The sequence below is a fragment of the Phaenicophaeus curvirostris genome, chromosome 13 (genome assembly GCF_032191515.1).
Source record: "Phaenicophaeus curvirostris isolate KB17595 chromosome 13, BPBGC_Pcur_1.0, whole genome shotgun sequence".
Taxonomy (NCBI): Eukaryota; Metazoa; Chordata; class Aves; order Cuculiformes; family Cuculidae; genus Phaenicophaeus; species Phaenicophaeus curvirostris.
In genome coordinates this window covers 13,800,844-13,922,739 of record NC_091404.1, presented here as the reverse complement: position 1 = coordinate 13,922,739, position 121,896 = coordinate 13,800,844, and the positions used below count along the sequence as shown (strand labels likewise).

General features: G+C 46.8%; 3 protein-coding genes and 1 pseudogene across 12 annotated transcripts in view; 3 read left to right on the top strand and 1 right to left on the bottom strand.

Annotated features, from left to right (window-relative positions):
• Positions 1-355: 355 nt before the first annotated feature.
• Positions 356-89,566, top strand: MBNL3 (muscleblind like splicing regulator 3). 9 transcript variants are annotated; one of them, XM_069867632.1, is made up of 10 exons: positions 356-463; positions 30,180-31,190; positions 56,479-56,643; positions 64,416-64,616; positions 66,042-66,278; positions 73,477-73,627; positions 75,893-75,928; positions 77,954-78,048; positions 79,529-79,602; positions 82,224-89,566. In XM_069867632.1, the coding sequence occupies exons 2-9, from the start codon at positions 31,017-31,019 to the stop codon at positions 79,583-79,585; spliced, it is 1,116 nt and encodes a 371-aa protein (XP_069723733.1). In that variant the 5' UTR covers positions 356-463; positions 30,180-31,016; the 3' UTR covers positions 79,586-79,602; positions 82,224-89,566. The 9 variants fall into 9 exon arrangements, 5 of the variants coding, with proteins under 5 accessions (XP_069723733.1, XP_069723730.1, XP_069723734.1 ...); XM_069867629.1 differs by having other exon boundaries at positions 82,221-89,566; XM_069867630.1 differs by lacking the exon at positions 356-463 and adding an exon at positions 596-701 and having other exon boundaries at positions 82,221-89,566.
• Positions 89,567-103,776: 14,210 nt separating this feature from the next.
• Positions 103,777-113,204, top strand: RAP2C (RAP2C, member of RAS oncogene family). Its single transcript, XM_069868072.1, has 4 exons — positions 103,777-103,899; positions 103,969-104,327; positions 106,041-106,360; positions 111,068-113,204. The coding sequence occupies exons 2-3, from the start codon at positions 104,055-104,057 to the stop codon at positions 106,317-106,319; spliced, it is 552 nt and encodes a 183-aa protein (XP_069724173.1). The 5' UTR covers positions 103,777-103,899; positions 103,969-104,054; the 3' UTR covers positions 106,320-106,360; positions 111,068-113,204.
• A 2,391-nt stretch (positions 113,205-115,595) lies between these two features.
• LOC138726351 (histone-lysine N-methyltransferase SETD2 pseudogene) lies at positions 115,596-118,672 on the bottom strand (annotated as a pseudogene).
• Positions 118,673-121,194: 2,522 nt separating this feature from the next.
• FRMD7 (FERM domain containing 7) overlaps positions 121,195-121,896 on the top strand; it is a 13,679-nt gene continuing 12,977 nt past the window's right edge. For both annotated transcript variants that reach the window (XM_069867670.1, XM_069867669.1), the window contains exon 1: positions 121,195-121,896. This exon is cut by the window's right edge and continues 480 nt beyond it. The gene's annotated coding sequence lies outside the window, so the exon portion shown is untranslated.

The following is a 121,896-nucleotide window of genomic DNA, read 5'->3' as shown; positions in this document are numbered from 1 at the left end:
ACGTGTAACATTGGCTTTGGGGCGAGTGGGGATGCAGCCCCTCAGCAAGCGGCTGCAGCGGTGGCTTTGGGGACAGGGCGGGGGTGTGACGGTGGCTCTGGAGACAGAAAGGACGCAGCGAGGAGGTGTCGGGATGGCTTGGGGGACACGGGGGGCACGGCAGGGACGTGTGACGGCGCCTCGGGGAGCCCGCGGCCCCCCGGCCCCGCACGTGCCGGCCGCGCCGGGGCCGGGCCCGCTCGGGGCGGCGGCGCGGCCGGCCGGTTGCCATGGCAGCAGCCAGGCGGCGGCGCGCGCGCGGGCCCGGACCGTACCATGTGCGCCCGCCGGCGGGGGAGCGGGGGGGGGGGGAGAACGGGCGGGCGGCCGGCGCAGGGGCCACGACGGCGGCGGCTGCTGCTGCTGCTGCTGCCCTGCTTGCTCCGCCACGGCGGGCCCGGCGACCAGGAGCCGCTGCGTCAATGTAACGGCGGCGGCGGCGCGGAGGGGAGCAGCGGGTGGTGTCGGTGGCGGGGAGGGGGGCGCCGCTGAGTGGCATTCCCACGCCGCGCGTGGCCACCGGGCGAAGGGGGTGGGTGGGAGGCGGGAGGCGGGGGGGGGGAGGTGTTAAAATGGCGGCGCGCGGGCGGCCCCCGCGCTAACCCGGCCCCGTGGCTCGCCCCGTGCCGCGCCGCCTGGCACGGAGCGGCCCCCGCGCTGAGGTAAGGCCGGGCCCGGCTGCCCCCGGCGGGGAGGGGACAGCGGGCACGGGGACGGCTCTGTCGCCCTGCGAGGTTGGGGATGGGGACAGCGAAGGCTCTGTCGCGCTGCGGGGCTGGGGACAGCGGGGTTGGGGACGGCTGTGTCGCTCTGCGAGAGCGGGGCCAGCGGGGCTGGGGACAGCTCTGTCGCGCCACGGAGGCGGGGGCGGCTGTTCTGGTGCCGGGGCCCCGCTGGCCGCTGTCCCGGGCTCCTCGCCCCTTTGTCTGCGGGCGCCGAGGGAGGCAGCCGGCATCGCCGGGGGTGCGTGTGTGTGTGTGTCTTTGCCGTCTTTAAAAAATAACACCGAAAAACCCCGCAGCAAAACTAATTTTTGGAGCGCAGAGTGCTGCGGGCGCTGCGTGACCCACCAACGCCTCGTAGCGTAGTGAGGTGCCTGCTCGGAGCAGGCTGGAAGCGGACTTTGGCTCCCGAAAAAGCAGCAGGGGCTCTCTGGAGGCTCCCGGCTCGCTCCTCACAGCAGGGAGAGGGGCCCGAGCGCAGGGGAGGTGTTTTTTTCCTTTTTTTCCTCCTTTTTTTTTTTTTTTTTTGGACTCTTATGAAGACATGCGCATTTGTTCATTCTTGCCACCGCACTGGAGTCTGCCTAGAAACAAAGAGCATAGCCTGCGAAGTTGATGCTGGCTCTGAAAGTGTCTGCCCTTTATTTTTTTTTTTTTCTCCTCATTTACTTGTGCCATAGTTAAAAGCCTCGAGATATTTCCTTCTTTTTTTTTTTTTTTTCCCATGTGCATGCTGATGAAAACCTGCCCTTCTCCCCTCCTCCCAGCTTCTCTCCCCTCGACCCTACCAGGCCAGTTCTACGCATTTCAGAAAGTGCAGCCATGACAGACAGAGCAACTTCTCCCATTTTCACCCAGCCCCGTGGTGTGACAGTTCGCGGGAGGTGTGCCTTCCAGCGGGGAGCCACCCCCTTGCTGATTCATCGTGGAGCGATGGCCGGACAACTCGTCCGCCTTGGGAACAAAATATTCCCCTGTAGAGCATGAGGCGAGGCGCAACGCAAGTAAGAGACCTGTTAGCATTCGGCTCAGGCGCGGGCCAGCGGTTGCAGGGAGCAAACCTTTCCCTTTCATGGCAGCGGGAGCTGCAGATGCGGTTTTGAGCTCGCAGGCGAGTCGTGCGTTGCTCTAAGGAGCATCCCCTGCCTTTGAGGTAGTGAAACTCAGAGGGCCTCGTCCTGCAGCTTCTGCTTCTCTCAAAACTCCTTTCTTGCGTGGATAGGCTCTGTGCGAGATCGGCACCCGGCTCGGGGAATGACCTACGAATTCATGGTATTGTGCAGCTGTGGTTATTAGCAGTAATCCTGTGGCATGTTTGCACAGACGAGCGTGTGAGTAGTAGTGTTGTGTCTGTGCTGTTTGTCTGAAACTAGTTGTTCGTTTTGCACTGGTGAGAGTCATTGCCTTCATTACTGCAAGGAAATAATGACTTTACCTTTGGGGGGGTTTTGTCAGGTGCTGAAATGTTGCAAAGTGTCCCTGCCTTTATTCAAAGGATGCCAGAAATTATGGGAGTGAGCAGTTTTGAGCAGGGGTGTATCAGGCAAGAGTAAATTGCAGCAGTTGTTGGACACGTAATGTGATCCTGTAATTAGAGCGAGGTAATAGTCTATACCACATTGAAACTATCGAGTGTCTGAGTTGGAGCAGCCTGAATTAAGCTAGTTCTTCTGGGATTATGCAGAAGTAATGCAGTTAAAGTTTCCATACAGCAGCTTCCATGAGGTTGCAGAGGTCTTTTCCCCCTGTGGGTCCTCCTTGCGGATATTTTGCTTTTAAGGTAGTATGTGGAGGCTGCTTTTCATGTTGGAGAAGCACCTTATGTGGCGCAGTCCTGCTCCTTGGAGCTTTATTTATAGATGAAGGTCCAAAACATGCATCCTGGCCCTGGAGGGAGAAACTCCTGAAGGAAGGATTTAGGGGTTCAACTTTGCACAGAACTGAGGATTTAAAGGACTCTGTAATTTGGTCTTAAAACTTCCCTGCCACAACCATGCTCTATACCCACAAAAAGCTGTGTGTTAGCAAGTAGTCTGATGGAGACTCTGCAGGCTGTGGTCTTTCCAGCACTCCTGCCAGCAGGGCAGTGTCCTTGTAGGGCTCTTGGGTGGCTCTGGTTTGCTCTGGGGCTGTACTGGTGCAGAGCCGTGGGGGTACAGGCGTGCACAGGCCAGCCCGGGAGGCTATGCGGAGTTACTGTGTGTGGGCACCAGCCCTTCGCACAGATGCTAATTTCCCCTGGTGTGTGTGTATATTTATAGACATGGTACATATTTAAATGAAGTCATTTTAAAGGTGGTGATGGCCCAGAAAAGTTTGAGAGCTATTTTAGTGTCTGTGTGTTTCTCTTTGAAAGACAATGGACTGTGCAGAAGCTTCTAGGTATTATGGGATGTGCTTACAGCAGGAGAAGGTGCAGTCTGCTCTCAGGTGCAGTCAGCCAGAAGGGGCCAAGTTTTACGCCTGCAGCTGGTTCAGCCTGTATACAGCTCTAAGTCTGCTGCAGGTCTGCTGCTGTCTTCTAGGTGGTTTGGGATATACCGACAGGGGCCCAAAGCAGAGCTGGGGGTCAGCAGGGAAATGAGCACCTCAGTGCTGTAAGCTCTGTGCTGCTCAGCCTCCTGCAGCATGTGGCCAAGGACAGGAGAAGTCAGGGTGCCACATCCTTCCCACAGCTGTTGGGGAGTGAGGGATTCCCATGGAGAAAGAGGGAATGGATTTGTGGTGGCCGTTGCTCCCTCCCAGTGCTGGCCCATGTGCCATGGGAAGGCTAGTGACAAGTAGGGGTGCTTGGCAGTTATCTGTCTGCAGTGTTGGGGTGTTGCACATCCACATAGAGGATTTTCTAGTGACAGCTTCCACTTTGCAAGCAGTGTTGGCCTGCCTGCTCTGCTGTCTCTGTTGGAGAATGGCTAGCGTGAGGCTTAAATATTATTCTTAGATTTTTCAGAGACCTAGAATTTTCCTCCTGGGATTTCCCCATCTTACCAAGATGAATACAGGGACCTTAGTATTTTGCACTTTTGTTGACACCTGAAGTGAAGTTTTGAGAGGCTGTTCTGTGCGTTTAAGGGACTCTCAAAGTGAGACTTAAAATCTTGTGAGTGCAAACAAGGGGAGATTGGCTTTCTTACCTGCTGCAGTATAGTTTGCAGATCAATTTGGAAGCTGGTGCTGTGGTGGAAGAAGTGGTCCTGCTTCTTCAAGCCCTTTCCTCCAGTCTCTCCATTACCCTTATGGATTAATAATCTTGCATAATAACAAAAAAGAAAGCAGTGCTCATTTTAGCCATCGCTTCTTCCTTGGTTTGCTTCTCCATGACAGAAACAGTTCTGTTGACTTAAGGACCTGGAGTGCACAGGCAGGACAGGATGAGGCTGGACCGCTGCTTTTATTAGCAGCACTATCTTATGCTGAGTTAAAACTGACAGCAAAACTGCATTGCTAGTGTCTTGCAAATGGGTCTTTCTTCCTGCGCAAGTCAAACCACGGCTCTCCTAGTCATCGATGCCTGCAGCTTAGTCAGGAGCCTGAAAGCCAATGAAGATTTTCTTTGTGGCTCATGCAGGCACAGGTGATAATGATGAATCTGCAGGCAGGATTTGGTGACTGATGCCTGCAGCAGGACACTCCTGCCGTGCTGGTGGTGAGAGCTTGGCTTTGGCAGTGGAGCAAACCATTGTGTGACTCAGACATGTTGGGAAAGAGTACGCAGCCTTCCTAGCAGCAGGCTTTTCTGACTGAACATACTAGAAGTCACGTGTGGGAACTAAAATGCATATTAGAAATACGAGGCTGCACATAGAGAGGGAGGCAGCGCACTGAAAAGCAGAGTTTGCTTAGATTTCTGTTTGCGGATGTAGTCATAGGAGCTGTGGCTCTCTTGCAGGGTGCAAACATCCAGTCAAAGATGAACTGCCGCCTCAGACAGACGTGGCATCCTGCATTTGGGCTACGGAGGTCCAGTCTGTGAGCAGTCCACAGGAAAAATGTGGGAAATATCTTGCAATGTGATAGGGGCACTTAGTTGGGAAGCGATTGCAGCTTGGAAGTGTGTGTGTGTGGGGAGGATTTATTGAACAGCGTGTGTTTGCTCTTAAAATCCCTTAAAAGCTCTGAAGCTCAAGCTTGCTTGTTTTGCTGTGTTTGCCATATGTAATATTTCAGTGAGGTGTTTCAATTTAGTGTGGATGTGTTGATGCAGAAGTTGTTCCCTTGTAGGTGCTAGAGAACCAGTAATGCTCTAGTTTGCTTTTTAGACTGTTTTGTGAGTTTCTCTTTAACCAGCTTATTCCAGGCCTCTGGGCAGGGCACACATCCTTCTCTAGGGCAGTACCCAGGTCCTAATGTGTCCTATGGTTTAAGCACAGACTTGTTCTCTTACCGAAGCACAGTTTGTAAGCCGGAGCATTTATAATAACAAAACATTTGTAATTCTCTGTTCATCTTTAGTGCAGTATCACAGATACGCCAGACTTTGTACATGTGTCTGCTCCTGAAATGGAGTTCCTCCTTGTGCTCCCTAAATATAGAAATGGTATAAATGGATCCTTTTAGTTTGTTTTCTGTAGGTTCCTGTGTGTGTGCAAATTGCTGCTCCTGGGTAGATGATTTGCCTGAGTTTGTACTTACAATACGTTTGCAGTTGGGCACCTCTCGCCTGCTAAGCTGTGGCGGTGCGTGTTGTTCTTTGAAAAGGTGTGTATCCTCCCCTTTTTCCATGCCATCTTCCAGGAAGGCTTGTCTACCCAGAGCGATGTTATCTTCCCTCATTTTAAATGGTGTTAGCAGAATATTTTTTTTTTGCTTCTCCAGTCCTAATGCTCAGTACCCACCATGGGAATGAGTCGTCTCCTATTACTCACATGGAGCAAGTCTGTGGTTTGGCCTCCAAATTATATGGCCGTACTCAGCGAGGCAGAGCTCTTCTGGAGCTCATGTAAAGGTGCCAGGATCTCTTTGCCTGCTTGCTTTTTTTTCTTTCTCCTGAAAGCATGTAGGCTGTTAGTGAGCTGAAAAACCGGTGGCCTTCGGAGCTGGGTATTTTATGTCTGAGGGCTTCTGAATGCATAAAATCAGAGAGAATGTGTCTGTGTAATCCGATCTGCTCTTGAAAGCCTTGCAGAGGGCTGCGTGCTGCAGACATAAGCTGTGTCAATAAGAACTCTATTCACCCTCGGAAAACAGCCTCGTGATCGGGTTTGACTGGCAGGCTTCCTAAGGGAGGGCCTTTTTTTTGAGAAAGAACTCTCATTTTTTTGGCGGCACTTCTGCCTGTCTTTTCGGACTCCCGCTTATTGTTCTTGCCCTGGCGTGATTAACTTGGATGGTTTTGCTGGGAGGTTGCTGCGGTAGAGGGAGGGTTTCACGCAGCAGGATAAGAACGGGGCAAGGGGGGTTTCCTTCCTCACAGTGCAACCCCTCCACAAAAGCAGCATTTAGGCGTGCAAAGGTGACGGATTTAAAAGATTATAAGGTAGGACTGGAGGTCATTGCATGCAGGAGAGCATACTCATGACTGCACTCGGGATACCTCCTTGCAAAACAGCAGCACTAAACACCGTGCTTCTAAAAGTCTGGGATGATGATGCACAAAATGTGTGGTTCTGCATGTTTATGTGCTTTTTTCCTTCAGTCTTGCAGATGTCTTTGTTACCTAGAAGTGTCAATGGGTGAAATTTTGCTTTAGGTAATGCTGGCAATCATGTAATAATGGCTGTAATGTGCCAGCTATTATTTTTTAAAAAATTCACACAAGTCAAAAATCCTATTGTGCTTTATGGAGTATTCTGCACCTGGCATGTGACGTTTCAAAATCTTGTAGAAAAAAATCTACTTGAGCTAGTAAAAATTACGCTTATAAGATTTTCTGAAAGCAGAGTTTTAATCAGAATATCTGGTTCTGAGCTGCTGTTTGGTGTACAGCATTTGTATAAATGACATTTTCTGTTCTATTACATGTGTGATATTCAGTGGTTGCTCTGTAAAGGTCTTAAAGCCTTTCTCTCTGGCACTGAATTAACAGTTTTAATAAAAGAAATGCTGGACTGTCGGTTTTGCATGTGTGATTTTTTACTTGCAGGTCCCTTGGTCTGTCTCTCTCTGCCCCTTTTTTTTTTTTTTTTTTGGAGTCCAGCTTCTTACTGAAGTGATGGTTTGAAAATTAGCTCATCTCTCTTTCTTTTTGGGTTATTCGGGTAGCTGCAAATGAAAGCTTGAAAATGTAATTAGGATGCAATATGCACAAGCTCAAAAAACCCCCAAAAAAACGCCCAAACCCAACAAACCCCAAAGTAACAGTTAGCTATTATTTAAAAGAAATGCAATCATCTTTTGACCCAACTGAGGCTTGACTTAATTTCTCAGAATTTGGTGGTGATGATGGCGTAAAACCAAAATCAACTCCTGAAATATGCCTGTCCTAAGTCAGGAATTTGGCTGGTGAAAATTGACAGAGCCACTGAAAGAAGGGGACTCCCCTCACTGGGTGGGCTGATTCTGTGTGGTTTGCAAATGGGTGCAGCATTTGTGGCGATTCCTGACTCTACCTCTGCTGATTCCCCTTCCACAAAGGCCTGATCTTGCCTGCAATAGCTTTAATAACAAATTCTGACTGATTTAGTTGGCATTAGCCCCTGGGCAAGCAGTGTGTAGACCTGGGCGGCCATGGACAGGGCGAGTGTGGGCAGGAAATGCTCATTTCACTGCTGCTGCTGCTGCTCTCAAGGCGGGGAGGCCACAGCTGGGTAATTTGGTTTTACTTCCTATTCACAATCTGTTTGGGTCAAATGTAGCGGTGTTTTTCCATATTAAGATGTTTGACTTCATTCTGCAAGGCAGCAATATATTTCACACCGTGCACAGTGTACTACTTATATTTCAGACTTTTATTGCTGCCTTTGACTTTTAATTCAGATGGTGAAACCTTTATTAGTACCTTTTTGTTGCATAGACCTGCTTTTCAGGGAAAACAAGAAAGCTTTTTATTAATTTATTTCTTTCTGTTTCCCTTTCTTTCAAAGGAAAGAGCCTTTGAAATAGCTTGTAGGTCTTTAGCTGAGCGGAAGGAGCCAACAGGTCTGCCATGCTGGCTCCTCAGCAGGCTTGATGAGGACAACTCAATGTGCTTCTGCACTCCTTGGTCACAAGGGGATAAGGCTGCTGGAGTTAATTGAGATGCTGGGACTTAATTCATTAGTGCTTGTGAAGCATTTGGTGTTCTCTTAGTGGAAGGTCCTGGGACTAGGGTGATGTTGGTTGTACTGCACAAGGCTGTGATGCCAGGAGGGGTATGCGTGAGTTGATGGACCGGTTGCCAAAGCAGTCCTAAAGGCTGGAATGGTGAACTGCCTAATGTCCCTGGCTCACTGATGGGGAAACCTGCCCTGTAAAGGAAAACTTGCTCCTGCGGAAGAGTGTCACCTGCTCTGTGTTGTGGCTGGCTGTTGGGAGTTGTCCTACAGAACACAGGGTTAGTCCACAGCATGCAAAGTGTTACCGCAGGCCACCAGATAAAAAACTGATAGAGAAGAGAGGATTGGGCTCTTCCGTGGATGGGCTGGGTAGCAAAAGGGCATCGGGTTTCTCTCCTCAGAAATTGGTCAAAACTCTTCATCAGTGCTGTTCACTCTTTTTAATCATGCCACTTGGTTGTAGGATCTCCTACCCTGTCTACAGCCAGTGAGTCAGGATGGATAGATCTTTTTATAGCCGTACCAGGTATCCATGGGATCCTTTAAATTACAGTCTGAATGTTTAAAAATAAATTATAATAAGCAGTGCTGGCCTAGGGAGCTTGTGTTGCATCTTCAGGTATGTTTCAGTGAAGTTGGTTTTGAGATACAAAATGAAACAGTAGCGTGGTGGCATCAGTGGGGTTACAGGTGGTTTGTTCTTCCTCAAAAGCCTCCATGTGCTGGTGTTTTTTTCTGACAGAGGAAGTCAGAGTGCAGAACTGTCTTGTGAAGTGCCTCCATGCCCTTAGGTAGACTACCCAGGCTTTGGCACTGGCATCTCCCCCTTGCCTTTGTACCCGACTCCTGGATCCACAACCAAAAGCCTCCATCCTAGGTCCTCAGCTCATTCTTCACACCAAGTCCACCACCCATAAATTCAGCTTGACCAATTACTCAGTGAAACACGTAGTGTGACAGCTGTGGTGCCTGTCGTTGAGCACAGCCTTGGTAACGAGCTAATGTTGTCTGTGCCCTGAGCGCCTAGGCGTGGTCTGGCTAATGCAGCAGCACTTTTCATGTGGTGCTTGAGGAAGGTACTCTACAGGTTGTGTAAATGAAGCTGACTAGAGTGGGCTGCTCTCCTGCAAGAGAACAGTGAACCCCTCCCCTCCTGCATATTTGCAGTGAGGTGACACCTTCCCTGCCTCCTCTGGATGCGACCAGCCTCCTCCACCCTGCTCAAAATTGCAGTCAGATTGTTCTCACTCCTCCCCTGCCTGCTCTATGTACCCCTGTGGCTGACTTTGCTCCTGTTATTTTGCTCCATCTTCAGTTTGCTGGTGCTGACGTGAAAAACGTTAAATTCCTAGAGGGGTAGTGGGGAGCACTGTCTTTGGTCTGAGACTGAACATTCACGAGGAGCAACCCAAATCTAAAAATCAAATATTGGTCACCAGTGACAGATGCTTTTCTCTGGGCCCCTTTGCCTGTGACGTGCAGTGATGCTGTGGTGTGGCCAGGCTGAAGAGCGGCTGCCTCTTCCTGGCAGAGCCCTGGGCTGAGCAGCATTTGCTCCTTCTATGGGTGTAACGCTGCTGAGCTGGTGAGACCTTCCCTTTGCCAGTTGATAGGCAAAAAAAAAGCCATTAGAGGTGCAGAACTTGTTTGCGGAGTTATGCGGCAATTACCCAAAAAAAAAAAAAAGGGCTGTTAGGATGCTTGTTAAATTAACACTACAAATGCTAGCACCACAAAACTGCCAAGGGGAGAAGTCCATTATGGTGATTATAGTCCAAATGTGACATCTTTGTGATAGGCAGAAAGTCAAGCTGACTACATATGGGAGCGATACTGGGAGGAAAGTAACAAACTTAATATTCTGAATGATAGGAGAATGAATTTAAATTTATTTAATGTCAGTAATCTTTGTACTATTAGCCATAATCTGCTTCTGAGAAGCACACAGACTTGTATTTTTTTTCCCCTTTCTCTATAACTGCATTAATAAGAACAGTGTTTCTCCTGACCTCTGCCTATAAAACTGAGCTCCCGAGAGTACAAATTTTTCTTCTGCACTTTTGCACAGCATCTGCAGGTAGTGAAAGCTGCCACAAATAAATAGCAGCACTAGAAGCAGGCTGCTGCAGTCCCAGATCACTTAGGAAGCGTCCGATCCTGCATGCTGCTTACAGGAGGGTGGAACTAGAGCTGCAGTCTTATTTCGGGCATGCTGGTGTTTTTAGGACAGCCTTAAACCTGCACGTTGCCGAAGTGTTTCTCAGCAGAGTGATCTTGGGAGCAGGCCTGCTAGTGAGGAAAGTCAGAGAGGATGCAGGCTGCAGTGTTTTTGGATATATGTCTCTCTGGGGGATGTACTGGAGGAGAGGTATAGAGCAGACCTATTGATGTACTTGATGCAGTAATGTTAGCTGGTGAGGAGGTGAGACTGGCCTTAAGACTGTTCTTTGAGCCTTTAATGTGGGGAGAGAGTGGCAGGGCACAGTACCAATGTCCAGCACCTTTGGGTGGGAGGTTATCATGATCAACTTCGTGCGTCTCCCTGTTCTAAGGGAAAGAGCTGGTACATGCACGTTTGCTTACATTTCAGCAAGAATGCAATGTTGCTCATCCTGGAGATTCAGGCAACTGAAATGAGAGAGGGAGAGAGAATTAAAGCATGAGATCTGCTTGCTCATGACCTGAATCCCCCTAATCACAGCCTCGCGTATGTGAAGGTCTTAGTGGGTTGAGTAGAGGGCATCTCCACACAAGAAGTACATCTGCACGCTGCATTCCAGAACTGGAGCTTGATTGTGATGAAATGTAGTTGTAAGGGCCTTAAACCTCACCTTAAACCAGACTGTCTGTGTGTGACATTGCTTCCCCTGCGGCAGTCATGCAGTAGGCGCCTCAGTGCAGATAGTTGTGTGCTACAGGAGCTCCCCATCCCCAGGACACCTCCTCTGGGTGCCAGAAGTGCATCCCAGTGAGTCTGGGCCTTCTGGAAACCATCCTTAATTGATGGACTTGGATTAGAGCCTTAGTTGTATTTAATTTAAGCTTTGTGCTGCTACTTTCTGTTCTTTAATCTGGGAAGTAACATTGAGGCAGCTCATGCAACAGTATGCCTACTTTCACTGACCCTGTAATTTGCTTTTGACCTGTTTTTCGCAGGGTGCCCCGCGAACACCAAGGCAGTGGCAATCCCATGCTTTCAGCTTCGTGTTGAGTTTATTCCAGCTTGCAAGACTGCAGCCAGCGATGTAAGGCTAGCTGGTTTTTCAAGTAGATGGCTAAACTGAAAAATCAATTTCTAAAAAAAGAAAAGGAATTTATTCCACTTTGGGTAGCTTCAGCATAAAAATGAAAATATTGTCAGCACATTTAGGGCATGGAGGTGAAGGGAAGAGTAGGGTTTTTTTGTGGAAAGATACGTAGTTTGCTTATTTATTAAATGAGAGGTAGAGATGTTTCAGCTGAGGAGTAGAGGAAAAAAAGAAAAGGAAAAACAATGGTGGGAAGAAGCGTAGTGCTCCTTGCCTTTTGCAGAGAAATGCTTCAGTTTTTGTTTTGATGTATTCTGGAAATTCAGATTAGTCTGTAAAACTGAATAAATAATTTCTCTGAAAAGCAATGCCTACCTTGCACTCATAGCACATATAAAGGCAGATTAAAGTATTTCATGAAAGGTCTTTAAAAGCACCTTTAGCCCAAATCCGTGGTAATGTAAACTTGAGGGAGCATCTCTGATTTTTCTGTTACCTGAGGAACTGACTTTCATCTTGTTTTTAATCTTTATTCTTCTCCCTCCCCTTGTCCCCTTGTGATATGAAAGATGCGTCTGTATGGAGGATTTCTTGCAGCACACATTCAAGGTCTGATTCAGTGCTTAGAGAATTTGATCTGTAGACTCCTCCTGGTTTCAGTGGGGATTTGTTTTTACAGCTCCTGTGAACCTGGGAAGTATTGGTTCAGCGCTGTGTCAGATGCAGATAATTGGGGGTTTGAACATCCCCCACAAGCTCTTAAAGAAAACCCGATGTAAACGTCTTTGAGAGCAGAGAAATGCTTGTGTTGTTGCCCAAAGATTGAATCCACAGGTAGAGGCCTTCTTGGGATAAGCTGATAACAGATTAGTTGCTAATATCTAATTTGTGAGTTGATATTTCCACTGCTGCTATTGATATGTGACCGAGATTGAGATTGTTGGGTCACAAGGTGTACTGCATGAGCCAGATCCCACTCAGCCGTGATAGGATGTGTTTGGGCAAGACAGGACAAGCTGTTGTCCATCCACCTCCAGCCTGTGACTCCTGCATGTTGGCAACGCATGTTGGGGACAGCCAGGCACGAGCCAAGTGTGACATTGTGGAAGAGCCATCAGCTAGCTCTTACCTTGACCTTACTGTTGCAGCAAGTAGTTGGCTGTGCCTGGGTACAGTTCTCTTGGAAGGTGACATGGTAGCTGGTTGAAGTCCTTTGTCTTCAATTAGTGCCCTGTTTTGATGTCTTGTGTTTCTGGTGAAGGATGAACAAATGCTCCAGGCCAGGTTGGATGGGGCATTGAGAAAGCTGATCTGGTGGAAGGTAGCTCTGCCTGTGGCAGGGGTGTTGAACTAGAGGATCTTTACAAACTATTTCATTATTTTCTAAACTTTAGACAAAGCTGGATCTATCAACGTGGCTATGGTTTCTGTGTTAGGCCAGGGCTGCATTTGAGGAAGCTTTGGGCACTGTTGGTTGAAGGTCCGTGCCCTGTTGGGTGAGCTCTACAGTAGGGGTTTACCTTGCAGAACATAAAGCGTGTGTTTCTCATTTGCTTTTTGGCTCTTGAACGTCTGTGTGTTTTTGAAGAACATGCAAGCAGCTCCAAGGGAGCTTCCCATCAATAATGGTAAGTGTTTGTGCAGCATGATCAAAAGAGCCTCCTGGCACTGCAGGCTGAAGAGAGGGATGGGCTGAGCGTAGACAGGCCCACATTGGAGCCCCAGTGTGTTCGTTGTGCCCTTAAGGTAGAGGATTAAGCTTGCAGAAGAGGAACGAGGTCAGGTCTAGACCAAGAAGTAGACTCTGGAGTCCAGCCAAGACTGCAAGTAAGGTTTTTTCCTGTAACAGCATCCTAGATGTGGCAGTTGTGTTGACTTAGCCGAAATGAGGCTGACATCTGTAGGTCAGGCCTGATTAAAAGGGAAGGAGGTTGGAGAATAGCTCTGTGGGGTAAAGAGGATTTAAAGATAACGGCAAGGGAGATGTGTGGCCCTTATTTGCAGAATTTAGTTTGGCCTTGGGAATCTTGCCTTGCCCGGGAACAGGGAGAAGCTGTTCCCCAGGTTCTTCATCAGCCCCCAGAGCACTGTGGCTGCTGTTCCCTTCTTCTCCAGTTCATAGGTGTCTTCTGAATTTGGATTGAAGACTTTTTTGGATAGAATTCTTAAGATTTCCTCTTGTACTGTTCAAGGGGAACCTTCCACACAAGCCACTGTCTTGCTGTAAAACCCTACCATGAAGACAACACCCGCTCCTCCCTTTCATATGTTAGAAGGCTAAGTGTCCGGGTCTGTTGCTTGGCGCAGATGAAAGGCACTGTATTGCTGAGCATCGTGAGCCAGAGGCTGCTTCAGAAAATGTTTCTGTGCTCCTTCTGAACTCTGTTGCGTCTTCTTGCCCCCACCTCCATTTGGGCTGGTGTTTGAAGATGCTGGAGACTGTCTCTTTGCTGAGAGAGGAGGAGGAGGATGGCATTTGAGAAGCAATAACCTCTGTGCTTTAGCAGCATATCGTGCCCAAAACTGCAGTTCGTGATCGCTAGCTGCTGATTAACTTGCACAGTGAGTGTGTTGCTTTCAGAGGTGCTTTGACACTGAGGGTCTCTGTCATTTGAGATGCATAACCTGAGGCACAGAGAGGTGAGTTGGCACTGCCAATAGTAATGTGAAGTAATATGTCATTGCTGGAGTTGGGAATGCAATTCATCGGTTTTTCTTGCTTGGAGACCTTCAGGGGCTGGTCTGCTCTTCTGATTTTTCCACCATGATTCCTTTCAGTGGAAAAATGGCTTATTTGATTAGATGAAAACTTCTGTGGTAAAAATCTGAAAGGAAAAGGGTGCTTGCTACTCCATGAAGCAATAGTTTAAGTGAAAAACTTAGCAAGATAAAAATAGAAAATGACTTTATGGGGAAAGTACTCACTTCCCTACTGGCTCTGCTGGGCAGCCTTCATCTGTGAGGAGGTGGAGAAATTACCCTCTGCTCCCTTGGACCACAACCAGCCCTGGTGGTTTTCCAGTGAAGTAACTAGTTACGTCAAGGCTGCACTTTAGCCCTCTACATTTAAGGGATACAGGAATCCATAGGAAAACTTAATTTTAAATCCTGCCAGGTGTGGTTTCCCTCCTTGTAGAACCTACAACTTGCACAGCGCTGTATTGTGAAGCACACAACATGTTACGTGGCGAGGTTATTCGCATTCAGGTAGTCGGTCCAGCTAAGCAGCAGTGATACTGTGGTGACCACTCACATCAATCCATTAATAACTTTTGTACTCAGGGAAATAATGGCATAAGCACTAGTGCCCTTGCATAGAGTTCTGGGCTTCTCTGTCAGGAGACTGGCAATTACTTGATGATTTTCTAGAAAGTAAATTATCTCAGCTGTCATTGTAGTCCCTAAATTCATTTTCAGCTGTGACAAGAGCTAGGATTTGAACCCGGGTCCCCAAAAGTAAAACGCAGTTAATTAGCCCACTCCATCATGTAGCTGTTTCTCAGTTAACAAAGGCAGTGCCTTCAACCAGACAGTTCTTGCTCACAAGTGATGCTAACCTTTTGAGCTGTAGGTATGGCAGAGTGTGCTTGCTCAGAGCCTGAAGTCCTTGTTTGCATCCCTTTTCAGCAGTGCTTCTTAACCCCTCTGCACAGCCCCATTGTAATGCTGCCAGTCTCCAGTTGAGATACTTCTGGCACCAGTATGTGTTTTAAGCTTGAATGATAGTTTGTGTTACAGCAGTGGCTGTGGGGCCCTGCCAAGGTCAGAGTCTGATGCAGAGTAAAGGGGGAGAGGATTTGTATCCGGAGGAGTTTGTAGCTCTCAGGGCAAATACAGGTGATGCAACATTAGTGTTATTGACTGTAACTTGTCATCAGGGTTCAAGCAGCTATCAGATGGGCAAAGGGAGATGGTCAAAACTGCTTGGTTTCTGAGCTGGAAGAAGGATGCGTGAGCCCTTGTCTGGAGTCCTGACTTGCTGTTCCCATCAGACCAGATCTGCTCACTGCCTGGCAGCTTGTTTACATCAGGCAGTGATAAGCAAGAGCTCCACTGAATGCTGCTGTGGTAGATCAGGTGTGGTGAGGTGGAGCTTGAAATAAACTAGCAAGAAAGAACAACTGCTGTCACTGGGGTACTCTGCTCTGCTTCTGGAAGAACCAGGGGAGGTGTTGGAGGTTTTTTCTTGCCATATCGCCATTGATTTGGGTTTAGAGGCTGGGGCAGGGCAGCGTGCTTTGTGAGCAGGGCAGGCTGCTGTGAAGTTTTCCTATGCTGCTGCTGCCCTCAGGTAGGGTGCTTACTTTGTTCTTCTGCAAACAGACTGCTTGGATTAAAGTTTGTTGACATTCAGTTGAGTCCATTGCAGTATCATGATGTTATACAGTTTCAAAATACTATTTTTCTTCCTCATGCAAATATTGAAATTTGACTTTGTCCCTGCAATGTCACAGGATTTAGTAAACTAAAGAGGGGGACAGTCCTTAACCTAGGTATAACCCTTGTCTGTAAGAATGTGTCTGCAGTAGAAAAAGCGTAGGGCCTTATTTTCATACCCTGGCATCTGTTTAGATCCACGCTGTTCAGTACTTGGCTGCTTCCTGAAATCTACACTTGCTTGTATTGTAATTCAGAGCTTGTGTGTGCAGGCAGTGCCATTTGGTTGAATGCAGTGCTTGCACAAAAAATCATCTGTATGTAGATACTAGACTGTGAACAGTGATGGCTGTGTGAGTGGATGGCGGGTCAAGACCCCCTGAAAATAGAAACATATTGATGTTGTAAGCAAAAGCTGTGGAGCATGTTTTCCTTGAAAATTGTTATTCAATATTGTCCTTGGTGTCTTTTGAATTAAACATACCACAAGAGTAGGTTTGCTGGAATTTTGACTGTTGTGGAGGATTGAATGTTGGGTAGTCATTATCCACAGCCAGAGAAGGTAGCATGACCTGCTGAACACACACAGGATGCATAGGCAGTAGCAGCAGGGAAATCTAAGACGAGAACGCATGGAAAAAATATGTACAAGGTAAAACTTGTGCGGCCAGCCCTTATGCAGCAAATAAAGCAAGGTCTTACTGACCTTGGCAGCTGTACAGGGCAGCCTTTGCATAAGAATGACTTGTGCTTAATATACCAGAGAAATTATTCGGGGACAAATATTCCTGTTTTCTGTGGCACTGGGGATGCTATCTTCTTCCATCTCCAGTTGCAACACAGAAACACAAATGCATTTCAGACAGGGTAAGAGGAGCACCTGACCCCTCCTCAAGCACTTCCAAGCCTGGAGAAGGAAGTGTAGTACTGTCCTCTTACTGAAGCTGGAACCTTCCAGTGCTTTATTGCAGCTGCCTTTGAGAGCTGGCAGTGAATGGGTATAAAGGCAGTGTGATGGACGTCTTCCTTAATTAGTCCATGCACTTTGTGTCTGCTAATAAGGGATCTGCTAAACTCCGGGATCAGAGAAATGCTTTGCTTTCCATGTTGTGCTGTGGTGAGGCAAGCAGAGGAGCCTAGATCTGCAGGCTGGTTAAATGCCAGGAGATACTGAGCCAGTAAAACTTTGCTTTCCCTGGTAGACCTGTCAGTATTTCCTGTGCCCCAGTGCTTGTCTGCAGCTCTTGCACAGGCCAAGCCTAGCTCGCCTGCTGCTCAGCGTGGGCAGGAGTTATGATGGAGCCTATACACGGTGGCTTCCTGCATCAGAGCCTGGTCACCCTCCAGCCAAGGTGGGGGTGGGACAGATGGATGGTGAGTCTCTGCTCCCCACGTTTTGGGGCCAGGCCAATCCCTGTGCTGCCACTGGGCCCAGGTCTGTGTCTGCGCATAGCTGTGGTGGTGTTGGTTACTAAACCTTGCTACTTACTCAGTACCACTGTTTTTTGTGGTTTTTTTCTTTCTCTTCCTCTCCCGCTGGTGAGATCAGACCTGTAAACTCCTGTGTTCAAGAGCAAAGCTGTCTTGAGAGTTTTAGCAGAACAAGGTCTCCAAGGTGTCTCTACTGGGAGGGGGACAGAGACGGTGTTTGTTGATATTGATCATGAGAAATGTAATTAACGTGGGTATAAAGTGTTAAATGTTAAATTAAAATGGGAGATTTAAAAACAGTCAATAGATCAATTCCAAGGCTGGGATGAAGTGCTCAGACTTTCAGACAATAATCAGATTTCCAATAAAATCTCCACTGTGTATAATCACAGGGGTTGAAATATTAAATCAGGTGTTAAGGGGGGTGATATTTAGATGATGCTGAAAGAGCTAAGGTCCAGACAGAAAGAGCCTTCCTGTCTGCAGGCAGAGCCCTTGGCTGGGCAGAAATGGTGTGGAGATTGGGATGTACTGACCTAGCAACTAAAACTGCAAAACAAGAGGGATGATGGGAAAGCTGGAAAAATCCATACTGCAGCACTGAACATCTGCCTGGATGGAGATGAGACCATTTGGACCTGATAGCTCCCTGTAGCCTGATTGCACTTCTAAGACCTTGGCCCAACAGACGGCTGTGCCAGAGGTCCTCTTGTTAGCAAGTCAGCCTTCTAGAGGAGTAAGGACACAATGTTAAAATCCACTCCAGCAGCAAGTACTGATGTACAAAAGACTTGCCAAGAGTTAAGAATACTGATTACCAGCTGCCACCCTGTTTCAGTGATATCCCAGCTAATCAGTAAGACCAAAGGCATGCGATTGATGTTTTGTTGAGAGGTGGAGTAGCAGTTAAGGAGTTAAGCAGTTAAGAAGTTAAACTCAGCTCTGCTGCCAGTGAGATATATGAGGTGTCCTAGGACAGGTGGCGTTTCCAGGACTTTTCTTTGAAGTTCATATTTTTCCCTCGCCCTATAATCTGTGAAGAAATAAGCAGAAAGGACTCCAGATTAGCAGCTCTCTAGTTTAACTGGTGTATGAGTAATGACACCAAACAAGTCCTGCTGTAGGGGCAGCATCAGGCTTTGTTCTTCCATTCAGCTTAATTTTCTGATGCTGCGAGCAGTGCAGGAGGCTGTAGGGAGCATCCATTCCCCAAATGCTCTGATCCGTAAAGGAATAATTCAGAATATGGGATAGACATAGTATGTACTGTGGGCACTGCACCTGTCAAGGTAACATTACCATGAGATGGAGGGTAAAAAACACTTCTTTGTTAGATAAGATAAACAACCTGGCTCATTTGCTCCGGGTACTTGTTTGCTAACCTTGTCCTATACCTGTGATGTGATTATCTGTGAAGACCTAGCTGTAAGGCTCTCCAGAACCTTGAAAGACGCATGTTTTAAGAGTACCTTCTCATCTTGTTTTATAATCCCGGGGCAGCCTCTGCTGTGTTCCTGAGGTTTAAATGCTGATTAGGTTAATGGATTGTAATGTAACCCCACCCAGCTGGTCATCAGTCCCTTGAAAATGCCTTGCTATTATGATCATTATTGCTTAATTGCAAGCCCTGCCTTGCCCATGGATTGAGCCAGGCTCGAGTTTACCTTGCTTCTTGCAGAACAGGAGGGTGAAGAGCAGGCAGGGAGGTGTACGTAGAGGAGCACTTTCTTGGAGTTTCTGTATAAAAGTCTCTAAAATTTCCACCGTGGTGTGGCTGGGCAGAGGTAACCTGATCTTTCGAAAAGTGCCTTTGTGCTGTAGCTCACGGAAGAGCTTCCTTATGAACAAAGCCTGGATGCAGGTTAGTTGTATTCAAGGCCACTGATGATTTTTTTAATTGTAGACTTTCTCCCAAGTGTGGGGTTGCAAATGAGACTTGGTGTGTTGAGCTCTCAGAAAGAACTGGAAAGTGTGGCATTTCATCTTGTGATTCCTGTGTCCCTTTGTGTAAGAGGAAACTAAGCTTTGTAAAGTGCTGTGCATAGATTTTAACTTCATTGCTGACAGTACAAGTCCCTAAAAGGATGTGTCTCGGAAGAGTCTGATGCTCAGTCTGCAGCATATTGTAAAACCAGCTGAGGGAAAGCAGGGAGATGAGGTCATGGCTGTGGCCAGGGACTCCAAAGGAGATATTCTTCACTTGAGGCATGGTGGAGCTGTGGAGGTTCATGCCAAAGGGTGTTTTGAGCACGAGCCTTGTACAAGTGCTGGGGAAGACAGAGCAAGTACTAAGTGAGGAGTTGTTTGAGAAATAGTGAGCAGAGAAATGACCGCAGGCTCACGGAGTCCTTGGAGTTAGAAATAGTGAGAGACTGGAGAGCATCAGGGCAGGAGGTCATGCATGTCTGCCTTGTTGTTACTCTTTGGTATCTGTAGGTATTGCTGGCTCTTTGTCTCCAGCTGGGCTTCAGGTGGAAGAAGGGCTGTTCCTCCATTCTCCAGTGCGTGGAGGGGCTTGCTCTCTGCCCGCTCCTGCTTGCAGGCAGGAGCAGAAGATCTTAACACACCACTCCAAAACTCCATGTTTTAGAGCTTGTGTGCTGGAGGGCACGTCCAGCCTCCCATGACTGCCTGTCAAGGAATATTTTCTTGCCCTGCCTGAACTATTCCTGTGGTTCTGGTCCCAGTCTACTGCCCTGTTTCCACCTACATCTTCGGCATAAGTAGGAGACCTGCAGCTCTGGGAAACACAGAAGGGGTGAGAGGGCGTATTGCACCTTGTTCTGCATGCCTCTCCTCTATTTAGATTTCCCTTCCTCCTTTCCTAGAGAGAATATCAAGGAGCAGAAAAGAAATGCTAGCCTCTGACCTTTTTGGATGGCTTGATGCTCCCTAAACCATACCCCCACCAGATATTCCCCTGGCTTAACTCTGTCCTTGCAGTTTTTAAGGTGAAGCTCCTTGCAGTCGCATTCCTAGTGGGCAGAGTTGACTGCTCCTCCACCTGAGCTCTGGGGCTTCTGGCAGAGCAACGTGTGCACGGTGCCTGGGTCAAGTCCCAGTCCCGTTTTTCCCGACCTCAATGCATGGAACAGCTTGTTCTCTGCTGCCTCTTAACCCTTAAAGCCACTACATCTTGTTCTCCTTTGTTCTGCGCTAGCTGCGCTCGGCAGGGTCAGCTCTGTGCCTCTGTTTAGGAGCAGAGCTTGTGAAGGAGTTAATTGCTGAGTGATAATGGCTCTCCCCAGCTGAAGATCTGCTCCCGTGAGCTCTTTAAGCCCCTGTTTCACGTATCTCCGTGCCAATCAGATTAGCTGGTGCCAGGAAACAGACCACGGCCTGCTTGCTCTTGAATGCACCCTTTTTCCTCCTTACCTGTTTATCCCAGTCAATCCACTTTCCGCTCCGCCTGTGTTTTTTTTTTTTTATTTAGCTTTGTTCCTTCCTTTTCATTTTCACAGCCTTACTCTGGCCCATCTCTTCTCTGCCCGAGGCTGTCTCGCTTAGTTTTGACATCCAGCCTTAACAACCGAGTAAATCCTGTTCCCTGTTGTTGCTGGCTGCTCCCTTTGCGGCGCCGTGTGCCCCGTGCTGCTGCATTGGGCTGTTCTTTTTCTTGATTCCCTCCACAGCGCTGACCCTGTTGTAACTTGGATTCCCTTTAATGTGCAAGAGTGGAGAAATCTCAGTTCAGCGTAGCCGCTGCAGGCACTCATCTTCCCAGTAAGGAAAGGGGAACAGGTTGAGGAGGGGAGCGTGGCCAAGAGCTGCCCAGCTGCTCTCGGTCCTGGGGCTGCCCCGGCTGTCCGTGTGCCCCCAGGAATTGCTCTGCTCTTCTCCCAGCCGACCCTTCCACTTTGCTGATTTCAGCAAGGGCTTCGCTGTCGCAAAAAACCCTCAAAATCCCGTCAGGCTCACCGGACTAAGCATTCCAGCTTAGCCTTGTGTGCCAAAACAGGCCCATCTCCTGCCTCTTGCAAGGCCCCACCTTTATCCTTATTCTAAAAATAAAATGCAAGGACATTCCTTCCTAGTTACTGTTCTGTTATTCTGGCCTCATTAGACGTTCCCATTAGAGAATTTCATTGAACTCCTCTATTAGTGGTGAAAACAAACAAGACCATTGGACTTCCTCTGGAAAAAATGCATCTATATCACAGGGAATTGTGGGGAGCCAAATTTCTGCAGCTGAGTGATAACTGGGGTTGCAGGAACCAGGTCCCCCAAGCTAAATATATTTTGAGCCTTATGTATGTACGTATGTGTAGGGATAATAGCCAGGTGATGGATTGCCAAACTGCATCATAAATTCAGTTTGTTGGACACCTTTGATTACCTCCTCTGCACTCTCCCTGTAATGGTTCTCCTTCAAACATCCTTCTAATGTTCTTAACAGCAGCCAATTAAAACAAAGACTCCACTTGCCATGTATCCCCTCCTCCCTCTGCCATCACCCAAGCTTCTTTCCCTGTAGGGGGAATAAGTGTATTGATGATGGTTCAGAGTGCATACTCAAGATTTGGAGGAATATATCCCTATTTGGATTTTGTCTGCTGCTTTGAAAGTCAGCTCAGACAAACCAACCAAGCAGGGGTGGGTGCTTGTGTGTTTGCATGTGCTGCCCATGAGTGACTAGGGGCTGTGGAGGGTGGTGGCAGGAATGACAGGGCACACGGATGGCATTGCGCATCTGTACATCTGCCCTAGCTAGCTAGAGCCCACCTTCTCAGGCTCCTGGATTTGATAATTTCATGCTGAGTCAGATACTTTCTGGAAGAAAAGCATGCTGTGGGTGTAAAGTGTGAAACTGGAAGTAATTCAGGGTTGCTAAGACTTCCACAAGGAAGAAAAGTTGAAGACTGTCACATTACAGATGCAGGAAGGTAAGGAAAGAACTGACGATCTGAGGACTTCAGTTGGTGTCCGTGACTCAGGCATCTCAGGGAGAACAGAGGATGTTCAGTCCCCGAAAAGCTGATTCATCCACCTGGCGGCAAGATGAAGAGCAATGAGTAACAGATTTTGAGGTGTGTGGAAGGCAAGAGAGGCCAACACACTTAACTCTGAATGGCTGGGGACATGCCTTGAGGGTGACTTTGACTTCCCTTTGCCTTTTTCAGGTCTTAGCTGTCTTGGCTTTTCTCATCTCTAACACCTCTGTGTCCTACCTGAGCACCAGGCAGACAGCCCCTGGCCACTAGCTGAGCTAGTGCCGCTTGGTGCCAAAGTGTGCTCCAAAACTGGCACTTAGATCTTCCAGGTGCCTCTTGGCTTGGCTGTTCCCCGACATTTAGAGCAGCAACGCCTCCCTTCCTTGCTGGGAGGGTGCCTATTGCTGCATAAGCAAGACTGGAGCTGTTGGACATGCCTTTCATCCTGTTGCAGCCTGCTGGATTAATGGGGCAGTTATATGTATGTGTATACATGTTTTCTGCTCCCCCTCCTGTATCCTATTTCATACCATAATGTCTGTGGGCTCTGAGAGATCCATTCATCTAGTACTTACACAGCCTTTAGCGTAGTAGTTTCTTAATGCCTGATTGCCATTGCTGGGTTTTATCTGTCAAAGATGCTCAAAGAAAGGAAAGTAAGGGCCCTTGTTTGCAGAGAGATTGCATGATTTACAGCACCCATGGCTGCAGCGGGGTTTGAGCCCCTGTCTCCAGGGTCTCTGTTTGGCACTTATGGACAAGAGCATCTTTCCTCTCAAAGCAGTGATCTGCAGTGACTACCAGTGTGAATATAATGCCTTTGGGATTTGGGACTAGGCTGCTCTGGATTTTCACTGGCATATGGAAGTGGAAAATACACTCTCAGTTGTTCCTATGTTTGCTTTTCCTGATTTCCTGCATGTTCTAATGTCTTTTTTTTTCTTCTTTTTTTTAATCCTGGAAGAAATTATCCTAAATATATTGGATAATTTTGTTACCAGTCTTTTTGTCTCCTTCTGTCATCACATATTTGATTTGCAACCTGAGGATGGTGTTTGAGATCTGAGTTCAGGAATAAGTCAAGGTTTCTCTTTTCCCAAGTCCTGAATAGTTTCACAAATTGTTCTTCGGTACCTTTGTGCATGATACGCTTTTCCGCATAGCCCAAAAATGACAGGTGTTTTCGTTATTGTGCGTGAGTCCTCATTTGTAACACATTGTGTAGTTCAGATGGACTTGAATGTAGTAGCGTAAAGACTTTGGAGGCCTGCCCTGTGCGAAGGGAAAATTACTGTCTGGCCCAGAGCGGTGGCCTTGTGATGACTGCATTGTGTTCTGGTGTTCTGTGTTTGTACCAAACTGGTTTGCTGCCAAGTTACTTATGGCTTATCCAAGCGCTCAGTACAAAGAATGTTAAAAGAAAAACAGAAATAGTTTTCTGTGAATTCTTCCAGCTGAGAAAGAATTCAAGCCACTGTCCAAATGCTGTCTCCTCTTTCTGCAGGTCTGTGGTCACCACGTAGGGCAGCTACCACAGGGGTGTGTGAACCTGTAGCCTGTATGTAGGAGTGTATAACTGGTTTGAAGAGATGCAGTATAGGAGCTGAATGGAAAATACCTTCCTGTTGGAGAAAATCTGTTTGCTTGAGCAGCAGGCTCTGTGATTCAGAAGTCTGGAGTGGGAAGTTTCCAGGCACAAGTACGTGCACACCTATGAAGCTCCAGACCTGGGTGGGTCTCCTCTGCATATGCAGCAAGTCTGATACCTCCCAAAAGCCCCAGGTCTCCTCTTCAGCACAGTGCATGGCTGAGCTGAGCTCCTATTTCAGTATTTATCCTGCTTAGCAGGGTGCATTGCCTGGCTCGAGGGCTTGGGCCGTGCTCGGAGCTTAAGAAAGGCCCATAGGTCATTCCTGCCAGCAGAATCCTACGAAGGGCGGTTGGGTAAAGGCATTCCTTCCCCTCAGCCATCCCCATCAGCCTGCCCAAATACACATGGACACTTACCTGATTGGCAAGGACCTTGGTGGTTTCTTGAAGACTGAGTAGGATAATCAGATAGATTGCAGGATACATCTGCTTGATCCTATTTCTTATGATTACGTGGTGGGGAACAAGCCTTAATGAGCCATGGCCTTTCCTGTCTCCTCTGTAAATATGTTTGACTCAATTGAGCTCCTTTGTTGAGACAGCCCTCTCTGTGCTTGGAGATGGAAGCATCCACCTCTGAAGCTGACTGTGCTTTGAGCCGGGGTTTGGATTAGCTGACCTCCAGAGATCCCTGCCAGCTTTTTTTTTTCCCCTCTTTTGTGTTTGCAGCTGGTGTAATTGTGGTCCTAACCCCTCCCAAGTGGTGCTGATGCAGAGGGGATTTTAGCACTGCTTCACAGCAGTGCAGTAGCCGTTTCTGCACTGCAGGGGGGATGCTTCTTTTGGGTTAGCCACTCTGCTCTAATGTAGCTCTTTGGTGCTTGGCACTGGGAAGCCACCTTCCTTGGAAGGCTAGAAGGGATTTGCCAGGCACATCCCAATAGAAGACAGCATCCTTCTCTCTGTATCTGTAGTTGGGGCACAGTAGGTGCTATGCTGGACATCCCCAGGAATGCCCATATCCAGAAGCTTTAGCAAGGTTGGTGAGCTTCCGTATGTGCGGCCTTCCCTGCTTAGAAGCAGGAGAATATTTCTTGTGCTGTTCCTTCCATAGAGGTCACAAATTATAACCCACACTCTGCAAAGTCTCTCTAAGCCAGCCGTGTAAGCGAGTGTCGGGGAAGAAGGGCTCCTTCAGTACAGAGATGTGTGGTATTTGCATGCCCAAACATCCACCTTGTGCACGCAGCCACTTCTGTAGTGGGTTTGTGTCCTGCCAGCAAGGCTTTTCCACTGCAGCAGCGCTGGGAGGTTGTTTTATTTGCATGTGTGGCTTCTGGGTTCTGCTGTCCCCGTCTGAACAGGAGGCGCTCCATTCAGGGCCAAGTTGACTCTTTGGCACACAGTGTGATCCCTAGTGATTAATGGCCCCAAAATCTGTGATTAGACATTGAACAGAGACTTTTCATGCATGGTAGAGGAAGCCTGTTCCTTTTCTGAGTAACTAGTAGAACAAAAGAAGGTTTCTTTTCTTCTAGCTGAAAAGGTCTACCTTAAATTAAGTAAACTGTTCCCTGAGGGAGAAAGTGTCCAGGTACATAATGTTCACAAAGGAAATATTCAAAGTGTCTACCACGTCCCTAAAGTGTTTGCTTTAAAGTATGAAGGCCAGAGTGGAGAAACAGAACATTATTTTCTAATTTGAAAGCAAAAATACTTCTTGCAGATGGCAGAAACTAAACTGACCTTCTTTGAGCCTGATACCGCAGTGGATTAAGTGCACGGGCAGGGAGAAGCTATGGAGAAGCCACTCTTTGCAGAGATGGCTCCTGTCCCAAGTGCACAGCCCGTGTGAGCGTGGGGGGTGGGAGCCGGCCCACGTCCGAGGCAGCCCTGCTGCGTGCAAACTGTTGGCGTTGCAGCAGCAGAGGAATTGGTGTCTATAGGAATCCAAGTGCTGCTGGGTTTTATGTGATATAGGGAAAGAGCCTTGATAATTTGGACTTCAGCAGTGGAGAATCCACACCTTGACCTTACAGGAGTTTCTTACATGGTTTCTTTTGCTGTTGCACGGTCTTGCTAGTTCCACTTTTGAACCAGTCCCAAGTGAAGCAGAGCTGCCCTGTGATACGATCATGGCAGCATCTAACTTGCCGTGGGCTTCTGTAAGGCCTAAAATGAGCTGCTTTACTGTAGCCAGCTGAACTAACGTCATCGTATTCATGGGTGGGTCCTAGATGTTTTGGGTGTTTTTTCCTTTCCTCCTCACTGATGGAAAGGTCCCCACAGCTGTAGTTTATCTTTTCTCATACTTTGCGGCCAATAAATGTACCAGTATAACACTCCTCAGTGAAATCTCACCATTGATCATACCTTTTTTTCTTCCTCTGAAGAGCAAGGATGCAGTTCCATGTGTTCTTTTCTACTGCTGTGAAAGTAGAGGAGAAAGAAAGGACTGGGGAAGCTGCTCAGACTCGGTTTTCAATAGGAATGTGAAAATGCTGTTGGATGGGTGGTGGTATTCTAAGGACTTTTGTTTCTCTTTCAGAACAAAACAGTTCAATGTGCTGGTTTCATTGTTCCCATTTTTCTTTGCCATGCAGTGTTTCCAGGAACACGGCATTTATTTGGAAGATTTTTTTTCATAGTGGAAACACCTCAGTGCTATTTGAGAAAGGAGTTCCCCATTCTGGCTTATTGAGGAGGGAGTGGCAGGTGCACCAGGCTCTTCCATACCCATTAAGGCGCAATGAAATGCGGAGGTTACGGAATTGCCTCAAAGGTGCAAGGACTGATCAGTGAGAGTTTCATTTGTGTTGCCAGCCGAATGTAGTGATTTGAGGAAAGGCCATAAAATAAAATAAAAATAGTATCTCTTGGCTCCGACAGTTATCTAGACACTCAGCGAACATTAATAGTTCCAGGGTGGGGTGAAAGTTGTTGTGGAACTAGTGAACGATCTGGGGTGTTTAGAGGGGATCATGGACAGCATCACGTATGCAGGCCACAGCTGGAACATGCCTTCAGGAAATCTCCTGTGTCCCCCCACTGTCCACACTGTCCCTATTCAACTTCAGGTGAAGGGGAGTAGCTGCTTTTCTCACTCACCAGGACCATCAGTTAGGGCAACCACACTTTTGCTCCTCATTTGAGCATTCATGACCCGGAAATCCTTGAGGAACAATAAATAAGGAACCCACCTTGCTGCTTCTACCGAGTCATCTCTTTCTTAAAAAAAAAAAATCTCTTTTAAATAGCATCATTTACACTTGGGAGCTGCTTGAAACCACCCTGTCACATAAATTGCCATCTCTGAACTCAGCTGTCAGGAAGCATCCTCGCGAGTTGACATCCATGGGGGAATGTCAGTGGAAGGGGATCGATTTCATGGAAAGCAGGAGGAATTCAAGCATCAAGTGAAAATGCTTGTCCTTATGTTACCTCGAGTGACGAGAGCATCTCAGCCCCACTGTGTGGGCCCTGGCATGACCTTTGCTCCTCAGACTGGCATTGTTCCCCTGCACTTCAGTAGCTGCAGGGCTAGCTCTGCCATCTGGAGCAAGCCCTGTCCTCCTCCATCTCAGGCTGTCAGAGCCTGGCGCAGCAAGTGGCCCTGGAGCAGGGGTACCAGGGATATTATAGTTTCCCTGCAGGGATAAAGGCCACAGGCTTTTCTCTCTGCTCCGCTGCTTTCTCCAGTTTTGCTGCTGCTGCCATTGAAACAAGATTGACCCATCTGGTAGCAGAGGAGATGAGCTCTGCCAGAAGGATCTGGCTTGCTGGGAAGGGTTCAAAAGGCAGCACCTACCCTTTGTTTTATTTCCTGCGTGCTAACAAAGCCAGTGTTTTCTGGAGCTACTTTTTATCCTTGTGTGTTGATTTTGGCATGGATGCTTTTATTCCTCCCATTTGAAATAAGCAGGAGAGCAAAGTGAATAAAATGCCAGTTCCCTCCCCCCTAAATAGGTAATACAAGGGAATTGTAAGGATGCATGGTGTTAAAACAGTTACAGTTTTTTGTTGCCAGGAGCACAAAGAACTGAAGCTTTGTAGTGTCAGTGGTGGGTTCCTGTCTGATGTCTCTTATCCTGGGCGGCGTGTGTGGGAACGTTTCTGCAGCAGTGTACAGTTCTTGGTGTGATGTCAGCCCTGCGTGCACGTGTTTTTGGCTTTCCCTGTGGCTACATGAAGAGAGAATTTGCAGCAATCCAAACATTGACAGAACTGTATTTGTTGACTTGCAGAAAAGCCGAACTCATGCTCCTCTGGGCTGTGACATGTAAGCCGAAACACCGTGACTGCTGCCTGTGCTTGCTGGCCTCCAAGCTCTGATAAACCTTTGAAGCAGGTTCATTTATTTAGGCCCTGATTCAGCAAAGCACTTAAGTACATACTTCAGGTTTTCTTCTTTCCAGTAAGATTGTCGGCATGCTCAAAGTTAAGCATGTGCTTAAGTGCTCTCCTGAGTGCAGAGCAAACAAGTGGTGGGGCAGTGCATGCTGCTGCTGTGATCTGCTGGTTCACACACAGGCTGCAGAATGAAGGCCCCCAGTATTGGTAATATTTTCATTAATTTGGCTCCCTCCAGTACAGGAGCCCCAGTCCCAGGATCTGAGATGATAGTCTGTCCTTCTGTGGAAGGTCTGGTTGTTTCCATAGCACAGAATATTCCTTATGTCTTGCTGTGCACGTTAAATAAACCAGTGTGCCCTTCTGCAGTGTGTGGGGCAATGGGCTGTTTCTATCAGCAGGACATTGGCAACTATTTCCTTAGAGTTTTCTGGATATTTTCTTTCCCCTTCAGGAGCTGTAAAAAAATATATCAACAATTTATGTGTATCTGAATGTCTTAGTATTTGTAGTTCGGTGTTTTGTAGTATTCATTTGACTTATCCTCCATTAACATTATTCCCTTCATCTTGAAGAGCAACCAGCGTAGTGCAGGCGTGTGTGTCTGTGTGCACTACTGAGCTACATGCTTGAAAGCAGGATGAAAATTTCATTTGTCGCATTCTTCAGGATTTCTCAGGGTAGAAGGGCTGGGAAGTGGCGGATATTACTACACTGTTTGTAACTGTGTGAAGTTCAAGCCTGCCACATTCAGACTGTAATAGGCCGTTGCTTCCCTGGGAGTTTGAAGCTATGGAATAGGCACTTAATCCACAAGATGGTTGTGTTTCAGGCTGCTCAGAGCAGCTTCTGAGAGAGCATTCTTTCTAATCCCCACCCATATCTGACCTGTTCTAGCTCGTTTTTAAGAGCTGCACCCAGCCAGTCCCTAGCTCCCTGCAAAAGGTTTCCACACATCTTTTCCTGCTGGCTGAGCTTATTTGGACAGGGAGCCCGCACATAAATGAATGGAATTCCTGTATAAATTTGCCCCATTTGCAAAACTGGAATTGATTTGGAGTATCTCTGTTCCATACAGAACCCAGAAGACATGAGCATGGCTAGATGTGCTTATTTCCCTTCCCTTTGAAGTTTAAAACATGCTTAGCAAATCTGTTGTTTGCAGTCTGTTCCCCACCTGATGTGCAGAAATGGAAAGGTCCTTCCAGAAGCATGGGTCCGACTAACCTTTGTGCTGATGCTGCAAACTGGAATACCAGGATCTGGGAAGTTTTTGTTGTGAACTTGACTCTGAATAGCTTAGAAGATACTTGCAATGTAGGTTTAATGATTTTATTTTTTTTTTTTAATGTGAAATAATTTGATCTGTGAATCAAGCAGCCTCTGTGCCCAACCCCCTGCTGCTGCTGACAGCCTCTTCCCACACTTCTTCTTTGGTAGCATTGTTTGACTGTTCCAGCTCCAGTAGGTTTCAGTTACTGATCAGTGTAATTGCAATAACACACCAATAATAGAAGAGGAATTTAAGCTTCCTTTTCTTGTAGTTGAAGGCTCTTCTCCCGCAAGAGCTTGAAGTCTTAATAGCAGTCACACGAGCAACATCCCGCGCCTGTCAAGTGTTTGCAAAACTGGGCGGTCGTGCTTTACGAAGATAAAGGGCTGGATTTTGGGCACTTGGAAACAGCCCAATCCTATCAAGCGGCACTGGTGCAGCTCATATTAGAATGAGAAACTCTAGGGACGGCTTAACATTTTCGTGGATGCCAAGGAAGCCTTGAATAGGAATGCACTGGAAGTTTTTTTTGTTGTATAATGCGAGTCGCTGGAGTCCGAGTAATTCGTGTTGCGTTTAGTCTAGCGGAAAACAACAACTGTGAGCAATGAGTTAATTTTTTCCGTGTGTGTGGCTTATGTTTCCCTGTCGGTTTTGGAGGCTCTGAATCCATAGAGGAGCGGCTGTGAGGCAGTCATTTGTCTTCATACGCCAGCGCTGGGCTCAATAAAACACCTGAAAAGCGCTTTGCGCTTTTCAGGTGTTTTATTGAGCCCAGCGCTGGCTACAGCCTAGAGTGACATATGAACCCTGGAGCTGAGCTAACGTTTCCTACAGAAAAAGGGAGGGGGGTGTTAATTTAAAAAAAAAAAAAGCCTAAAAGAAGCAAAAATCTCTCCCCAATCTGGGAATGGTGGGTGGCTTAGGGGGTGCAGCCCATCGTGGGGCCGTGGGGCGCTGTGCCCAGGGCGGCTGCGACTGGGGGGGGACCAGGCAGCTCATTCTTGTTTCTCTTCTCCCCACAGGTTGCTGAAAAGTGCCTTTCCTGAAGCCGCCGCCGCTCGGATTTGTGTCTAGGGCCGCCTCTCTGCCCCTCTCTTTTCGGTCCTTGTGATCCGTGCCCTGACGGCAGCTCCTCCAGCCTTGCCCTCCATTCGGTTTTTGCTCCCCATTTACACGCGGTTTGCTCAGCCGTTTCATTTTTACTGGGTTTTTTTTTTTTTCCTTCCCCGAGTATGTAGCAAATATTTAAAAGACAAGAAAGAAAGGAAGAAAAAAAAAAAGACAAAACAAAAAACCCGACGTCTTTTTGCTCGTTTTGATGCTCACGAACCGTAATTTTTAGAAGCAAGAAATAGAAGGAAAAAAAAAAGCGAACCCGAAGTTTTCTCCCCAAGGACCGAGACCATTCCACAAACTGAAGTGCTGCCAGCAGCATATGCTTTTTGCAAGAATAATTGAAACCATTAACTGGAGAGCACAGAATTCTTTTGAAAGTCTGCCAGTTATTTGCAAGTAACCTCGGCAGTGGCACAAAATATAACACTTATATTTTAACTTCTACAATTGCACTTTTAGGAGCTGGCCTCTAATTTGATTTTCAGTTGTTCTGATAAGATTTCTATTTTATGATTGGCTTTATGTTTAATTCTTGTTTAAACAAACACGATTTGACTTAAATGAAAACCTAAGTGCTGAATAGGAGTTCTACCAAAGCAACAAGTTAGTTATTTCTTCACGTTTAACTTGAATTCACTTTTTTACCCTTTTTTTAAAAAAAAAAAGAAGAAAAAAAAGATCAGCAGTAAATATTGCCCTGAAGAAGGGTGCGATTGCTTGCATTTTAATTTTTGTTTTTTAATATGGCTGTAAACGTTTCCCTGGTTCGTGATACAAAATGGCTGACGTTAGAAGTGTGTCGAGAGTTTCAGAGAGGTACTTGTTCTCGGTCTGATGCAGAGTGCAAGTTCGCCCATCCGTCACGGAGTTGCCATGTGGAAAATGGTCGAGTTATTGCCTGCTTTGACTCCCTAAAGGTGAGGACTTTTTTAACGTGCATTACTTAACCTCCCTTGCTTTTCCTTCTCTTCTGAATGGCTCGGTCTGCTGAGGTGTGGGATGTGCAGAACAACTGTTTATTGCTCTGTTTCTGCAGGGAGGATGCTGCTGGCGCAGGATGTAGCTCCTGAAATCTAGGCTGGGTCTGACATCAAGTCCAATTGCCTGGAGTGCCAGGCATCACAGAGGGAGAAAGGATATTGTCCAGTGTTTTCCGATGGTAGCTCGGGTCTGATATAGCTTTCCTCAAAATGGAGAATGCACATTGTGGGCAGCAAATGAAACTGAAATGAGAAAAGTAGAGAACTGAAACCCACTGCTTTAATTCATGTCCAGAGCACATTGGCTGCACGTTGAGTGCAGGGATCCAAAATGTGCTTTTAATGAGCAGAAATGAAAGCAGCATTTTAAGATAATGAATCAGCTTTATGTGTATTTCCTGGAGACAGAGTAGCAGATGCACTCTAATGCCGTTCTGTAGATGAGAAGCAGCCAAAATATTTGAAGACCAGCGCTCCCTGACAAATCAGCATTGGGAAAATGCTTTCTGCAAGGCACATGCAAACACGATGGCTCTGCTAGGCCTGTCTGAGTTACAGATGAGCCTTTTCGCTAGTGCTTATCTTTGCAGAGTCAATTTTGCAGGTGATAAATGGCTCTTTGGCTTCTTGTCACTGTTGGAGCTGCCGGGGTGTGTCAAAATTTACCAAATATCCAGGGTCTGAGTTAGGGTGGGATATGGGGGTTTGCGCAAGGGGAGATGGCCATCTCTGTTCGGGGTCTCTTCACCATGGTTCTCAGGAAAGGGCCATCTACGTTTTTTCTTATTCACAAAAGTGTGGCTCCTCAAAGGTATTTTAAATAGGATGGTAAAGCCCCTGAGACAATGTGGATAACTGATTGCTTTTGAGAACTCTTTGACATTATGTTTAATATTTTGATCAGAGTAATTAACCTGTTTGAGTTTCTAGAAGGAATCTGGCAAATTTAAAAAGCTTAAGTTTTCCCTTGGACTTCAACTGTTGCTTGAGAATATTTCAGCTTATTTTTATGAGCATAATGAGTAACAGAACTAGTGGAACTATGTATGCACAGGTTCAGACTGGGGCTGGATCTGATCTAACAGTAGTTTACTCATTTTATTATGTGGCTTTTTCGTATTTTCACTTCTGTTTTACCAAGAAGTTCAAGCTTCTTATTTGCATTTGCTTTTGCTCTTTTTTAATCTGATTATGTGCCATGACTCTTAGTTATACAGTGACTTTCAAATGTTAATTTACATTGCTGGTTTGCTGACAGCAAGAGACAAAAATATTTTTATCATGGGGGGGGAAAAAGTCATGTTCTTTATGCCCTTCAAACTTTTGAATTGTAGCCAGTGGCAGCACAGATAATTTGAATGAAGAGATTAGATTAATATGTTTACATTTTACAGCATTTATTTGTGAACTGAAAGGAGTGATATCATGCCATGTTAGTACTATGCCCCTTGCAGACCTTGCTTGATGTTTGCAGCGTCCTGGGGAGGTATCGCCTGTAGAACCACCCATTTGGTTTGGCTCTGAGCTGCGCTATAGTCCGGTGTCACCTGGCGGGTGACACTTCCCTGCATGTGGTGGTTGGGCTGCAGAATCTGCCGCATGCCCAGCCTCTCTTTGTTGGCTCTTCTCTGCACAGCCAGGACTGAGATGTGTCGGAGCAAATGTGTGGGCTGCTGGGGTTCAAATCCCACCCACTGGCAGGAGCAAACCCTTCTTCCACTTCAGCAGTGGGGAGTGGCGAGGGGAACACCATGTTGAGAAAACAAAAAATGCAAAGGAGCCTGTGTAACTGGCTGTTAAATAATGTTGTTGCAGTTTCCTTTTGAGACAGTAGCATATGCCCAGTGTGTGCTAGTTAAGTGGCCTGAATTTCCCAGGGAACAGGTTTTCCAGGTTTAGGAAAGCCTCGTGGAGGGCTGACAGCTCTGCCTTTGGGAAGTACACTGGGAGGAGAGGTCAGACTGTGCAGAGCACTTGGTCAAGTGTTGACGATGGGGCTGTTCCTGCACTGTACTTCTAAAGCAAGAAGTATATCTCGGATTGTCTCCTTCCTCCAGCCCCATGGCTCCAGTGACTCTCCCTGGGCAGAGCCCTGATTCTGCTGTGCCATGGAGAGGTGCAGTCCCCAGTGCCACAGCCTCTGTGCGCGCATATATATGTGTGTGTGTGTTTCCCAATGGAGATAACAGTCCTGGTGACTCAACTCTCAAACAATCGTCTTTCTGTTCTTGGGCTGCAGCTGGGCTTGCAAAGCCCTGTTTGCAGTTGTATCAGTGGGCTTGTTGTGGTTGTAACGGTGGCTTGCCTAACTGGTGACGAGAGAGGTGGTAAATTCTCAGACCTATTACGAAGGGGCTTTTCATGCCCATCCCGTGGATGTCTTTGTGGGCTCTGCCACCGTTTCCCTCCGACAGCTGTTGAACACTGACCCCCTCTCCTGAGGAGGGCTCATAGCTGCTTACTGCTCTTTTCATCTTTTCACGCCCTGCATTAGCAGAACATCTGCTTTGCTTTATTGGAGACAGGATATAGGATGCTTGCAGCTCATAAGTTTTCCCGTTGTCTTGCAGTCACCCAGGCCTTTGTTCAGAGGTTGCTTATCTGCATCCATTGTGTAGTGCTGCTGCTTGTGTTTTTCTCACAGACCTCTTAAGCCTGAACAATGCCTTCATACAGGAACTTCTGATAACCCAAAGTACAATGGTTTCACCTCGCTGGTCAGGTCACGCACACAGCATCTATATGCTTCTGCATTTCTTTTTTCTTCTCTTTTCTTTTTTCCCTCTCCTAAATCTCATATAGCGGTTCTGCCTCTCTTGCAGTGCTAGAAGTAATGCTTCCAGCAACAGTCAGGCTGCTTCAGTGTGGGTTCCTTTAATGGGTGAATATGTGCTGCCTGTAAGCTTGTGAAGAACACGCAGGATTCCTAAAGGTAGTGAGGGGCTTCACTGATGCTTGGATGGGGTTCACCAGGGCACATGTGGTTGATGCAATGCTTTGACCATGAAATACTGAATCTTGGTTAGGTTGCAAGTGCAGGGCTGGATTCTTGCTGTCCTGAGCCGTGGTTCTTCGAAGGGTGAGTTTGCGCGTTTATAGGCAGCAGAAGGAACCTTTCTCAAGCAGATTGATATGAAACTTAAAAATAGTTCCTTGTGAGAAGCTGTTCACAGATCTGAATCTGATGCCAAGAAAGCTCTCACTCTGTACTCGTGCTTTCCTTCTCGTTATTCTTGAAGAACGGTGGTGTGTCTGAATTAATTCGTGTGAATGGGAAGGGGAACCTGTGCTAGTTGGTGGCAGGTGGTCAAGACGCAGGGTCCGAGCCGGCTGCCACCGTGCCCCCCACCTTCCAGAAATGACCACAGGGGCTGCTGGGCAGCGGCTGATGCTCTGCAGTACCTCCAGGTTCCATGGCAAAGGAGAGGAGCGAACTGCGGTCGCTCTAAAGCCAGGTGGCCTTTGGGTTCATTCATCGCGGTTGCAGGGTCAGGGCACGGATTGCTGGCTCGTGGCAGCCCGCACAAAGGCTGCTCGGCTGCTGGGCTGCTCATCAAGTCATTAACCTTCCTTTTCAGGCTGGATCAGGCGGGCGTGGTATGAGCCTGTCTGCTTCTTAATTCCCTGGCCAGCACATCATTAGTTGTGTCCTTCGGTTTCTAAAGATGTCAGGAAGGGAAAAAACCCACCTTCTCTGGTCGCTAGAAACGCTAATTAAGCAGTAAACTGAGAGACAGCGATTAGGAGATAGGGGCGAAATACGCAGGTGATGCACACCAGTTGTTTGCCGAGGCTTGGATTTGTACTGCTCACAGTTTGGGCATCTACACCACGGACTCGTAGTTTAAAAAAAATTACCAGCCCAGCTTTGTGGGATGGTTTGGGGTTTGTATTTATTTTTTTTTTTAAACTTTATGAACGTAGATGTTTCCATATGCAAATCAAAGTTTTGAAGAGCAGCGTTTTGAAGGACAGAAAATAGCGTAATGAAAATTTCAGGGGTGTAAATTTTGACTTTGCAAGGTCTAATTTAAAAAACGTGGCGAAGCAGTTGCATGTTTCAAAGCAGATCTCTTCCATAAAAAAAAAGGCAAGTTGTCTGTGAACAGGCATAAAACCAGTAGTTAAAGTACAGTTTTGTCTAAATTGCCTGTTTTCGAAAAGAAGTGTTATTATCTTATAATAGTAGTCGAACTTCCACAGCAACCAAAAAAGTTCACAGTGCTCGAGCAATAAATGTACCGTATGATCTTGAAACTGGTGTACCTGAGGCTGTTCCTTATAGGTTTTATGCTAATTTGTACCTGTTTTATGCTGACTTAACTGGAACTGTTTCTGACTGCCACTGGTTTGCAATCAAAGCTGGTTTTTTAAATTTAAATAAAATCCTAACTAGGAAACAACTAAAAATACCCACTAAACTTAGCATATGGTTTGCACTCTTACAGAGGAAGAAGAAAGCAAACAAAGCAATAGAGATATTTTTGGAGACACTCTGACTGCACATCTCCACTCAGTGCAATGGAGACGCAAATAAACAAGATGAACAATGTTGAGGCAAGTCACCTTTGTGAGAAACCTGTGCTTTTCGGCTGGTCACTAGCACTTACCTGTGTACCAACAGCACTTGATGACATGAAGTAGATTTGCAGCAGCATTCTGTCTTGTATGAATAGCGTGTCTTACAGCATATGATAGGTGTTTTTTTAACTATTGAAACAAACATCTGTAAGTGGAGAAAAATGTGTTTAGACTCAATTTTATGTATAAGACCTGCTGCTATTCTATTTCTCTTAAAGTTGAGTGGTACTTCAAGGAGGATATTTATATTTATATTCCAAGCATTTCAAATTAGAAACTGTGTAACAAACCATTTTTTCGTTATGAATTGAAAAACAAGGTATTGATGAAAGGATATCACTTGAATTCCTTCATTTTCCAGGATTAACCTGCCTGCTCTGATAAGTTATGCAGATGGCATATTAGTTCCCTGTTGTTCCTTTGATAGGAATGGTTGGACTCGATGATCCAGTGGGTCTCTTCCAACCTGGTTATTCTATGATTCTATGATAGAAGAGCTCATGGGAAAAAAAATAGGCCCCATCCTTTCTTGTCCGTGGGTTACAACAATGTCCATGTTTTGATGGCTTAATTTAATTGGCAGATGTGCTGTGTACACTGTCTCCAGAAGGTTTCTGGCATGGCTGGGGGATGGAGACTGCTGATGGAGAAGATCACCTGGCAGTGCCTGTGGCTGAGCAGCTCCCAGGCCTGGTGTCTGGACTGCAGATGCTCTCTAGGCCAGGCTCATTACTTGGATGGTGTGCAGCCTCCCTAGGCTTGTTGAACTTTTTGGGTCAAAATATACCTCCTTGCTTTAATGTGCCTAACTGCTCTTTCTGTAGGACAGAGGTCCGCACAAAGCATGTTCGATTTATTTAGCATTATCCATGGGTTTCTGTGGTGTCCCAGCAGTCTCCATTTATCTGTCACTTTTTGACAGCTGGACCTTGACAGATGAGCACTGGTGAATCTTGCTGTTGTGATTTAAAAGGTTGCTGCCCTGAGTCATCCTTTTGCTTCTCTGTCACAGGTTACTGCCTCTGCAGCAGGGGTAGCAAGGGAGCAGCGCCTTAAATGCTCAACACTAAGTCCAGTGGCTGAGCGGAAATCCCCTTGGCTCTGTGTGGAGGTACTGGGTGATCAATGAGTGTAACTGGAAACAGACTGGTGTTACCTGGTGACTCTGCTGAGTGACAGCAAGGGACCGGAAGGTCTTACTTATTGCAGCTGTTTGCAAAAATGTAAGGCAGAGCCCTTGGCAGGAATTCCTTGTTTGTGTTTTAAAGCAAGCAGGTGATTCTTGAGGCAGGCTATGGAGGGAGAAGGGGTTGTCCCTGGCCTTGTCTCCGTTGGTTCCTTCTGGCTTTGTCCAAGGGTAACATGGCAAGAAAGACAGGATGTCCATAGGTTTCCTGGTGCACAGTCTAGTTTTGTGCCATGCTAGAGGTATGCTCGTTTCTTAGTTCATTGCTGGAAGAGTGGAGGATGTCCTGGAAGTATTGTGTAATGCTGATGGAAACCAGAATTATAAATGTGGCACTTGTAGTAGTGAACACCTAGTGTTTGGAGATGCCAGCCTCGTGCGTAGTGTCCCTGGGTTAGGTTCAAGAGGCTGGCAGAGGTAAGGCTGGAGGCTGGCACATTGAGAGGCACTCCTAGTGCAAGGAGCAAGCACAGAACCACTGTCCTTTTCTTTCTTCCTGCAGCTAATGAATGTATGACAGCTTTTCCTTGGGCCTCAGACTTGCATGCATTTTCCCTTGAAGATGTTGGAAAGCAGAGCTGTGGCCACAAATTTGTTCTGAGACCACACTTTGGAGGCCAGCCTCTTTGGGGAGACAGGCCAAGCAAACTCAGCAGTGGGATGTTTCTGCCAGCCTCTCCTCTCCTCACCAGACAGACCTGGCAATGGCAGCCCTCTCTTCTCTGCAGCTCACGTTGCCCCAGTCATCTTCTTGTGGCGTGAGCAAACCACCATCCCCAAAGGTTGAAGCCAGAAGCATTTACATTATTAATATCAGCCAAGAGTACCCTTGGGTTTCTGTTTGGGAAGATGATGGTAAAGTGCTGACTGCTGCTCGCACTTGCCTAAAAAAGCAGGGGAGAAATTCTTCTGGGATGTGACTCTAAACCCTTCTGAGCTGCTGTGTGCACTTAAGCAGATACATTTTGAAACCTTTTATGGGCATATTGCAGTGTTGTAGGGGCCATGGCATGCCATCTCCTGCTCCTGAAGCTTCCTTTCCTTATTTTAAGGGCAAAGCCCTCCAGACTGGTGTTCCAGTTCTGCGAAATGCTTAAGCCTGATTTTAAGCACCGTAGAATTCCTGTGGGCCACAAAGAGCTTGTGCTGAAGTGAGCTGTTGCATTAGTTTCTGAGAGAGGAAAATGGTCTTCTCGGCCATTCTCCAAAGGGGAGAACTGCCTGTGGTCACACACCTGGAACTTGCAGTCCCTCAAGCTTGGGATCTGCAAGCACAAGCTCTGTTCCTGTGCCCCAGAGCAAATGTGGTGCTGTGCTCTGCCAGCCCTAGGGGCTGCCTCTGCGATGGGAGGAGGGTGATGGGGAGCTGAAACCCAGCTAGCCTTCTGTGGCAGCTGTGAGTCAGAAGTTGGCCAAGGGAGCATGGAGGGTTCTATGTTTGTACAGTAAGCTCTGGCACCTCAGTGGATGCTGTGATACAAGCCATGGTGCTGCCAGATCCACATGGGGAAGGAAGTTCAGGCTTTATATCTTCCAGCTCTGATCTATAGCAGTAGCTAATGCTGGGATTCAAATAGAGGCCCCAAACCTGCAAGTCCCTATTCCTGGAGAGAGCTTGAAGCAAAAAAGATCCTTGTAAGCATGAAGCCACACTTTGCCATGGTCCCCTTTCTTGCTGCTGTGTCAGTGAAGCTAACTAACTACTCTTGCTCTTGATTGCATTAGCCCAGCAAAACCAGCTGAAGGAAAGACATTGGAAGATGCCTTTGTGGAGGGTGACTCTGAACAAGTGTGTGGAGTTGGTGGATTTCTTCAGCAGCATAGCATCAGTTTGATGTAATCCCTTTGCTGACAATAGCTTTCTGCCATTTGATTTACCCATCTGATGGAGGATGCAGTAACATGCATTTATGTAATTGAGCTATTTGGAAGCTTTAAAACAAATATAAACAAGATGTGCCAGGCTTTCTGGAGAGCCCATCATCTGACATCTCCCACAGAGCATTTAAATAAGTGATTAGATTTCCAAGTGAGGAGCTGAGCTCTTTGAAAATCTGCCCCCAATAAATATTGTTATGCTGGGATTAAAATAAATGCTTTGAGGCACTTGGGCGAATGTTGCCCTTCATAGGCACAGTTTTACATATGGCTTATTGTTGTTTTATTGGTGTTCATGAAACAGCAGAGAAACAGGCACTGACCCCCTTCTTTGTCCCATGGAGCTGCCCATGCCATGTCTGATGATAGCCTTTTGATTAAGAGGAAAGGCTAAAAGATTTAGAAAGCCAGCGTTCAAACCCTCACAATGATGCAGGCTGCTTTAAAGTTCTGTACTGCCTAATTGTGCTTTTTGACCTCGCAGGAGAAGTACAGAGAAGATGCTTTTTAAGACTGAGTAGAGCTGAGCTACTGTAGTAATGAGACTCTGGGTATTTTGGACAGATGTCCTAACTGAGTAAGCTTTTCAGACCCCAGCTCCTTCTAAAGGAATAGCTATCACACATAGTTACTACTTAGGCAAGTTTGCCTGTCTTGTAAAAGCCCCCTCTCCTGTAATGGCAGTGAATATATTCAACTTTACCATAGCTAACGTCTTAGGATAATAAAGTCTTTCTGATGTCCATGCAGTAGAAAGAACACGGCACAAAAGTAAGACTGATCTCAGCTCTCAGCAGCCTTGGTGCTTTATTTCTGACTTTCTGAACATCTGGTTAGTGTTTTGTCTTGGTGTTGGGTTTCAGTGACGTGGTTGCTTGCTGTCCCCACCATCAGCAGTGGGAGTCTGTTGTTGCTGGAGTGATGGATTTTTAACCTCTAACTCTGCTCTTTTACCTTCTCTGGCTGAAACCAACACCTGCCCATGGCTCTATCCTGTCCTCTGTGTGCTTGAGCTCCGAGCTGAAAAACTGAGAGCTGGAAGTGCCTTTCTGCAACATTTAGCTTAAAGCTGTGGGGATGGTGGATATTCCTAAGGGGGAACAATTGGCTTACTGGGATGTGAGTATACTCAAACCAAGCAATTCCCCAAATTTGTAGTGAAATGTTACGGCAGATGGCCTGCTTACAATGTGGGATATTATTAGAACCATGATCAGTGCTAATAAGGTCATTGGCAGTGAGAGAGGAGGTCGGTGTCTGACCTTGTTTGAAAGGTGGCAGGCTGTACTCTGAGAGAGAAGTTTTCTTTTACTGTACTGGAATCTGAGTGTTTAATCTGGCTGCACAGTCGAGGAAAAAGACCCACCACCCAGCCCAGTGTGTCAGCTGTGAGGATGCTGGGGACACTGCTGGCCCCCAGTCTGCACTGAGGTAGGTGTGCAGAGTGCTGTTAAAAAGTGGAGACAAATTCTGCTCTAATTAGCAATCCTGAGAATGGGAACTGGGAGCGGTTTTGCTAGCCCTGCAGACTGGGTATGGTATCACAAGGGGTTGCTGAGTCAGAGGACTGATTAGTGGTGTGCACTGAGTTTTATCATGCCTCTGAACATACTCTGCATTTACACAATAGTTACTTGTAGCTAGTCTCTCTTACACAGGTATCAAGAAAAGCCTCCAAATGACCATTACAGACAGGAATGTTGGGTTCAACCGAATTGCATAGGTAATGCCACATCTCCGTATGGCAGCACCCACACTAGGTTCTGATGAGGATTTAAGACGTTATCCCAGACTATGCTGCTTCACTTCTGCTTTGAGTGAGCAGCTCTGGGTGCTTATTGAGAAAAAATAGCTCTCGGAGGGGCAGTTGGGAAAGCATGGGGTACCTAACTGGGGTGGTGGAGTTGGCCCAGCACAGACACAATGGAGCTGCAGCCAGCCTGCCCAAGAGCACAGCCATCATTAGATAGTGCTTCCCTAAGTCCTTATTATCCTCAGGGGCATGGCTTGTGCTGGGAACAGTCACACGGAGATTAGATTCTTAAAGAGCCCAGGCACAGCCGAGCAAAGTTTGGAAAAAAAACAAACCCTCTTGGTGTGTAATCCCAGCCATGCTGGTTGATCCGTCTGACCAGCGTTTCTTCCTCTTGCTATCTGCTTCTGAAGGATCAGAGTGTGAGTAGAGCTTGCTTTCTCACCGTTAAGTGGTACTTGATCCCGCGTGTTTGGTTCGTGCAGTGTTGTGCTGCATGCAGTGCTTGGGCTTTGCTCCCAGGTCCCTTCCACACAGTGCTACAGATAGATACCAAGCACTGCATGAGTTTGGCAGGAGGAAGTGAGAGCCTTGTGGAGCTGGGTGTTTCAGCTCATGCAGTAGCACTTCAGTAGCCATTGCAGCAGGGAGTTTGAAAGCTGGACACGTAGACGCGTGGAAAGTCAGCCAGATATGGCAGAGGTGATGGTGTTCGAGGTCAGCCATAGGAAGGAAGGCGCTTTCATACTCATGGGGAAATCTTGTTTCATAAAACAGCGGATTTCCGAGACGGAGAGTTGTCTTTGGAGGAGTTGTCACTCCTTCTCAAATGCTGTAGGGGAAGGCACTGAAAGATGCACCTGGTGCATCTTGCAGGAGCACTCCCAAATCTTGCTCCCATGTTGCAAGACTTGCAGCCTTATATCCTGTTTCTCCTTTCTGCTCTGTTTCCTCCTCCCTTCCAGGCTTATTTGTCCCCAAGCCCTCCTGCAGCTCGCCTGTCCTTTCTGTCCCTGTCACTACGTGTGGTGTCTGCAGGGTCTGAAGAAAGCAGCTCAGGAAGTGTCCTTCCCTCCTCCTCTCCTGTTGCTTCAGCAGTCATTTTTATTTCTTGGTGCATCTGGTGCACTTCTAGATGAAGAAATAATCATCATACTTACCTCCCCACAGACACTGGCACCCTGCAGTGTCTGTTGTGTTTCCTGTAAAGCCTCTGTGGCTACTGCAGGATGGGAGCTGGAGCAAGGCAGACAGAGTTACTCGGAGCTGGGAGCAGGAGAGCCATCAGGATTGATAAAAAGAGGACAGGAAAGTCTGAAACTTTCACTGAGCTGTGAGAGATGGACCGTGAAGGAAGAGGTGGGGGTGGCTCTATGAAGAGCACAGCGGCTCCCCAGGGACCTCTCCCACAGGACAGGGGAGCTTGAGGATGTGGCAAGGACCCCTGCCACTCGTCACTGTTGGCTTTACTAGCATTTGCAGCAGGGTGTGGATTACCCCACAGCCTTCCTGCCAGCTTGCATTGTGCTTCTGTCACCAGAGCCAACTCAAACTGCTCCTGCGCCCTGTCTGGGAGAGTTGAGGAGAGGAACAGGTCCCTTGGGGGCTGAGAGGCAAATGGGCAGGATTGCTTTTAGCTGGTGATGCAGAGAGAGATGGGAAGGGCAGGCTGCCTGCTGCCATGAGGCAGGAGATCATAAAGCATCAAGGGCATCACAGCCGCAGCTCTGCAGCTGCACCAGTCCAGCACAGGGCAGCTGGCATGCAGTCTCGGTGCTCCTCAGGCTTCCCTTAGCCGCCTGGGGTTCTTCTACCAAGGTGTATTTAGACTGAAAACTCTTCAGGCTGGGACCGTCTCATTCTGTGTTTGGTTAGTAATCAGAGCAGGACCCTGAGCCTGCAGCATCGATGAGTATTTGTATTCTTCCCACAGCCAAAAATCCCCTGCTGTGGCCTTGTGCGATAAAGCACAGATTGAATTAAGAGGATTTTCATTGTTGTTGTGTTTCTCTAAGTCTACAGTAATGTAAAATCTTTAGAAGTCTTTACTTGGAACAGAGCTTGCATTTGCTGGGACAGAAACACTACTGAAAATTTTTTCATTGTTTCGATGGTGCTAATTCTCAGTGATTTTAAGCATCGTTTCTGAGCTTAGCCCAGCCAGAAGGAAAGCATTAACACTTTCCTTAATATTACTTCTTTTTTTGTACTAGAGGTACTTGAACAAAAATTTGCGCAGGGCTTTCTGCCCGGGCTCTATCAGAATTCCATCTATCTCGATTTAAGCAAGTGAGAGCATTTTTTCCAGCTGGGTGTTCGGGTATTCACTGACGGCATTTGCTGACGCCGGCACCGGTTGTTCTGCATTCCAGACTCCCTAATGATACTGGAGCTTCTTTGCAGCAGCTCCTCTCACATGGTAGAAAGGGTTCAGATGTCCTTAGGAAAGGTCACACTTCCTTGCAGAAAAAAATCTCCTATCATGATCCACTATGGGCCCATCTCACCTAGAAACAAATGAATATTTGCATTGCAGTTGTCCCTGATCAGAGTAGTGAAGAGTCTGTTTCTCATTGCCCTTTTAGGGAGGATTTGTGCTGTATCTGAAGGTCTCTTTTGTCAGTGACAGAAACGGAATCCATGAGGTCAGTGTCTGCCTGCCTGCCTAAAAGAAGTCTTGGTGTTTAGACTGCTTTCTAATAAAAAACAGCCTTTAAAAGCTAGTCTTTGCATTCCTCCTTGTCTTCAAAAGGCTGAGCATCAGCTGGTCTGTACTGCACCAGTGACCAGGACAAGGATAAGCAGCTCAGAGTCGAACATGATGGCAAGAGTTTGGAAAGCAGAGCAGTAATGCAGAAAGGGCAGAACCACCACCACCACCATCCCGCCCCAGTAATTTGATTAGTTTGCTTTATGTGGCTGAAGCCTGAATAAGCAAGCATGTCCACATGAATATGTCTTAATTGCTTCTACCTCCCTCAGTTTTTCTCGTGCTCTCAAACCTAAATAAGTGAATCATGCAGTTATTAAAAACACAAACTCTGAAAACCTAAGCAAATGAAATGAGAGCCCTGATCAGTACCATTCCTATTGGTCTGCTGGGACAGACGGACGAACGGAAACAGTGCGCGCACACACACACACACACATACACACAACACATTCCTTTCTTAGCTGTTCTGGCACTTAGACCAGTGCCACTCAGGAGAATTTAGGTCAGGATTTCTGGCAGGGCGAAAGTTGCATTCTGCAGGAGAAACTGGATATATGTACCCAGTAAGGCTGTGCAACCTTCTCAGTGTCCTGCCCTACAGCTCTTGTTATGGAGGAGGGAACAGATCTAATCAGCGGCTACAGGGAATTAACCTTTAAGCATCTGAAATCTTAGTTTCTACAAAGTATGTTTTCTGTTACTGCCCATTCCTGGCATTGTGTGGAGGAAGAAAAACGGTTTCTAGATTTGGGGGTCTTTGGGCTCTGCAGCACATAGTGGCTCTGAATTCTGGGTCTATAGGTCAGCACAGAGTGCAGGGTGAGCAGAAAGCCTTTTTCAGCCTTGCAGCCTCCATGTTGACTTCTGTCCTGGGAAGAGTTTATTACTTGAGTGTGCACAGCGAAGATGCTTTGGCTGAGTGAGATGGTATGAATCTGCACAGACCAGTTCCTCGTGAGACTCGACAAAAGACTGGAGGAACAGAAGTCTGCAAGGAATTTTGTAATTGGGACAGATGGAGGCTGTTTTAATAAGTTAATCTTAAATTAACATATTTTTAGATACTGACACAGAATTTGGCATCCCATTCCGTAAGGCTGGCTGCCCCTGTGCTACCTGTGACTCTAGTGCATGTGAACTGCAGTTAAATACGGCTCATTGCTTGCAGTTTTAGTGCAGAACTCTGTAACTGCAAAATTCTCCATTTACCCATAGACATGGCAGTGCGCTATCTTGGGCTTTGCCAGCCCATCATGCTTACCTCCACGGAAAAAGACCTGTCCTGTTTGTGCAGCTTACCGCACTGCTCCGTGGGCCCAAGTCTAAGCAAACACCCTGCCTTAACTTCCCTTTCACTTGAGATGGTAGCAAAGATCAGTCACAAATCTCTTTTCATGTGCCCCACGCTTCTCAAAGAGCAGCTCTGAAGGTGTTTTCTTAAAAGAAAAATCCCCTTTGTGACTTATGTGCGCATACGTTACTGGCTGTAATAAGGAACACACTAAATAGATCAGTCTGCAGAAGCTAACTGAGGTAGAATATTTGCCTAGGGCAAGGTGGGCTTTTTTTTTTCTTTTTGTTTGATTTTTTTTCCCTTTGTTTTGATTCCTTTTTCTTCAAGCCTTGCTGTCTCCTAGATGAAGGAAGGCTGTGATTTGATGTTGCTTGGTCTGGATACCCTCTTTGGAAGCCAGGGCCTGTGCACGATGCATGGTCCTGTCCTGCTGTGCTTAGAGCAGGCTGCAAGATACCTCCTGAAGGTGCCTTTTGTATCTGCACCTTTAATCTTCTGATCAGCAACAAGTTCATTGTACCATTAGTGTGAAATCTGAGGCCTGGCCAGGGCTGGAAAGATTTGGGGTCCTTGCTTGGAGATGGGTGAGAGCACATGGCATTGGTGGCACTTGGTCAGCCCTTCTCCTGGTGGTCTGGTATCTTCTCCACTAATCTGGAACAAAGGAAGGTGGAGTGCTGTGCACAAACCTAACGCGGTGTATCAGGCTGAAAAAGGAGCATGAAGCCACAGCTTGGTCTTTGGTGGACCTAACTGTAGCCAGAGAGGCACCACTGTGGGAGAACGTGGCTGGAGGGAAGAGATGAGTGGGAAGCAGTGAAGGGAATCAAACGATGGGACAGAGAGGAGTGAGAGTAGCAGAGGAGCTGGGGACATCAGTCGGCAGCCATCAGAGCAAGGGGCAAGGGGAGCCGGCTTTGCTCTCTGCTGCTCTTCTGTAGGTCAGATCTCAGCCAAGAGCAATAAAGTGTCGTCTGCCTTGGAACATCAGACCCCTGAGCTCTGGTGGACATCTGGGAGCAAATCTTGACTTGCAGTGGCAGCTGGGCGTCACCTTGCACTGCATTTGCCTGCTCCCTGCAGTCACCTCCCCAGTGGCATCAGCTAATACACAGAGGGACTATCATGTCCTGTTAAGACATCTGTTGATGTTTCCAGCCAAAGGGCAGTGGTGTGCCTCGGAAGAAGTCCTCAGCATCCTTCCCTGCTCAGTGCGCTCCTGCCTTGCCCCCAGACAGCCCCTCGAGGGGGTGGCACATCCTGCAGAATTTTTCTTTCCATGTTGAAGATTCTCCCTGGGACTTGTCAGTCCACATAGAAGTAATTATTTTTTAAAGTTTTTTCTTTTTTTTTTTTGAAAACCAGGAATCTGTGCCCATTAAGCAGCTGCTTTCTGAGCAAAGCAACGACACAAACAAAAATTGGGCTAATCCTCAGTTGGTAAATTGTTATATTCTGCCAAGTTTAAAAAAAAAAAAAGCCAAACCAACAAAGCAAACCCAGCCACCCACAAACCTCTTTATCTGCAGCTTCGTTTTGGTTTCCAAAGCACACTGAGAATAAGGTTTTCTGAGCATGGCTTTGCCCTCTGCAGGACAGGAGGAAGGGTTTGGGTCGGACACTTAGTTAGCAATCTCTGCGCTTCCCTGTTTGCCTTCTCCCTTGTGTAAACTCAAGGAGCAAGGCTGCTGGAGGTGGTCACGCATCTGATATTTGTATTCATGAACACGGTGCTTTAACATTTATTCTCCTGGGCTTTAATGTACTTTGGTTGGTTCTGTCTACGTGTGGTTTGCTTGCTGCAATTGTAATATTCAACAGCCACTGTAGGTAGAGGAAGGTCAGAAGCATCAACTTTCTATATGACCTTGACAGATTCAATCAGCCTGTGAAAGTTGTAGAATTGGATTATGGGATTTGCAATGAAAAAGTGGTTTAAGGGACAAGAGAAGCTACACTTGGTATTTTCAAAAGCTGGTCTGGTGTAATAGCAGTCGGAAGGGACAGAACTGAGGGAAATGAAAGGTGGGAGACTTATTAGAAGCTTTATTTTGTTTATTTTTCTGTGAGGTTTTGTGGTGGTTTTTAATATGGAACTCGTGCAATATTGTTCCAGAAGCTGGTATGGTTTTCTTGCTATGTATTGCAGAAGAAAAATCAATGACATGCTAGTCTTTCTATCTTCCAGGTAGAATTGATTTCTTTTCTTACAAATAGTCCCACGTTGAAACATTCACCTCCAGGAATATTAACGTTGCAGGATGTCACCTGCTTTACATCCTGCTTTAAATACATGCAGTGATCCCAGGGCTAACCATGCTCCTAAACGTGCTCTCTTTACTGGGCACTAAATGCCTTCCTTCGTAATTGTTATTGATCAGTTGCTTGAGCAGGGCTGTGGCCAGGGCTGTCTGTAAAAGCTTATTTCACTTTGAGAGAGCCTGTATTTGATGCTGTATTGAAGAAAAGTATTCTATTTTGCTTTTAACATTCCTGAACCTGGGAGAGTAGTGGAATAATACTTGGAAGACATTAAACGTGATCAGTTCAGAACTCTAAACTGATGATTCTTCTGGGCTGGTTTCACCTCATTTCATATATGTGGCTGTAACAGACTGATGCAGGTCACAGAATGTAGCCTGATCAAGATATATCGATGGACACAAAAGAAAAGGGCTTGAAGTCTTTATTCCTCTCTTTTGTGAAATGAGATTGCTGCTCATTGCAAGTAGTAATCTCTCAGATGAATATGTTTTTCTTCTATAGCTCATAAAAAATATACTGTGACAGGGCTTTACTCTTAATATGTACTTCTTGGACTTGGTAAACACTGTCCGTTGCTTGGAGCAAGCAAAAATGTTCCACAAACCAAAAATGTTAAAATCAATACACGTTTTTCATGGAGCATAACAGAGCATACCATTGGCCTGAATGAAGAGAGCTTGGCAGGAGAACAGAGCTGGAAAGGGTTGTCAAGATGTAAAAATATAATGAAGGAGCTACAGGGCTTTTCCCCAACAAAATAACTGCTCTGAGTTTGTAAGAACCTTCAAGTATAACAAACAGCTTAGAATGAAAATCCTGCATGAAAGCAGGACAGCCACGATCTCTTTGTGCTGTCCTGGGGAAATTCAGCAGAACATTGCTGTATTCAGCAGTGTGCAAAAGTAAAACTTCACTCACAGCAGCTCTTGGCTTCCCTAATTGCCAGGTGAATGAGTATTTGGGAGTTCAGGCTGCCTCTGGCTGCTTAGAGTCTACTGGAACACAGGAGTTGCATTTCCCCACCCCCCTTGTTTCTAATTAAAATTTAAAAAAAATGGTGGGGTGATGGTACTTGTTTAAATACTCAAGCTCCATGCAAATAAGCAGTCCTTTCTGTGTGGAGTTGCCTTTGCCTACTGAGTTCAGTGGTTTGAAGCTCTTGGCAACAGCTGTGAGTAACTGTCACTGGTTAAGGTGATACCAAAAAGGGAGATAGGATGTTGAAATGCTACTGCCTCTTTATTTTTCTCTCCTGCTCTGGTATGAGCTGTGTAACAAAAACAATTTTGACAAGCATTTTGAGGCTGCAGACTTCGTAAGCGAGTCCTAGATAAGCGTGTTTGAATCCCAGCAGAGTGCATCTGATCTTGAGAAGCCCCCTGTCCAAGTGCTTTGCCGTTTCATACACACTATTTGAAAGGACTGATATCTGCAGAAGGATTTGTCCATGCTGTGCATCTATTTGTTCCCAGCGTTTTATATTATGACTGTCTCTTACCCTGGTGTGAGCTGATGCAACGTGATGTGCTTGGTATACTTCTGTTTTTCTGATACACTGGCAGAACTGGTCAGCTGCTCACACTGTTTGTGCCACGTGATGGGAAGTGTGTTCCCTGCTTTGAGCTGAGTGCTGCTGTTCCTCACATCATGCCTGTAAATGGAGGCCTATCCAGCTGTGCGATGGGTAGATGGTGTGCACAGCGGGTGTGTGCCTGGTGGCAAGGGGCAGCTTCCTTCCCAGTCCTGTGGTGGAGGAAAGGGCTTCAGCAGAGCGTATTCCCCACAGCCAGTGGCATGCAGGAGCACAACCTCTTCAGCCCTGGTTTGTGCCTGTTCTAGAGGCTGGCTTTCGTAGACAAAGGCCAGGTGACAAAAGAGATGGAGGTGTTGCAGGTCTCTGGCAGTGTTTGTTCAGCAGTCCCCTCAGCTGGCTGTTGGCAGCTTTTGTCTGGGCTCGAATACATTTGCAAAAATGATGCTGACGTTTTTCTTCCTCCTGTCCTTCCTTCCCTCTCCCTGCAGAGCAAAAATATCCCAGCAAAGCAGTCACATGGGTGAAAGGGGGAGGCTGAAGAACAGCTCCAGTGTCCTAGAAACAGGAATTTCTGTCTCTGCTTCCTATGCCTTCTGCATTTTTCCTCTCTCACTGGACATGAAGCAAGTTAGACCCTACCTGGACTGTATTGGCTGTGTTTGTCTGACCTGCTTTTGTAAAGTTGCAGAGGAATTTAACTTTTTTTTAAGCCCAGACACCTACAGTTACTTGTTTACCTGTTGGTTAGCTCTCCTCCACAGCTGTAGGGAGAGGAGAATGGGGCAGACTGGGACTGTGCAAAATGCATGAGCCTCTCGGGAGCAGGGTGAAGGCAGGGAGTCTGCTTGGTTTGCTCTGAGGGTTTTCTCACTGCCTTGCACTTGCACATGCCACCGAGTTTTTCTTTGAGCTCAGTTCAAAAGGACCCAGAACTCTTGTCGTAGCTGCTGAATGGCACCTGCTTTCATTTGAAATCATGCAAAACATGAAGGTTCACTCATTTCAGTCAAAATCAAGTCTAGGCTTGTTCAGAAAGGGCTTGACCTGACATTCATTGAAGCCATGAAATTCAGTTGCTGTTTCAGTGACAAGCTGGGGCTGCTGTGAAAGTACTGGAAGCGTTCGTAGCCCTGGGAGCTTGCAATAGATATTCAGGTTTTTCCACTGAAGCTTTATGAAAAGGCAGGTCTAATTCTTGTCCTCTGTACCCTGACAAAAGACGTGTCCCTGTTTGCCTGAGCAGCCCAGGGTTGGAGCTGACACGCAGCTGCTGCAGCTCAGAACATCTTTCAGAACAGCATCATATCTGGAGAGGTTTCTCCAGTGACCGCAAGAAAACCGAGTTGGGCCAAAATAACACCTGAGGTGTTTTTAGCAGTTTTCTTCTCATCTGTCTGCGCAGGCTCAGTGGGGTGGCTCTTTGGACCCAGAGGTGGGAAGTGCAAAGTAGCTGGGTAAAGCTTATCGTAGTGATATTGCAAAACTGTGGTTTGTGGTTTTTTATGGGTTGTAAGAATCACATTTCTAGCAAATTATAAATTCATGAACTATACTCATTCCTAGCTAGAACATTCATTTCACAGAGTCTATCTCATCCCTATCTGGAAACTACCAGATTAACCTTAACTCTAGCATTTTTATCCACATACGCTGAAATTGAAACTTCTGTATGATGGGAAGTCTGCATTGCTTCCTTTCCCTTTGAGGCTGATTGCCATCTGGTAACGCTAACTAGAAGATACATTTTGCGTTTTCTTTTCAGCTATGATCTGTTCACAGCTGGATCCCCACCATAACAGCAGTGTTTCTGCTCTCTGTAAATGGGTGTTACAGCTGCAGTTGAAAAATGTCAGCAGCAAGCTGTGCTGCACTTTTTTTTATTGCCGTTACAAGTAACTTCAGACCACCAGCTTCCTTGTACACAACGCTGTGTACAAATGCATGCTTGATGGCAAGTAGGACTGGTGGCACAGGAGAGATGCAGAGCACTAACTCTCATGCATCCCTGCAGGTGTCCAGAGAGGAGCAGAAAAAGCAGTAGAACTGGAAAGCCTTTGAGATGGGTTGTTTTGGAGAGATAGTGAGGGTGGAGTTGCTGGCATTAGCGTGGCACAAGTCAGTTTCCAAACAAGACAGGGAAGAAAGCATAGGGGAAACTTTAATGTGACAGCGCACAACGGCTTGGAAAACTGAGTTTAGTGGCAGTCTGGAAGGATGTGCTTGGAAGACTGATTTTGTTTTGTTCTGATTACTTGAATGATGGAATAGAGAGAGTGTGCTGGTTAAATTGGTAGGGTGCTCTGAGCTGGGAGGAATAACAGACATTTTAGAGAACTAGATGTGGAGTTGAAGATAGTCTTGACAGGTTGGAAAAATAGTTCTTAAAAAAGGGTTTGAGTCCAAGAAAAGTAGTCAGAAATACTGCATTAAAGTGAGTTGGCTGCATGATACAGGATGCAGCATATCTGGGTAGGCAGTAGTTCTGGAGAAAGCTAGTTGAGAGTGAATGAAAAATATTACATTGTTAGAAGGAAAGAAAATGTCATGTGGGGATGTATAAGCAGCAGTGTCATCAGCAGGACATGTGGACAAAATCTTCCTTACCGCACTGATGAGCAGTTAGCTGCAGTGCAGTGCCCTGTGTATGCATGTACCTCAGCAGGAATGCAGGCTGGCTGGAGGAACAGCCCTATAAATGGCTTGGAGACCCTGCTCACCAAGTTGAGAGAGCATGGTTTGTATAGTCTAGAGCAGAGAGGTTTGAGGAAGGGAGGTAGATGTGACTGAGGCCTTCAAGTATGGGCCCTCCCTCAAAGAGGAGGGGAATAATTCCTGTTCTGGCCCTCTAGGGTAAGACAAGTTTTAGGCTTTGGTTGCAGGAGGATCAAAACTGCAGTTGAGTATCAGGAAAAACTTTACAGCTGCAGGGAGAGTGATGTGTTGGAGTCCCTCGTCTGGGAAATATACAAGTAATGGGTATAAAGAAAATAGGTGAAGCTGATTTGTGTAGTCCTAGGGGTGATGTGTCCTTCTAGACCTGCTTTTTAGGATCCTTGTAGGTGGGCTAACAGCCTTCCATGAGAACGCAGTCGAGGAGTGCTTTGTACGAAATTACACTTTAAAACCTCTCTGTAACTGTGAGCTATTGCAGCACTGCGAGGAGAAAAGCATTGCTATTAAGCAGAAATTATCTGATGTACTGTGCCAGGGTCAATGTTCAAGGGAGGTTGCAAGGTTGTACTTCTCCCTGACTCAGTTGGCAGCATAACTTTTAACATTTCATTAGTCTGTAGAAAAGAATTGTAGATAAGGTACGTACAGAGCTAGGCTTTGAACTGCAGCAAGTGACAGCTTGGCTGTGTGAACACCTATTTGTGAGAGGTAACACTCACTAATGATCAGTCTGACTTGTCAGCTCCAGCCTGCTTTGTTTCCCTGTTGAAAACATGCTATTTCTGTGCTATTTGATGTTGTTTGCCAAGGGGAAGGTGTTTACTCCAGAAGTGAGGTGGACAGCCTTCTCATTTCTTCCCTCCAGCACAGCTCTCTGCCTGTGCAGAAAGAGGAGTGCGATGCAGTGTTGGAGGTGGCAGGGTTGCCACACAGTCCAGCCAGTGTGCCAGTTGCTCAGCCCTGGAGCAAATTGCTTAGGGACAAACCAAAGTGAGCACCAAGCACTTGAGTTAGAGTGGTAGATGGACTGTGTTCCTAATGCCCTGGTTGTTTGCTTTCCTGGGAGGGTAACTTTGAAGCTGCCATTCCCCATAGCATGGGTGAAGAACTTGGGCTTAGGTATTACCAGATACTGACTGTGTGTCCCAGTCCCTCTCTTTTCATAGAGAGCAGATGGCAGTAAGGGTAGACCTGGTGCAGCATATGCTGCTCAGTGTATGTTCTTAGCTGTGCTGCACGGACACAGGGGTGAAGCCCAGAGCTCCCTTCTTTCTGCCTTCCACTGTTGCATTGAGAATTCACGCTTTGTGGGCAGTTCTGCAGCCTGGTCTCTGCCTGCCCTGCTAATTCAGGGGCAGACAGTGTGGTGACTGAGATTGTACTGCATATATGAAAGCCACGCAAAGCTCTGGTGGGCGTGAGGATCCCCAACAAGGAGAAGGCCTGTGTTTGCATGTGCTGAGTGGGATGGGAAGCAGAAAATGTTTCGTGCCTCAGCCCTGGAGCGACAGGCACTGAGTAAGCAGGGCCAGCACATCTCTGAATGTGCCTCCCCACTGAGTTCCTCTTAGGAGGGCTGGAAATCTGCTGCTTCATGCAGGGAGAAGTTATGTAGACAAGCTGTGTTTTGGTGCCTGGTTTTGTGCAAAACATGGAAATCCTTCCCTGCCTGGTCTCTTTTCATTCTTTTTGCTGTCAGTCATTGCACATGTCATCAGTATCTGTGGAAAAAACAGCACAGTCAGGGCACAAGCCTACTGCAGTCTCTAGTGTGTGGAGAACAACATAGAGATTATGTTATTATTATGCTTAGAGATTTTTCACATGAGAACTGCTGGTGATTGACAGGACATACAGTGCAGTCATTAAAACCAGAAATGTGGGTCTTCTATGGAGCCCCCGTGCTGGTGTCCAGGATTAAAGAGACTGTAACAAACTGTATTAGTCTTGTAAACGTGAGCAAGCCTTGATTTTGTGCTGGAAGCCTTGTTTCTGCAGCACAGTTTGGCAACCAGAGAGCAAAGAATTCGTACAGCATGTTTAGGGTAGGTCCATCCAGCCTGGTGCAGTAGCCGGCATGCTCTTAAGTGCATCCCTCCAAGCTAGGATGCAGATGACAAGGTGCAGCCCAGCAGACTCCAAACAGCCAGGTGTAATGCAGGTTGTTCTACTGGATTTAAGCGTGCTGCACTCGAAACAGCTGGCTTTGTTGCACTGCAAGCTGCTGTCACGTTAGCTAGTGTCAGATGCCAGCCATTTACAGTATGCGCCATCACAGCATGACTTAAGTTGGCAACACAAGAGTCAATCACATGCCAGCAGCCTACTGTAAGGGTGGGAGAGTGTGTGGGAAGAAAGGGGGAGAAAATGCTCTTACAAAATCTTTTAATGATTTATTTTTGATATCCATTTTTCAAGCCTTGGGAAGTGCAGTCCATATGCTTTTTCCTCCTGGCTGTAGTTGGCAAAGAAGCTGACAAATATGGTCCCTCAGACTCCTTCCAGTTTGCAAGGAGCCAGAAAATATAGTTATATTTAGCATGTTACCAAGGCCAGCAGCAGAGTCTGTTGCTGGGTGGTGATTCCCTGGCTGCAAGCTCACGTGCCATCCGGGACAGGTTGGGAATGCGCCTTCCCTGGAGTCAATACTCAGGCTAAGTTAACAGCAATGTTAACTCTGTTTACAACGGGAGAGCTGCACTGGTCCCAGCAGGCTCGGCATGCCGCTTGCTGACACAAGTCAGTCCTGAATGCTGTGTCCCTTCCTGGCTCGTGCTGTGACCCACTGCAGCTGCTAGGATGGTGTTTTATGATGCAGTGCTTCAGCTTGGAGAGTGTCTCAGTAGATCGCTGGGACTGTCCTCTGCCCTGTGCTGAGCATTCAGTGTGCTGGAGCCACAGCAAAACAATCACTGCAGCAAAACAGTGCCCTTTAGCACAAAGATGCTCATCTGAAATTTAGGGGCTTGATACTGAGGCCTGTCCTGTTGTATTTCCTCATGTTGTATGCCTAGGCCACCTAGGTATGAAATGGAATTGTCCTTATTTGTCCCCAACCCAGTATCCATGCAGCAGATTTGCTACCAGCTCCCTGTTGTTTTCCCTGCTGTGTTGCATCTGGTCCTCAGAAGTGAATAATGGCAATTCCTTTGTCCTTCTGGCAGCTTTCATAGAGCTGAAAATTGGTCTGGAAGAGTGTATGTATTGCTGAGAAGTACTGAGAACTGTGGGTGTTGTTCTGGAAGGGTAGAAGGGCTCACCCCTGCCGGTGTTGGAGCTCAGAGGATACTAGAGGTGCCCATTGCTTTAGAGTAAGACATCTTGAAAGCTGGTTCATAGCTGGATGTCTAAACTGGGAACATTCTGTGTCAATGTGAGTCACATCATCAGTTCCTAAAATGCATTGTCTGAGAGATGAAGAACCTACTGTGGTGCTGGAGAGGACAACTTGACTCAGCTGTGGCTTGTAACCCATCCTGGTGAAACGCAGTGGTTGATGCTCAGGATCGAAATGGCGGCAAGGAGGAGCTACACTGAAGGTGTGGGTTTGAATCTGAGTGCAGTGGTGATTCATTTAGTTTTGAAGCCCTAATAGCCTGACTGACAGCCGTGTGGCACTTCACAGCCTTCGCTCTGCAGCATCATCTGCGCAGCTCTCAGCTCCTTGCAAAAACGTGCCCTCATTGGCAGCAGGAGCACTCTGTGGGCACTGGTTTCTGCTCACAGCTCTGTCTGCAGGATCAAGGCCTTGTGCTGTATGGGCTTTCTTTTTTTGTTGGTAGTAAAAACATTCTGTTTGTAGAACCCCCTGTTGGAATTAAACAAACTGTGTTTTGAGAAAAAAGTAGAACAAAGCTTCACACCAAGCTGGGGTAGCCAGTATCAGTGACAAGCAAAATTTCAGTTGGAAAAGCAAAGTCCTTTTCAAGTTGAAGGCAGCCATGTAAGTATTGTTTACAAAAAACAGGAGCTCTTTTTTTCATTCTCTCTATTCCTGCAGTGTAGACACATCTACACAGATTTACTCCAAATTTGATAGAAAACAGTGTTTTCCCAACCCAAAGCACTTGTGCCAAGTTTGAACCAGGAGCAATTTCTAAGGCTGGTGCGTAAGCCCTGGAAGTCTGCAGCTTAGAATAGAGCAGCTACTGGGCCATCAGCAACCTGCTCCTTTGTGGAGTCTGCTCCTGGCCTGCAGCAACCCAAGCAGCCCCACAGAAGCTGTGGAGGTGGGAAGCAGCAGATTATGCTCTGAGCCTGAATGCTGGGCTCTTGTTGGATCCCAAGGTGATGGGAAGGACCTGGGAGGGACCTGGTCCTGTGCAGCAGGAAAGATGTGAGAAGGATGACCCAAACCTACCTAGTGCTGATGAGTCTCCTCCTTCCAGATTAATGCAGTTATTTACCTTGTAGTAGTGCTGGGTTGTCTGAGCATCAGCCAGTGGCCTGGTGCCATTTTACTTTCACGTTACACATATGTACAGAAGTGTCTGGTGATGAAGGTTCATGTCCTTGGGGCCTATGAGCAGTTAACTCACTGCTGGGGATCTGGTGCTGTTGGATTGATAGGATGCAAAAAATATCATTAGAAAGTCTCTTTCTTTTGACTTGGGTTGTTGGGCTCTTCTAGGAGCAGGTCTCCATTGATTTGAGGTGATCTATAAAATCAGTGATCCTTTACTTTTAGTAGCCACTGGCTTCCCTAGTGCTTATGTTTACTGGGGGGAAGTAGTCAGCAATGGAAAATATTGTGGCTTTTAACAAATGAAAGCACAAAGAAATTGTTACAATTCTTCCTCCTGTGACTACCAGTTCTCAGCATCTCAGTACGTGCGTAGTCAGGATCAGAGGTGCTGCTCTACTAAGTTGTGCTCTTAATGTCTTACCCAGCACAGCTGGGGAAGTGATGGAGACGGTTTTGTTCCTTGCTGTCTGGTTGTCAGGGCCAATTAAGTGGTCTGGTGTTGGGAGGGAGGGGAAAAACAACCCACACACGCAAATGGGATTTTTTTGTTGTTGTTTCTGGAACGGTTGCCACAAGCTTCTGAAAATACTGCTATTTGTGTTACATTATTTTCTTTTACAACAATCATTTTAGCATCAGGAAGCTTAACTTTTGGGCTTAGTCTGGTACTGTTTGGTTAATGTTACAGCAGGAGAAGTCATGTTGCTTCTTCTCTTCGCCCAAGTATTGCACTGCTTCAATCACAGAAGCAGCACAGTAGCTACCAAGCTACCTCCTCCTCCATGCTTGCGTTGTTCCAGTAACCCAAACAATCCTTAATTAAATTTCCCTGGCTGCCCTGAGTGTTACATTCACTGAAATGCTGTTTCATTATGTTTTTTAGGGCCGGTGTACCCGAGAGAACTGCAAATATCTCCACCCTCCCCCACACTTAAAAACACAACTTGAAATAAATGGGCGCAACAACCTGATCCAGCAGAAGACAGCCGCAGCCATGTTTGCTCAGCAAATGCAGTTCATGCTACCAGGCGCGCAGCTACAGCCCATTGTAAGTTAACAGCAGTGGATCGGGTTCGCACTGCTTCTTGTTTCTCTCCTGTTTGCTTATGGAGGCCCCGGCCTTCTGCTTTTGCTGAGGTGGTTGTTGGTGCTGCATGGAGTTGGGCAGCACTTCCAGACAAATGTCAGATGCTACTTGCACGTCTTCTTGCAAACTGTGGCTCCCCTTTCCTGTGGTACCTGAGGAGCTGTGGGAAGGGCATGAAGCAGAAGGGTTATAATGCCAGGTAGACTTTTGACCTGGTGATTCACGCCCGTCCCAGAAGTCCTTAGCAGTTTAATTCCAACAGATCCTATTTTGGATAACTATTCTACAGTGGGGTGAGGATGCTGGCGTTCTTCTGTGCTGTGGCAAGAGGCCAGCTGACTCCCTTGGACTGAATGCTTTGCATTTGTAGGCTAAAACTGGGGAAGATGAATCTTATACAGCTTGTAAGGCTTGCCTGGGAATGAAGACCCATTTCATCACCATTGTCCCAGCAGAGGGTTGTGCTAATGTCACTGCCCTGTCACTTGTATTTCACGGTAGTTCTGTTTTATGCTAACAGCAGGAAAGATTTGCTTCTCTTCAGGTAGACAGGGAAGCCTGTGGGAGATGGGTGTTTGCAGAGCAGGTAGTTCAGAGAAGCCTTCACAGCTGTTAATGTATTGGTTAAAACAGGCTTCCAGGGTGGAGAACCCTGTTAAACCAGGGAGAGGATGGTTTGTCTCTGTTGGCTGGGTGACATTTGTCGACTGAGTTTGAGTCTGTCACTGTGTATATTTTAAGAAATGTCAAAGGTCTTGAAGCAGCTCTTTGGTGCTGACATAAGCAAGCTGCATACTTTTAACTGAGAGCCCAATTAGGAATCCTCCATTTAAAGTTGAGGTCTTTCCTGGGCAGTGTGCACTCAATGAGCAGTTGTTGGGTGGGGTTCCATGTGCTGTGCCATGTGGGAAGTCTGGCTGGATCCCTCAGACAGACTCTTCCAGCCTGTACTTGGCCTCCTGGTGTCCCACCTACCGTGCCTGCTTCTCTGCCCAACTGAGGCTTCAGACTTGACATCTCTCACCTCCGTTTTGAAAAGCTCAAGTGTCCCTGGTTTATCCTCACAAGAGACCAGTGAAGCATTCTTCCTTGTTGGAGGTTGTTGTGCTGTTTGGTGGAAGAGCTCATGATGGAGATGTGATTCACTGGGGAAAGCTAGCTGATGTCTCTTCACATTTCCCCAGTCTGGCATGTTCCTCCTGTCTCTGGAAGGCTTTTGCACATTCACCCTCACTCTGGTCATTGTGTGTGTGTCAGCAGCTTTATCTTCACCCTGCCATGAATGCAAGGAAAAAGCTGTTTATTCTTCCCATTTGCAGATGGAAAAGTAAAGCAGAAGAGAGATTGGGCCACAGAAAACATCTTTAGCTGCTCTAAGCCTTAAGCTCTAATCTACGATCATCTTTGCACCTCTTTTTGTGGAATTTGAAAGTACGTGCACATCAGAAGGAAATCCTGAATTCCCCCAAAATGGTTTCCTAGCCCTGAACCAAAAGCAAACCTTTCCTGTTTGGGGTTTTCCTCTGTGGGGAATTCACAGTGGATGCTCTTTGGCTAACTATTCAAAACATCTTTGGGATTTCCTCTTTGGAAAGTTCCCATCTTCCCCTTTTGCAGTCTTGCAGGTCCAGTTCACTCCTGCAATTTGACTTCTGTCTTTTAAATTGCCTCTGAGACTGAATCTGTCGATGTGTCTGGTTAGTGCTCTCATTTCCAAGGTAACCTTATCTGATGAGAAAAGTCCCTGGTTCCCAAATTGTGCCATGAGGGAAACGTGGGCAAAGAAGAAAAATAAGAATTTGTTCTGCAATGACTGCTCTCTTCCTGCTTTCCCACACTTTGCTTATAGTCAACGAGCTCTTGGTCTAATTCCTGCTGCCTGACTTGCTCCACACCAATTTCAGGACAAACAAGAGATTGCTCTTTCACCTGCCTTTGATTTCCTGAAGATGCTGCCAGTGGAAGCAGGCTTTGAAAATCCTTTTCTCTCTTAGATGAGAAGGGTGGGGCCTCCTTCTGGCTACACATGAAATTCTTCAAAGCAGAAAGTATTATATCAGATGCAGCAGCAGAACAAATCCCATGTGATCAGAAAGCTGATCAACGGGATGCCTGCTTAATTGGGATGCTTGCCAGAGATGAGATTTGGAACAGCGTGCTTAATAGCTCAAAACAATGGCTTAGAGATTTTAAAGTGCATTTTCCCAGAAAAGCTACTGTATCAAAAAAAAAAAAAAAAAGCCACCAAAAAAACAACAAACCCCACAACGTAACCGAGCGCTTGACGTAGCCACTTTTCACTGTGCTTCCTGAAATGGCATTGAATATGTCTGTCTGTGAGCTTGCATCTAAACATTCGCTGCTAGATCTTCTTACACCTCCACTGACATCCAGCAAGAGCCTGTCTTCCTGTTGAACCAGGAGCCAGGACCCTGGTGGTGGCTGTTTAATGAAGGTGCTGCTTGGAAAAGAGTGTCCTGGATGGACTGTCAGCTGCATGCTGCTCGTGGAAGACTGCTAGGTGTGAGTTAACAGTTGCTCGTGCGAGCTTATTCCCGTGAAGTCTCTGGGAGCAATCTGATGTGGCTACTAATGGTCCGTGCAAAGCTGAGAATCACATGAGTGCTGGGTGCCCATGATGCGGTTTTAAACGGACTGCTTCGTACAGCACTTTAAAGTGAGTCAGGCAAGGCCACGTAGCAGAATGTTTGCTCAGCCTGGTATATTTGTTTGGGAGAGACCTTGGAGAAACCATATGGGTGCCAAGCAGGAAGGATCTAGTACAGTTTTGACTTTTGAAAGTCCAAATTCACCTTGACGGTTGACTTTGGTTGAGCTGTGCTGGAAGCCCTCTGGGCTGTTTTTCTGCCTGTCATGCTCTTTGTAGCCAGGACAAACTCAACAGCTCTGACTCACCCGTGCCGTTGAAGACAACACAGACTTTAGCCCAGCTCTATGTCTCCTTCTGAGTCGAGTAGGACCCTGCTGCCGTCCCTTGGTGCTGAGGAAGTAGTTAAAGCATGGGGTGACCAACTTGCTTGCCCAGTGAGCTTGGAAGAAGTGCTGGAGCAGATTTCAACAGGTGTTTTGGACATGCGTTTGTTTCATACAGCAAAAACCTGATCTATATCTCAGCCTCAAGTCAAAGGCACACTAGGAGTGAATAAACACGTAACCTGGTGCACCTGGGAGCTGGTGTCTGCCAAGAGACAATGCTGTGGGGTGTAAACTCCTGACTTGTACTCTGCAGCAAACCACAAGTGAGAGATCATTTAAGCTAGGAGTCTGTTTTTGTGGTCAGATTGGGGAAACAAGCATCTGTGGTGATAGGTAGCTGGATGCTTTGGCCAGTTGGGTTTAGTCCAGTGTGCTCAGCCTTCACGCTAGAGGGATGATTTTACAGCCAGGCTTAAGCAGTTGCATTGGAGGGGAACACAGGTTTTTGCTTTTTCTGAACAGCATCGGTTGTGTTTCCAGTATCAGGGTCTTCAGCCTTGTCAGTACAAGTTCTTTGTCTTCTACATTTCTATCACCAGACTGTAACAAAAACTTCTGCTTTTGCATGTGTGCTTTCCATGTATAGCTGCTTAGGAGCGACCTGTCTCTGTTTCTTCAGGCCATCAACACCTCTGTATTTTTACTGGATCTCTCATTTTCGAGCCTTCCCTTTTTAGGGTCTGAGGTAACTCAGAATCAACACTTCTCGGCTGAGACAGCACTTGTGTTTGACAAAACACCAGCTACTCCTCTGCCTTCCCCTTCACACCTGCTCTGTGTTTCTTCTTTGGCTTTAGCATGATTTCTGCTAGGCAAATTGAATGCAACTTCTAGTTTGTTAACAAAATCAGCTGTTCAGGTTCTGTCACCACTGCTGGTGACAAATACCCCTCCCTGGGACAGTCCCTTCTCTCTGGTCACACCTTGAAGCCAACAGCTCCTGTGCTCAGGATCTATGAAGAGCTTAAAGCTGTTAGAGCCCTGGGCAGCCCTCCCCCAAGATGTGTTCTCACAACAGCCATTTCAGCTTCTTTCTTTTTTTTATTCTTACAAGCATTTTAATACTCAGTAAACCAGTCTTGTGAGCTGTTACTGGTCTGAACCCCTCTGCTGCTGCACTGTAACCTGTTTCCCTCTGCTCAGGAGTTGCTGGTAGTGTCTGCATGTGCTATGGTTAATAAAAGGTAGTTTGCAAGGAGACCTGCACCTTTATTTCCTGAAACTGTGAGAGCTTTAAAGGGGGCAGCAGGGGTAAGTGTTGATACTTTCAATCCAGCTGTTTTGCCCTGGGGCGCAGCAGTGACTAAGCTGAGACTTTTATTTTTTTCTGTGCAGTCATAATATTTATCTATCAGGTCTCCTGGCTGGGTGCAATCACAAGAGGCGGATGGGAGGCATGTTGAGGAAAGCATTGCTTTTTGGAATAAAAATTACAGTTGGGTTCTGCTACAAGGAAGAAACTCATTCAAATTCCCTCAGGACAGACCTGGTGTGGGGGACCTGCACAGATGTAAAGGGAGGAGAGATTTGGCTGGCAGCATCTTTATTACTGGTACTGTTGCATGAGCCAGACTGGATTTCCCCATTCAAGACAGTCGGGGCTGGCAGTGAGCGCAGCCCATCTTTTCCCCTCATCAGCCGCAATAGAGAGCTCCCTGATGCCAGCTTACAAAGGAGCAGTTTTCAGTGCACTTGGCACACTTCAGACTTAAAAACCCCAGTGCTTCCAGGTTTAATGTTTTGAGTGAGATCTGCTCGTTCTCTGGCTGTGCATCCGCTGCAGATGCCTGAGTGGCTGCTCAGTGTCAGTTCCCTGCCCACGGGCAGGGTGTGGAGCAGAGCTGTCGCTTTCATTCAGCGGCACCAGGCAGACAGTTCAGGCGGGCAGAAGGAACAGTTATGAAACCTTGAGAACGCAGCAGCAGATGCCAGGGCCTGGAAATGGGTGAATGGCCACCAGCAGCAATAAAACCCCATCCTGCTCCTTCGTGCACCCCTCTGTATGTCTCCAGGATCATTGATAGATCATCAGTTGCTCTTTGTGGACATCCTTCCTCTGCTCTCTTCAACTCGGCTTCAGATTCCTCAGCTCTTGCTAGTTGTTCCCAGTAAGGAGAGGGGCTGTTTTTGAGGGAAGAGCCTTAGAGATGGGGACTGTGTTTCAAGGAGCAGGACCTGCCTCCCAGTTAGTCATGGTTTTAGTGGAGGGGCTGGTGTGTCATCTCTTCGCTAATGTTTCACGCCCTTTCCCACTGGTTTCTGGTGAATTCACTCAGTGTGAGGTGTTGCAGGCCCTCTTCCCTGGCTGCACAAATGCCCTGGCATTCTCCACTTGAGCAGTGGGAGGAACATCTCCCCTCCATCTCATAAACCAGCTAGGTTCTTGGGCTGACTCCTGCTTGTGTTCCAGCCCAGACAGGATCTGAAAGGATATTCTGAAAGGATCTCCTAAAATTTTGGAGCGAAGTCTGTCAGGGTGTCCAGGACTTCTGCGTGTATTGGGTGCATTGTGCAAGCCACGTGTAGCTGCAAGGCTTAGGCTACTATGCGTACGCCAAACGAGTGCTGACAATGTGTGTTGGGCATCAGCATAACCCTGTGCAGACTGGCCAGGTTGGAGAAGCTCCTTAAAACAGCATTTATGGTGTGAATAGTGGCAGTAGTTCAGCAGATATCACTGTAATAACGGGTGCTCATGCAAAATAAAAGTCTAACAATGTTCCCTTCTCACTAGGGTGTTCAGGGAGTCACAGTGTTTGAAGATCCTTCAAGAGCTTTTCTAGCAGCAAAAGGTGTAAAATGTCTGGGAGCCACAGAGAACTGAGAGAGAAGAAAATTATTTAATAAAGGGCTGTAGACTGTAGGATCTCTGGATTTAATGGTTCAAATCTCCCATCAGCTGAAGCGGGGCCTGACTTGGACTCAAAAGAAGGAAAATTGGAAATCCCTCCCGGAGAGGATTATTTGGTTCTGCTACACTTAAAGCACCCAGTGCTAGTGATTCAGGAGGCCTTGTCTCTTTGTTGTGGAGGAGAAAGAGGGACGTGTGCTAGCAGTGACTTGTCGTCCCCTTTTGTACCAGCTCAGGAGCTGCTTGCTGTCACTCTGACCTTAGGAAAGGGGCATCGTTAAGTTAAATACAGATTAGGACAGACTGGCTGGTGTTGCTGTGGGCTAGCTTCTTCCACACCATAACAGGCCAAATACTCCCTAGCTTACGAAAGTACTGGGATGAAGATGCTGTTGAGAAACACACTGTCCTTGTGTGATTTCTTTTAGAAACCCACAGGACTAGAGATGCAAAAGTAAAAGTAGGGAGGGGATGATGTGTGCGGCCAAAAGAATACCCCAGGTGATTTTGTAAGCACACTTGCATTTGTTGCTGGGCAGAGGTTTCAGCTACTGAGGATGGCATCATGTACGCCTGCAAATATGAACAGCTTTAACTGTAACCCAGAGTTCACAGTGGAGCAGGTGACAGAGGGGAAAAAAAACAGTTGCAAGTCACAGGTTCCTTTCTCTGGGGGTGCTCGAGCCCCTGCTATGGGAGAAGGAGTGCTGCCTTGCAGGCTCTGCTGTTCGGGGGCTTGGGGAGCAGGGGTTGGGGAGGGCGGCATTTTTCATCAGCTGGAGTTGGTTTCATTCTCAAACACACCTCGGATCCAGTGCTTTAAAGTCTCACAAACTCCCTGGCTATAGGGGCTATTTACAGACTTTAAACTGAGCACCTGCTTAGGAACTTTGTGTAATCTCACCTACGTGGCAGAACAGCAGTTCCTTTCCCAGACCAGCACTGCAGGAGCAGTTTAGGCCACTGGCACTGATGTTCTGCCGTGCTGACAGGGTCTGCTGGATGCGATTTAGGGATCAGGAGCAGTTGAGACCTTAATGGCTCCTTGTTCTGTTTTCCCATGGGGACATTGCTCCTCACAGCATAGCTGGGGTCCTGGACCTTGTGCTTGCCCACCTGGGCCATCTCATCTGGTGTGCTCTGTCCATGGCTCTTCTGAGCCCACAACCCACCTACTCTTGCCAGAGCTGTGAGGTCTGGCATATTGTAACACTAGTGAGTTTGGTGTCCTCTTGCTACCATTCACCTGGATCATAGGCTTGGGATACTCCTGCAAAATTGCTTTTGCCTGGAGGCTGTCAACAGTCAAATGAACCTCAGAGGTGCAGAATGCTAGACCTTCAAGTGTCCTGTAGCAGAGATGCCTCGCCTAACTCTAAACGATCCTGTTTGTCTACCTGAGCCACGGTAGCTGTGATAACGTGGAATTCAGTGCAGGCTGATAGTGAATTCAAACATGTAGCTAATGGAGTTGGGTATTTCTAGGTCCTGAAGCTACAGCATACCTTGAGGTCTCTGTACAGCATTACAGCGTACACATACAGAAGCAGAGACATTTATTTGGGAATGAGAAGTCTGTTTAATTTGGGCCTGCCATAATTGCTGGCATGAAATCTTTAATTGTGTTGTTAAACTATAGAGATCATTAATATGCTTTGATCTGGCAAATAAAGATGACTTGTGTTAGGCATGAGTCACAAATTGTGAGTCAGGAGAAACTCATGGATCACAAGAAAATCGCAATAAATTAATAGATTGGAGAGCACAGCATTTTGATATTGCTAATCAAATTGTGTGAAAGGATTGAAAGGCTGCAAAGCTTTGATGGGTACTCCAAGGCAGAGCTTTTTCACTCATGTTTTGTTTTTCCTCTTTCTGTACACAGACAACATTTCCTGTGACTCCATCGCTTGCAACAAGCCCCACGATGGCTTTTAGTCCCTACCTGAGTCATGTTTCTCCTGGGATGGGCTTGGTTCCTGCAGAGCTTTTACCAAATACTCCTGTCCTGGTTTCCGGAAATCCTACTGTTACAGTACCAGGAGGCTCTGCTGGGCAGAAACTGATGCGTACGGATAAACTGGAGGTATTTGGACGTCCGATCGGATATTGCTGATGGGAGTGAACAGGGCATGTGGGTCCAACTTGTTGCTCTCTGCTAGGATGACACCGTGCAAAGTTTAATTTGAGCTTTCCTAACACAGAGCTACTGCTCACTGCTTGAGCAGACTCTCCTGCAGGGCCTGATCCCAAATCCTTGGAAGGCACTGGAAATGTGGTAACACTCTGCCAGTTTTGCTGGGTGATAGGGCAGGGCCAGGATTGTTGTTTCCTGTGTGTGATCTGCCACACTTAAAAAATGTGAGTGGGTGGTCTGCCGTTGAATGAGAGATGTTTTGGAAGTAACAGACACTTCCCTTGTTGTCAGAGGGCCTTACTGAGCTTTTACAGAAAGCTTTAAGCATTATGCTGTTGGGAATGCTGGGTATGAGGCATTGGAAAGACATCTCCTCTCCCCCCACGCTTGGCTGGGCATGCTGGCACTTAGCATTCGAGGAGTTGTAAACTTCTTTCAAACCCTAAGCAGAGGCTCTGCAGGAGATAATGGCTGAAGACCTGAATTCAGGGGCCCCTGCAGGTGTAAATTATAACACAGGAAGGTAGCGGAGAAGGGTGTAATTTCAAAACACATTGTTTTGTGTTATGTACTTGATATTGCCTTGCTGAATGCTTCCGCTCTCATATGACGTTTTGCCTTTCCCCACGCTCAGTGTGATAGTGCACTGGTACGTGATCTACGCCACAAGCTATAGTCCTCAACAATTTCTCTTAGTTCCTTGGACCAGGAAACATTGCAGTTCTGTTTTTTGAAGCCTTTTTCTCTGCCTTTGATGTTTCAATGCTCGTAACTTACAAGGATCCACCAGATCTTTGTAAAGCTAGGAGTTTTGATAACACCTTACAAACACTTGCAGTGTAACTAAATTCACTGTCATGCAACCCCAGGTTCAGAATTTTATTGTGGAGGGCAGTGAGACTACTTACGTGAAAGAAGCTCCTCGTGTTTAAGAAAAAGTGCATGTTGCAGCATGCAACATTTAGAATTGGATATCCTGACTGAGAGTATGGTCCATAACAAATACATAATGCAACTGAGACGCAAATGGCAGAGTTGTTAGCATTTAAGCTTTAGAGGCAGGGGGAGGAATCCTGAGCTTCAAAAGTTTTGGCACAATGGTAATAACTTCCTGGGGTCACTTTCTGTTCTGCAGAAATTCTGTACTTTGCTTGCATTTGGTAATTTGCCTTAGTAACTCTGCGGTTTTTTTCATGCCCTGAACCAGCTGTGAGTAGCACCAGCTGCCCCTGTTGCTGTTTGTACTAGCCAAGATGAGCATGGATTTAGAATATACTGGTAGTTAATGTTGCCAACTGAACTGATATTCTGTGTTGAAAATACTGAATGAGGAGTAACTTCCTGTTCTGCTCAACAATGTGACTTTCTTTTAAGGTTTGTCGAGAGTTTCAGCGTGGAAATTGCACACGTGGTGAGAATGATTGCCGCTATGCTCACCCTATAGATATTGCAATGATAGACACAAATGAAAATACTGTTACAGTTTGCATGGATTACATCAAAGGTCGATGCTCTAGGGAGAAATGCAAGTACTTTCATCCCCCTGCACACCTGCAAGCCAAAATCAAGGCAGCTCAACACCAGGTGAACCAGACAGCTGCAGCTGCGATGGTAAGTAGAGCTCTTACCGAGCTGTATTTCCATTGCTAAGAGATTTCGTTTGTGTCATACGTGTCATTTGTGGACAAGTATAGAGTGCTTTGTAAATGGCTGACTAGAATGCCGAGAGCATGTGCAGTCTGAATCATATCTCTTCATCCTTTCTCTGTGCTCACCGTAGCATGAAGCCCTCAGTGGCACAGTACATCTCAACGGTGATTTTCTGACATGACATCACGAGGTGACATGAACACAAGTACAGCAGCACCTGGAACCATCACCTACCCTGGCTAAGTCATAGGTGTCAGTTTAGCTTCCTCAGTACACAATGAAAGCAAAGACTGCCCATCCCATAATACACCTTTTGCAGGGAGATCTTAGCCTGTTGAAGTCAGTAGCAAAATTTGCACTGACTTAAAAGCAAGCAAGGTATCAGTTGTTCAGGCTTAGGAAACTTGTGCCTGGTACCTTTGTCAAGGCTCAGTAAAAGGCCAAGGTGCAAACCAAGAGTAATTTCCTGGCCTGTTTGATACTTTGAACCTGGTAGGGATGGTCCTGCCTGCATTTTAATTTGAATTGTGATTCTAATACCTACAATTCTGAAAATGAGTCAAGGAAGGCTTACCAGCTCAAATACCTCATTGAAGTAAATGTTTGCCATTCAGTTCAATAGCAACTGTTTATTCCAGAGATGAGAGAGCTGGGACAGTCAGCCTGGGGATCTTACCCATGTGTATAAATTCCTGATAGGGGAAGTAGGAAGGTGGATGCACTCTTCTCTCTGGTACCCAGTGGAAGGACAAGAGGGAATTGGCACAAAATTATATATAAGAAAATCCATTTAAACATAAGTCAAAACTTATTTACCATGAAGGGTGATCAAACACTGCAACAGGTTGCTCCATCCTTGGAGATACTCAGAACTTTCCTGGGCGCGGTTCTGAGAAAGCTGCTGTAGCTGACCCTACTTTGAGCAGGGTGTTGGACTAGGTCATCTCCAGAGGCACCTTCAAACCTCACCCATTCCATCATTTTTTTTATTTTATAACGCATGCTGTAAAGGTCTTTGCCTCCTTTTTGATATATAAGTAAGGGTACTGAGATTTTTCTAGATGTGTTTTTTTTTAAAAGGCAATGAAAGAAATTGCATTTCATTCATGGTGAAATGTAATACAAAACTGGGAGGATTCTAGAAATTAAACAGCTGCCCTCCTTGTAGCATTGGTATTACCTGGAATGTAATTTGAAGAATCAGTTTGTACCGCAATATTTATTTGACCTGCAAAATTTATTTATTAGATTTCTTTCTCTTTTTATTATTGTTGAAACAACAGCCCAGGTCTGTTGAAAAAGAACCTTCTGAAACGAAACTCTTGTGTTTTTTACAATTGAATCTTTACTTTTTCACTAATTATCTAGGACACTGCTGCTTAACCAAAGCCAGTGCATGTTTTATTCATGCTGCTGGCTTCTCTTAAAAATGTAATTAACCTTATTTGTATGCTGCTAACTAGGATCTTTAAAATATTTATTGATGGCTTGTTGCATCACCCCTGCTACCAAAACAGCTTACATTATTCATTGACTTTTCAAGGTTTTATGCATTTACTGTACCTGTTGAAGGTACTTTAATAAAGGGAAGAATGGTGCCCAGTTTTATTGGATCAAAAAGCATATGCCAGACAAACGTGTGTACCTTCTAAAGTAGATTTGGAACGACTTCAAATCTAAATTCTGAAGGTATTTCTGAGGAACCCAATCCTGCAGTCACTTGACAAGCACAAGTAGTAGCTTTCCTCCTGCTTGGCAGACGGCAGTGCAGCACAGTCAGGTGCAGTGGGTCAAGCTCAGTCCCCAGTTCAGCATGTGCTTGAGCCTCCCATCTTTACTGGTGGTCCTTCCCTTGCCACCAGTGCTCCTCCTGACCTCCGTGAGGTGTGTAGCTGCAGAATGAGGGCTCAAAGCCTGGTGCAAGTCCACTTGTAGGCGCTAATCCCTGAAGGCTCCTGTCCTGCTGTGCCAGCTGCAGTGAAGATTCTCTAAAGCACATGTCCTGTGATGACATTAGTTTTAAAATTTACCAGGTTAAAATAGCTGACTAGCTGCTGGGCCAAGTAATTACTCAGCCACCACACGTTGTGCATGCCTCGTCTTTTTAATATATTGTATAATGCATTCTTTTTTTTTTTTCCTCTCTTCGCATCCCCAAAATGTTGCTCTCTGTTGACACACCTCTGCTTGCTGTTTTTGTTACTGTGCTTGACCCCCCTCCCCGGCCCATTGCCATCATGTGCTCGCTGCCTGCTAATTAAGACTCAGCCAGCTGTCAGATCACTGAAGCGACCGCTCGAGGCAACCTTTGACCTGGTACTTGGACCTTTCACCTTCTCGCTTAGCACGTAACCATCTTAGTCTGCATGAAAGCCTTCTGCGCTTGGTCTGTTGTGTTAGTGCCTGGGGAGACTGCCCATCCCAGCCAGAAATGTTGCAGTGTGCGTTCAGACATGCCAGTCCTGTGCCCCACACACCATCCATTAACTGTCTGAGCTTTGCCTCCTGGATGAAACCTGGATGTGTTCTGGAGGCAGTGAATAATCTTTGGGGGAGGCGACTCTGGGTTTTGAAGTGTTTTTCCAAACAGTGGCAGCTTTGGAGTCATGATGTGATTTTTCTGTGAGAGTTTAACTCATTAGGCCTGAAGTGTGCTGGATGTGCCAGAGGACTGGGCAGTGCAGGCCAGATCCATCAGATTTCTGTGGTGTGCCTAGCAGCTCAGCCTCGCCTGGCAGTGCCTGACTGTTACTCCCTGCAGAAGGGTGTTCTGTGCAATAGGCACAAATCGCATTTAGGAGGGAGATAGCTAAGCAGCGCTCTCAGAGATCTGTGCTGGTAACTGAAGCAGATGCAGTGCAGGACTTTGGTCATGTGTTCAGTGAATGGGGAGATGGCTGCTCTGCAGCTGGCTCTCACTCTGGTTCCTCCCCCTGTACCTCAGTGTCCCCAGCAAAGGGATCTCGTTTTGGGTGTCTTTTACGTCAGTCTTGGGCACAGGATCTGCTCCTCAGGCTTCTGTCTGCAAGCTCTCTTCATATAAGCTAACTTCAGTTACTTTGTGAGTCTCAAATGTGGTTTACCTGTTTTTCCTGACACTCAGAGCAAGGCAAAAGCCAGCCTCCCAGTCTGCTGTCAGTCCTAGCTCCGCAGAAGACAACTCCTTCTCATTCACCCCAAGTAATGAGGGCTCCAGTACATCCTAAAAAAACCCCAACTCCTGTCACTCAGCTGTAGTGGGGAAAGGGAAGAGTGGACAAAGAGGAGCCCTGAAACCTTCAAGCTGGTGTTGCTCCTTGTTCCCAGAGCTAAGAAGCAAAGACTGGTCCACTCCCCTTCCCCTCTGGAGGCTTGGGTTTGGCCTTTTTTAAGTAGTCAAGAAACTTCCTTATCAGATTTTTAAGCATCAGCAGTAGGAAACTTTGCTAGGGACCCGCTTCCGCCAGCAGTTGTGGAATTGTGCTGTAAATGGTATAACATCCTCTCACTCCCCACCACTCGTGGCTGGCACAGATGCAGTCCCAAAGCGAGTGACAGTGACCTGCATGGTGCCTCGCTGCCCTCTCAAAATGCCACCTCTGAGGAGATGCAATTTAGCAGAGAATTGGAAGGCCCTTCAGCTCCCCTGCCCTCTTGACCTTCCCTGCTGAACAAAACCCCATCAGATAAGTTATTTTTAATAGTCTTCCTGCTCTCAAACATCTAAAGGTTTGCAACCATGTTGTTGGAATATGTTGCCTCTTCTGAACCCTTTGGGAAGGCTATACTAGAGAAGGATTCACAGTAGTGATAAGAGCATGTATAATCTTCATAGGGAACTGCTCAGATTGCTTCTTCTGCTTGCCAGGGAATGGATGCTACCTTTGCCCTCTCTCAGATCATTTTGTATTTGTTGTGCATTGGACTGAAGCAGCAAGCCAGATGCACACCCAGCTTCTCTTTGCTAAGTGCAAAGGGGTGAAGCTGTGATCTGCTTGCAGGAGATAATGATCAGAGGGGAACTTTGCGATGCAATTAAATCGTTTGTTGCAAAGATTTAATCCAGTTCTCGTCTTGCAAAAAATATTAAGAGAGGGCTGTTAACCAGCATGTGGGAAATTTTGACTTTGGCATGCAGTGTGTTTTTATCTGTCAGTCATACTGAAGGATTGCTTTCCATGCCATGTAGAGAAGTGGCACAGACCTCTTTGTTCAGATGCACATGTCCCAGCAAGAATGTGGCTTTCCCAGCCTGAAAATGGGAATTCAGCATTTTTTAAATGGAAAAATGTGGCATTTTTTGTAGTGGGAATTGTTCATTGGGATCAGTATGTGCTATTACAAGGATTGAACTGAATTAAGTCTATGTTGATTACCCATGTGTGCACACAAACACACGTGCTAAAAAGAAAGTCAGGAAAACTTACTGTTGAAGGCTACTTCTACGTCTTTGATGGTCAGAGCTTGTCCATAGGGAAATCACAAGCAGCAGGATGAAATGAACTCACCAAGTAAGTTATTTGCTACAGAGGTTTAGTCTTGTTTCTGTTCTGCAGTGGAGAAGCACCTGCTGCAGGATTGGGTATGGTCAAAATGTGATGAGGACTCTCCCATTGCCAGAAACATATTGAGATGGGCTTCTGGCTCCTGTGCCTACAGACCCTACATGGCAGAGCTGGCCTTCCAGCTGCACAACAACTGCTACAGTGTGCTTGTTTCTTTAGAAGACTCTGGAAATGTTGCATTTATTTGGGCTTTTCCACCCAGCTGCTGTTCAGCGTTTCCCGAAGGTGCTGTTCAGGGAGCAGTAGTGGGACTGCCAGAGCTCCTTTCTCTCCCTTGTTCCCAAGGGGCTGGAGCAGAGTAAGGAGGAAGGGTGATGTTAGACAATGTGGTGGTCTCTTGGACCTTAGTGTCCTTGTGGCTGGTGTTTATATGCTCCCTCTGACTGCAGTGCTGGGCTCTGGAATTGTCCTGTGTGTAAAGAGCCAGAACAGCACAGCAAGGCCTCAAAGCCATCCGCTGTTCTGCTTTTGGCACTGCCGTTATGGACAATGGGCTTTTTGGGGTGGTGACAGCCTTTGGCCAAGAAGCAAGGAGTCAGAAGTCCATTATGTCTGGCACAGTTGCTTTGCTATAATTAGTAATTTTGTTTCTGAGACAGATTTTGGAAGTGTCTGAAAAAGAATGCTTTGCAGTGAGGCACAGTAAGGAGCATGAATTTAAGCGGCAAGTCACTGTAAATCTGTAAAACACCTTTGATGGCAGTGGAGCTACTCCAGTCTCTACAAGTTGCAGATGTGTCCTGTGCCTGGAGGAGCATTCATGTAGCCATCCTTAAACAGATGAGATGTAGATACAGTCAGATTTAACATTGATATCAATGAAGGCTCCCCTGGAAATGGAAACTCTTAGATCTTTACCTAAAAGATCTCATCCTAGAATACAGATCTTAAGCAAAAGATTTTGGTATCTGTGTCTGAGAATGTTGTCCCGTGTTTGACTGCTGTCTTTTGGTACTAGCCAGGAGAAATCTGGGAAGATTAAGTCCTAATGCTGGCATTGAATGCCTGCTGGCATTAGCAGAGGATGTGTGCATGTCTGAGAGCAGTTTTGCAAATGTAATTTCTTCTTCTAATTTTCTTTCTTTTTTTTTTTTTAAATATTAAAACCACCACGTGAATAACAATAGGATGGAGTAATGTTTTGCCTGGAAGTATCTTGCTTAACATTTCTCAGATGAGCAGTCTCCTATAGCAAATTAAATCTAAAGTGAAACCTGTTTCTAGATGGTGACAAACTTGCAAGCTTTCACTTATTTTCTGTTGTATGTTGATATTCGTAACACCTTAAAATCTCTTTACTTGTGTCCTCTCTTCCGAGCACTGTGTTTGTAGCCTTAACCCATCATTACCTAAACCTCCTCTATTACTTGTCCTTCACTGTCACCTATTAAAAAAATAGGAGTGATAACCCTATTTTTCAGCCATTGCTTTGCTGTGTGATATAGACTAACACAACTAGGCAGAAATGACCTGATTCTGCATGAATTCCACGTGCGCAAATCTCATTGACGTCAATAGGAGTGTTACGTGCAAAAGGACTGCAGGGCATAATTAAAAAGGACCCTTTTCTATCACAGTATGGAGAGAAAAATGTGGTTTCTACTTGAGTACAATGAAAAGCTGTAAATTATTAGAAACATTCCTGTCTCCTAAGAACCTGACACACTACTTTGCTGTTGAGACATGCTTGGGTGAATGATGAGTAACTCACTGAGAAAAGTTCCTGAGTTGAGTTAATGGTTTTTACCAAGTCTGCTCATGAAACAGGTTTGACAGGCTGGAAGAAGCTCAGTGGTGTGATAGAACAAAAAGACAGGATTTGCCTGATAGCAGGGCCCACCCAAATCTTCTTTTAACAACAGATTTGTCAATGGCTTTTTCCACTGTTAATAATGAGCAAGCAATGTTTAACTGCTGGAGGCCTTCTAAAAATTGGGAGCAAGTCCAAATCTGCTGGTGGTGAGCTGTGCCACTGGTGCGGGCGGTGGAGAATCAGGCCTCTTCTTGGTCATGTTGCATTTTCCTATGAACTTAGTGTTATGCCTGTAATTGGCAACAGCTCCTGCTTTATTACTTGGACACATGGGTCAGCTGCACGCTTCCATCCTTCCACACATACATGTAGGCAGGTGTTGAAACACGCAGAGGCAAGCTTCCCTTTTTACTTCCACAGCATTTATTGTTATGCTAATCTTCTTGGTTTTAAATAGTCATCTACTATAGGTCTCTTAGCTGGTATTTTTTTTAAATGCTTGTTGCCTGCAACTGCTCTTGGTAGTGTCCTGTCCAGGTGATCACCTCTCCCCTTCCTTCTCCTCATGTTTTTTTTTCCCTGTGCCCAAGTCAGTCCTGCTGAAAAGTTCCCTTAGAATCCCTCCTCCTTCTCAACTCTACCCCTTCTCCTGGTGCATCTACTAACTGCTTTTCTAGTGAAGTTGTGGTTTCACCTATTACTTCTACTGTGATTTAGCTGCTCTTCTCTTTCCCATCTCCCTAAGTTGACCCAGTTGCAGGTGATTTGCGGCCATGACCCTCCCATTATTTATTGCATGCTTGATCTACATCTGGGTCCCTTTTTTTATTCCACTTGTCTTTAATGACTCCCTTATCCACAGGCCCTGCCGCCTGGTGCACTTCAACCTTTACCAAAGAGGCCAGCACTTGAAAAAAACAATGGTGCCACCACAGTCTTTAACCCAAGCGTTTTCCACTACCAACAGGCTCTAGCCAACATGCAGTTGCAACAGCCTACATTCATCCCTACAGGTAAGTGTCTCCTTGCTTAGCCCAGCATCATAGTTGTGTTTTTTATGACCTAGGCATTGAGCTAATGAGCAGATTTCTAAGAGTCCTTAGCAAAAGAATATTGGTGTGTAGTTTCATGTTAAAAATGTATGAAAAGTTAACATTTGTTGTTTGAATTTTTTTTCCTTCACTACTACAATTCAGAGCTTTTCACTTGTAAAAATCCCTTCTTAGTCTTTTTTGTTTGGTTTTGGGTCTTTTTAAGCAGTCGAACTAAGAAAAATTATCTGCATGTTTCTTGAATTCATACTTTCTGTTCCTCCTCCTTATGGTTCAACTGGTTAATCCCAAATTAATTCTTTGACTCTTGCGTAGCACTCATGGACTCATGTTAAAATGTCTTGTGGACTTCTATGCCTGCTTGCTTGAAGCTGCAGGTATCTTTCTGAGCTCCTATCTCAGTGACCTACTTATTCCAGCAGCCATGATGTTTATAGAGGGAACAGTTTGTCTTTAGTAAATACAAATTACATAATCCTCTTTAAAGGCATATATTTCCCTCTTGCTTGTCTTTTGACCAGTACGATAGCCTAAGCTTTTTAAAAGCAATTTAACTCCCAGCTTTTGTTGTTCCTTTAAGGTCTCAGACTAAAATTGGAAGGTGCAGTTCAGTAATTCACGTAGGACTGGAAATAGTGACATGGCAGATGTGACTGCTGACGAGCCAATTAAACTCTGTTCGCTGCAGGCAAATGAAAAACAAAACCTGCTTAGAGTAGTAAGTCTTATAAGTGGCTGAATTAGGAATATTCCAGAGTTGATAGCTGGGGTTTTAGTATCATTATTATCATTGCAGAGCATCATAAAAAAACCAAACACCCGCTGCTTTTAATCTTTAATGCTGTATTCACTTGCCAGATGACATCTACAAAAACAAATAGACACACAGTGGACCTGCACCTTGGCCTTGCCATTCCTTTGAGTCAGGGGAAAAGCTTTAGAGGCAGTCCTGTACTGAGACCAGACTTTGTCTCAGATGTGAGCACAGGTCCAGAGAAAAGAGATCTAAACTCTATGCTCATGTGTCTTACCTATTCTGAGAGCACTTGGAGACACTCGGAACTCAGCAGCTGCCAAGATGTTCTTCCAGAGAAGCAGAGTCTTGTCTGGAGAGACACAGAGGTGGAGCAGCCTCCCCACACTGTGTGCTCAGTAAAGTGCTTTTGGAGGGTATGGGCTGAGCTGACCTTACTGCACTCTTCTAGGTGCCAAGCAAAATGCTTCAGGAAACACTGACACCTCCGAGAACGCCAAATCTCCGAGCTGGCTACACACTCCTCTTCCTTGAGGTTGCAGTTGCCAAAGCTGACATAAGGATGCACATTTCTGATGCAAGCACTGTAAATTAGCTTTTACCCAGCACTCTGACTATGCTTTGTGCCCTGTCTCATGGCAATGAAATTACATGCAGGGCTGATGCGTAACAGGTCTATTTGCTGGCACCTGCTCTCGTCTGAGGACATTAATGCTGGGCAGAGCAGCAAATTTCCAGTCAGAGGACAGATCTCTGATGAATTTACTTTACGCATCCCCATTTTCCCATATGCATCAGACTGCAGATCTGGTCTCAGCCTTTGGAAAGCGAAACAGGGAAGTGGCACATGGCAGCTCACACCGTGGGGATGGGAATCCAGCTGTTGCTTTCCTTAGTTTTGTCCTGTTCAGTTATTGAGAGATCAGCATCATGGGTTGCCATGGGGGAAAGTCAAGATGTCTTTTGGAAATAGCATCATCACTACAATTGTTTCAAGTCCAGAAAACACCTGCCACTTTCAGCTTAAACTAGAGACTTTGAATCCTGGTCCCTGCTTGCAGGAGTAAATTGCTTTTGGAAAGTCGATTTTAACATGAGTGCAACGTTCCTCTAAGGGCAATTTTATTTCTGCTGACGCAATCCGAAAGAAATCAGCATAATAACAAAAAAAAAAAAAAAAACAAGCAATCCTGATTTCTAGGATATATTGTGTAATGTAATACCAGGGTGTGAGAAGAAAGATGTTCTCTTCTACCCAAGAATTCAAGAATTAATTTGGTTTGCTATGATCTCTTAAAACTGAGTTTAAACTATTTACGTAGCAATATGCAGAATCTGTTTGCATGTGCTTAAATACTGAATGCTGCAGAGAGAATACCTGCTTTTTAGTTAAAGTGATTTCTAACACTGAAGCTTCACTAATGAAATATCCCTTTTGTTCATCTTTCCACGCTTCAATGCATGGTGTGCAGGGTCAGTTCTGTGCATGACACCCACTGCAAGCGTTGGTAGGTTTTTCTACACAAACTTCTCAACTTTTCCTAATCTAAAAGAGACAGCAAGTTAGTATGCATCAGTGAGAACCTGGGTGGCTGAGTGGTGTGACTGTCTATCCGCTGTCTTCTTTGAGGCTTAAATGGTTGTATCCCTTTTAATTTCTGTGCAGTGCAGTGTTTTGTGTGACTAATAAGAGAATTCAAGGTGATGCGTTCCCACCTCTATTTAGTTTTGCTGCAGAGACAAAAATTTGTCACGTTAATGTCTTTACAACCCATTTAAGTCATTCAACAAAAGGAAATAGCAATGCGAGAATCCTGTTGGTTTAATTTTTTGTGTCAGACATCAGGTGCATTAGAGTTTGGATTTTCGGTTTTCCTTCTGAGAACATTTTAGGAGTCTGGATTAATAAACGCACTAAGGAGGGACACATTTGGGGTCAGCCCTTCTGCCAGAGCAGGGCACTGCTTGTACAGCAAGAGAAGCAGGGCTTAAGCTGTGAACCGACTGAAGATGCATCTCTAGTGGAGTGTCAGCTGTGCAGGTACAAGGAACCTAGGGAGATACCGCTGCTGGCGCACCTGGGATACAGTGAGGCGACAGGACTGAGTACATGCTCGCTGCTGCTGCAGGGATCCAGTACCTTCAGGCTCAGAGTCTAGGTCTTAACTGGGAACCTGTGCAGGTCTTTGGGCACAGCAGGGTGAAAGCTGAGCTTTCATCCTCCAACCAAGGTTATACAAGACTGACAGCATCCAGGTGTATGCCTGCTTCAGCCAGAGGGAGAGAGGCGGGAGCAGGAGCTTTCGGGGAGCAGGTCTGAAAGCTTTGGCAAGAATGGCTAAGCATTCTGCTCTCAAACCTCCCCATCCCTATAGCACAGGGAGGACACACTGCTTGCATGACGGGGAGCTGAGCCCTTCAAACACATACCTGCCTGTAGAAAACCCCAACCCCCACACGCTCCAGCATCCTGTGGCTGGAGTGTGCCCAGCCTGCAGGCACACACGCTCCCGGGGCCAGCCCTATCTGTGGAGGGGAAGGCAAGTCTGCTTCCCCGCTGCATGTTTGCAGGGACAGCTGGGTCTTTCCACGGGCTCGCTGGCCCCGCAAACCCCCGCTGCACTTGGGGAGTGCCTGTGTGTGCCCCAGAGCATCCCTTCCAGCACTGTGCTCTGTGGGACGCGCAGCTTCAGGAGGCTGCCAAGCTCCCTGCTGCCGTGTTGTCCTTTCGGTTGCTCTTTCTGCAAATTGCAGCTGTTCAGATGCATTCGTGTATTTCTGCCTCTTGGCCCCCTCCCCTCTCTACCCCTCCCACCCCGCAAGAGGGGAGTTTTGCCAAATGCTGTAGAATTAGGGTGGAAAGAAAGCATGCGAGCTCGGGCTGCCAGACGCTCGTTTGCAGTGCCTCCAGCTCTGTCCTGTGCCGAAACATTATTCCCACTAGAGAGAGGTGAGAAAATCCAGTGAAAGGGCCACAGCGGCCACTACAAAGTGCATCATGTACCTCTGGTTGCTGGCGGGGACAGGGTGGGGAGGGAAGGGGACAAGCTTTTCCAGGTGGGTGGGAGGGTGCGCTTGCCAAAATGTCCCCACCCAAAGGAACGTGCACTGGCTGTGTCTAACTCCCCATGGGTGTGAGCTGACGTGGGCTTTTGCTAGCACACCCACCCTCTCCCCCCTTTGGAAATTTGGCCCTCGGAGTCTAATACATCATTGTTCTGCTTATAAATGTACTAAGTGTTGAGAATGTTTTGGTTTTTTCCTTAATTATAATTGTAATTGGCTTTTCCCCTTCTCTCTTGTTTATTTTTTTTCCCAACGCTGTCTTGCTTTGCACTGTGATTGCATGCTGCGCCCCGATGTGTCCTTCATGACGATGTCACATGGCTTGTTGCTGTGATTCCTGCCACGCCCCCAAATCCACCACATGTTGCCATGGTTACATTATATATAAAAAAAAAATACAAAAAACAAACCAAAAAAATATACGCTCCACCCTCCCGTATGTCGCTTCCATGGTTCCCTTCCGAAAGTGCCCATGATGCACGGTGCTACGCCCACCACTGTGTCTGCAGCAACAACTCCTGCCACCAGCGTCCCCTTCGCTGCAACAGCTACCGCCAATCAGGTTTGGCCCTTTCAATGGCTTTCTTTCACGTGTTCAGATCTCGAGGACCAGGCGAGGGCCGGATCCTGTGCGGGGCCAAGCGCCTTCCCGACCTGCTTGGCTCGGCGCAGGCTCAGGCGTGCAGAGGCAGCGTGTGTGTGTGCGCGCGCGCGTGTGTGTGTCTGGGGATCAGTGAGGGGGCACCGGCCGGTCCTGCCGTGTGCGGGATGGGCGGTGAGCCCGGTCGGAGCGTAGGGATGGGCGATTGGCAGGGTGCAGACGCTTCTCCAAAAGCAGCCCCCCCCCGCCCCAACCCTCAAAAACCAGGCTGTAAAACTCCTCCTGACCACATTGTTGTGCCAGACCTGCAGCACTTCTGCTTTCAGTCTCAAGTAGAAATACCACTCCAGCTCCAAGCATCCTTCCCTGTGGTATTTTGACATGTCCTCTCCTGGCTGGAAAGTGGAAGTGAAAACACAAAGTGACCTCCCCCCCAACCTTGCAACATTGGACTAAAAACAACAAAAAAAACCCCACCCAAAAATGAACCAAAAATCAGGGGCAAGGCTGTGAAGTCTGAAGCTTATTTCCATCAATAGCGTGTCACCCATCCCTACAGAAATGACTCTGGATGTGCAGTACGTGCCAATGTAGCACTGCCATAAGTGTACAGGATTTCATGCATGTCTGCCGAGCCATAATTCTCTCCAAAACTTTCCTCTGAAAATACTAGTTGTGATGGCTGCTTCTGCACCAGTCCTGAACTGTATATGCACAACCTGTCCTAGTGATGCTTCCTGATAATTTGGTGTACCACAACTTTTCCCAGTTAGATCAGAGACGTTTCAAATACTTTATTTTTTTTTAATTTCCCCCCTCCCCCAATACTAATTTTAGCATTTTTATTTGTCATGCTCTCAGGTTTAGAGATATTGCAAAGAAGATGGGGAGTCACTGTGTTCTGTAGGAGGCTGTTAGCCGTGCCGAATGTCAGTAATACCTCAGGAGACATCCTCTAGTCTTTTGCTAGCATGAGGTCATGAGTCTTTCAGTAGAAGTTTTGCCTGCATAAGTTATAAGCAATGTTTTACTGCTCGCAGTATAGATTGCTAGTCTTTTTCTGTGCTTTGTTGTTATTTTGAGGTAGAGCAGGTCTTACTCATACATGTATTGATCATAAGAAGAAAGCAGAAATTCCTGTGCAGTGTTGCTCTGTGGCTGTATGAGTCCTGTTTCAGCCAGATAGTTTCAAGGCATTTCTGTCTTACTTGTAGTCTACGGAGTTAAAATCCCAGTACAATCACTACGTACTCCACGAGGCATCAGTAGCGATGCAGCTGTGTTGTACTTAATGTGTGACAAAATAAAGACATCTTGGGAATTGGATCCTGTTTTATAAGACACTGATGTACTTACTAACCTGATACTGAAGACAGAATGAGCAGATTGATCTCAAGACAATGTTTTAATGTGCTGTGTTCTTTGTCTTTTTTTGCTGTAGATATCCCAGTTATCAGTAGATGAACTGAGTAGCAGCATGTTTGTTTCACAGATGTAGAAGTTCCCAGTAGAACAGTAAGTTCCTTTTCGGTATTTCTGTTTATGGTGGATTGCTTTGTTCAAGGACACTGTGTGACCCAAAAGGGGGGCTGCCTCAGGCTGAGGGACCGAGCCTGTGGGATCCCAGTGGCTTCACGCTTTGCCAACTCAACAGGAGTTCAGCAGCTGCAGCACAGATACAGACCAGCCTTATGGCTTGTAACAAGCCATATTTACTTTCATCTAAAAAATCTGGTTTATAATGTTCATAGCCTCCCATCTTGCATCCCCCTGAGTCTGGGCTGTGTTTACAGGTTACTCTTGCTCTGCACGGCTCCCAGCTGCCTGCAGGTGCCTCAGGGATTTGCACTTTTGATGGCAGAGACTGCTCTGGTAATGAGTCAGCTGAAAAGGTGTAATTTCTCTTTTGCTGTTAGTGGCATATTTCTTCTCTGGGGGTAAGCAGGGCTGGGTTCACATGAGCTGCTGTGCACCTGCAAGGCTGCCTTGGGCTGAGTGGAGATCTGATGTTCAGCTGCAGTGGGGGCCTGGCTTATGGTGGGTTTCTTCAGAAGTCCTTGTCTGTGTTCAAGACCACGACGAATGTCACGAGCAACCTATCCTTCACCCTAATTGCAGATCTTGGGCTTCCCTAGCCTTCTAGGTTTCCCTGATTGGGAACAATGGAGGAGTTTGTCCTTTGACTTCCAGTGTATTATTTCACAGCCATAGCAGCAGTGCGATTTTTTCCACAGCTTTGATTTCTGAGTGTTAGCTGATGTTCACAAGAGAAAATCCCTTGAGGGTTTCAGTTCATCGCTGCATTTTTTTCACCCCAAGAGAGTAAAGAGCAGTTCAGCCAATTCAACAAGAGGTCACTCGATTTTCCCAATGCAGGCCATTTAGTATACACAGACATGCAACCCATTCTTCTTTAGGTCACATATTACAGGCAAGTTCTTAAATGCTGGTAATGAATTTGGCAAGCAATTCTGTAATTATATCCTTAGCAGTCAACAGAAGTTATTCATATTGGTGGAGGCCCTTAATCTCTGCTGACCTAAATATACTACTGTATGTATAAATGGCCCCCTAACCGTGGCCACAGACCCCTGTTAGTCTCGCTGTGAACAGTGAACTATCCCCATTAGTGAAAATGTTGTGTGTTACCCAGCATATTGTTCCCCAAACAACAGACAGACGTGACACCTGACATGTTAACCCGTTTCCATAACACATGCAAAACAGTCTGTTCCACTCGATAAGGAGATTATTTGCATGGAAAGAGCCTCAGTCTTGAACTCTTTGAGATTGTTTTCAGTGTTTATTTCGGGAAACTTCTTTTTTTCTCACCTCTTTTCTCTTTTTTATGTGTGTCCTTAAACTCACACTGTTAATAGGTAGTGATTTCAGACTAGGCAAGGAACTTCCATGGGATACATTTTTGTAGCAAGTAGGGAACATGGTGCAGTCTCTCCGAATAAAGTATCGGCCATGCTTTTAAGGACCATGAAAAACCTCTGCTTGAAAGAAGTAGGGTCAACATATTGAATTTTATGGGATTTCCTGGGGATCAAGCTACTGGGCATGGAGAGGGCCTGGGTCAGACATGGAGCCTGTTCTTCACGAGGGCACTGTGAGCGCACATCAGCCACCGGTGTACCACTTGGCCTCTTTACACCTTGCAGCTGCAGGACGGAAACCACCTTCAGAATCTGGTAGAAAAGAGCATTGTCCCTCAGCGTCCCCAGTGCTTGCAGACCCACCAGTGACCATTTCCATGCAGCAGCATATGTGTTTTGATCCTTTTCCTCAGCTGTTATTACGTATGTCCATGCATAAACTAAAGGCCAGCAAATCTCTCGAGGACACATCATTTCATGCTACTGGCTGAGCATGCGAAATGGTGCTTGTTCTCAAGTGTTTTGCCAGACAAGGTCCCTGGTTGGCACTGGGTAGTGCCGAGGGGTGATTCCCAAAGCTCCCTGAGTGGGAGTTGAGGAATTGAAACGCTTGCTGCTCTGGCAGTTTTTCCTCTTCCTCCATGGCTGACAAGGTCCTGGTAGCCTAGTTCTGCAGGAGATAAAAAGCGTTGGGTCCTTCACGGAGGATTTTCACGGGAGCATCCCAAGAGAGGCAGTTTGCTCCCAGAAGGCAGTTGCCTGAGCCCAGGGTTTCTTTGTCTGTGTTTTGTCTCTGGGCTGAATTCACCTTTGGCTCGTGGCTTCTTAGGCTCAGATTTTAATGTGACTGTCAGTGGCTCTTGCCAAAGGAAGCAGGAGCTAACTGTGGTTAGGGATTTCTTTGGCCTTCTCATTAGTCACTCTCTACCTGCCATCCTGTCTCAAAAATACAACTATTATTCGCCCACCTCCCTCTTTCACTAATTGTCTTGTCAGCGTGTGTGAAGCACACTGGAAATGGAAAGCCCTAAGTGCAGATTAAAGAGGATGCCAAGTGTGTTATTAGCAATTTCACCCTACATCAATAAATGAAGGGAATAAAATGTTTTCTCTCTGCAACATACTAATGGCAGCCTCTTGGGCAACGCAGTGAGGATGCAGATGTGTCTTATTAGAATTACTTCTATTAAAATATAGATCTTTTTCTCTCTGACTTCTCACTCTGTTGTTGTTTTTTTCTTTCCGCTGCAGCAGACCATGTTGAAATTCTGAACAGTAAAATTATGGAGCACCAGGACTTCTTGGTGGGAAGCTGCGCATGGCCTTTCTGTATATATCCCCTCTTCCCTCTCTCGTTCTCTACCACCTCTACAGTAAGCCTGTTGCAGCCTACATGTTAACCAAAAACTGATCAATGGGAATGTCAAAAAAAAAGGCACTATAGAAACAATTAACAAACAGCGCTCTGTTATATGAGATATACAAGTAGAAAATTATAATAGACTTTTATAACACATTAACACACTTAATCATTTTATGACTACCATCCTGATAAGTGCATCTGCACAGTGGACTGTTGGTTTACTGTATACTATCGATGGATAAATGTTTGTCTTGTTTTTAAAGTGTTATCTTCCTGTTTTGTTTACATCATAGTCTATTGATTTGTTTTAAAGTGTACATCATTATCAAGTATACTCAATACCATTTTTCATTATTGTTATGTCTTAAGTTTTCATATACTGTAGGTTTTATGGGGTTTTGTTTGTTTTTTACTAAAAATGTTATTGTGGGAAACAGGAATTATGTGCTTGAAAAACACGACACAGGAATGTTCTGCCCTTTGCTGGATTTTGCTGTTCATGTCAGCTAAAGTTGCTTGTGTTAAATGCTCCTTTTATCACGTAAAATTTGCCTTCAGATAGAGTCTCCAAAATTTTAATACAAGTGATATGAAAGGACAGCTGTCATTGTAGTCCAGTTCAGGGTATTTCTTTCAATACAGTGAGCTGATTCTAGAAACTTTTGGAAAAAAAAAACAAAACACAAAAGCCCACGCTTAGTAAGGGGACAGGAACGATTTGCTGAGATGGTGATAAGCATTGGGGGATCTCTGCAGTTCTGTTGTCCATTGAAGTGCATTCTCAGCTGCAAATGGCGCACAATCTCTCTTGCTGTTTTTATGGTGTAGTCAGGAAAAAAAAAGGTGGTGAAGTGAGACAGCTTCGGTTGAGCAAAGACTCATTGTGCTGGAGAGGAGCAAACTCCAGCCATTAGCTGAAGTGGGCCCATAGCCATGACTTAGCTCAAGCTGGGTGATGCCATGCTCAGGGGCTTGTCTCCACTAAGCTGAAACATTTTGGCCTGAAATCTTATGTGGCTCTTCTTGAAAATTTGTCAGTGTGCACCGATTGTTTAATCACCGTTGCCCATAAGCGGGTGATTTTTTTTCCCTATGATCTCTGGCTCTTTAAGGCAAACACAGCAGTAATGAAGCAGGAAAAAGCTCAGCATAAACTTTCTACCGTAGATAAACATTCATCTTAATGGAGCTCCTGTAGGTCAGTGGATGTATTTTGGCACCTTCTACTTGATCAAGAGCAATGTTTGACACAAAACAAGGGCTAGTTTTCAATACCTCCTTGTCATATGCATGAATAAAACAATTTCCAGCCCGTGCTCCCTGGACAGCCCAGCCTGTCTTTACGCTGCATTGCTGAACAATCTGGCTGCAGAATGCATTTGGTTGAGGATACAGCCAAATTCATCCCTGTCGTAGCTCTACAGTATCATTGGCATTATGGAGGAGATGGATTTGCTCCAGTAAATCCACAAACTCTGTGCTAGAAGAAAGATAATCATTACTGAAGCTAAGCAAGAGGCCAGCTCCCAGTGTCTGGAGGGCTGGCCACCACGAGCTCACATTGGTCCTGTAGGGTGCCAAATTTTGACAACCGGGTTGTATTTTCTTTTCCAAGTTCCTTGACCTTGGTTTGAGACTTTCCTTGCCCCTTCTACTCCAGTGGGAACACAGAGGATTTGCTAGATGTGTGTCTCCGCTGACCACAAATGATAGAGGGGCATCTAGGGCACAACCAGTGTGTCCCAGAGCAGAGTCTGACCACCAGCCCATGGAGACTCATTCCTAGCAAGAACCTTTGAGGAGCCCAGCTCAAAAATACCTTGAGCCAGAAGGAAACTCTCTGTTCATTTCAGCAGGCTTTGAACCAAACCCTGAGAGAAGGGAAAAATCTTCCCCCTCCCCCAGACTCTCCTTTATGAACCCCATGTTGTGACAGTCACTTGCATCCGTAGAGGTTTCCCAGCCATCAGTGTTCACAAGCAGCAGCGTTACCTAAAATCAGTGACTCTGTTTTATGTTGGCGACCGCATACCTGTTCTTTTCACCACTGAGTTTCTGTTTCCCAAAACCATAACGTTGTTAGTGGAAAAAGTGGATTTGAGTACTTCCTGTTTGAAATTATTTGTGTATCAAAAATGGGTTTTGCACAACCTGTGCCAGTGCCTCAACAAAGAACAGAGCTGATCTTCTTAAGCCAGAAAGGATGCATTCAAGCTTGTATGGCTTTATGAGTTCAAGGAGGTTGGAATTTTTTCAGTGCTAAATGGATTTTTGTATATCTTGACACTTTGATGTAACCTCCTATTTTATTTATCGACTTAAACATCTGGCATAGATGTGCATAGAATGTAAACCTAGAATACAGCTGTTTTCATGTCACATTTAAAGCACTGAAAAAAAGCATTTAAGGATTATTTTTTATTAAAGAGGTCCAATGAGGGATGTTCAGGGTAGTTATATTAGGTGCCACAACAGTTTTTATATTGCTGGCAAATTTAGAGTTAATTTGTAAATGAGTTTAAGGAAAGAAAAGCTTGAAGCACTAAACTTCACCAAATTCAAAACAATCTCGGCAAAAATGCCATTTTGAGGTAGCACTATTTAAACTAGTTGTGCAATGTTGCTCTAATTTTCTTTGTTCAAGAAAGAAAAGAAAAAAAAAAGTCGCCAGACTATAAATTTCCTAAATAGACTCTTACAAAGTCACCGAGCTAGTTAGTGACTCTAAACAAATGTCATAAAAGCATGAATATCATCCTTTATTTGACAAGAGATGTATGTAAGTTTGTTTAAATCGATATAATTTTAGTGACATTTTTATAAGCTTCCCACTTTCCATGAACCTATATTTTTTATTTATCCAAAGTTATTTCTCTTTGTCCATTTCTCTCAGCCTTATGCAAACAATATGCAAGAAATGCTGAAACTTGGATAAAACGGGTCATGCAGAGGGAAAATGAAAGCTGAGATTGATCATTTTCACGAAAAAGGTTGTTAGTAGTTTCAATAAAAAGTACTACTACTAAACTGTAACATAAGCAGACAATAAAAGAGGGATTTAAAATAAAATGGATTCATAAAACTTAAGATTATTTTTGTTAAATACAGTGTTTTTAGTAATTTGGAACATGATTTCACAATCAGTTGTGTTTTTTAGTTGGAAATTTCTAGCTGATGATTTTTGACTGTATTTTTACGTCGCGATGTTCTAGAAACCCTTTCCTCCCTGGCCAGCCCGCACCGCCCCCTTCCCGAACACCCCGCGGCGCTTTTCCTCTCTGCCATCCCTGCCATCTCACGGTGTGCTCAGCGTGTTCCCGAACGGTGGCACCGCCGGGCTGGCCACCAACCACAGCCGCTCTGGCTTCCCGCGGCGAGGGCCTCCCTGCCGGAGCTGGGCCACCACCACCGAGGCGGCGCTGGAGATGGGTACGTGTCTCGTGGGTGCCGCTGGCCAGAGGAGGAGATGCGTGTGCCGGGCAAAGCGTCTTCTCCAGCTGGCGGGTGGCTGGCTGGTGCGGTAGAGCAGCTCTAGGACACGCGGGTCCACAATGATTGAGAAACTGGAGTCCTCGTTTTGTTTATCCCTTGTACATTTCACAGACATGAAAATTGAAAAAGGTGAAATTTATGAGGAAAATCTAATTTCCCATTCCTGTTGAATGGATTTAGTTTGATATTGACCTGATTTTACCATGTGCCTGTTGAAGGCCTTAGAGTATATAATGTATGTTAAAGACTGTAATAACTTTAAAAACAAAAAAAATAGTTGATAGCCTAATCCAAATGTAAATATAGCTACAACACATTGTTACTAGGCTATGACGCATTAACTCATGTCATATATTTTCATTTTTCTCTACCATTAGTTTTTAAGGTTTTCGTTATTGCTTTTTTTTTGGATATCTTTAGTAACTAATGAATTTAATTTTGAAGGAGAGTTAGAGAAAGTTTAAAGTTTTTAATACATGTATTCAGCCCATTTAGTTATATTCTAAACCAACACTGAAGCATGGTAAGGTATAGAATACAGTCCATAACTAGTTTGTATAGTTTACAGTTTAAGAACAAAATTAACTTTGTATGTAACTCCTACAATGATAGATTCATTGTTAACTAATTATATTAAGTTGTTGTTGCTATGGCAACAAAACTACAACATGGCTACCTTTGTATACATTATTTGTGAAATTTTCACATGTAAATTAAAAGTGATGTGTAACAGTATGAGCTTGTTAAAGGTACAGTTCGATACTGTCAGATAAAGATATGATTGAATATTTTTAAAATCCCAAAGTCCCATGTGAACGCTGAATTTGTGTCTTTAACGTCACTTTTTCAGTCAAGAAGTTTACAACACATGGATTTAGAGTCAGGTTTTATAGCTTGTAGAAATTGTTGTGTGGCAAGGGTTATTCCACAGTATTTTCACTTCGAAAACACGACAGCCTGTATTTACAATGTAGTGACCGATCTCGCTTTCATTTCACGTTCATTCACATGGTGGGAACTCAGAATTAATCCATTTCAGTACTGTAGCTCTGCCTGCAATTTTCTTTTCTTCAAAAATTGAGCACTCACACGATTACGTTACAATCAGGGCTAAATAATTAAGCATATAACTATTTTAATACTAATTTATATTAGCAAAAACTGTACATAAGGAAAAAAATATTGTGGAATGACCCCGTAACAGTGTTGAAGATACAAATATGCTGCAGTTAAACTGATTCAGTTCGTGTACGAATGTGTGAGACACACCTTTTTTGCACTTATGTACATAGTCCACGAAAGAAATCCTTGGAACTTATTTTGAATATAAAAAGTCTGTAATAATACAGGAAAAGTTTGTAAAAGAGATAGGTATTACTAAGGCTTTGAAAAGGAGGAGTTTTTTGCTATAAAACTTATCTGAAAGCATGATGTTGCTTTGCTGTTGTAAAAGCTTTGTAGTTTGCCATAGCTTATTATACAGCAGACTGATAACAGGTCAGCTCCAACCTGCAGCACAGAGAAATGGGAAACAGTGCTTAATTAATTAGGAAGGTCACTAGCAAAGATTTGAATTATTTTTTTTTTTCTTTTTTAATCGCCCTACATTTTCAAACACGCTCTGGGTCGTGTTTCCAATAGGTTGCATTCTCAGTGAATCCCATTAGGACTGACAGGTCCGTGGTGGCATACACACATATTTCCTAGCACCTAATCCTATTTCTAGCTGGGAGTGTGTGTCTGGTAGAGGTGATTGTCGTTGCAGCAAGTGTTTTAAATCCCAGAGGGGATTTGAAATGTCGCAACTTATTTTATTGTTGGGTTTTTTCACCCTTTCAGGGCAAGGTAACAATGTAGAAGGGACTGATGAGCAGGGGATGGACGGTGGTGGGTTTGGGCTGTCCTGGGCTGGTTTCTTCTGCTGTACGACAGCCGTGGCATTCGAGTGCCTCATGGCAGTGGTGGCAGGTGCTGCCTGCTCAGATGGCACTGCCGGATGGATTTTGGGGCAGGGAGGTGGAGGTGGTGGTGGCAGTGTGGCCAGCTTGCTGCTTCTGGCTGGGTTTGATGAGCCCCATTGAGTTGCCACCGCAGGAGAGCGCAGTCGTGGCCCACCAGCCTGGTGAGCAGCCTCTTGGTTCCCTTCCCACTGCACTGTGGATGCTGCTGCGGCTCTGCAGTACCAGAATGGGATTTGGAGAAGCTGAAAGGCCTGTGTTGATTGATTTATTTTTGTTTGGAACAAGTGTTTTTTTGCAAAATCCAAGCTCCTGTTTTGCTTCAGAAGGGTTAGTGGTTTTGCTGCCAGGCTGGTCCCGACTCAAGTGATGAGTTGAGCGCCCAGAGCAGAACCAGCAGGGGATGGCACCACTGTCACCATCTCTCTTTCCTGCCCATTCCAGGATTAGGGGCTGAGGTGTCACTGCCCAGACCTGTTCTTTGGCCAGCACTGCTGGAATCCCAGAGGGTCCCGACTCCTGGCGATGCCGGTAAGTGCCCAGCCCAGCCCATGTTGCATCGTGGGGTTGTTCAGGTGGGTGGCCTGCTAAATCAGAGCCACAGCATCATGCGGTCCCAGTGTCTTTAACATGGGGATAAATCGGTTGTTGCCTCTCTTCATGGGTGTTACAATAACCTAGATTTTAATATGAAATAATCAGCTAATTCAGGCACCGTGCTATTAAGGCTTCTCTTTGCCATACTCAGTTTTTGTAATCAAGCTCTTTCTGATTTATAGGATTATGGGACAAAAATATTTTGCACTATGTGAAATGAATCATAGCTGGTCAGATTTTTTTTCATTGGTATATGAGCAGGATCATGACAACACGGCTAAAATCTTTGCTAGTGATCTTTACTGACATCCTCTGTCATCAAAAATAACTCAACATGCCTCTCAAACGAGATATTTAAACATGCAAAAATAACACAACTATTAAATAAAATTAAATTATTTTTCCAAACACACAACAGAGAGAATTACCTGACACCGAATTACAAGGTTCCAGTTCTTTATTACTGTACACAGATGCTATTTGATAGTGGTGGAAGCCAAATGATTTTGTTGCCATGGCTTTTGTATCCTAGCAGATGAGGGGATGATAAGACCATTCTTTGATTGGATTATGGGATTTTTTTTTCCAATTAGCTTTGTTTTAATTATATTTTTATTTTAAATCATGAGAACAAACGGAGACTCCCCACACTCTTTTATTTTATCACCTGACAACAGACCGCTATTTTTTTTATAAATAGAAAATTGTATTTTAGGAAATCACTAAAATCACAGAGACTGTTCTCCAAAATTGTCGACTTTTAATTTAAGTATATAAAAACATTTATCCTGTACTGTGTAAAGTAGATCCTCGAAGCACATTCTTCTTTCATAGGAATTTCTGGTAAAACAAAGTAAGGGAAATATTAGGTATCAATTTAATGGTATAGTTTAGAAAATATATACAAACTATTACAGTTAGCCCTGTGGAATTGTAAGAAATTAAAATATAACGGGATCCAGACTGGCGTAGGCTAATGCAGTATTTCAGTTCGTAACATGATAGTTCATTCCCTCAACTGCTACCAACAGGGTGTACGCTTTGAATTTCTTTTTCTTTTTGCCACGTTATATCGCTGTAGTGCTTGTACGTGCTTTAGAAATGTGCATAATGCTACTCATTTTAGTATGTTACTTCTATATTGTTATTGTTTATTTTTTGATCTTTTAATAAAGTGTATAAAATTCTTGGTTATGTTTTTTTATGGATCCATATCTACACATGAATAGGAGTTTACTTTCAAAGCTTTTCAAATTCCAGTTTATTAGTCCCGATCTTTAAAGATTCTGATGTAAAAAAATAATAACTAATGAATCTGATTCGATGTTGTATCTAAAGTGTAGAACAACAGAATAAATTTCTTTCCAGAAAATACCTTCAGTATTTTGAATTCTGTAGCCAGTGCCTCCTTTTCCCGGGATGCATTCGGCCTGTCGTATGAAGGTTACTAACACAAGACAGACATTTGTATTTTAGAAAAATAAAAAGTAAAACTTTCCAGATGCTGCCTTTTGGTTTCTCTTGTGCCTTAGACCTTCTGAGACACGCGATGTGCTGTGCTTGGTTTGTATTTTTCCATGCTTCCTTTCTGACCCTGTCTGTGATGTGATTAGAGAGGAGATCAGAGCTGTGCATTTGAAGATAACCATGAAGAATAAATTGAATATCATTCAAAGGCCTGCAGCTTTTGTAGCACAGTGATGTGTGTTTAATTTTTCTCTTTCAGCATTTGTGTCAGATATTGTTCTGAATGTCCCAGTGCAGTGACACAGCATAAGCTCCCTCTGGCAGCGACCCGGATTCCCCAACTCTCCTCTTTGCCCAGCTCATTCCTGAGCTGCGTGGCCACACGCAGCCTGGGGACGCCTCTCGCCACAGCCCGGAGCAACCGTGGCTGAGCTCACTCTAGACTTCTGCAAGAGAAAATTGCTTCTTGCAGAATTTGTCCATTCTTTAACATTGGATAGATCTAGAGGTATGAAAACGGCTCAGCAGGGCGACGGGTGAGCCCAGATCGTGCAACAAGAGGGGTTTGATGGCAACACCAGTGCGAGGAGCGCAGCAAAGGGGAGAGCATTGGCTGTTTTCCCACAGGAGTTCAAGAATGTGACTCCAGGGGGGAGATACAAGTTTGGAAAGTATTTTCAGGAGATGCAGGTCAGCTAGAGCTGCTCAGGGGCAGGAGCAGCACCGTGAGGAGGCACTGCTCCTCCCCATCATCCTTAGTAGGACAAGCTGTTGACTTTGAGAAGAGACAGAGGGAGCCCAGGACAAATTATATAACTGTTACTTTTTCATCAGCCTGTTTCCCTGACTTCTTGCAGGTTAATTGACTCCTTTTGTGTGTCAAGGCCACTCACAGCTTTTTTCTATAAATGACTCGTGCCTTGTCTGATGGCACAATTAAGAGTCTGAATTGCGTCTAAAGCAAAAAAAAAAAAAAAAAAACCCCAAAAAAACAGGAGGACTGAAACTTTTCTAAGCAGTGGATGTTGTGGAAGGTTGGGATCCTGCCTCAGCGTTTACTTGTGAGTTTTCATTGCCACTTTCCTCTGGTTTGCTTTCTCTGCAGAAGGGTTTGGGGACCTGCAAGGGATGCTTTCCACTTGGAGGCACCAGCTTCACTCGGGAGAAGCATTCGCTGCAAGGAGGATTGGGGGTGGGCGCCCCACCCTAGCACTGAAATTTGAGGGTAGCCAATTAATTGTGTTTCAGTGCCAAACAGCATCCTTGGACCAGGGACGTGGGATTTTACCTGGGGCCCATTTGCAGAAGTCATAGGAGGAGCTGCTGCAAACTGCTTTATAGATGAAATTGGATTAAAGGATCTGAGCAAACTGTACATGATACTGTATTTACAGCATGTGTCATCTGGAAATATTACAGCACCCAGCCTATTCATCTTCCTCCCCACCGGGGCACGTTTGTGCAGGAAAGCCAAGTTTAATAAAAAAACTCCATTTAGCTCTTTGGCTACTGAAGCTTCAGTGGAAGCACGGGAGGGGGGAAATTCTGTTTTGCAAGGTTTGCTCCGTATTCAGATGGGCCTCTGTGGCCCGGTCTAGATTGAATAAAAACGCCGGGTTTTATTCAATCTAGACTGAATGCTGGATAAATAGATCACTTTGAACTATTTATTGTAAGAAAAAGAAGAACTGAGAAATGTTTGATGATGAGTTGTGGATCTAAATAGCCTCTTCGGCACAAGCAGCCAGTTAACCCTCCCCAGGAGAGGTCTTGTCAGAGCTCAGGGCAGCGTGAGTTACAGCCTGTACCCTCCTGCTTGCGCTCCGAGCTGTCACTGCAGATGATGAACCCGTGTGCCCTTTCCAGCCTGGGGGGGACCCTGCCTCGAGTGCCTCCGACACGGCAGCTCGTCCCCAAGAAGGATCCTGGTGAAGGGCCTGGGGTGCCTGTTGCAGAGACAGAAAGAGCTGCAGCATGAAGGCCGTGGGGACGGGCTTGGAGGAACAGGTGGCAGCAAGCCAGCTCCGCTGGGCTCAGCTGCAAGATGTTTGCTGCAAATGCCTTTGCCCTTTCCTCCTCGTTTTGCCTTTTCCAGGGTGGCTCTGCCAGTCTGTTTAGCAGCCGTGTGCTCCATCCTCTCCCCGACCATTCCCACTGCCCTTGCCCTGGATCCGAAGGTGTAAATCCAGCCCCGAGGCGCCGGCACTGCGACACCCGTGCTGGCTGCCGCAGCGAGGATCACCGCAGCCGGGCAGCGGGCCGCGCTACGATGCTGCCGCACCATTTATCTCCTCACAGCTGCAGCCGGCTTCGCGTAGAGGTATTTCTGCCTTGCTCCATGGTGCATGTAAATTATTTGCTTGTAAATGTTATCTGCGCCTTCCCAAGGGAGCTGCTGCCTTCTTCCCCTGCGCAGCCATTGCACGCTTGAAGCTTGTGTTTATGATCAATGCGTCTTCCGCTCTAATGCTTTACACCACTGCGATTTGGCTGATCTCCAGGATGGGGTTTCTGCTGTGGCTCCCGCGTGTCCTGCGCGCACTCTCGCAGCTGCCTGAGCGGCTGTGTCCCCTCTGGTGACCCTGCTCGCCCCGAGACCCGCCAGCCCTCCATTCCATCCCTACACCCGCCCTGTGGTAACGGCTGGATGGCTGCAAGGGCTCCTGCTTGCAAACCTCTCCTGGTGATTGCACCGAGGGAGCGCTGGGTGGTGCTTTGGGGTGCATGAGGCTGTGCCAAAGCAAAGGTGCTCACGAGCGGTTTGCCAAGCATCTGGAAACCTGCAGCTGAAGAAAATACTGTTTGATTTCCCCCACAGAAACAAAGCCATGGGCCATCTCGCCCTGCGGGATGAACCCGCCCGAAGGATGCGGTCACGCAACTGTAAGGAGATGCAGGATGTTGCCCGTTGAACCGTGGCTGGGGTGGTGTGAAGGTAAGTCTGGGAGTTTGCTGGGGTACAGGGTGCTGGTGGCCCCGTGACATCGGGGGGTGTTGGCGCAGCGGCTCCTGGCTCAGCAGGTCCCCTGCTCTGAGCATCTGCTGAGGCTCCTCCCCAGGCCCTGAGATGCCCCACAGCAGGGACCCAGCAGCACCTGCAGCAGCAGGATTGTAGGATGGCACAGGGAGGCAGGAGGGGAAGGGAGACCTCGTTGCTCTCTACAACTACCTGAAAGGAGGTTGTGGAGAGGAGGGAGCTGGGCTCTTCTCCCAAGTGACAGGGGACAGGATGAGAGGGAATGGCCTCAAGCTCCACCAGGGGAGGTTCAGGCTGGACATCAGGAAAAAATATTTCACGGAAAGTGTCATTGGGCACTGGCAGAGGCTGCCCAGAGAGGGGGTTGAGTCACCTTCCCTGGAGGTGTTTAAAAGACGGGTGGACGAGGGACATGGTTTAGTGGTTGATGGGAGTAGTTGGACTAGATGATCCAGTGGGTCCTTTCCGGCCTAGTGATTCTATGATTCTGTGAATTCACACATGGGGATGCTACTTGTGCTACTGCAAAAAGCAAGGGGATTTTGGAGAGGGTAATGAGGGCAACTTGGGGCTCTGGGCTGAGCAGGATGAAGCCTTGGAAGACTTTTTAATTCCCCACGTCGCACAGCCCAAGGGGGAGGGCTGTGGCCAGATGTGGAGCAGCGGGATTGGGCAGGAGCATGACCCATACCAGGGAGGGAGGTGGGCTGCAGTTCCCCCCACCAGACTCTCACCCCTCTGCCAGCTTTGCTCAATTATGGGAAATCCTTTAAGCTTTCGCATTAGTGCTGTATTTAGGTCTGCACTGTATTAGGGCTTAGCATGGGGAGCAGAGTCAGATTTCTCACTTAATAAAGAGTGTTTTAGAGACATTTGTCATCAGGGGCCCCGGGGCCACGAGCCAGGATGCCGGGGTGAGTGAGGGGGTCCTGTGGGAGGTGAGGTGGGCTGATTCCATGACCTGCCGTGCTCAGCCCTGGCCCTGCCAAGCGCTGCCCATGCAGCTCTGAACACCCGCAACCAGCCCCGCTCTCGCACCCAGAGCAGTGGGTCACAAGCTGCCAGGACAGAGGGACCTGGTCTGCCCCGATTCCCCACCCAGCCGGGTTGCGCGTCCCAGGGCTGCATCAGCACAGCCTCTGGCAGAGCCCGGCTGCCCTCCCGCCAGGCTCCGGGGCTGCTGTGCTGGCGGGGAGCCCGTCCTGCTGGCAGTAAATGTGTCATCGGATGGTGATGAGGGATAATGAGTCACGAACACCCACTGCCAGCCAGCCCGGCCGGTCCTGGCACAGGGGCTGCAGCGTGTGGGCAGGAGCGTGGAGACAAGAGCGATTTAGACTTCAATGCCTCGCTCTTCCTTTGCCTTTCCCCACCTCTAGCCTCATCGACCTGCGTCTTCCACCAGATGCCAAACACCACAGCATCCCTGTGGTTGTGCTTGCCTGGGGCTGGGGTTATAGCTCCACTCCCCTCGTCCAGCGTGGGGACATGGTTGTCCCCTCGTATCCCCTGCTCGCAGGTGCCGGCACCACCACAGCTCTGCCCATCGTCGTTGGGAAGCTTGACAAAGGTGGGGCTGGGCCAGCTCGGGGTGAGCTGCTGGAGCAGGTGGAGGCAGCAGACTCCCCTTTTCGATGTGGATTTTTCCTTTAATCTGGTAATCGTTGAGGCAGCCGAGTATTAGATCCAGATTTGAGCTGCTGCTGGTGGTGTTTGTGACAAACGTCCCATGCGGTTGTGGAGGGCAAAGCTCGGCCCTTGGCTTGTGTTAGTGGGAGGGCGAGGAGCCCTCAAGCCTGTCCCCTCCCTGCTGTGCCCCATGAGCAGCACTTCAGCGCTTAGCTCCGTGTCTCCTGCTCAGCTCTGCGAGGGCCCTGGCCTGGGCAAAGCACGGCTTTTGCACCAGATGTGACGTTTCCGTGACGTTTCCAAGAAGGACAGGAGATAAGCTGTTGTCCCAGTGATGTTCCCTGGGCGAGCTGGGCATGAGCGCCTACAGCAGCCCCACAGCCGGGGGTTTGGCTGGGAGACTGAGCAGCTGCCCCCACACCTTCCCCTTCCTTTCAGATCCACGGGAATGAGCCAGAAAAGCATAAATTGATGCAATCCTTACAGATCTGGCACTCACGGCAGCTGCCAGTGAACCAGCCCCAGGACCAAGAGCAGCCCTTGCACACCCAGTTCCAAACCCACTGCTGGGTTCCCCAGGGAAAGCCCCAACCCCAGCCAGAAATGGGCTGGACGGGGAAAGCTTTTATTTAATTTCCATCTGTGTCTTCTCCAGGGCTGCGCTCGATTATTTCTTTCAGCCACACGAAGCGCTAGAAAGGCTCAGCAGCCAGAGATCAATTTGCTCTGCTCTCGCCGCAACTACTTTGCGCGATGGGAAGTGGCTTTTGACTCCCCCCTTCCCACTGTGCTGAGACTCGGTGGGTGATGGCAGGGATGGAGCTGGCTGCCTTGGCACTAGGAGGACAACAGGGGACAGTCCTTCTCAGTCACCACAAAGCTCTGGCTAGTGGAGGGTGTTTTTCTTTCTAGGGAACATGCAAAACTGTGTGTTGATCAGGTGAAATATGCATGTTTAGGTGACCAGAACATAGTGGTGGCACAAGATATGAACACTAAACACAGAGGAATTCGAACTGCTTCGCAGTTATGCAGTCAAGCTGAAAAAGAAACCTCCAAAGTTGCAGAATTCTAAGAGGGTGGGGAGGAATTTGGCATGGATTAAATATTGGGGAAAAAATTAGAAAAGTGAAAAGCGTGAGATGAAGCCTGAGGATGAAGCAGATGGATGAGCTCAAGGACAGCTGCCAGCCCATGGACGAGGACTAGCCCAGGTATGAGCCTCTGCACTTTTTACCCAGCACCTCCAGTCCACACTCCCACACTGGACCTGCCTCTGGGTCTGCCGTGGCACAAGGCAGAGGAGAGAGCACCCTCTCTCTGGCACCAGGATAGGTGAGCTTACCTGGGGGCTGCTGATGCTGACATGTGCAGCAGACCACAGCTCCGTTCGGGCCGGGCTCTGCTTGTTTGTCTGTCTCCACAGGGATGGGGAAGTGTCTGGCAGCCTCAGAGGCCAGGAGGGAGCCCTGGCCCCATCAGAGCCACACTTGGTTTCACCAGCCATGGGTTTGAGCCTCTCCAGCCAGCGCAATTTAGGAAATTCTTTGCTGAAATGCTATTTTGCAACAACAAACCATTCAGCAGCCCCTCGCTGCGGAAGGCAGAGATTCAGTTGGGGTTTGGATCGCTGGCTTTTATCCACAAAATGAACTCGAGCAAGTTCATAAACTGCAGAACAAAATGCTGAAGACCGCAGGCAATTATAGCAGAGACCTCTGGAGTCCTCCCCGGCATGGAGAGCCCCAGCGAGGCTGTCAACGGCCCCCGCTGATTCTGATCCTGGCTGGCAAATATTAATTCTGTTTGTTTCAAGTTGAGATATTAACTGCTTTGCAACCCCATTTGATTTGAATACACTAATTAAGCAGTTTCTGTGCTTTTTCTCCTCCAAGGACCTTCCCCAGACAAGCACTTTAACTCCTTGGCTCCCATGCTGGGCTCCCGGAGGAGACGCACTCTGAGGTCAGCAGGTTCAGCTCCCTTGGATGACGACAACGAATGCCACGCGTTGTCCATGCTGAAGCTGCCTGGAGGGTTGCGAAGCCCCTTGCTGGTGCCTGGATTGCCTCCAAGAGGCCAGGTGTCGTTTCTAGGGGAGCTGACAGGTTCTGGCAGGGAGGGCATGCAGCTTCGCACCATCGGCTTCCCTTGCCAGGAAGGCTGATAAAATGTCTCATAATGAGCTCGCCGTGTTGTTGCTTCACAGACAGTTTTGTCAGCTTTTTGCAGATGCAGTCTGGGGAGAAGACTGGCTGCCCATCGCTCCCAGCTCTGCTCTCAGTGCACTTATCTAGAAAGCGTTTTCCTCCAGCCTCGGGTTGATCCACTCCAGAAGCATCTCGGCCCTGGATCCGCCTCCAGCCTTATGAAGAGCCGCACGGGGACGTGTGCCTGGCACACAGACTCTCCAGTGGCATCGCTGTGTGTACAGACCCTCAGGTGCGGCTGGAGAGGAGCAATGGGTGCAAAGCGAGTACCATCAGTGGACGAGCGAGGCCAAGCTGTGCAGATGCACCACCACACATGATGCTGATATTGGGAAACAGAGCTCTGATGTGCCATGAGCGCTGCCAGGAACCGTTTCCCTGAGTTAGTGCACCCTGTCACAGCCAGGAGTGATGATCTGGGTCACCACAGGAAAGAGGTACCAGTGTTTCAGCAGAAGCATCCCCATAGCCTGGAGAAGAGGAGGCTGAGGGGAGACCTCATTGCTCTCTACAACTACCTGAAAGGAGGTTGTGGAGAGGAGGGAGCTGGGCTCTTCTCCCAAGTGACAGGGGACAGGATGAGATGGAATGGTCTCAAAGCTCCGCCAGGGGAGGTTTAAGCTGAACATTAGGAAAAAATATTTCACGGAAAGCGTCATTGGGCACTGGAACAGGCTGCCCAGGGAGGTGGTTGAGTCACCTTCCCTGGAGGGGTTTAAGGCACGGGTGGACGAGGTGCTGAGGGACATGGTTTAGTATTTGACAGGAATGGTTGGACTTGATGATCCGGTGGGTCTTTTCCAACCTGGTGATTCTCTGATTCTATGATAGCACTGAGCCAAGGCACCCAGGTCCTGCTGGCAAGGCAAGGCGCTCAGCTGTCGGTGACGCCGCCCGTGCCAGAGCTGGAGAAGAGGCTGCGCGGCGGTTGTACTGGTCTCAGCTCATCCCGCACTGGACGGGAGCACAACCTGGCAGCTCCCGCCCAGGGATTCAGCACGCTTTAATGAGCTCAGCCCTGGAGTCTGCATGGAGGAATTAACGATTCAGGATAATACTTGTCACTTTGCTACAAGGAAATCGTCGAGTGAAAAGTAATTTATTAAAAAGAAGAAAGAAATGGTTTTGCTTATTAAGATCAACATCATATTAAAGTATTTTCTCAATACACCATTTGGGCTGAATTTTACATTTTATCTCTTTCTTTCTCTGCAAAGGGAATAAGCAGAGACTTTCACTCTAATTAATTGCTAGCTGCTTCATTTTGCTAGCGCATTTCATGCACAAGATTGCACATTTCTGTGACATTTGAATTGCAAATACTGCAGGAATATAATAAAAAAGGAAAACCCATGGAATTTCAAAAGTGTATGGGAACTCTTCTGTTAGACATCTGTTTAAAATTGTTTTATTTTCACAAATCTTAAAAATTTACCTTGACAGTGTACTAACTTTCCCTCCTCCTTTCTTTTCACTTGGGGTTTAAGGCAACAAATTTGGTTTATATGTTCACTGCTGCCTTCCAGCTTTTGAGCCTTAAGGAGCTGTATTTTGAGTTTTACTCTACTATAATATTGGCTAGAAACTTTAAATTATGTGTGTATTGATAATTGTAGGGAGAGGCTGTCACACGTGTTGGTGATTTTACAGGGTCAGCCCCGTCCCCTGAGCTTTGCAGAAACCTGCAGAAGCTGGTGTCGAAGGAGAACGAGCTGTGCTGGCATCATGGCATGTACGTGGAGGATGGGTCACTTTTTGGAGCCACAGAACTGCCAGCTTCTCTCCCCAGCCCTTTGACTCGGGAAAGTTACGATTGCACCTACAAGCTTTTGTTGGGTGTAGTGACAGCATCTTCCCCTGCAGTGATGCTCAGCAGCAGCAACTAGCTCCTAGGTCAAGCTTTTCTAAACACTTTGTGACGTGGTACCACGCCTGAGGACCATAGAGGTACGCTTCTCCTTCCAGAAATCCAAATATCCTCCTTGTCGTATCAATTATAATTCAATGCAGCCCCACTTCTGTCTCAGAATCAGTAATTACTTTGGAAAATGTCCTTTACCTTTTCTTAAGTGCCAGCATGCCTTTCAGTGCTACTAAAGTCATGGGTAAAGGCTGATGGATAACAGAAACAAGACATTTCTGAGAAAGGGCCTCAGAATTCTCCTTTGCATCATCTCCGTGTTGGCAGGAAAAGCTGGTGAAGAAGCAAAGTACCTCTACAGGTTGCGCTGCCTGAAACAGCTCCAGAATTAGGAGTCTGGGTCAGATGACACACCCGAGATGTAAGACATATTTGTCTGTAATCTGCCGGAGCTGAAATCAAAAGCTGTCATTACAGTTATGTGACTGGTATGACAAGGCTTCCTCGGAAGAACTGCACATGAGAGCAGCCCCAGCGCTCCGGCAGCCGTACGAGCCCCGAGGAGCCAGTCCCTGCAGCTTACAAGCTGAACACCGTAAGGCACAATAAGTAGATTAGTAAAACTGCTGGAAGAGGTGGAGAAGAAACGACACTAGGTCTTAAGCTGGTTTTGCATGTATTTATGCAAATTACGTGCCTGGCTAAGCGGTAACTTAGGTGAAATCCAGGCTATCCTTGCAGTGGATCTCCCCAGCCGCCTTTGCTCAGCAGCATGATAGGTTTCCTGGCAGAGAAGAGCCTGGTTTATAGCTCAGGCAGACACAGTGAGTCATGGTAGTGAGCTGGTTGACAATGACAGTGTGGACAGCCTGGAAGAGGCAGCAGCAGGTGCTGGGCAGCATCCACGCTGTGGTTGGGGTGGGGAGGTTGTACGGTCCCAGGCTGGTGTCTGTAGAAGCTGCTCCAGACAACTCACTCCCTCCAGAGCTTGAGGACGCTCCTCTGCCACCTCTAGAGACTGGCTCTGCAGGACCAGGCGCTGCCTTGCCCTCCCTCCTGCCTCCCTGATGGATACAGCACCAGCCAGGATCCGTCTCTCACGCTGGTGAGATAGGGATTGCAATTATTCCTGGCCCTTGCCTGTGCCATCTGTCCATTCCCTGAACATCCCTGCAGGATCTGTGTCTTACCAGGTTAATTTAATAAGACCCTGCTTTATTGTTGCTGGCTGCGGGCATGGCACAGAGCAGCTGAATCCATCAACGGCACAGAGCAGCTCTGGCAGCAATCAAATCCTGCCCAGATGCTCGTTTGGGAGGTTTGTTTTGCTGAGAGAGGACAAACCCTCATCGGGCAGTGGTGAGGGCTGAGCCTTGCACCTTTCTCCTTGGCAGGAGCTGGGCAGAAAATAGCAGTGGCAATTAAATCAGGTCTTTGACCCAGAATGTGCTGCATCTCACCGGACAGAGGTGGTGAGAGCAAGGGAGCTGCCGAGCAGCCGTATCGGCAGGAGGTGCCCTGCGTGGCTGGCACCGAGCCTGGCCATTCAGCGCAGAAGCAGCTATTCCTATCCGGAGTTTCAAAACCTTTTACATCACTGGCTATTTTTGTGGCTTCAAATACATGGTGCATGAGTGAAATAGCTGCACAAACTGTTTAACGAAGGGAACGACTTGCCTTGAAGATAATGGTTTAGTGATTGATAGGAATGGTTGGACTGGATGATCCTGTGGGTCATTTCCAACCTAGTGATTCTGTGATAATGAACAGTCAGGTGTGCTTTGAGAACAGCCCTTTTTTTCTTCCCCCCACCCCCCGGTGTAGACATGTAAAGCCAGGTATAAAGTGCTGTGAGCTGCAAAATAAATCTCTGAGAATCCAAACTGAATCTGATTACATACCAAGGACCCAGAGGGAAAACAAAACCAAGCCAGGTTTCCAATCGCACATCCACCCGCTCTGGCTGTCCACTCAGCCCAGGAGCAAGGCATCACTGAATAAGTCGAATTGCACCAAAATGTATTTGTTTTTCCTTCCACTCCCCATTGCTGCGCTCTTTGCTCCAATTCCTCTCCTTTAGTCATTCCTCCACCCATCGAAAACATAATGGACTAGCAGTGCCACAAAGACATGCATATAATGAACCCAAGTGACCGTGTAATCTTATTATTGTCACCCTCATCCTCCTTTACCCTTTCCTCCCTCCCCCCCATTTGTCACTGTCGCTGATTGTGTCATGGTTAAAATTAGATGAGAAGCTCCTCTGCAAGCGATTGCACTTTGCCTTTATCCCAAGCACCTTGAGTGCATTAGGCACTTTGCAACTACTCAGGGTTTATAATAGGGCTGAAGTAGGAGGCAACCTGTTTTAATGCTCATCTTTTTACATTTTCACTAATTCACCAGCCACATGAATATCTTCCATCCAGGCACATCTACCTCTCTCCAACTTGGCAAAACAATTTTAGAGGTAAAGGAAGGAGAGGGGTTATTACTTACATGTAACAAAGAAGAGTGACTCAAATTCGATGTAACTTACATAAGATTTATTCTAGGAGATAAAAGCCCTCACCGAGCTTTCCCCATAGTGGATATATTCTCTTTATGGAAAGAAAATGAATAAACTGTTGCCATTTGCAAAAGCAGCCACAAGCAGAACCTCAGAGTACCTTATCTGTGTCCTTGCATGGGGCTTGGCCCTGACCAGGCACCTCTCTAGGTCCCACTGGAAGTGCAGGATGGACAGAGCATGGACAGACAGCAGTGTCTGCCTCAGACAGGCAATCAAACAGGTGATGCGCAGAGGAAAGGGATAACACATCCTGCATCTCACATGAGCCTGACAGGGGACAGGACAAGAGGGAATGGCCTCAAGCTCCGCCAGGGGAGGTTTAGGCTGGACATTAGGAAAAAATTCTTCACAGAAAGGGTCATTGGGCACTGGAACAGGCTGCCCAGGGAGGGGGTTGAGTCCCCTTCCCTGGAGGTGTTTGAGGCACGGGTGGACGAGGTGCTGAGGGGCATGGTTTAGTGATTGATGGGAATGGTTGGACTGATGATCCGGTGGGTCTCTTCCAACCTGGTTATTCTATGATTCTATGATTCTAAATTCTGCAGACAGTGGGAAGCAAGCAGCCAAGTATCCAGAAACAAATTTAGTGTGTTAGAGGGCAGCTTCCATGGGTGGAAATGCTTCGTGCAAACGATCCGGTCAGGTCAGAATTATAGAATGGCTGGGGTTGGAAGGCACCTTAGAGCCCATCCAGTTCCAACCCCCCTGTCGAGGGCAGGGACACCTCCTACTAGGTCAGGTTGCTCAAACCCTCATCCAGCCTGCTTTTGAACGCTTCTAGGGATGGGGCAGCCACGACTTCTCTGGGCTACCTGTGCCAACGTCTCCCCCCCACACAGTAAAAAATTCTTCCTAACATCTCACCTAAATCTCCCCTCTTCCAGCTTAAAACTATTCCCCCTCACTTTATCCCTGATGAGGAACCCCTCCCAGCTTTCCCATATCCCCCTTTAAATACTGGAAGGCTGCTCTAAGGTCTCCCCAGAGCCTTCTCCTTCAGCTGAAAGCGATGGGGGGGGGGTCATTTTAGAAAGAAAACAGCTGTTTATTCTTTTCAGTCACTTCCTCTTAACAGTGGGAGGAAATCATTGAGGAAAGGTAACGCCGGGGTCAGTTCCAGGAGTGTCGGGATAACTCCTGGTGTCTGCTGACCTCTGCTGTCTGTGCAGAGGGATGGAGCCACCCACCCACCGGGGTTATTGCTCGGGAAGAGTTGATGCCAGGTTTGGAAAGCTTCTCACGGAAAAAGCTCCCGAGGGAAAGAGGACGGGAGGGAAAAGCAAAACCTCAGCAGGTGTGCTTAACAGATCTAGGGGTTTTGCTGCAGCCGGGATGGTGTCGGGGCACAGTCTGTGAGACACGTTCTGTGAGGCCACTGTCCCTACAGCTGTCATGGAATCCTAGGATGGTTTGAGTTGGAAGGGACCTCAAAGCCCGGCCAGATCCACCTCTGTAAACAGCCCCTCCCCAGCTTTCCTGCAGCCCCTTCAGGTATTGGAAGCTGCTTGTAAGGTCTCCCCGGAGCCTTCTCTTCTCCAGGCTCAACAACTCCAGCTCTCCCAGCCTAGATTTTGTGATTTTAGACGTAAAATGTAGGATTAGCTTTAACAATAGCTTTTAGCTAGCCTGTGCCTAGATATTTATGCTTAAGTAAGGACTTTTAGCAAGGTTGCTGTTAGAAAGAATGTGAAAGGCATGTGACTGTTTAATTGAGGTGCTGGAGCGAGTCCAGAGAAGAGCAACAAAGCTGGTGAAGGGGCTGAGGAACGGCTGAGAGAGCTGGGTGTGTTTAGCCTGGAGGAGGCTGAGGGGAGACCTCATTGCTCTCTCCAACTACCTGAAAGGAGGTTGTGGAGAGGAGGGAGCTGGGCTCTTCTCCCAAGTGACAGGGGACAAGAAGAGAGGCAATGGCCTCAAGCTCCGCCAGGGGAGGGTCAGGATGAACATTAGGAAAAAATATTGCTCTCTACAACTGCCTGAAGAGAGGAATCCCAGAATTCTTGTGCATATTCTATTCGTTTCCAAGGTCTAATTGTAATGTTATTATGAAACTTTGCAACAGTTGAATCTCTTGCTAATTTGGAGCTTTGGAGCCAGCTGTGACCTTGCGTTTGAGATGGGGAGAGACCGCAAATAGCGATTGCAGAAGGCGGCGTGTCTGTTGGGCTCAGCTCACCCTGAGCAGAAAGCGTTATCGTTTCCGAAGAATGAACGGTGTCTGGAAAAAACACTATTTGAAAAAGAATGTGTTACTAAAAGTGTGCTGAGAGGGGGGGCATTCTGTCTAACATTCAAAAAAATACAATTGTTTAGTCGAAAATTAACTCTGCTTTAGCTTAAATAAAAAAATATTCCACTTTTGGTAACAGCAACTACTTCTTGCATCACTCACACCCGCGTCCCCCGTCACAGGAGGCGAATGGGGCCGCTTGGGTGTCACACTCAAACCCGTCCCCCATCACGGAAAGCGGGGGGGGGTGTGGGGGTGTGGTGCTGCCTGGGTGTCACAGGCAAAGTCTTCCCCCCACGGGAGGAGAATGGGGCTGCCCGGGTGTCACACGCAAACTCTTCCCCCCCGCAGGAGGCGACCGGCCCCGCCTCGGTGTCACGCGCAAACCCCTCCCCTCGGCGGGTGTCACCGCCTAAATCGTCCGTCGGCGCAGCCCGTGGCTGGGCGCGCCCAGCTCTCGCTGCCGGAAGGGAAGCGGGGAAGGGGCGCGCCCGCTGGTGCCGCAGCGAAACCCTTCCGGGCGGGGGCGGGCGCTGCCGGGCGGTTCCCGCGGCGGGATGGCGTGAGCGCGGCGGTGAGGAGCGGGGCGGCGGCGGCGGGGCGGGGGCCGGGCTGGGCCCTAACGGCTGTCTCTGTCCCTCAGGCTCGGCGCGAGTTCTCCCCGGGCGCTCGGGGCTATGCGAGGGCCGCGCTGCCGCCTGCCCTAGGCCCGGGCGGCGGCGGGGCCCGATGCGGGAGTACAAGGTGGTGGTGCTGGGCAGCGGCGGCGTGGGGAAATCCGCCCTCACCGTGCAGTTCGTCACCGGGACCTTCATCGAGAAGTACGACCCCACCATAGAGGACTTCTACCGCAAGGAGATCGAGGTGGACTCGTCCCCGTCGGTGCTGGAGATCCTGGACACGGCGGGCACCGAGCAGTTCGCCTCCATGCGCGACCTCTACATCAAAAACGGGCAGGGCTTCATCCTGGTCTACAGCCTGGTCAACCAGCAGAGCTTCCAGGTGAGCTCGCCCGGGCCCCATCCCACAGCCCCCTCCGCCGCAGGGGGAGGTGGGGGTCAGCTCTGTATGTGCCTCTGCTCGTGTGTCTCTGCCGAGGGGCGAAAGTGAAAAGTACCCACTTTGAAAGCGCGTCCAGAGCTGCCCTGCTTCCCCATGGGAAACTGCTTGTTTTGCAGGTACTTATCAGGGTGCCACCGTTGTTAAATCAGCGCTGGAGAACAATGACCCACTCCCACTTCCCCAACAGAAATTTTTTGGTTATTCCCTTTCGTTAAGAAATCACTCAATATTTAACCCGAGACGAGACTTCCTATTTTTTTCTTCCCTCCTTCTTAAAAGTCCTATTGGTCTTGAAGAGAGTTTTATTGTCCTGCAGCTGTGAGTTATTAAGTACACTGCTATTTTCTGTCCCCTCCCTCTAAAATATATCCCTGTCTGGCATGAGCTCAGTGCTTTCACAGGGTGGTGTACTGGAGAGGAGACTCAAGCCATGTGCGATAATTTGTAAGTCTGGATTTCTTTACTACCATTACAACTCTCAGAAAAAAAAAAAGGAAATATCTCAACCGTGAACTGGTGTCTAAGCTGCCTTCGGACATGAGGCTTTATTTGTGGGGAATAAGTGGATTTAGTAGCACTGCATGCAGCATAGGCATTTGCAACTGCTGCGCTGACTTCAGTTGTTGAGTTGGGTGTATTCTAGTTGCTTGGCAAAACCTTGCACACCCCCACTGGGGCAGTACGTGTGCTTCTGCTGAAGGCTAAACTTTATCTTAGCAGAGGCCTTGAGAGTGCAGGCTGAAGGCATCGTTTCATTGGAAAACAATAGCAATGACATTGGGATGCTCCTCCTCTCTTTTTCACTTTTCTGGGGACCAGTAAGTCCTGATTATTCGAGGAATGGACACGCAGTTAGTGATCTACCCTGTGAATGTTTAATTCTTTTAGTCTCTGTAGCATGTTTACTCTGAAGCCTGTAGGTGTAAATCACGCTTTGCAGTTCTTCTGCACAGTGGTGGCTTCAAAAGCTTAAATTGCTTTGTCTTGGAGCTATGCAAGAATTTGTAGAACTCAGTAGCAGCGATAGTAACTTAAAACAAGGGGACTGACTCAGACTTTCAAGCATGAATTCCTGATGTCAGCTCAGGCTTGAATAAGTGCATCTCTAGGTAATAAAAAAAATCCCTTTACAGTATCTAATTTAGCTACTTATATGTGACTAAATGTGTTCACTATGAATTATTTTAAGCATTCCAGAAGCGAGAGGACTATTTAAATTACTGGCTTTCTCCAGCTGTAAACGCAAGCTTCCTAAATGATTGTGTAATGATACACATGCTGCTGCTAATGTTACAGGTCGTGAGACTTGAGGTCATTTTTTTCAGAAAACTGAAATCAGCTTTCAGAGCAGCTGTACTGTATCCCTCCAGCTGAACCAAACAAACACCTCTCTTCGTCGCTGTTTGTATACACGTGCATACACTTCATAAAATGCGTTTGCATTTATATAAAATAGACAAAAACCAGCTTTTATTAAAGATGGGTAGTGAACTTCCCTCAGTTTCTAGATCTGAGCTAATTTTAAGAAGACTTCTGATGTATTTTTGAATGCTCAGTTGCATGTGAGGCTTATTAAAACATTCTTTTGTAGTGTTTATGTATCCATTTCATGTGATTACTTAAATGTACTAACCAGCTGGATTGTTTGATCAGGACATCAAGCCAATGAGGGACCAGATTGTCCGGGTGAAGAGATACGAGAAAGTTCCTCTGATCCTAGTGGGGAATAAAGTGGATCTGGAGTCGGAGAGGGAGGTCTTACCTGCAGAAGGCAGAGCCCTGGCTCAGGAGTGGGGCTGTCCCTTCATGGAGACGTCAGCCAAGAGCAAAACAATGGTGGATGAACTGTTCGCGGAGATCGTCAGGCAAATGAACTATGCCTCCCTGCCTGAAAAACAAGATCAGTGTTGTACAACTTGCACCGTCCAGTGAGAGAAATTAAGAAAAACCTCAATCATGGCCATACAGAGCAGGTTGGTGCAACAGTCGTAACTAATTAAGGTGCATAAGCATGACACTTAAGTAAGCTGCTAAAGTGTGACAGGGAGTCTGAAGTTAAGGAGTCTTACCTGGAGGTGGCCTTCCTCCAAAAGAGATGGAACCTGGTGTGTTCAGTTGCACATGATTACTCGAGTCAAATGGACTTCCTGTGTTAATTCAGTAGGGTTAGTCAGGGAACACTGCAGTAATTTTACAGTGAGACCTTTGTCTTTGTATGATCTCATCTGCACATGTTTTGACTGTTAATGCTGTATTTGACATTACATTATCCTTAATGATGTTTTTTGATGTTGTAGCTGGTATCTGAATTATTTTTAAGTCATGGGAATTGTCTTGGGGTTCAGCAGGATTTTTTGTCACAAAGTTTCCCAATAGTTTTGCTGAGAAGACCTTGAGCTTGTTTGAAAAAAAAAAAAAAAAAGAGAGAGAATTCTGTGGTACAGATACTGGATGTACTTAAAGTACATTTCTGCCTTCTCAGACGAATAAGTTTAAAAGGAACCACCCTGACCTTGAAGGCTACATGCGTTGGTCAAGGAAGTGGGCAAAGTGCTCTTCATCTAAGTCTCCAGAGTGGAGAACACGCTGTAAAATGGCTTCCCAGTGCACTCTGTCTTTTCCCAGTGACTCATCAGAGGTGTGGCAAGAGTGCAGTGTTCAGAGGGGCCTCTATAAACCTTCCCCTGTCTTGGGTATTGCTTTGTTTCTTTTTATGCAAGGGTAGTGGCTCTTGGCCTTTCACACGCTTGGTGGTCTTTCTCACTCCTTTCTCCAACTAAGTGTGTAAATGGATCTGTTTCTCCCCTGCACACAGCGGTGCTGCTAGTCCTGTGCAAGGTGGTTCTGGACTCCCCCTTGCTCTTGTTTTTCTTCATAGCCATTGCAGTTTCTGTTTCACCATTAGCTTGAACCCATGTCACTGAAAAGGGCTCTTCTATGTCACTGATGCGCTCTGTGTGCAGCCAAGTGGTCCACCAGACCTCTGTTGGACCTGTCTTGGCAAACAGCTCAAAGTTGTCTCCGAGGGTAGACGCAGGGAAGAAGGAAGACATGGAAATTCAGGGGAAAGAACTGCTCCTCTTGACAGCTGCACTGATTGAGGGTTAGGTTCTAACTGTCATGTTAGTAACTCTTGCTTGAATCAAAGGAGCTTTTTGTGCCTGACTGACAAGAGGGAAAATAGGTTATTACTGGACGCTTTGGACTATGTATCCTCTTTAATCTTGAGTGCAAGGTCAGAGAGTGAAGTCTCAAAGCTTGTCTTTGAGATTGTTATCAAGTGCTTTGTGAATGTAAAATTTCAGATACCTGTGACCCTAGCACAGTCATGCTGAAGATAATACACAATGTTTTTATCTTCAGTTCTGTGAAATAAGGAAAGGCTGCTGTCACCATGTGAGAGGTTTGTGTAAGTTCAAGATTTGCTTGCTGAAAGGCGAGCAAACTGCTTGTATTGGAGCAGAGAAAAATACAAATGGAGTCTTTTTTGGTTCACTAATCCCCAGCACATAGAGAGATGTATAGGGTCATAGGAAGGAGTAAATCAAAGGAATTACTGCTCTTTTTAATGGAGTGCTGCAGGGATAATCTCTTGAATCACATAGTAACGCAATGTTTTGGTTACTTCTGAGGCAGCTTCACAAATAGGAGTCTGTGGGCATGGAGTATCGTGCCGAGGGTTACGGTAGTCCCCTGGGTTACTAGTGGTTCATCTTGTGCAGGTTGCTGTCTTTAACTCTGACAAAATCAGGGTCTTATCCATCCATGAAATTTATACTTCCAGATTCGGTTATTTCTAAGAGGCTTCTTTGTAACCTGGCTGCTTCTGGATTTAGGATTAAATATGTAGTGTAATCTTAAAGGTGAAACTGAGGTGAGGGGCGGGCCTTATGTTATTCCTTTGAATTATAACTTAAACCTAGATTTGATGAGTTTCCTAAGCATGCTTCTGCTTTGGAAGAAACATATATATTCTTATGTCATAGTGATCTCTTGAGGTGGGGGACCTTAAGCTTTTGTAACACCGATTTCCTCTGCTTCGTTTTGCCAAGCTCAGTGTCACATCAAGCCTCTAGCTGCAAAATGCTTCCTTTCCTTCTATAAGATGCTGCTTCCACCCAATGTAGTTTAGTCGCCTGTGCCAAAAGAGCAAGTCCTTCCTTCCTAAGCAGCTTTCTGTTCAGTCCAGGTCTCACCGTATCTGAAAGCCTCTTTTTTTTATTGCTCATCCTGGCTCTTTACGGGCTTCATGCTCTGTATCTTTCACTTCAGCATGACATGGTTTGGATATTTTCTTCTTCCTGGTTTCCACTCTGTCCTTGTTCTTTGAGTAGGTGTAGGATCTCATTAACTTTATGATAAGCCTTTGCCTGATAAATTAGTCTGATGTGCTTTAGTATAGAACTGCTGATGGTGTCTTGTGATAGCTGTAATCAGCTTGGTAATTCTGCTTATCTGTGATCCAGGGAACAGTTGCTGCTTCTCGAACACCTGCTTTAGCAGTGACCCCTTCTAGGTAAAGTGAAACTGAGGAAGTGGAATCAGCTGTCTGAAAATCTGTGTGTAGGAAGTGGGCTTGAACCACAGCTCTGTCTGCGACTTCTGTGACCTGTCTGTGTCCAGGGAGAGTCTTGGTTCCAGATCAGTTGGTTCAGAATGAAGTGTGTAGGAACAGTTTGTGTCTCTCCAGTTCTGATGGCGAAGCCAATGGGAGGAGTGGGGGGTGGAGTATATGCTGGACCTGGCTTTGTCTAAGGCTGTTCCAGTCAGTTTTAACTGGCACGTACCACTTACCTCCTTTTGGTACTGATACTCCAACCTGTCTGTCAAGCATGATGTATAGGTTCTTTCACAACATTTTTGAGTAGTGCTTGCTTGAATTACTGTTGCAGTAAGCTGCCTTTGGTGAAATGAAGAATGGAACATAATGCATAATCAGGATAACCCATAGTTCCTTTTAAAAATGTGTTCTGTTCTTGCATCCCTCCTGCCTCCCTCCCTTTCTTGATTTGGCAGTGAATTGCTCAGATTTCATTATGGCATTTAGAGATGCGAGATTTCCAGTAGCTGCTCTCTGTTCCTTGCACTAGTATTTCTCTTGAATTGTCAGTATGACAGTGTTTCATATGGTAAATCTTTAAAATATGGCACCTCTTGTGGCGCTGGTGCACTAAAGGGTTTTTTGTAGAGATACTTATCAGATTTGGAACATCTTAATATTTGGGTGAGAGACTGATTAGTGATTTGTCCCCTGCATTCATGAATGATACTAGCAAGTGCTTAAGGAAGACTACTCTGCTCTGGAGATAAACACTGAAAGTTTACTGTGTTCTGGTCTGTGTGACCAACACAGCCAAATTTATCCTACGAGGTTGTCTAACATCCACTTCTCTCCTGGCTGCTCCCAGAAGAGAATAGAGAGTGCTATAGAAATTTCATGAGCAAATGAAGCCAAATAAGGTACTGATTGGTAGCTAATGGTGCTAACTATCGTAACTAAGCACAAGGTAAATGGAAAGATGACAAATCTGAATTAGGAGGTCTCTAACCTGCGAATACAGGGATGCTGAAAGAGTGTATGGAGGAAGACACCATTACTTTTTTTTCTGTCCTTACTATCCCCAGCAATTCTTTGCTGGCTGCAGCACTGAGTGCTGGATTTAAGTGAAGTTTTGGATGCGTCTGACTCTTGCAGGATGAGGAACTGCAGTGTAAATGGCTTGCCTCTTATGTGCATTAAGCAAAGATAAAACACATATTAAGCAGGTCTAATCCATCCCCATTAGGAGCTGTATGTTTATTTGCTGCTTGTGCAGTACAGGGACCCTCCCCATCTAAAACTGGTAGACCAGCTACAGTGTGCAGGGACATGTGTGCTCACCAGACTGGGCGAAAATTGCTGTTGGTTGGAAAACAAACAAGTGAGCAAGCAAAACCTGGCTGTTTGCTCCTGTCCGTGCAGGAGTACTGCTCCTGAATGTTGGGGGTGACCAGCTGGTAGGCAAGAAGGACAACCCTGACTATGTCAGAGCACACTGTCATGGCAAACTGTTACTTGAGAGCAAGTCAGCTGCTGAAAAGAAACAGTACAGTAGGAAACACAACACCCTGCCTCCTATGAAGAAATGTCTTCAAGAATTGAGAAGCCTCATCAAAATCCTTGAGAAACCAAGTATCGGGCTTCATGGAAGTACATGCATGTGCATGTGAAGGATGGGTTTCTACAGACTTGGAGCTTTGAGGCTTTTGGGGTATCTCTTCAGCTGAACCTTACGAAGTGTAAACAAGTTATCAGAAATACCAAGATGTATTGGTCCCATTGATAACACCACTTACATTTCTAAGTTACTGGGTGATACAGTGGCTCCTCCCCACCAGTTCAAAGCCTTGCGTATTTATATCTGTTCAGGAAAACTTAGATTTCCAAGCTGTTTCAGATTCTTGGAAGTAATTTAGTACTCCACAGGGGCAGCTCTTACCAAGTTCATAGCAGTAACCTGTTACCTGTTTGCCTCTTGTATTACCAGACTTAGAGGAGGAGGACTTCAAGAGTGCCACTGTGTAAAGCAGTGCTTTGGAGCTCAGTATTGAAAACTAGCTGTTTCCCAGTGTGGGAGAAGCTGAGTTCCCTTGGAATGTGTGGAATGTGGCTTTCATTAGTTAATCTGTTTCAATTGCAGATAAATCTCAGAGGAAACTTGCACAGATGCTGCTTTGGAGAACTTTCAGCCCAGGTTGCAGAGCTGAGCCTTGGTAAACCTGTCTCTATTACAGCACATCGCCATACATCTAAGTGCGTAAGGTTGGTGGCCTCCAGGATCCACACACCTTAATCGGAATGCTTAGCACGTTTACCATAAGTTTAAAAATCTGTTCTTTCTCTGTCAGTCCTTTTCTAGCTTTCTAGGTTCATATAATGGCTAATATGCAAGAGTTCATTTTTACTATTTTAATTGATTTCTTTAATCAATTTCTGAACTTGTATTTATTAAATACTTAAACTCAGTATTACTACTCAATGCCTTTTAAAAAGAAGAGAGTTTTAATGGAGAATCAATTGAGCCTTAAACAAATGGTTACTTCTGTATATTACCTCGCATCAGTGCTTATTTCTCCTTGCAAAGTTTTCTCCAACAATGTAGCTGGTCGTTCTTTGGGAGTGCTTGTTGATGTGTGACAGTGTCAGAAAAGATACTGAAGGCACCTCTGTTGTCTGGATGTGGAATCCCTTTTCTTGGCAAATGCAGCCGGGGTATTGTTTGTAACTGGTCCGGCTTGACAACAGGGATTACTTGGAATGGGAGGTTAAGTTTCCAGCTGATGTTTTTCTTGCAGTCGTGTGTTTCTTAAACACCTTTAATCAAAAATGATGATTGCAGCATTGAAAAAAAGGCAGCACCCTTTCCTTCTGCTGAGTTTTTGAACTTGCCTGTTTACAAATAGCTTCTTTATGCCTTTGAAAAGGGATAATGCATCCTTCAAAGCGGGCTGCATGCTTGGTCAGTCAGCTCAGCTTTGCCTGGCACATTGAGAGACACCTAGTAGACCTCTGCACGTGTGTAAATCTAATGCAAATAAGATCACTTTACATTTTATAGTTCCTAATATTTGTCTTTCTGAATAATATTTTAAAGCAATATTTGTTAATGTTTTTCTTGCACTGTCACAAATTGCTTTTTCGTTGTGGTTTTTTTTTTTGATTTCCCCAGTAAACAAGTTTAATACTAGAGACAAGATGGTGTAACGAGGGGAAAAAGCACCAGGTTTCAGTGATAAAAACTGCAGGTGTGCTTTAAACAGCCATTGCCTTCCTTATTGTTTACCTGATCAACGTTTTCTCTCAATACTTGAAAACTGTAACAATAACACAGGTATAAAGAGCAGAATGGAAATGTACAAACAGCAGATGAAATAGTTTTGTTCAGTCTGATTAACCTGTTGCATACATGAGAGCTTTTACTAGCAGTGTTTTAAAATGTGTAAATTTTTTTGCAGAAGTTTAACAACTGCAGCTCACCTACTGCACCAAAGTTCTAGGTTTTTTAGGAGCCCAGCTTTAGTCATTTGAACATGCTTCTAGAAATGTACTTTTTTTTCCCCTGTCATAGCTAAACGACTTTAACAAAAGCTCCAGTAAAAGCAGTGATGGGTATATGAGGTTAAGCAGTTTAAAACTGACGCATTGTATTGTGGATGATGGCATTTAAAACAATAAAAGATCATCGGTACCGTATCTCAACATTAATGTGTTTTATTGGTAGCAATACAGGCTGACTTTACAGTGTTAGCAGACCTAAAGATTGTGAGTCTACATTCAGTGTGGATTTTGGATCCTGCAAAGAAGAGGACACCAGGTTTTCTGCTTGGGTATTGAAAAACCTGACTTTTTCATGGGGGGTTACTTGACATGGTTTTTTCCCCCCCCCCGACGTTTGTACAAACTTTAAAAACAGGCTGAGGCTAATGCGTAGGTTGGCACTTTAATATCAGAATTAAACCAAACCTTGCGTTCAAAGTAATTTTATTTTAAAGTGGTGGTTGTTGGGTTTTTTTTGTCAGTTGTAAGGAAGTGGTAGGAAATAAAAGTAATTGATAAAGATCCTAGTTTTCCTTTGCCTAAGGGGGAAAGAGTTAGTTAATATCAGTTGGTGGCTCGTTCCTGTGGGCAGTTATCAAACCAGTGTTCATTTTCATTGACTTCAGCACAAAACAGAAAACAAAAAAAGAACAAAAAAAAAACCCTTAAAAAACTTGACCTAGGCTAGAGTGACAGGACTGGGAAAACGAGAGATGGTTTCTTCAGCACACTTTGTGGGGGGGAAAAGGGACCAAAAGGTATTTTAGGCTTCCTCAATAGATTGCATGTGAAGTTGCTTAGTAGAGTAAGAGGCTGATAACAAATGCAATATGTATTGTCTTTGCTATGGCATCTGTTTTGGGAGTTGTTCAAATCACTGCAGTAGGGCTCTACAAATGAAAATGTAACCTAACACCATGTATCTAATGTACTGTATCTTTATCAGTGATAGGTGAAATCTGGAATAACAAGTGCAAAAACGGAACAGTTACCTGTAAGGCTTTGTACAAAGTTTTTTCCAGTAGAATTCATTCCTGTCATTTTGTAAGACAACCCTACAGTCCACCTGTTTGTAACTTTTTTAATAAAATGATGCCTGTATTGCCAAACTGGGGTGACTGTGCTGTGTTCAACACCTTCTAAAGTGGGCTGGACCAACAAGCTGCCTCTTTTTCTTGTTTTTTCTTTTGGTTTCTTTGATTTGCAGTAGTGGTTATTCTAAACACAATAAGCATATTTGAATTGTCCTGAGTGGCTCCTTGGGCTCAGAGGAACGGGGTGTGCCACTGTGTCCGGACTGAATGTAAAACTCACCATCTCGGGTGCTCCAAGTACAGAGGAGGGGGAGCAGGGGCCATGGTTTGTCTTGCTGGGCAAGGAAGGGACTCCTCTGAGCTGGGGAGCCTGTTCACTGCAGTCACGGTGTCTCTTTTCACAGGCGTCTCTCTTCACAGGCCAGTAAGATGCAGCGTTGTTCAAAAGAAGTATAGGTGTTTCTCTTGACCAAGTCTTTCTAATATTCTTATTTTTCAGATAGACTTTTATGTGTGTGTAGGTGCTGTGAATCGTGATGTCGTCTTACAGTGTCTCTGGAGCTGCTCTCCACCCCAGGAATCCAGAACTGGCTCCTTTCCATCACAGTAGCCAAGGAAGTGCTCTTGGAGCTTGGCCTCAGGAGATTTTTCTTGAAAGCCTTCCATCTCAGAGGGCCCAGAGCAACTTGGCAACAATTCTCTGAAATACGAAGCTGGTGATTGTCGGCCAGGCCTTGTAACAGAGGCAGAGAAGCGGAGCAGATTGCCTGCCTAAGTGGTCAGAATATCTGCTTCTGCTAACCTCCCTGAGGGGCTTGGGTGAGGCATACCCCGTTCTCAGTGGAGTCAGAGAGAGTGGTAGCTGACACAGTAATAGCAGTCTGCTCTGAGGTGGAACAAGTGGGTTGATCACTGACTTAAATCCAGTTGCTCATGTGGTTTAAAAGAAGAGGGAGCAAGAGTGTGCAATTCAAAGGTCAAATCCTACCTGTAGGAGTTTGTTGGCCCTGCTGAGGGCAGCATTGAGCTGATTGAGAGCTTGGCTGGCAGCATTCATAGAATTGTTTAGGTTGGACAGGACCCTTCTTAGGATTATCAAGTCAAACCCTAAGCCATGTCCCTGAGTGCTGCATCCATGGGTCTTTAAATACCTCCAGGGATGGCGACTGCACCATGTCCCTGGGCAACCTGTTCCAATGCTTGACAACCCTTTCGATGAAGAATTTGTTTTTCCCCCAGTTGCTTCTCATAAAACTTGTGCTCCAGACCCTTCACCAGCATTGTTGCCCTACTTTGGACATGGTCCAGCACATAATACGGAGCGTGGTGATGCACAGGTTGCATGTGTTAGAAAGGACTGCTGGGGTAGGAAAGCCAGCAATGTCCAGCTTAGCAAAGCCCGGCTTTTCTTCCAAAACCCACAAACTGCCTCACACTTCTAGGAATAATTATTTTATTTTAAACAAACAAACAAACAATTATTCACAGGTTTTGGCTTTCAAGCTGTGAATCTGGGAAAAATGGAGTATTTTCTGGTTTGGCTGCACCACAAGAAGGATGTTGAGGCTCTGGAGAGAGTCCAGAGAAGAGCAACAAAGCTGGTGAAAGGGCTGGAGAACAGGCCTTATGAGGAGCGGCTGAGAGAGCTGGGGGTGTTTAGCCTGGAGAAGAGGAGGCTGAGGGGAGACCTCATTGCTCTCTACAACTACCTGAAAGGACGTTGTAGAGAGGAGGGTGCTGGCCTCTTCTCCCAAGTGACAGGGGACAGGACAAGAGGGAATGGCCTCAAGCTCCACCAGGGGAGGTTTAGGCTAGACGTTAGGAAAAAATTCTTTACAGAAAGGGTCATTGGGCACTGGAACAGGCTGCCCAGGGAGGGGGTTGAGTCCCCTTCCCTGGAGGTGTTTAAGGCATGGGTGGACGAGGTGCTGAGGGATAAGGTTTAGTGTTTGGTAGGAACGGTTGGACTCGGTGATCCGGTGGGTCTCTTCCAACCTGGTTATTCTGTGATTCTGTGATCTGTCATCGATGGGCTGGTGTGGCTGTGGTGGTAGCAGAGGTTACTCCAGGTCTGTGACCGTAATTGGTCTGTGCTGCTTAACGCCAGGCTGGTTGGTGCTGGGCTGGCACATGAGGCTGTTGTGGAGCTACAGGCTGCTGGCTGCAGTCCCAGACCCCACAGCTCTGTCTCTGCACCCAAGCCTGCAAGTGCTCATCTGCCGCCGACAAGCCCATGGAACCCATGTTGGGTGTGGGCAGCAGCATGTTGCCAGCGTTGGGGTTGCTGGGGTCTGTGTGGGGTAGCCCCCGGGGTAGCCTGTAAAGCTGTAGTGAGGCACGCCGTAGCCCATGGGGTTGTAGAGCAGGGTGTGCACCATCGCCCAGTTTTGCTGTTGCTGCTTCTGGGCCTCTTGCTGGGCAAACCGCTGCTCAAAGAGCTTCCTGCGCTCTGCTAGGGACAGCCCGTGGTGGCGCTCAAATCGGACTCTCTTTTTGTGAGGTGCTGGTGTGTCATACGTGTCCACTGGCCTCTTGGTTCCTCGCTCGTACGCCAAGGGCAGTGGCAACGACTCTCTCTGTCTCTTTCCGCAGCTCTGCTTCTCGGGTTGCTGCTGTTTGCTGAGAATGTGCTGCTTGGGAGCAGGCCCCTCATCCCTGTGGCTGATGGTCTCTCTGCCACAGCTGGTGCTGTTCTACTTTTCCACTGGCCTCTTCTCTGGGATCCGGTACACCTGCTTGAGCTGCTTCCAGGTGTTGAGCAGCCTGGTAGCTAAGTCAGTCACATCCGGTGTTTTGTCCATTTGGTTTTGGCTGTCGTTGGTCTGAGCCCAGCGCTCGACAATGGGAATAACTTTGCTCTCTTCCAGCATGTTCTTGGTGGGTATGGGCAGGAGCTCTAGTGTCTTCAGAATCTCCAGCTGCAGCTGCAGGTTGTTAGACATGCTTCCTTTCCCCTGTTCCATCTCCATCTCCTTCATCCAAATCCAAAGGAGAGATAAGCCGTCGTGCTTCAGGAAGGATTTCAGGCTGGACTGTGAGTGCATGTTCTGTATGATCCTGAGGCAGATGAGCTTCTGCTCCAGAGTTCTAATACGAAGCATCAGCCAGGTTAACCTGAGACCTTGGTTCTCGTTGCTGTCAGCTTCTCCGTTCTCCAGCAGCGCTTCCAGCTCCCTGTCCACCGAATGCTTCTTACGGGAGCGTGCCTTTTCCAGTGTTCTTCTGGCAGGTCTGATGTTGACCCTCTTCTCTCCTCCCAGGTAACCCCGGCAGTTGGCTGAGCCACAGAAGCATTTCTGAGCCTCTTTGCCGTAGTGCTGGAAGTGGTAATCAAATGTCAGCTCTGAGCCCGATGGGACTGGTTTGGTGGTGAAAAGTCCAACCCGGAGCTGCCCATTCACCATCCACTTCTGTGCCTCACAGTTTGGTTCACAGCTGTGGTTCATGAATCGAGAGCAGTTTCCTTTCTGGGTAGCATCAATTATCTCGTTTTCCGTCACAGCCATGAAATAGGAATGAATATTCTTGTTGCGGGCATATTCCTTCACGCGAGCCTTGAACTCCTTGTGATCCAGCACTTCTCCGCAGTACTCCAGGACGAAAGTGTCTGGTGGCAGATCTCTGGCAGCCCTCAGCCCCCAGCCTTTGTCTGCAGTGAGGTTCACTTCAACATCTGCGTACTCTTTCTTCTGGAAACGCCTGTTGGAGCAGTACTTGCCTTTTGGGCACTGGGAAGAGCACTCTGTCAGGAGCAGGCGATTGAGACACTGTTCTCCGCAAGCAACCGCTCCCTGGGCTTGCTGCTTTTTGGAGAGAGGAGGGCACTGGCACACCATGTCCTCCATATCCTGGTGAGATTTTTTGTTCTTCTGTTCTGTCAAGTACACGTTCTCCTCAATCAAGCCAAAGTAAGGGGGCATCTTTCCTAGCGTGGCTAACTCCTTCCAGCGCTGGGGGTCTTTGAAGTCATCCATGACACACAATGGACTGACCATGGAGGAGTTCTGCCGTGTTGCTGCCATTTGTCCCCATTCCAGTTTTGCCTTCTTCTTGTCCCTTGAGTCCACATCACCCTCAGAGTTACTCTCCAACTCTGGGTGTCTTCTTTTTCGCTGACCTCGTTCTTTTGCATAGTTTTTTTCCAAACTCTTCACCACCTCCTTCTCCCTGCCGGGCACCAGCTCCTTGTGTGAATTGCCGCTAATCTCGCGTGCCTGCACTGAGCCTTTTGCTTTCTGCCCGGGCACCTGGTGTTTACCAGAGGGGCTGGGAAAACGAAGCTGGCAGTCGTCATCCCAACGGTCATCCTCTTCACAGTGCTTGTAATCATCTGTGAGAGAATCCAGTATTTGCCCTTGAATTGGTTTGTAACTAGCTGCAGAAGGTCTGCCAGGAGACCTCGCATCCCACTAACGGTTGTCTTGCCGTACACTCCCAAGCCTGGCTGGTAAACACAGCCCGAGTAGACCCTGATGCTGCTGTCTGGGTGCAGGTAGTTGCTACTTGGTTTCTCCAGCTGGGAAAACTTGGTCCCTTCCCAAACCACCCACATGCCCCATCGTGTGAAAACCGTCCAGGCTGGAGAAATCTCCGAGGCCAGACTGGATAAAGCCACCCTTCCCTTGCCTACCTTTTGGCTTGAAAAGCCTTGTCTGATGCTGAGATACATCAGCGCTTTTGAAACTCCCTGACAGGTACGATGGCCCCTTGGTGCTCTGAGGCTGGCCTGGATCAGGCTGCAGCTTCTCTGTCTCCTTCTTGGTGAGATCAGTAGAAGTTGCTGCACTATTCTCCATGCCTCTAGGAGAGCATCTGTTCTCTCTCCATGGGCCACCTTTGCCTGCCATATTCTCCAGTCTCTCTACGTAGTTAGGACCCGCTAGATGAGTGGTCAGAGGAACACCTCTTCCTTCTGGCTGAGTCAAGAGGACTGAGTGCTGCTCTGCCTCGTCGCTGTGGTTAAGTGCTTGTGGTGATGCAACAATGGAATGAAACCATTTCCATGGGACACCGACATCGGACCCCCGGTCCTCTATGTCACTGTCCTCACTGCCTGCCTTGCTGTCCCTCTGCCCTGTGTCAGAGTAATTGTTGTGGCCAATGGGACTTTTTGGGGATAGGAGAGTAATGGACAGGCGGAAGATGCAGCACAAGCAAGGCTCACTTAGAATCATAGAATCACTAGGCTGGAAAGGACCCACTGGATCATTGAGTCCAACCATTCCTATCAATCACTAAACAATGTCCCTCAGCACCTCGTCCACTGGTCTATTAAACACCTCCAGGGAAGGTGACTCAACCCCCTCCCTGGGCAGCCTCTGCCAGTGCCCAATGACCCTTTCCGTGAAAAATTTGTTCCTGATGTCAAGCCTGAACCTCCCCTGGTGGAGCTTGAGGCCATTCCCTCTCTTCCTGTCCCCTGTCCCTTGGGAGAAGAGGCCAGCTCCCTCCTCTCCACAACCTCCTTTCAGGGAGTTGTAGAGAGCAATGAGGTCTCCCCTCAGCCTCCTCTTCTCCAGGCTAAACACCCCCAGCTCTCTCAGCCGTTCCTCATAAGGCCTGTTCTCCAGCCCCTTCACCAGCTTCGTTGCTCTTCTCTGGACTTGCTCCAGAGCCTCAACATCCTTCTTGTGGTGAGGGGCCCAGAACTGAACACAGTACTCAAGGTGCGGTCTCACCAGGGCCGAGTACAGAGGGAGAATAACCCTGCTAGTCCTTCTGTTCTTCCTCCAAAGACCCTTATTACACTTCCATCCTACCAAGGCCTGCCAGATTCCAGGTATGCAGCTCAAACAAAAGCTAAAATTGTGTCAGAGCGGTTCTTCAGAGCAGGCAGTGGAGGACAACAGAGCAGCAAGTGTCTGAAGCTGGGAGCTTGGGACATCAGTAGCAATCAAACATACTTCCTGTTGATTGGTTCTTCTTCCAGGGCAGGTGGTGATAGCTACAAGATAGACACAGTTCAAAGAATAGGAAACATTCCTACCTCAGTACTAGCCCAAGGTTTCAGGCGTGGATTCACAACATATTTATTATTAATTTCTCCCTGAGATGATACAATTCCAGTGGCTTGAGATACAATGCTGACAGCTAATAGAGAAACAGCTTGGATAGCTAAAAGGAGAGGAACGCAGCTGTCCTCCAAAGTGCTTCTAACCACAGTCTGACACTGGACAGGCCCTGAATCTACAATCTTTCTTCTAACCTATTAAAAATTACATCTGCACTACTGAGATTAAACAGAGGGCATTTGGCAAGCCTGTGGATTCCTGGAACATCAAATGGAAACCAATCAAGAAACGTGACTGCGTTTGCAGAGACATAGGGCTGCAAGGGACTTCAGGAGATCACACAGGAAAACCCAACACAAGGTGGCAAGGTCTATATATGCCTCACATGTTCCTTTCTCCAGCAGTGGTTCTCCAATGCCATCTTTGAAAATTCCCCACCTCCTCCACGTAACTGCAGCTGGCTTCAGCAATCCAGCCGTGCTCTGAGAGAAGCTTTCTCTCTTTTCCAATATAAATCAGCTTTGCCGAAAATTCAGTGTGTTTGTTCTTTTTCTTTCCATAGCAGCCATGCTTTTGCTGGTTACATGATCCTCATTATTTTGTTTTTAATAAAAAGAGTTTCAGATCTATTACAGTGGTAGGATGAATCCCAAGCTAACGATTAATCATCCCATTTGGCAACTCCTAGAAAGGTAAGTAGCCCTTAAGAATGTCACAAACAGCTGAACAGACACCAGGAGCTGCAACAGCATTTGGAAGCTGAAGAGATGCACGAGTTGGATACTCAGCACATCGATCTTGCTTCAGCAATAGGCAAGCTGTCCTTTAAAGGTGAACATTCATCCTATTTAGAAGCGCCTCTGAGGAGCGTTGTCGCAGAGAGAGGAGGTCAGGGAAGAAAGTGCCGTCTCTGCTGAGAGCATTGGGCCAGATGATTTGAGAGATCAGTGTCCCAGCATACAGGCTGAGAAGGACAAGGTAAATGAGAGCCCTTGGTGGCTTTGGCTTTTCTGATGCCTTGTTTCCCTTTTGCAATGGCATCACCACCACAGCAGAAATGGAAGCACTAACTCAAGCCCTGATGTACGACAGCTGTGGCAACGTGCCTCCTTCCTGCCAGTCGCTGTGGCAGAGCCTGTGATGTGTGAGCCACTCACGGGAGTGCTACTCTTCTTGATGCCCATCAGTATTTGACAGCACGAACATTTAAAAATGCAGAGAGAAAGTGCACTCAGCCCCCTGCACATGGCTTGCACATGGCCACGACCCTTCTTCCATGACACAAAGAGCTCAGACCCGGGGCTAAGGGCAGCACTGGAAATTTGGTCCTCGGATTCAGCACCTGCACACTCGGAGCAGCCAGCCCCTCACGGCCTCTGGCAGAAGGTGAGTTCAGCTGCTTTGTACAACAGATTCGCATGGAAAAGCAGATTACTTTAATGCTTCTTTTTCATCCTGGTTGGTGAAAGACTAGGGGGTTTTTTGTAGCTGAAAAGCTCTATGTTTTTTTTCTCTGCACCCCAGATGATAAGCTATTTGTATACTCTGACAGGCTCTGTCCTGGAGTCCCCAGCAGTATTTAGGAAATGTAAGTGGAACCACAATAAATGGACTGGGGTAACTTGCAGTGGATATTTCAGTGGGAACTCAGAAGGAAGCAACAAGCAAATGTCCACAGCAATGTGACTTTTTGGTTTGCAGGAATGTGTTTCCATCCCTTTGAGTCCCACAGGATCACTTGTAGTTGTGGGTTTTTCCAGCAGCAGCAGGAGTAATGATGCCTTTTGACACTCTAGCACCTACATTTTGGCATTAGTGCACTTATTTTTGCAAGCGGAGGTTCCCATCCGAATGCTGCCTTCATCCAAATGCTCAGTGAGGGGGGCTCCGTCAGACAAGTGTGGCCAGAGACGTCAGATGGCTCATCACCTCTCCGCAGGAGCTGAGGCTGATAAGCAGCATGAGTGTACCTGGCAGCCTCGGCTGAGCCCCCGAGGGTTTTGAGGGTGGGCAGCTGACAATGGCACTTGGAAGATGAGCTGACACTTGGGGGCATGGGCTTTTTAGGTCTGAAACAGGCACTAGGCCGTCTCAAAGGCTTGTGAGAATTCACTAAGCTGCCAGACCAGGGCGGCAGCTGGGAATTAGCAGTAGGTCCTCTTCTGCCTCCCCGGGAAGGACTTCCAGCTGGTTCCAAGTTCAGTTGGAAACATTTCCCAGTCTCTAGTACATCAGCCCTCCTGCCCAGCCCACACACCTCTGTTCGGCAGATAGGGCTTTATCTGCCCATCTCATGGAGTGAGCACAGTGCCAGGCAGCTGGTCTTTTAGGACACCTTGGCCAGACCAGAAAAGACGATGCTCACTGCTTGGTGGCTTTGGCAGGAG

Excerpts from the sequence above, each read along its gene's own strand:
- MBNL3 (XM_069867632.1), top strand. The coding sequence starts at position 31,017 with ATGGCTGTAAACGTTTCCCTGGTTCGTGATACAAAATGGCTGACGTTA. Across the intron at positions 64,617-66,041 it reads TGCGTACGGATAAACTGGAG|GTTTGTCGAGAGTTTCAGCG; the intron begins GTATTTGGACGT and ends CTTTCTTTTAAG. Across the intron at positions 75,929-77,953 it reads GACACCCACTGCAAGCGTTG|TGCCCATGATGCACGGTGCT; the intron begins GTAGGTTTTTCT and ends CCCTTCCGAAAG.
- RAP2C (XM_069868072.1), top strand. The coding sequence starts at position 104,055 with ATGCGGGAGTACAAGGTGGTGGTGCTGGGCAGCGGCGGCGTGGGGAAA. Across the intron at positions 104,328-106,040 it reads TCAACCAGCAGAGCTTCCAG|GACATCAAGCCAATGAGGGA; the intron begins GTGAGCTCGCCC and ends TTGTTTGATCAG.